At 35.5% G+C, this 144,179-nt stretch overlaps 7 protein-coding genes and 1 pseudogene across 8 annotated transcripts; 3 read left to right on the plus strand and 5 right to left on the minus strand.

The window, feature by feature from the left end:
• Positions 1-4,300: 4,300 nt before the first annotated feature.
• LOC121409685 (BEACH domain-containing protein lvsF-like) lies at positions 4,301-50,167 on the plus strand (the record flags this gene model as incomplete). Its single annotated transcript, XM_041601594.1, has 18 exons — positions 4,301-4,446; positions 8,419-8,526; positions 9,852-9,986; positions 11,165-11,258; positions 11,850-11,963; positions 13,021-13,206; positions 13,528-13,599; positions 14,146-14,251; positions 14,928-15,021; positions 16,097-16,259; positions 17,419-17,573; positions 19,540-19,715; positions 20,103-20,234; positions 46,334-46,376; positions 47,915-48,198; positions 48,588-48,699; positions 49,318-49,376; positions 50,103-50,167. Coding segments are annotated over exons 1-18 (2,136 nt in total), but the record flags the coding sequence as incomplete, so codon positions are not given.
• Positions 38,883-42,941, minus strand: LOC121407552 (UDP-glucuronosyltransferase 2C1-like). The gene is made up of 2 exons (XM_041598688.1): positions 42,644-42,941; positions 38,883-41,242 (listed from the first exon to the last, which is right to left on the minus strand). Exon 2 carries the CDS (start codon positions 40,686-40,688, stop codon positions 39,078-39,080), a length of 1,611 nt encoding a protein of 536 aa, XP_041454622.1. The 5' UTR covers positions 40,689-41,242; positions 42,644-42,941; the 3' UTR covers positions 38,883-39,077.
• Positions 50,132-56,592, plus strand: LOC121407554 (protein FAN-like). Its single transcript, XM_041598689.1, has 6 exons — positions 50,132-50,238; positions 50,934-51,144; positions 53,194-53,344; positions 54,174-54,276; positions 55,437-55,546; positions 56,473-56,592. Exons 1-6 carry the CDS (start codon positions 50,168-50,170, stop codon positions 56,562-56,564), a joined length of 738 nt encoding a protein of 245 aa, XP_041454623.1. The 5' UTR covers positions 50,132-50,167; the 3' UTR covers positions 56,565-56,592.
• A 6,577-nt stretch (positions 56,593-63,169) lies between these two features.
• Positions 63,170-68,233, minus strand: LOC121407555 (transcription and mRNA export factor ENY2-like). The gene is made up of 5 exons (XM_041598690.1): positions 68,128-68,233; positions 66,405-66,485; positions 65,265-65,335; positions 64,494-64,568; positions 63,170-63,856 (listed from the first exon to the last, which is right to left on the minus strand). The coding sequence occupies exons 1-5, from the start codon at positions 68,151-68,153 to the stop codon at positions 63,780-63,782; spliced, it is 330 nt and encodes a 109-aa protein (XP_041454624.1). The 5' UTR covers positions 68,154-68,233; the 3' UTR covers positions 63,170-63,779.
• Positions 68,234-73,166: 4,933 nt separating this feature from the next.
• On the plus strand, positions 73,167-83,202 carry LOC121409686 (annotated as a pseudogene).
• Positions 83,203-86,363: 3,161 nt separating this feature from the next.
• LOC121409405 (haloacid dehalogenase-like hydrolase domain-containing protein 2) lies at positions 86,364-98,039 on the minus strand. 2 transcript variants are annotated; one of them, XM_041601343.1, is made up of 7 exons: positions 97,970-98,039; positions 91,761-91,956; positions 90,885-91,093; positions 89,521-89,605; positions 88,882-89,098; positions 88,048-88,111; positions 86,364-87,415 (listed from the first exon to the last, which is right to left on the minus strand). In XM_041601343.1, exons 2-7 carry the CDS (start codon positions 91,859-91,861, stop codon positions 87,312-87,314), a joined length of 780 nt encoding a protein of 259 aa, XP_041457277.1. In that variant the 5' UTR covers positions 91,862-91,956; positions 97,970-98,039; the 3' UTR covers positions 86,364-87,311. The 2 variants fall into 2 exon arrangements, with proteins under 2 accessions (XP_041457277.1, XP_041457276.1); XM_041601342.1 differs by lacking the exon at positions 97,970-98,039 and adding an exon at positions 97,681-97,947.
• A 4,979-nt stretch (positions 98,040-103,018) lies between these two features.
• Positions 103,019-125,795, minus strand: LOC121407556. Its single transcript, XM_041598691.1, has 6 exons — positions 125,486-125,795; positions 114,217-114,252; positions 110,012-111,432; positions 105,705-105,971; positions 104,559-105,050; positions 103,019-103,832 (listed from the first exon to the last, which is right to left on the minus strand). Exons 1-6 carry the CDS (start codon positions 125,763-125,765, stop codon positions 103,545-103,547), a joined length of 2,784 nt encoding a protein of 927 aa, XP_041454625.1. The 5' UTR covers positions 125,766-125,795; the 3' UTR covers positions 103,019-103,544.
• Positions 125,796-128,299: 2,504 nt separating this feature from the next.
• On the minus strand, positions 128,300-140,451 carry LOC121407557. Its single transcript, XM_041598693.1, has 6 exons — positions 140,174-140,451; positions 138,836-138,871; positions 133,065-134,515; positions 130,461-130,727; positions 129,227-129,718; positions 128,300-128,971 (listed from the first exon to the last, which is right to left on the minus strand). The coding sequence occupies exons 1-6, from the start codon at positions 140,346-140,348 to the stop codon at positions 128,675-128,677; spliced, it is 2,718 nt and encodes a 905-aa protein (XP_041454627.1). The 5' UTR covers positions 140,349-140,451; the 3' UTR covers positions 128,300-128,674.
• Between the last annotated feature and the right edge of the window lie 3,728 nt (positions 140,452-144,179).

Here is a 144,179-nt window from a genome sequence, read left to right on the forward strand (position 1 = left end):
GTGGGACATTGTATTATTATTGCTTTGAATGTCGGCCCGACACTTGACCCAAATCCTGTGCTTATTTGCTAATTTCTCAGCAATTACGCAATTCCTTCCAGAAGCGTTTGGCACATATTTTATCTATACAAACAGACACTTTGGTGGTAATTTCATTGGATTCTGTGTGAGCTCATTTTGATATCGTTACCAAAACTGGCATAAATCTTTAAGGGATCAATTTCAAACCTTGTTCATGTACATCTTTGAGGGACAATCTTATGGGGCATTACAAGAAACTTGTCAATTTTAGGTCAAAAATTGATTGAAATCCGTGCATTTCATTGTAAATATGTGATTGATTGATGGCCTGCTTCTTGCATCAAGAAATTTAAATTGATTTGCTTTAGTTAGAATTGATCCATCACTCATAAATGTGCTTCTGAAATTTGCAATTGATGGCAAATATCTTCTTGCAACACCCCCTTAACGTATTTAGAGTTTGTGAGGTAAAACGTTTAAAGTCTTGAGGCCATTAGATGTACCTGAATATGTGTTGTTTCAACTTTCAAACTTTTTGAGGAATAGCACTTATCAATATTTCAGTATTAGCCAAATTATAATTTTGAAAAATATTGGATTATGGTTTTATTGACCACAAATACTGCTCTGCATTGTTTTCAACAAAATCAGTGAAAGCTGTTGACAATTTGTCTCTGAAATATTTGTCAAGCGAAAAAAAAAGGTCATCAGCCTGTATTCTTAAAATTTTCAAGGGTATTTTTTACCTGCGGATCTGTTTTTCTCCCATACTTATCTGCCTTTATTTTAGCTACAGGCTTGTAACCTTGTAACCCCACCTCAAAATGCACTCTTTCATGCTGACTCTTTGCTGAGAGTTGAATATAGACACTACAATGTTTAGTGAGCCCAGAGAAACAAACTTGATTGAATGAAACATTTTTTAACACCCGACTTCACAATTAAATTTTAAAACATAGCAGAACTGGAATACTATTAGTGTTTTAAATGTGCTTTTAGAAGCAGCAGAAATGGGAAATAAATACTATGTAAAAGTTCTGTAACCAATAGCATGCAACTGTATGTGTTTTGAATTTTGTTTGCAAATGTTAATGAAGTGCATCAAATCTGTGCAAAACATGTTAGAAGTTTGTTTTCTATGTTGATAGTTGTTTGACTTTTTAAAGTATTTTGAAGTCCAAAACTTGAAAGGGAATTTATAATATCATTTTTGAACACTTTATATAGAGGCCTCATCAGTTCTAAAAGATATACCGGATATCTTCATGTGTATGAACACGGTTTTGTAATAAAAATGTAAATTTACAATAAGACTAGAAGGAAAATTGTCAAAGCCCTAAAAGATATTTGGGTTGTTAGATTTGATCTTTATATGTTTACTTGAACTTTTTATAAGTCAGAATTTTCATTATATTAAGTTAACTTTTCAAGTTAAAGATTGAATTTTTTTGGGTTAAGGACGGAGAGGTGAGGTTATGTGATAATTCATGTCATTTAAAACATTTGATTTGGTTTAATAGGAGAGTGTTTCATCACCATTTGTCTACTGAAAATTTGTCAGATCTGACAACTTTACTCTGCTTTAATCGGCTGAGAAGCTCTGTTAATATTATGGTAACGGTCAGATAAGACAAGACTTGTAGGATGAATATCTGACAACTTTTCTGATGAAATGCTTTTCTGAAGAGTGGATGGTGAACACACATGAATCAGGCTTTACTTAAAGAAGGATACATAGGAAACAGAAAGAAAAATGAATGGTGTTTGTATACATGTACAGTAAACCAAAAAAGAGCTATTTGTTTTGTTGACATTTTTTTCACAGTCATGGGATGTGGTCATTCATCCATGAAATAAAACAAAATGCAATGTTATAAGTCAATTGTCAAAGTCTTTTCTTTTGATTACAGCATCAAAGCAGCTGTTCTTGGTGTTCACATGGATTTACTAAAAATATTGAAATATTTCTTCTGATTATCTGGGCCTTGTTGCATGAAAGTCACTAGGATAGTAAATTTGAATCTTTCATGGAATCCTTGATTTTGATTGGCTGTTGAGCAATGTTACCATGGCAGTTACCGTTGTATGGCAAAGAAACTATTAGTTGCTTTTATGTAATGAGGCCTAGAGATTCCTTGAGAGCGGAGGAACAGCTCTTTCTTCATTTTATTCCGAATTACGTAGTTTACAACTAAACACATTTACACATTAGTTGAAGAGAAAGAGTAAGAGAGAGTGGGAGGGGGTGCAAAAGCTATTTGAGGCTTGTTGATATTATCTCACTTCAGATTACATGATTTATCTACCTCCATGATTTATGCAATTCAAAAACACAGATGCGTTATGGGGATTCATTAAGATATATACGTATTGTGTTTTCACTGCAGCAAGTGGAGGGATGTTATACAGTTAAGGAGGATAGAACGCCAAAGTTCGGGTCAACAAAGTTATTGGGAGATTACCTTGGATTAGAGGAATATGTAGGTCTAATAGACAATTTTTTTTAAGTTTGGGAAAAGTGAATAAAAAAAACAGAGTAGAGAATACTGATGAAAGTTTAGAAAGAAAAACATATAGTACATTAATTATGCATTTTCAACTTTGAAAATAATGACAGTTTGCCCATTTTAGGAATGTGAGTAAATTAAAATGGAAGAGTAGTCCTTGCCTTGCCATTATGAAGTGTAAGGTGTTTACTTCGTATATTCTTGCCGAACACAATTACAAATGAACTATATGAAAGATGCCAACAAGAGAGTATTGAAGACATACCTATGAAATAGGACATGTATTAAGAAAGAAACGAATGACATTACAAGGACGGCACTGCAATGAACCCCAAAGGATGGAGAAAATGAGGTTGACCCAAGAACACCTGGCGACGGACCGTGGAGGACGAAATGTCTAAACTCCGACACACCTGGGGATCACTGCAGAGACTTGCCCAAGAAAGATGGGAGTGGAGAGCTTTTGTTGCTGCCCTACATGCCAGGAGGCATAATGGGGAGTAAGTAAGAACTTTGAAAGTAATGACAGTTTGCCCATTTTAGGAATGTGAGTAAATGGAAGAGTAGTCCTTGCCTTGCCAATATGAAGTGTCTGTGGATAGAGATTTCATAAAAAAACCCCACAAAATTCATAACTTTATTATTGTTTGATATTGTTAAAACTTTCACCTGTCTACTTTTCTGATTTATCTTTACTTTTTTTATTGTTGGGTTGAATTCCATTTGAAAGGCATTACTGGGTGTTCTAGGTAGCCCACAGATTTTGTAATGTTGAAAATAACTGTTTTCTGCTATATTAGTTTGGTTGTAGCTTCTCTGTTCCTCTTTCATATATATATATTTTTTCAGAAAAATCTATTTCAAAGTTTCAATTATTTTCAGGATTGTATGCGCAACGGGATGATATGCAAACAAGAGAGTCTACTATGTCAGTTTTACTATTTTTCAGAAATATTTCTTTGTATTTTTGTTTTTTTTTTTTGGGGGGGGGGGGGCATTCATTAGAAGCTTGACACCATGCTTCTAAATATGAAATCATCATATCAAGTATATTTTTTTTACATTTTCCCCACCAATAATAAGGGATAGCACAGATGCCCTTTTCTCCTAAGAATCTGGTAAATTTCAGTGAAACTCCTTTTTTTTAAACTAGCATACATCGTCCAGGCATCGGAAACCTCCCATTTTCCCATGCTGTTTTGTATGCAAACATGATGTCCACCTTTTAATGTAAGTAGCCCATGGGCTATCTCAGTAGTGTACCTAGGATTTTCCAGGGGGGGGGGCAAAAGTGTCTCCCACAAAAAATTTACAAGCAAAAAAAAAAAAAGAAGGTCTTTAACCACAAAGGATTTTGTACCCAAAAAAAATTGACAAGCAAGAAAAAAGGTCTTCAACTTCGTCAGGGATCAGTTGTGACTCGTCAGGGGGGTTACGTCCTTTTTATGGGCTGTGACTCGTCACTAGGCTGTGACCCCCCTCCCATAGGAGTGGGCTATCTTTTTATTTGTAAACTGATGTAAAATATTTCGATTTTAGCATATTTGATAAAAGAAGCTCTTGATAGATCTAGTTTACAATTATGGCAATTCCATATGTCACTGTAATAATGAACAATGAAATATCTTTTGTAACCTGTATTCTCATTCTTCCTAATCATACAAGTACACATTCTTGAGTCTCTTCCATATAGAAATATTTTATCCCCAAAACTTCTACTTCATTCTGTTTTTATTTCATTATCGAAGACACCATACGTCTTAGCCACCCCACCGCAGTGAGTGCCAGCGAAGTTGCTGATGTTTTGGTTTTGGTCTAACAAAAGCTGTGATATTGCTAAAGGAAATGATATGTATTAATGATTTTTAACTTATATAACCATGGCATTTGTTGATGAAGATCTGAGTATCAAAGAAAGGTAAATATTGCCCTTAATTATTCGAGAATTATTGGTACGAGTTCCGGCATGCGCTTTCGCACCATACGGTACTAACTTCATTGGCACAGCCCGCCAGCGCTGCCCGCCCCGCGGGCCGCCGCGCTCTCCATGTGAGAGGATTGTTGATCCTTGCCTCATCTCGTCGGGCGTTGCGAAAGTGCACTAGGAACAGAGGCCTGAAACCCAACCAATAAGGTTGGCAATGTTTTCTTATTTTCTCTTGTTCTTAGGGACAAATGCTTGATTTTGGGGCATTGTCAGTTTCCATTGTCATGATTGCATTATCAGATAACTTCAAAGTTCAAACTTGGCTCTTAATTATCAAGTAGCCTACTATCAGGGTGACCAGATTTCACAAAATTAAATAAGGGACAATTGACAAACAAAGATTAACAAAGAAGCTCACACAGTGTTAGACTTGTGAAAAATATAAAGAATTGGAAGGAGGGTGAACGAAAGAATGAAGGAGAGAAAGAAAAGAGATAATTGAGAAGGAAAGAAAATGAAGGAAAAGGGGAAAACAGAAAGTTAGAATAAAAGAAGGATGAAAGAAAGAGATTAAAAAAAGTTCCTATCATTCTTTGAAATGAATATAGAAAGAAAGGAAGGGAAGATGAATAAATGTGTGAAAGACGAAAAGAAAATTAAAGGGAAAAAAGTAAGAAAAAGCAGTAGGAAAGAAAGATTGAAGGAAAGAAATGTGATTCCTTCATTTTTTTGAAAGAAAGAAGAAAACAGGAAGGGGGAGGAAGGAAGGAAGGAAGAAAGGGAAAAGAATTAGAAGGAAAAAAATAAAATAAAGGAAGAAAGAGAGGGAGGGAATGATGAAGGCAGGAGAAAATGGAAAAAGAGGAAATAATGGAAGAAGAGAAAAAAGCGAAAAGAAACTGGAGAGGAAGAGAGAAGGAAGCCAAGGTAATTTTAAGGAAAGAATGAAGGAAATAGAAAAGGAAATTTGATAAAGAAGGAAAGTAAAGAAAGAAAAATGAACAGAGTGAGAGAGAAAAAAAATTGTTCAGGAAAGAATGATAGGAAATAAAGATAGATGGAACAAAATAGGGCAAGCAGGAAAGATAGGGTAGAAAAGAAAGAAAAAGGAAAATTCAAACTTCAAGCAAACAAAAAAATCCAATCATCTAATAAAAATAATGTTATTTGGTGTTTTAAATGTATTATAAAAATTTCAAAAAGTAAAATGTTTTAGAAATGAATAAAATTTCAAAGTGAAACATATTGTCAAACTTAAAAATTAGATGAAACATTGCGGCATCGTACAAACCAAGGCTCAAAATGAAAGCTGAAACAATTAGATCTATGAAAAGTTAATAACTTGTTCCTCTGGGGCCCGTTTCTCAACACCGTCATAAGTCTAACTTCTTGACTAAATCTGAGATAGTGAGCTACTTGTCCGCTAACCGTTTCACGAAGCCCTCTTTACCAAGATCGGGTACAACAACCTCACTAAATATTTATGACACCTCCGAACCTGTCACAACTTATTTCTTAATGACGTAGTGGCATCACGTGGGTAGACTATGACATGCAAAAGTGCCTAGAAATGTGAAAATTATAATCTTACATAATCAATCAAAGATGTTGAAATTACATCAAAAAAGAAGTTGGATAATGCATTCTATGATCATGGTAATACAAAGAATCTACAAAAACTGTTGGTAATACTCCACAAAACCATTCATTTTGAAATAGTAAAATAATTTATTTGATAAAGATTCTACCACGTCAGGCCATCCATAAATGGACTCGTATTTGTTGTTTTCAGACCCCTATTAACATTTTGATAAATTCTATCTCTAATTTATGCATAGAATTTGTCAAATAGTAAGTTTCAGTATCTAAGATTTAAAAGAAAATTGTTAAACTATATTTTGATGATGTTTGGAATCGTAAAATACCGTATAATTATCATCATTTTACAACGAAAACCGTTATGGTTTTACTTTCGTAAACTATTAAAATTGGATATCCCGGGGGTACCCATCTCAACGTCCACATGTGATTTTTTAGTCACGAGATCAATTATTCATAATTCCATTTTCTCAGCAATTGAATGCTCAAGTCTTCATGGTCTAAGTATTTATGGTGCATAATATACCTGTGCTATTATTCTTAAAAGATGAAATTCCCAATTCATCACAATATTTGCAATTTTGTTATAATTTTTCTTTTTGAAAATTATGCTATTTTGTGACTAAGGCTACGTCTCGTCTGCTCTTTTTACCGATAATATCGATATCAATGCATTTTAGTTAGGAAGCCTTTCGAGAAACGGGTTTAGTAAGATTGGAACTAACTCCGTGGTTTGTGGATAAAGATATGACTAACTTGTCCAGGTGTTGAGAAACGGGCCCCTGATTACTTCTGCAAATTATTAACCTGAGTGAGAATTCATAAGAATTTCCCGCCGATTTTGGGATTATTTTGGTGGAAAAACTGTTTATCATGTGAGATTGTTTGCACCATTGAGAGTTTGCTCCGATACATGCCTACATGTAGTAGCCTGCCACACACAGGCAGGAGGCCAGTTCGTTTGCAATGTATTGGGTTAGCAAGAAAATCACAGCAGAACTTGTAAAAGTTTACAGTTATCGATTTAATTGTTGTCTCTGTTTCGTCATCTGTTGGTTATTTAATGAAAATTCGTCACTTTTAAATGTATTATATTTTGTTCAATATTCTGAAATACTGGACAAATAGGCGTCCTGGGAAGGGTTTGTTGGGACGCCGGGACAAAGGAGCGAAATACGGGACAATCCCGGGAAATACAGGACGTCTGGTCACCATTGAAGTTTTTATTTATTTTTTTCAAAATGAAAAATATAGATTGTAAGATGACATTTTTCACAAATGAAAAATAAATTGCAACTGTATGGAAATTGGTATTTTCGGTTACAAAAGTGATATTTCAGTGAACTTTTTAAGTGTGTGCTGTGTACTGCATTTGGCATAGATCTACATTCCTCACAGGCAGGTTGGTTGTATATAATTGATTGAGTGCACAGAGCCAGGGATTGTGCCTATAAATTATAATGTTCGTAGAGGATGGGCAAAATTGAAACTTTCGCCCCCTTAGATTTCTGCTAACCCAGTAAAAGTTATAGCCCTAAAGCATGTAAATGGGCTAGAATTTAATTTCCAATATTTATAACATTATTGATTACATTTTAAAGATAATAGAAATTCAAGGCCATGTCCACCCCAGAAAAATGTTGATTTGAAACATTAGAGAAAATCAAACAAGCGTAACACTTCAAATTTCATGAAAATCGGTTGTAAAATAAAAAAAGTTCTGACAGTTTAAAGTTTCGCTTATTTTTTACAATATCCACGACTCAGTGATAGTCATATTGAGAGAGTCGATACCCACCACTCACTATTTTTGTTGTTTTTACTGTTTGAATTACCGTATACAATAATTCAATTTTTACATATTTGAAAATAATGATCAACATGACTAAACCACAAAATGTCTAAAACAATGGAAATTCCACAATCCACATAATGGGGAGGAATGAAACTTTGTTTCATGTGACAATTAGGAGAAAATTAAGATATTTCATTTAGTGAAATGTGAAAGAAATAGTGAGTGGATGACATGACATCATCGGCCCCCTCATTTACATACCGATCAGGATGTTCACATAACTGTTTTGTGAAAATGAGCGAAAATGTAAATGTTATAACTTATTTTACATCAAACTTTGTTGAAATTTTCAGTGTTATGCTTGTTGGATTTTTCTCCTTTTATTCAAAACAACTTTTTGTTGGAGTGGACTTGTCCTTCAAAAAAAAAGAAAAAAAATTATTATGACAAGATGGAATTTAACTTACCGATGTTTACATCGCCATTTTGCCCTCTTTGTTAGTAGCTAAGCTACATGTATGAGTCACATATAGAGGGCGACAAAATTGTCAATGCTATTTTTTTTTTAGGTTTTCTCTTTTGCTGCTTGACCCTGGTGAGATATACTTTGAAGACTTCAGTGTTTACTTTTACCCAACTGGTCTCAAGGCTGTATCAGAAGAGGAAGCAATAAGAAGGTAATAAGGCATAATAACTTATAGATTAAAGCCCTTATGTAGTAAGAGGAAGATAGATAAGACGGTGCTACACCATCCCGAGTTTGCACAATCTAGAGATTTTAGCCCGATCGGCCCTCTTCGCGATTAATCTCGAGATTCAAGAAACCCCGTCTCCACCATCGCAAGAAGAGCGATTCCTGCTTGAGCGAGGCATCGATGCATTATGGTCTGACGCCGTGAATAAATAATCCCGAGTGCATCTGCACTTACGAATTAGTGCGACAATTTTTGCAAATAATCCCAAATTGACGTGGGATTGCAATCTCAAGATGAATCCTACGAACTAGCGCGATAACTGCGTCTCCATTGCTAGTAATCTCGAGATTGTTCAGATCGGGATGATTTGCTGGATCATATGATGATAAGTGTAATAATATTGTTGATATGAGATATCAATTGATAAAACAAAAGCAAATTATAGAATTCTCTTACCCACTGTGCTGAGTACTCAAGGTGCTACTATCATTAGTACCCTGGCTGTAGCATGGCCACTATACTGGTGCTAAGGCGTTCTTGACCAAGCCATCTATTCTATCGTTTTCTCTTTTTTTTATCCACACCCTCTTTAGGTTCGGACCAAAATTCATATTTTTGGTTATACTTTTTCTATGACATACAGAATATCCATTTTTGATTAACAGAAGTTTGAAACAGAATTACAGGTTTTCAGAAATAGAAAAGACAATTTTTTACATTTGAAAATCTCTGTTCCTCTACTTTGGTTAAATTTATGTTGCTAATTTTGTTGGTTGATACTATTTTTTGCAGCAAATGACTTATAATAATCTTTATAGCTGTTATGATCATGATATGAATATGAACAGTTTTGATGACATAAATGATGAAGTTTGCCATTCGATTGTTTGCCAGGGTAAACAATCAAATATTTTGATCAATTAAGATTCCTGGTAATCATAAAAAAGTTGACCTACTTACATGACCTGACATGGTTACACATAATGAGCAAGCTAGGCTTCCCAGTAAAGTGCCTTTGAGATGCACATTAATACATCTGAATGATTTTTGGAATTCACCAAATTTTAACAAAAATTTCATTTGTTATCTTGAACTTTGTTATCAAATATCAAAGATTATAGCCATGTTCGTTTGATAATTGAATGTCTCAAATCAGTAAGCAACATTGAAGTGAACATTTGAATAGTAGGAAAAGTAGTATTCAGTTGCAATTGCAGATTGTTGGTAAATTGAACGAATGCATTGATACATGTAGTTTGAATTTTACTTCTTTTATTTACTTCGTTTTATTTCTGGTTTCACTACAGGCGATGTAGAGGAAGACTGAAGATCTGTTCAAAGTCCGTTGTATTCGATCCTCAAGATGTCTCCCAACCTATTATGAAGTTTCCTCTTAGGAGTTGTATCAAGATCGAGGAATGGAACCCGCCACTCTTATCCAAGTAGGAATTACATGTATAGTTTTAATAGTGATGTGTATAATGCTGCAGTCACGTTGTCGAACCGACTCTAGACAAAGAACAGTTATTATGTCCATTACAGGGCTCCACACTAACCTTTTTTTCTACTGGCCCGACCTGATCATGTCAGACCAGTACATACCCAGTTTTTCCATTTTTACTGGACCAAATCCTAAAATTTACTGGTCCTAAAAATAAAGAAAAATATAAAAAAGACTTGAGTTTATTTTGCTGTCTTTTATTGCCTATTGTTACCCCCCCCCAAAAAAAAAAAAAATAAAAATCCACACACAACATAATTCATGAGAGCCATTTTTTTTTAGATGCCAGTGCCATTTTTATGAGTGACAAAAGAGAAGAAAATATATTTTGTATCAGTTTTCTTACTGGTCATGTTGGACCAGTTGACTTTTTCTGAAAAGTAAGTGGTCCCATTGCAAGTTTTACCAATGACAAACCTTTGTTCGGTTTGGAGTCGGGTTTGTTGGTGTGACCATGGTATCCAGGTTTCAAAGTACTTTTCATCAAAGGTCAAACTGAATTTATTAAACGTAATGGCCCGTATTTTGAACTTGGGTTATATCAATTCTGGTTTAAAGTTGTGGTTTAACTATGGATAGCTGATTGTGGCATAACTTGTTATGAGTAGACGTTAATGTTATCATCTTATTTGACACTCAAATCATTCATAATTGTCTAGGAATGTTAACTGACATATTTTTTGTTTTTGTATATAATTCTTTCATCCTGGTTGTTTTCAAAGTCAGTACTGCGGCTGCATTGAATTGCATAATGCAGGCGAGATTACCAGAGGCATTCCACTTGTTATTAGAGTTTGTACGAACTTATTTTGAAATTGTTACAACAATTTGCACTTACATTTAAGTAAAACCCATGAGAGGATAGATATCAATGATGCTGCATTCTATCAACGACCCATTTAACAGGTTTTAGCATCAAGTTTATGTTTATTCCGTATTATTGTATATTGATTTTAAGAGGAGAGAAAACAAATGTGCTAAATCTTGGAGATAATGTTGATCGTGAAAAGTGAAAGTCTTATTCTTTTGATACTTGCTGTTGCCATAGAGGCTTTATGAATGATTTTTGATCAAGTTTTGAAATAAGAGTTTCTTTTCTTATGAACCCCTAACAAACAGGATTGGATCAAAGCGGGACACTCTTTACATCCAGACTTCCCAAACCATTCATATGAAATCTGACAATGAAATAGGACCTTACAACTTTAAGAAGGTACTGTATGTCTTGAAGTATTTTGATTGGTAGTTTCTACTTCTGTGTTCATTTTTTGTTGTGAATTTTACAGAAGACTCATTTTTGTTTTCTGATGTGCATAGTGATGATTATTATTATGTCATGATATCTAATGCATATGGTGTGTATCAATTCTTCAGTGATTTTGAATGAGAGAGAACTTGAATATTTTATCCAATTAGTCAATACCTATGTCCTAACGAGTGAATGCTTTGAATGTCGAACAATTTTTAGAAAGAAGTAAAAGATAAATAATGATCCAGAGATGTTGACATTTCTAAGAACATAAATGATTGTTTAATTTTCCGTAATGAAACAGTTTGTAAAAACTGCTGGAATTAAAGAATTAGGTAGTATGAAACCAAGAGATTGTTGGAAACCTCATGTAATTCAGCTTTATTGTACATCCTAGTTTTATCAAAAAAAATTATAAAAGAAAATAAAGTGAAAATATATATTGCTGTTTGAAAATAAGAAACTAAGTAAATAACCCTCATTCAAGCATTTACAGAATATGCTCGGAAAAGGTCATTAAAAAAAGAAAAACTTGTATATACTTATTTTTCCCAGGGTGATAGCCGGTACATTTTCACCTTGAACTTTGGGGCAGCTGAAGATGTGGTACATCCTGCTAATCAGCTGGCCAGAGCAGCCACTCTTCCAATGGCAGATCAAGATGCCATGGTAAGGAAACTGTTTGAGAATCATTGCGATGAATATGTGGCAGTGATGTATTTGTCGTCATCATTTTAAAGGGGGGGGGCTTCTTAAAAAAATATATGTTGAAGGGACAAGGGCTCTCTTGACATTAAGTTAGTATTATAGATAAGTAAATCTCTGTGAAACAGTATGTACACATTTGTATAGAGATTCATCTGATTGGTAGAACTCAAAACAAATTATCATCTTTTCCTAATCAATTTTGGTTTTTACCTTGTGAGCTTTTGCCTTCAGGCTTCTTCAGACTAGCGCTGACTCGCCGTAGATCGGTTAGTATCGGCAGCGCGGTTGTCCAAGAGAATAGGAACGTAGGGAAGAGATCATATTTATTGTCCAGCATCTCTGTTTATGGAATGGCCTCCCTATCTGCTGTCATACTGCCGATATCTACTGCGAGTCGGCGCAGTCTGAACAAGCCTGAAGAAACAAATAGGCAAAAGCTCACAAGGTAGAAACCAAGTAGATTGTGAAGAGATGAAAAGTTGTTTTATATTGGTATGTTCTCATTTCTCTGCCAGGGAAAATGTAATTGCTTTGTGAAAGTTTGAGAATTTCTGATGCCAGTACGAATGAATATTAAAGTGCAATGAATCAAGCTCACTCTAACAGCTTTGGGACTTATATTCTATTTACCCTGGATGTTATTTCATATGATGTTATTTTCTTCATTCTTTTTTACAAATATGATTACAAGTTTTGTGCCTCAGCTCTCTCAAAGTGGCTGCAAGATTATGATTGTATATATATATATATTTGCTATACTTTGATTCATTTGGATTTATTTGAATATGTGAATAAGTTTTGATTACCCAGTACTTGTCATTGTTACAAGAAAAAAAAAACTCGGCTCATTGTAAATATAGATAAAATTATTTCAGTTACACTGTGTTAGTGTCATCTTTTTGATATATTTTCTTTGGCAGTACAAAATCTTGCTATTACACAACTTCAGTTTGTACAAAATACTACCTACAACGATAACTTTTATTGCAACATCATTTCCATTGCATATTCCTCCAAGATTGCAACTATTGTGTACTCCAGGCAGAAGAGGGTGAAGTTTGACACAAGTCGTTTGGAGAGTCTGTATGAGACCATCGTCGTGGAGATGGTTGGGGAGCGCATCACACCGCTGGTAGTCAACCCTGGTCGCATCATGGTCACATCTACTATCCTGTACTTCCAGCCATTCAATAATGTAGAGCCAGTAAGTTGTGCTTTGAAAGTTATCTTGTATGTAGTCACTATGTAAGGAATACTGTCACCATGAATGTGTCATTTTGTAAATGTTGTGGTGCTGGTAATGAATTAATGCGTTTCCAGTTCAATAAAAAAATATATGTATATTTGAATTTTAGCAATTGTCGTTAATTGATATTTAAAGAAAGAAAAGCGTAAAAAATATGATAAGGGGAATTCTTATATTATGTTTTAAATTTTTTTTTTTACATGAATCACTGGGAATTGCTGTGCTAGTATTTGTTGAATAGCAATCCATTCATTTAATTTCTTCATTTGTTTTTCATAGGTGCCTGTCATGAAGATAAAGCTTTCTGATATCAAGAGGCTTGTAAAGAGGAGATTTTTGTTGAAGCATGTGGTGAGTAATTCATGTATATCATTACATATTATCTTCATAATATTTTTATTAACTTGTATTGCCAATGCAGACATACCAATTTTCTTTAAATTTAAGATCTGAATTCAGGCTTTGAATATTTGGTTTTGCTGTTTTGTGTAGTAATGACCGGTTCTAATCCTAGAAGCTTTTGTGTTTCTGTTATTCTTTGTACATAGTGTTTCGTTTTGAGTAAAACTTATTCCATGACTGTTTCTCAACTAATCATACAAATTTTATAGGTACCATTATAGTCAACATATTTTTTTGTATTAATACAACATTGAGTTAGAATATATATATTTTTTAATTCCTTCAGTCCCACTCAAATATGTTAATTTGATTTGGATCTAAGCTACATTTAAAGTTATTTAATATGATCCTATAGAATTCAACCAATCTATATAAAGTAATGTATATGGATACATTAGTGCCATTATACTGCATGAATTGTAATGTACATGCATATATACAGAGACAAGTTTCAGTCCTTTTTTATTTTTTTTTCTGTCTGGTAATTAATATCAGGGGATGGAGGTGTTTTGTGATGATTCAATCCGATCCAATTTATTCCTTGTGCTTTCTAAACCCGAAGAGAGAGATGAATTATACAGAAAGGTCATTGAACAACCAGGTAAGAAGAATTATTTTAACAATAGCAGGAATTGATCTGATCAAGCAAATTATGACACTTGGATTTCCATATAGTTTAAGATGATCAGATCAATCGTATTCGTACTCCAATCTCAGTACTTTGTAAGACGGGGTCCTGGTCATTTACAGTTTGGGTAGCATAAAGATGTTGCCTTGAAACCGATTAAATGAAAATGCTTTCACATTGCCTATGTTTCAGAAACTGTATAAACAGTAATATATATTTTTTGTGTAAACAATATACATGTATATGGTGTTTAATATAAATTTACTTTGAAGCTATTTAAAAGTATCTACAGTATTGAAGTATTTTGAATATAAGGAATATGCGTTTCCTTGTTATCAATCATTAATATTTTTATTCTGTATCAGATTTTTCAGCGACATTATTATAACAAATAGCTAATGTTTTTTTGTATGATTTGCAGTTTAGATGTAAGTATATGTATAAATTTAAAAACATGTACCCTGTTGTCACAACTTAGTATCAATAGATGCTCGGTAAAATGAAAATGAAAACTTTGCGGTTTGAGCTTTTTGTGACAAAGGATATACTACTTAAGAAAGTATGAGATGTTAAATATTCAAAGTTCATGAGCCCATTTTCATCTGTTAATGGTGCATTTATGTGTATGGTGTTTTATCTCTGCTAATAGGTGTCAGCTTACAAGAATCAGGACAAGAGAACATGATGCTACTATGGCAGAATAAAGTTATCTCAAACTTTGATTACCTTATGTACTTAAACAGGTATGAGGGAGGAGTATTTTTATCACTTAAACATAAATCCGGCTGTTATGACTGGGACTGGGTCACAACAGGTTTTTGTTTGACCGGTGCCCTCCATTGATTTTTCTGTGGAGACTGGTGAACTGGTGAAATAAGAAAATATGTAAAAAGAGAAATTAGTGTCACCAAAGACTACTAAAATTGAACAGTTTAAAAACTAAATTTCCTCATCTATCTCGTGCTTTTTAGAACCAAACCAACCTGAAATCACTGAAAAAAAACTATGGAACTAAGATTACTGAGCAGGTGGGTGTTTCAGAAAGCTGTTTGTAAGTTAAGAGCGACTGTAAGAATGACTGGTGAACCCTTCTTACGCTCTAAATAATCACCAATGAACATTTAATGGTCAATATCATTTAAACACAAGAAAGGATCACCAGTGTTCTGAAGGTTGCTCTTAACTTCCGATAGCTTTATGAAACAGCCTTCTGGATTTCTTAATTTTCTAGCTTGAATTTATGGGCTAGCAAAAAAAGAGAAGTCCTGCACAGTAATATTAATTCCATAGTTCCATTTGGTTAAATATGAAACTTTTATTAGAAAATTTGGATCTTAAACTGGTTAATTGCCAAAGGCTTTGATTCTGTGGATTTATTTGTGTCATCAGTCCACCGATCTGCAAGATCGGTCCCTTTGATGGTAGCATTGGTCAGACATCAGTGGACCAGTCGGTTCCACTTGGCCCTAGTTATAACAATCAGAAAATGAAGGCATTGCCCGAGTATTTGATGTATGAATACAAATATATGCCAAAGAATAATAGATTGCAGAATTGGTTAATTAGTAATATGGAGAATTTATAAGTCATTAGATTGTTCTTCACAATTCAACTATATAGTAATAATAATCAGCATGAACTCTTAATGAAGTGTAGCAGAATTTATGTAACTTTAAGTATTAAAGGAGCATTTTTCATGATTTTACCCTTACACAGGCTCAGTGATAAGTCAGAGTGTGGCATATAGATCCATGAGTTAATGTTAATGGCCCTGTCCATTTTTCAATTAATCATCCCACTTTTTTTTATTTCTTCCAGTCAAGCTGACCGTAGTATCAATGACATCACACAATACCCTGTCTTTCCGTGGATATTAGCAGACTACACAAGCCTTGAACTTGACCTCAGTGACCCTACGACCTTTCGTGACCTCAGCAAACCGATCGGTGCCATTAATCCCAAGCGTCTGGAGAGATTTAGGGTATGTGGTGTGTCCTCCATTTCATAGAGTGACTTTGCAATTATTTTTAGTGTTCTCGCTGAACTGACCCTTGTTACTGAAATCTGTACATCTTATTGGCTGAAAGAATTTGTACTTGAAAATCATCGATGGTATGCTTCTTGAAATATTTTTCAGAATCCTGCTTGTCTGTGTTTTGGTAGCTTTTAAGAAGTTATTTAAGTTGTCACATTCTGCATTCCTAATTCAGAAAATGCAATTATCATTTTTGATTTAGAACAGGTACAGCACGACACCAAATTTACCAGCCTCGCAATATTTTACGAACACACATGATTTGCGTAAAATAAACGAGTGAAGCCAAACGGTGCAAAATAAATTAAAACTGATTTCGAAGCAAAAATCTATCATTAAACTTATCATTGGTATTAAAACTAATGAATAAAGAAAGCAATACATTTTCCATACATTAGTCCAATTTTTTTAATAACAATAATAAAGTTTAGGGAGAATATTTAAGTCCAAAAAAAATTCTTAATTTTGTGATTGGGTTATGTCAAGAAAATATACTCAGCTGTCAATGTTGGAAATGATGGTAACATTTTGCTTCCTTTTGTGTATTTTTCTATTTACTTAGCCAAAATTAAATTGAATTGATATAGATCAGTGTGTAAACTGGGGTTGTTTCACAAAGATTTTTAAGTATGACTTGTGTCGCACTTAAATGCTAATGCGTACACGATATGCAACTCGCAATCTTATTGATCAATACGCAGTAGTGCGCATCCTCTTGTTATGATCTGACCAATGCTGTCATGCCTTTTATACCGCGTGCAACTAGACATTTAAGTGCAACTCTAATGGGGTGTTGCAAGAAACTGTTGCGATCAATTGAAAGTCTATTTTCGGTCCCTAAATCAATCATATGTCTTGCAGTTAAGTGCAAATTAGCGATTGATTGCTAATATGCCCCTTGAAGCAAGAAGTTTAATCTTATTTGCTACAACTAACGTTGATCTATGTATCAGTTGTAAAATTGCAACAGATTATTTGCATTTGATCGCAAATATTTTCTTGCAACACCCCCTTAGTCATACTTAAATCTTTGTGAAACACCCCCCAGGTTCATTAGGGTAGTAACATGTCCTTTTGAAGCATCCTCTTCATTTTGCTTTGACAGGAGAGGAGAAAAGATATGCCTGAGCCCAAGTTCCTCTACGGTTCTCATTACTCCACCCCTGGGTATGTCTTGTACTACTTGGTGAGGGTAGCTCCAGAGCAGGCTTTGTGCTTACAAAATGGCAGGTTTGACCAACCAGATAGACTCTTCAAAAGGTGAGGAAAAACGACCCCCCAACTCTCCGTTGTTGAATAAATCTGGCAAGGGTAGCTTCCATCTGACATTACGCTTACTGGTGAAAATATATATTTCTGTAAATTGTATTGATGTCTAATTTCAAGGATTATTGGATATTTGAGAATAAAACAATCTTTATGTTGCCTTGGACATGAAAGATAAGGTCTCTTCATGTTCCTTCTTTTTATCTCTAAAAAGTTCAGGCTCCTTCACTCTGTAGCAGTAGACATACAAATATGCATCTAATTTTATCTCTGTACTATATATACTATTCTAATCCTCATAAGAATGTTGGGCCAATTTTTTTTACCAACATGCTTATTAAAGGACAAGTCCACCCCAACAAAAACTTGAAGAGAAATGCCAGTAGTTGCAGTAAACACTGATTTCATGAGAAAGTCTGTAAAACCAGGCTTAATTGTCAGAATATTATTCAGTATCTAGATCTGGTACAGTTACATAAACTGAACTTTGTGAAATCTTGAAGTATACGTTGAAAAATGTTTTCACTGAAGATCACCAACACAGATAGGCACACGTGGGACAGTGTATTAATATTGCTGGAATAAAGACCCGACAGAAGTGACCGAATCTGAGCTTATTTTGCTTATTTCTCAACAATTACACAATTTTTTCCAGAATCTTTTGGCACATATTTTTTATTTATAAAAATAGACACTTGGGTGGTCATTATATTAGATTCTGTCAAATTTCATTTTGAGATCGTTACCAAAACCGGATTTATTTTAATTTGAATAAAAAGAGAAAAAATCAACAAGCATAACACTGAAAATTTCATCAAAATCGGATGTAAAATAAGAAAGTTATGGCATTTTAAAGTTTCGCTTCATTTCACAAAACAGTTATTTGCACATCTCGGTCGGTATGCAAATGAGGAACTGATGACATCACTCACTCACTATTTCTTTTGTATTTTATTATATGAAATATTTTTATTTTCTCGTCATTGTCATGTGAAATGAAGTTTCATTCCTCCCTGAACACGTGGAATTCCATTATTTTAACATTTTGTGCTTCAGGCAAGGAGGTCCTAATCGTCAAATCCGTAAAAATTGAAATATTGTATAATTCAAACAATAAAAAACAAAAGAAATAGTGAGTGAGTGACATCATCGACTCTCTCATTTGGATGTAACTGGCTCGTTCATATAACTATTTTGTTAAAAACAAGCGAAACTTTGAAATGTCATAACTTTCTTATTTTACATCCGATTTTGATAAAATTTTCAGCATTGTGCTTGTCTGATTTTTCTCTATTGATTCAAATCAACATTTTTCTGAGGTAGACTTGACCTTTAAGGTTTATCCTTCCTCACTGTCTTTCTTTCAATGAGTCTGTCTTATTCCCTCCCTTCCCCCCCCCCAATTCTTTCAACCTTTCCTCTCTCCTGCCCCCATCCTCTCTCCAGAAATGCCCATTCTCTTGGTTACCATTAAAAAACACACAGCCAGTTTAAAACTCTAAAACAAACAACCAGTTTAAAACTCTAAAATACACAACCAGTTTAAAGCTCTAAAACAGAACCAGTTTAAAACTCTAAAACACAAAACCAGTTTAAAACTCTAAAACACACAACCAGTTTAAAACTCTAAAACACACAACCAGCTTAAAACTCTAAAACACACAACCAGTTTAAAACTCTAAAACACACAACCAGTTTAAAACTCTAAAACACACAACTAGTTTAGAACTCTAAAACACACAACCAGTTTAAAACTCTAAAACACACAACCAGTTTAAAGCTCTAAAACACACAACCAGTTTAAAACTCTAAAACACACAACCAGTTTAAAACTCTAAAACACACAACCAGTTTAAAACTCTAAAACACAACCAGTTTAAAACTCTAAAACACACAACCAGTTTAAAACTCTAAAACACACAACCAGTTTAAAACTCTTGCATGGTGTTTATTCCTTTAGTGTGGCTGAAACCTGGAACAACGTCCTATCTCTCCCTTCCGATGTCAAAGAGTTGATCCCCGAGTTCTATCAGCCTGAGATGTCTGATTTCCTGATAAATCGGAAGGGACTCAAGCTGGGTACGTGCCAGGATGGTTCGACAGTCACCAATGTTGTGCTGCCACCTTGGGCTGATGGTAAGAAATGTTTCTTTGAACAAGACCCCAATATGAAAAATATTGATGGACACAAGATGCCAGATTTATTTTTTAATCAGCTAAAAATTTCTAAATTTTAATTCTAATGGCTGAAATAGCACCAGTGACCACCATACTTTTGTAATATTGGAATTTTATATGATACTTGAATATAATATTCTTATTCATATTACTGAACCTTTACCAAGGCTTGAAATGGGCTTTAAAGCATTGTAGTAACATAACTAAAATTATGTTTTATAAAACCAGATATTGCATAACATCAATCATTTCACACAAATGACATGTGTCAGTCTATTGTTGTGCTGTTTTATAGGATGAATTAGAAGAATAATCAACATTAAAATATTTTCCCCTATGTTTCAGATGAAGCAGACTTTTGTAGGAAGTGTCGTGAGGCATTAGAAAGTGAGTACGTCTCACATCATCTTCATCAATGGATTGATCTTATCTTTGGTTACAAGCAAAAAGGGCCTGAAGCAGAGCAAGCTGATAATGGTAAGTTTTTGTATTATGATATCTCTGTATTCACAAATTTACAAAAATAATGATAATATGCAACATTTATATCACACTAAGTGCAATACTAATAAGCCCTACATACTATTATCCCAGCTTTAGCATGGCTACTGTTATCAGGTCCTCAAGGATTCAAGTAATTTCTTCCTATTGGGTACCCATTTACTCCACCTGGGTCGAGAGTGGCAAATCCCAAAGGATGCTAGTGCTGGGTTGGGGTTCGAACCCCAGACTTTGTGGTTCAAAGTCTGGAGACATCCACTGAACCACAACACCTTATGGAGAGTATTAAAGGAGAATGTCACTTCAAGCATGTCCTTAACCTAACCGATGCTGCCACCCTTAATTTACACTTTGTGCAATAAGATGTTTCCATGGAAACAGCAATCAATCAGCACCCTTGTACAATGTAAACTACAGTGTGGAGGTTAAGAAAACGGTCTGTAGTGACAATTGTTGAGCACCACAGACTTTAGGTCTTTATCATCATTTGATCATCACTGCTCCATGCCTCACTGAGAGCAAGCATGATATTATAAATGATTTTCTGAGAGTTACGATCGATACAATCAATCGTAACTCTATGGAAATCCATCAGTGTCATAATTTTTTTCTACAAAAATTTGCAAAATATCCATTGTATGCAAAGAGAAGCAAAGTGAATTTTCAAGAAAACAATGAATGCATTAATGTACATCATAGCTAGAAAATACTTTGAACAAACATGCATAATAGATGTTGACGTTGCTGGCCGTCCATAGTTGCGATTGATCTGATCCATCGTATCTCTTGGTAAGACGGGGCCCTGATATGTTTTTATGCCTCCTACTGAAGATGGTTGCCTGGGGATTGTTTTTGAATTGACCATCTATACCACTTTTATTCTCCTGATACTTTCAAAGTATTGTAATAGACATTTTGAATTGAATTGAATTGAATTTATTTTCATACTTCACAAGATAACAAAATAATAACATAATACAATAAATACATTTGATTACATAGAAAATACAAAGATAATGGCAGTAAATAAAGTGAAATATGAAGGAACCTGCATGAAAAGCAGAGCTTGTAATGTCTGCAGGTTCCTTAAAGTTATGAAGTTCGTAAGGAGATCGGACACTAAAGAAAAATCAGACTACAAAGGAAAAGCCAAAGATTAGCGCAAAATCACAGGGTAAAGAATTAGAGGAAAAGTGGACAATGTGAAATACTATACCACAGTATACCTTTAAAAAGGTACAAATCAAATACATTATATATATTCAGCCAGTGCGTCTTAACAGTGTCCATAACTGGACAAAAGAAATGATTTCAGTTTACACTTAAACATACTTAGGGATAAACAGCTAGTTATTTCATTTGGAAGATTGGGTAGTAAAGTCAAAGATCAAGGGTCACAGGTCATGGTATTTCTGCAAATGTTTCATCTTTGCTAAAGAACAGTTTAAAAACATAAATTGTAATTCAGGGATAATGATCTGGGTAGCGTTACATGAAAGGGCTTGATCCAACAAGTCCTGTTTTATCCGACAGTTACCATACTAACAGTGCCTCTCAGCCAACCAGAATCAAGGAAAATTGTCAGATCTGACAAGTTGTTGGATGAAAGTATTGATGAAATGCTCCACTGGCGATAGCTGAATGTATATCTAAATTGAACTCGATCTGGCTTTTTAAGTTAGAAATGACTGTCTCAAGTATTTGTTAAAAAAAACTTTGGATCAAGAACTTTATTTGTGAAATTACATTGCTTTACTATTGGTTCGTACTGTCAGTTGTTGCGCAAATACATCTGATTTGTGATAATGTCTTGGGCAGTATATCATGGCACTTGCTAATATATTGTAGAAACTGTAATAAGTCTTATTATTCTGTATATGATACTTACATGTACATGAAAGCAAGAGTGAGAGGAGTTTGAGAAAGTTGAAGAGGAGGAAATCTGTGAGAAGGGCTCTAAGTCATTTTTATCTCTGTATTAAAGTGTGACCCTATCATTGTAGTTGTATGTTTTTCTTTATATATAGATTGATTATCCTGTGATACTTTTAGTTACACCCTGCTTGTTCACAAAATACAGGAAATATCCACATTGGCCTCATGGAATATGGAACCAGAACGTAGATATTTCCTGTACTTCGTAAGAACAAGCAGGGGAAAATGGGTTTTATCTCTGTAAGTGTATCCCTTACATTATTGCAGAATAGGATAAATCAATAAAATAAGAATTAAAAAAAAACTGCAAAAACCTGCATTTTGAGAGTGATTATTGAAAGGAAGTAATTTATGACATCACAATGATCACCGTGAAGAGAATGCGCATTTTCCAATAGAAACTGATGTGCAAATAATAGTGCGCAGCCAATGCTTCAATATGCATGTAATACGGTCTCAGATTACGTGGTTGAAATCAGCACTGGGCATGCGCATAACAATAAAAACATTAACACAACAACAGCTAAACACCAAACGGGTGATACGTGCTCATATTACCTGTTTGATCATTGTGACCAAGAATAATAGGTAAATACAGGTTTGTCTCACAAACAAATCGACCAATCAGATTATATAATTCATAAAAAAGGTCCATTAAGAGAAATGTAGATTTATTTGTACACTTCATCTTGATCTTTTTTGTCCCTTCCTTGAAATTTTTTCTATTTTCTTCGGGGGAGGGGACGAAAATTGGAAATATCATCTCACTTTGAAATTTCCATCCCTTGAAATAGTGACCTCCTTCTTGTGCAGCATAATGAGTTGTACTGGCGTATAAAACTTCTCTTCTGTGATAAATGATGGTACTAGCATGTAATTTTAATAACCAGGAAGTCTTGAAAAAATATCGCATGTTCCAAATTCCTATATGACAGTATGTATGTACTTTAGCCTGCCAATCATTGCTGCTGAATCATTTCACCAATGGTTTCTTGAAATATTCTAACATGTAGGAAAATGAAGTTCTCTTTTACTTGAAACTGAGATCAACCAGAGTTTAATGAAAACAATGATTTTAAACCTAGAAAACACTTAAAACTTGAATAAAATTAATCAGAGTGATAACTAAAAAAGGTTTCAGCAATTAAGGGTTTACCTGGATATCTAAAATGTGAATAAATTGGTGTCTAAATTGGGTTAGTGGCTATTACAGAATTTCTCGTATCTTTTTGCTTATTTGTTTCAGTTCATGATATGAAATATCAAGCATGTTTGATAATTTAGATGTTTATTCATGTATAATAAAATACTCAAGAAATGACAGGCTTTAATGAATACTTCACCTATTATCAACATGGTGGGACCTCAAATTGGGTCCCATACGACTAGCTGTAAAAGAATTAATGCATGTGTTTACTTGCTACCTTGCTAGCTCGTATGTGAACCAACCAAAATTCCTGACCTTGGTCAACCCTCTTCACAAATAATGTGCATGGCATGCCAGCATAATTTCCAAGGCACTGCAATGTAATGATAATACATGTAGGTACATTTATGTCGTACAGCTTTTATATGCATGTACTCTACTGCACCTAATACATGTAGTATCTTATTATTACCCTGGCTATAGCTAAGAATAGTCGCTAAAGCCTTAAAGGAATAAATCCTACCAGGTACCCATTCATCTCACCTACGTTGAGTACAACTCACATCCATGGGTAAACTTTTTGCTGAAGGAAATTGAAGCAAGTTGGCTCAGTCAGGAAAGCGTTTGCCTGTCAAACTAAAGGTTGCTTTGAGTCCACCTTGGGCAGATGACTGAAGCCTGCATTGTGTGTTAATGTGTATCTCCCCTGTTCCATAGATGCAGGCTATATTAAAGTGGATATACACTCCATCCCTTGGGTAGGATGTTTAATGGAGGCCCTGTGCGTGTAGTGATCTACCTGCAAGTGCTACCCCAATCAGTTATATCGGGAGGAGAGACATACGGGTCACACTGGTTTGGTTCGCTTTTCGCCTCCCAGGCACAGATGACACCAAACAAATAGTAACAATTAATAGTATAATACTATAGGATTTGAACCCTTGACCCTGTGATTGAAAGACAAGAGTCAGAAACACTACCACCCTTCCCCCTCCACATTAATCCTGTTTGAATTTTTTTCTCTCTCTCAAGTCTCGACCGCTGCGAACCTCTTTGTAAGGGGTAGTCCACTCTTATGTAAAATTGTTTTTCATGAAATAGAAATGAGAGAAACAATTTTAATGAAGGATTGGTGAAAAGCCATCATTGACTAACAGTAATATTTCTCCATTTTCAATGTCCGTTACACTGTAATGTGTAATATAAATTTTATAGATTTCCATTTTGAATGGTTCATGATTATCAATACTTTTGTATTTCACAAGATGTGATAAATCATGTGTCTCAATGCTTCATGAATTCACTGCTAGTGAATATCACTGTCTATTTTGTGAGGAAAATGACCTTAAATATATCACATGACATATGAGGGGATTGGCCACGTGTACATGTGATCTCATAAAATGAAGTGAATTAACAATCCATAAGTCTATTGTTCTTGGATGGACCCCCCCCCAAACACACACACACATCATCTACATACATTTGTGTCAAATTTCAGTCTCAATTGAAACCAATTGGTTTCAAGATGAAATCCTCCTTTAACTTAACTCTTCATCTCTCTAAATAATTGAATCTGTTTTTGCTTTGTGCCAGTTTATTTGCCTGTTGTTATTTTTAATGCTATCTCTGACAATGCTCTGAAGTCTGTTTTTTGTTGTTTTTTAGTTGTTCATCATGCATGTACAATAGACATATCTCATGAAAGCTGAATAATTAAATGAAAATCAGGGTTCCCAGCCCATCAGCGAAAATTATTTTACTTTTTTCCAGTCAGGGAAATATCTGGGAATTTGATTAAAAAATATCTCTAATCGGGGGAAAATGCCTCAAATGAAGGAAAAATCAGGGAATTTTGATCGGCCCAAAGTCGAAAGCATGGTAATCAGACTCTTGTCATATTTTGTTGCATATCAAAACATCCATGGGATGGCTGGTTATGGTGGTTTTTTGTGGCGGGGGGGGGGGGGGGGGGGGTTACACATAATTCACTGCAACAACTTAGAAAACATGTAAAACTGGGTTTAAATGATCATCAGGGAATTGTTAAACTTCATCAGAGAAAAATCAGGGAAATATGGAATTTGTTCTCTTGAAAAGCTGGGAACCCTGGGAAATAGTTTAGTGCATAATAATGGATAGAGTAGAAAGAAGGAAAGAGGAAAAGATTGAGGAGGAAGATGTGAAGAAGGAGAAGTAAAAAAAAAAATAAAGAGAGAGAAAGAAAGAGGGGTGAAACAGAAGAAAATGTACACACTTGGTCTCACAGTAGGGCATAGTTTACATTTAAAAATGGGGTATTTTAGATTGATTTAAGAATAAACAATATAGTAGTAAGCAGATATTTCTCACTGGAAAATTACAATTCATGTACAAGTATTATAATGATGAATAAAAAAATTAATTGATAATTTCAGCACTTAATTTTAAGGTATTGTTGTGTCTGTTAAAGATAGTTTAAAAAATTATATACTTCCTTTCAAAAGTGAAACTAACTTTGAATGCTTACGTACCCAACGGATTTTGCATGATCTTTTTCTGAGTATGGGGAATTGAGCAGTTCCTCCACATATTTTTGGTCATGCACGTACATCAATGCAAGATTTTCTTAATCCATTCAATAATATTTTCGTTTCATATTGGTGAATGCTATCCTTGTAATTAAGAGTGCTCGATGTCTGTGATGAGGCAGAGCATGAAATAAAATAAATAAAGTTACACAGATAACGTGTGATTCATCAGTACTTTATTGATTTGCTACTCAGAGTTTTACGCAGATCTATCTTCAGGCAACAATAAAGGCTAGCCTTTACAATAAAGACTAGCCTTTATTGTTGCCTGAAGATTGCATCTGCGTGAAACTCCGAGTAGCAAATCAATAAAGTACTGATGAACCACACGTTATCTGTGTAACTTTATTTATTTTATATATATATATATATATATATATATATATATACATGTACATGTATGTATATGCTATAAGATTTTGTCACAATGTAGCTTAAATGAAGAAAACAAACCTCTCATTCTGCAAGCTAGAATCACCATGTAATATGGTCTGAATATTTTCTTTTCCATTCAGTGTGATTGGAAAATCAATGAAACACATATTTTTTTAAGTGGCACAAAGGCTCAAAGGAACAACCATTAACCATCATGCAATTGCAATGTACTCATGATATTCTTATTTAATAGATCATAGTACAGTTACACCCCAGATATTGTTAATTACAAAGCTTCACCATAAAAACATTAACAAAAAGGTTAAATTATTTTGCCATCTCATTGGCCTTCATCATCATCAATACAATAGTTTAAATAGATATGATTATTGTACATAAACAGGAAGTACATGTATGAACCTCATAATGGGGTATTAAAAATTAACTATTGATATCCATAGAGCATGACTGACAGATTTTCACACATGGTCCAGCTTTTTGAAATGATCTCCCTTTGTCCTACATATAATTGCAATAGAGTTAATCAAACTCAAATTAGATTGATTTATATTTGCGTTGTTAAAATAGTGGAATTTTGAAATGATCGCAATATGAGTTTGATTTGAATTTATCGTAACAGCTTTCTTTCTGGAATGATCTCTACATAAAATTACATTAGATTTTAATCAAACTCAAATTGACATTGATCTAAATTTGTGTTAATTACAAGAGGGGAACTGTAGAATGATTGCAATTTAAGTTTGATTTGAATTTATCATTTAACTACTTTCTGGATCGCAATATGAGTTTGATTTGAAATTATCCTAACTGCTCTCTGAATGATCTGCCTCTTTTCCTATATAGAATTGCAATAGATTTTAATCACAAACCCAAATTGACATTGATCTAAATTTGTGTTAATTAAAAGAGGGGAATTTTGAAATTATCGCAATTTGAGTTTGATTTGAATTTATCATAACTGCTTTCTGGAACAATCTCCCTCTTGTCCTTTATAGAATTGGATCAGATTTGAATCAAACCCAAATTTTAAATTTGTGTAGTTAAATTTGCGTGAGATTTGAATCTGTTGTACCTCTTTGTTAGACAGTGCCCTGGCGGTTTAATGTTTCTTCCTGTCGTTGCAAAAAGAAACGAAGGATCCAAGCATTGAGCTTGGGAAAACTTGCTTATTCATGCAGCCATTATGTCATTCACCAAGTTATGATTTTGTACTTCTTAACTTCAAATAATAAACAGGAACCACTAATCAAGACTAGGAAGTAACCATAATGGAAGGTGTTAGCTTTTGTCTAGCACCTAAAATCATCCCTTTATGTATTTAGTTATAGTTTGAAGTCAATGTTCTACTTTTATGATTTTATCATACCTTGAAGCTTCTCTCGATTTGTATTAAAATGACAGATGAGAGCACACGTTGCGACTGGTCTACGATCCGATTTTGGAAAAAATTGCATTTTCCTTAATTCCTGAATATTTCTATTTGAGGTTCAAATTAACCATGCCAATACCAAAGTTTTTGATGATTGCAAGCCTTAATTTGATTTGGAGGAAAGGCAATATTTGATTCAGCCTATCGTGAGATTGCTGTGAGTGATGTCATGGCGATTAGATATTTGATTACACCTTATTTTATTCTCATAAAGCAGGGTACTGCTGTCACAGATTTTAATATAATTATGATCTTTTAGAACTTTGCAGTGTAAGGTCATCCATATCTAGAGATTTGGCACAAATTTTAAAATGTTTTATTCCAAATTTGGTCACAGACCAATCACAAGGTGTGCAGTGGCCGACTGGTGATGTAATATTGATAATTTGTTCATGTATTGGCTGCTCTATGTACTTAGTTCATCTGTTGCTTAGTTTTTTAAAATTCCTGCCAATATTTCAATCCACACCAATAGATACCTCTGGATATTGCTAAACTGAAGTTCCTGCTTGGTATTTTTTCTTTGGGATTATATGAAAAAGGAAAAAAGGCTATTTCTAAGTCTGTTTTTAATCATTTTTAAATTGGAAATTTTTAATGAACACTAAAGGTCATGACCACATTTTAATTTTAATTAAATGTAGTACTCAGAATGTACACACAGTGCAGTCTTTAAGAGAGAAACTAGATTCAATGAATCCATAGTGCATTCAAGTTGTAGATGTTTTCATTGCCCCCAAATAGTCACAATTGCATTTCATTAAAAATATATACAAATATCATTCACATTAAAGTAAAACAAGACATGTAAAGAAAAATAATTTAAGATTAATCCTTTATCAGCCGCAAATCAGAGTGATGAAATAACTGAATAGCAGATGCAATTATGAAATTCGAAGTGCCTCTGTATTTTTTGTACCCAGGCTTTTTATCAAGCATTTGGGATAATCTTCAGACCAGCTGAGGATTGATAAAAATGTCACTGTAATTTTTTTGGTCAATGAGGATGCACCTCTACTCACCACTTGTCACTGGGAATTACTGAACACTATTTTTGGATTGCCTAATTTCCAGGGCATTATGACAAAAATTTTATTGTAAAAAAAATGATAGAAAATATTATCCAAGGTTTGAGGAAAATTCATCGAAGAATTAAAAAGCTGTTAGAATTTGTATTATTTGATCTGTGACGTCATGTGCGAGGAGCAATCCTACAATATGGTGAAATATCAATAAAATGTCATTTTCTCTGAAAATTGAAAATGATTATTATTGTACCTTCAGTATATCAATAGACAAATTATTTCACACCCCTTCTAAAAATGGGGGAAAAAGTTCATCAGGACCATTACAAAATTGAAATTTATGGGCATCTGCTCATATATGTTGTAACCCGCAAGTGAAAACCCGAACCGTACCGTCCCGTATAATCCAATAATTTGAAAGCGGGACCCGCTGACCCGTCGGGTTTTAACCCGCAAGTCAATTTATCTTTGAAAAATGAAAAACATTATTTCTGCAATCCCCACACTATTACAGGCTCAAATCAGGAAAATATATGTCTACTACTACCTAGCCTAGAGTGAATTTACTTACAATTTGCAAATTCGCCTTTTATTCCGGAGAGAAAATGTTTTTTGGGTGACTTTGTACCACGAAATGGGTCCGCTCTGATCTCGAAATTGAAAGCATTACGCAATTAACGCCTCGGATCGGAGCTAGCGAGCCGCAGCGAGCTCAGCGCGCTAGCTAGCCCAGGCTGGCCAGGCCCAGCAAGGATCGGCAGACGGCAATGTTGTTTTTCAGTCCAGGTCGGTCGACAATGCAACTCACAACAATCATAATTACAATATTCAATTCCATGGGACCTCGTCTATAAAGTAATCAAAAATGCAATAAATACCTGGATAATGATACAGTCAATTTTTTCTTCTCGTTTATCTCTATATTATTTCCTTCTGTTTTTGTATTTCATTCGATAATATGGCCGCTAAAACTCGATGTTCAGTTTCCCGTCGCCCGCGTTATGAAATTTGGCCCGCGTTTGAAAATCAAATTCTGAAAATAAACTATTTGGATATCTAGATTCAAAACTGATTTAAAACATTAATATAAGCTTTTCAGTAAGACAATTACTTGTATATCTTGTAAATACCTGCAAATCTTTTCTTTCTTTTTTTGTGAATGGAATGTCGCTGCATGCTCAACCATACCTCGAGGTATGTTCGTGCAGGCTCCACTCGACAACCATAGAAGTGGTGGAGCCTGCACGAACATCGCTCGAGGTATGGTTGAGCTACCTCAATAAATCCCAAAGTCTAGTAAACTCGCGTTGGTGAGTTATCATACGGCCTAGTACTCATCCAAAATAACTTATCTTATTTGCTAATTATAACTTAAAAATCATTTGTTTTATTTTTCCAGGGGATGACTTAAATATCAGATAAAAAAATCATCAAAGCTCAATCTGTTACAAGGCCGACGGGAAACTCACCCACGTACGCATTGGCGCTTGTGCTAGCTAGTCTGAGCTCTGTCTCTCTGCCAGAGCTCTGGGGGACAATTCGCTCTGTAAAGGCCTCAATGATGGTGATTTTCTGCTTCAGACAGAGTTTATATTTCGGGTATATTTTTCAAAACTGCCAATGAAGTTTGATGATTTCTTCATTGTCATGTATATTTAAGTTATTAATGAGTTCATTCTCACCAAATTTAGACTCCCCCATAGAGAAATACAATTTTCGTGGAGATCTGCGTTTTCAAAGAACTTCAGGAAAAGTAAGGGTATGTGGGCCTTTATTACATGGCCAAGTACTGGAATTAGATGGAGTAAAATTTAGATATTAAATTCATTTATATCAAGTTCAACTCACAGTCTCACCCACACAAACACACCCACATCCAAGATTCTAGGCCTGAAAAAAAACTTTAAAAATCATACAATATTAAACAACAAGTAATAATTAATTTAATAAGTGAACAGGTATTCCTCAAAATACAAAAACGTAGCATTTGAAAAGAGCCCCTGAAATATTGCAAAAAAAATGAAAATGGAGCCCCCCCCAAAAAATGATTAATTTTTCCCTGGCTTCAAGTTCCACAGAATAAAGTGCGTTAAAAGGTTACAAAAGGTCAAACTTTCATCTTCTGAAAAATAATGAATAATGAAATCGGTTCCTCATTATGAGCTGGAAAAAATGGGACGGGAAACTCAACATCGAGTTTCATTGGCCCATGCGGTTGCTTTTGACTGCGCTGCATGCACGCACTGGCGCTGGCCTTTGAAAGAGAGCAACTCGATGTATTTATCATGTTGAACTGTCTCAGACTCAGTCCTGTTCACTATTCACAAGACAAAAATACGCCGGCATTTTTAAAAGGAAATATCTACGTCTCTAAAAGAATCTGCCACGTAAGAAGCACATGATCTTAACTCAATTTTCACTGTGAATGTTTTTAGTATGCGTCGTTTATTCTCCCTTTTTTTCGCATGACGGTCTGCGGGTTTGAGAATGAACTCGGCCCGGCCCGCAACCCGTGATCGGAGGCATACCGGCAGGTTAACCCGTACCGCAACGGGTGCGGGTTACAACTTTATCTGCTCATATATGACATCACAAATAAAAAAATTCAAATTCTGATAGCTCTCTTAATCTCTCCAAAAATGTCCATCCATGATGCTGTTTTTTTTTATAATTACTACAAAATCAAGAATTGAGAACTTGATCGAAACAGTCGAGAAACCTATTCATGTAACAAACATTTTAAGAAGAAATGATAAAATCATATTAATTTTCACCCTGTCCATATTTATGATCATGATTTATAACCTGAAATCAAGGAGTAACTCCTTTCTTAAATGGTATGAATGGTATGGAATCAAACCCCTAGTATTTCTCATGGGGGTTACTTTTTATGACAGCTATTTACAGTCATTCAAATTTTCAAAGATGTCTTCCTTGTTGCAAGGTGTCAATACACTGTAGGTGTTATTGTTTCTTGTAACAAGATATTCTGATCATTTATTTTGTTTGGGGATTTTTTTAAGTTTTGGCTTTTAAAGATTTGTTAACACTCACTGAAAACAAACACTCACAAAAAGTAAGTAGGGGAAGGCGGGGTAAGTTGAGCATAGGGGCAAGTTGAGCCACCACCCCCAGGCCAATAATGAATGAGTCAGACATTATGGTGGTCTCATTGTATTGATGACCCATAACCCCACCACATTGTTTTCAACTTTAAAACAAAAAGTACTTTTTTAGAGGGAAAAATACAAATTTCAGCCAAAAAAGTAAAAAAAGGGTGCGAAATAGATCATTGCTTTTTACACACACACACGTCTTTAAATATAATAAAGAAATAAGAACAATATTGTTGGTCCAGGTATAGATTCTCATTCTTGTCACGGTCTTTTACAAGATGGATGCATAAAAAATGTGAGGATGTGAAAATATTGCATGAAGTTCAGAATGGGGTAAGTTGAGCCAACCAACATGGGGCAAGTTGAGCCATGGTAGTTCTTATGGTAACATATAATAAAAAAAAACTTAAAAAGCCACTGATATGCAGGCAGAAATGAGCAAATTCACATGACAGTTCTTTTACTTATAGAGGATGTTAGTATTTACAGCGAATTAGCAAGTGAAAAGACTTTAAATTAAAAAAATTACATGCTGGTTCTTCCCGCATAGATTTTGTACATAGTTTTTGTGGCTCAACCCACCCCAGAGGGGGGCACAACTTACCCCATATATATATATGGGGCAAGTTGAGCCATTTGACATTGTTTTTTTCAAAGGTCACAATGACTTACATGTTGGGGTAGAGAGTTATATATAGGAGAACAAATATTTTCCAAGAATCAAATTTAAAGGCAAGGTACTTATTTCTACAATATTATTGGTCATATCAATTCTACTATGCAAAATGCAAAAAGTGTCACAACTTACCCCGCCTTCCCCTACATATTATTAAGTTTAGTTTGTTTATATTTGTTTCAGCTATTAAGGACTCAATAGACTTCAAAACAGCAGATTACAATTGTTTTGGTTTTAGTCCATCATATGGAACACGCCTTTATTTTCACTTGACATACAGCACACTGATTTTGACCATTAAATTTACTCTGTTTATAAACAAAAATCAGTAATTGTTAAAAGAACACATTTTATTACCTTAAAACCTTGCTATTATAAAACAAAAACGATGATGATGATAATGAATGATAATTTTCATGATTCAAAATTATAAGTATGATAATTATATTAATAGTAAATGATATTTAATAACAACAACAATAGTGATTATTTTGATGATGAGAATTTAAATAAGAACAATGACGACGATGATGATGACAATGACGATGATGATGATGATAATGATTATGATCATGATCATAACAACGGCGATGATAATGAAAATACCAATGACGATGGGGATAGAAATAAAAATGGATACATGTAGATGCCATATTTGTCCTGCTTATTATTCATACAATTACTTTGTTAGTCTCTTCACACACAACAAACTTTATAAAAAAAAAAGTTTGCAATCTTGTTTAAGTTCAGATTAGATTTGCATAGCAGTTGTACTTTATATTCTCATGAAAATTTCAAATCATTGAAATATACAATGCTATTCAATCTTTCCTAAATATATAAATACTTTCCAAGAGCTAAAAGTAAAATGTTTCATTGTAAGCTTGTTTTTAATATGATGAGATAAACGTATATATTTTAGTGGCATTTCTGTAAAAGTTTCAAGTCATAGGGAAATGGTATGATGAATGTATAAAAACAGAGCACCATTGATTTTACTCAAGACATGTACGGTGTAAACATTGAAACTGAATATATATAAGATTAAACTCGCATCTAATTGAACTTGCAAATCATTAAAACATCAATTGAATTGTTATTCCATCATGCAAGATTCAATCATTGCAAATATCTTTGAACACATTTTTAAGGTTAAGCTTCATAGCTATTATTTGCAGCAAGGTAATTTGAAATATAGCTTTCATTGAATATCTTTTGCACCACATACCAAACTACCCTAATATCTATATCTATATAAGGACTTAAGTCCCCAGTTTTCCTGATACAGATTAAGTAAAAATCTCATGAAATATAGGAAGAACACAGAATTCATGGAATTTTGCAGAAACACATTTCTTCTGAGCTAAATATTGTTATTATGAAAGATATAGTGAAAAGTGAATTCAAAAAGTAAACCTGTTGAAAATCTGTCAGCAGTTTTTGTTTTCCCCAAGCTTTATCATCATACTGCAGTGCTTCTATATAAGAACCCTAATTGAAACCTCTGTTTTTCTATGTTTTTCACTATTCATAATTGCTAATCATATGACACCAAAGTACACATAATTAGCATTTTATAGGAAATGGAAAACTTTGGACTTCAGGAGTGTAGACTCGTTTGAACGACATACTTTCATAGGGATATTATACCCCTTTCATAAACCCAATTAAAATGAATTAGGCGGCTAATAGCAGCATAATTTGGTCGTAAAATTGGAGGAGGACAAGAGTTATCCGCATTACTCTGATGCTGCTATTATCCGCATAATAGTGGCATCGGGATAAGATTTTGAGTTTATGAACGCATTTCCAAATAATGCGGATAATTGCCATGGTGCGGTCACAAGGTCACCCTTTTCCAACACAACCGCATCGGAGGGGGCGTGTCCAGTTGTCATGGCGATTATCCGCCTTTTTCAGGACGGGTGCTCGTAGAAATAATGCGGCTTATTTTCGGAGTTTATGAACGCAATTTTTATTGAATTATCCGCATTAATCTTAGGCGGCTAATTGGAGGATAGGTTTATGAAAAGGGTATAACACATGAGTAAGACAGGATGTATCCTATTTATAGCTATTGCAAAATTTTCTAAACCAGTCAATCAATACTAAATACCTCAATTTACAATCTGATCAGGTTAGGATGCATTTCTACTGTATGCAAAGGCGGAAGAGAATTCTGAAAGTCACATGGTAAGCATAAATAGCTCATAGCTACAGTGAAAGAACAAATATCCCTTATGGTGTCCTAAATAGTTGAATACTTATATTAGTAATTGCACCAACTGCCAATGTCCAATAACAGTGACCCAAACACATTCAACACTGTTAAGAATAATTTAGGCAATGCTGTTTACTATGTGAATCGCACAGTAGTTGCTTAGACAGTTTAAACAAGTGTTTAAAATCTTAACCATTCTTAAATTATTGGTAATTAAATATTTGAATTCAAACTTTGTTGTTTAAGATTTTACACACTTGTTTAAAATGTTTAAACAGCTACTGTGTGATTCACAGAGTAAACAGCATTGTTTAAATTATTTTTAACAGTGAATGATAAACATTTTTTTTTTCCAAAGTGGTATATCACCTCCACCATTATGTATTACCTGTTAATAGATTCCTGCGCACCCCACACATATCCACAACATAAATAATATCATACAAGGCAACAAAATTCAGCTTATTTTCAATTATTAAAAAAAATATAAGTATATTATTTGAAAACATACACATGATACAGTTCCCATTTAATGACAGTGGGTAACAAACTGTTTTTAACGGCATTTTAATTTTTGTCACCTTTAAAGGGGGAGCCAACTCGTGTGTCAAGTCACTTCTAAATCTGTGGTGAAAATCCACTAAAGAAAATGACTGAGTAATGATCTTTAATCTGTTCCATGAAATTTGCTCTGGCAACAATTGCTCCGCTCTGTATACCACACTAATCAAATGACTAACTTCAACCCTTGGTTTAATACTATACCCTACCCTAAAACTAACATAAAACTCCTATTATAACCCTAACCCTACATCTTAGATGAAATTGAGCCTGGAGCAATTGTAGCAGGAGCAAATGTTGTGTTTTAATTTTTTTTTGTGACATACAGCTGCGGTCCCGTATGTTGTGCTCTATGATTGCCATAAACTGACTTTATCAGAATTTGTAGATTTTATAGTTTAACCTGTGCATTTAATCAGACACACATGCAGGGGCGGATCCAGGATTTTGCAAAAGGGGGGGCAAATTTTTCGGAGGAAAAATTTGACAATGAAGAAAAAAGGTCTTCAATTTCGAAAGAAGTGGCACACCTCTGTTTTCATAGCATTTTTACATTACAAATTTTATATTTTGCTACTCAAAAATGGGGCACGTGCCCCTTGTGCCCCCACCCCCTGGATCCGTGCCTGCATACATGTATAATTTTAGATAAATTCTATGAAAAAAATCTATTAATTCATCATTAGTCATGAAAATTGCAATTTATGATATTGATAATACACAGCATATGGGGAGCATCTTCTAAGTGACCTCACAAAATTGTAGCTGAAACTTCTCAGCTCTTTTATCCAAATGTCGATAGATTTTTTTTCAAAATCAAGAATGACTTTTAAAATTGATATGATTCTCCAAGGATTTATCTTCTCACCCTTTAAGGTGAACTATTCCTGAAAATGATAATTGTTAATGTTACTTTGTCCATAATTGAATGTGCAACACATAGAAACTCGGGTTATCTACCCAAAATGGATACCCAAATGATTTATTCTGAATCTTTTGACCAAAACAAAATACAAAATGAATCAATTCCACATGATATGAAAAATTAATTGCAGCAAGAGCACACATTGATTGAAATATTGAGATTCTTTGAAAGAACAAGATGCATTGGAAATCTGGGCCCCGTCTTACAAAGAGTCACGATTGATTCAATCAATTATAACTCTATGGAAATCCATCATTGTCATAATTTTTTTCGAAGAAAAATTTGCACAGTGTCCTTTGTATGCAAAGAGAAGCACAGTGAATTTTCAAGAAAACAATGAATGCATGAATACACATCATAGCTAGAAAACATTTTGAACAAACATGCATAATAGATGTTGATGTTGCTGGCCGTCCATAGTTGTGATTGATCGGATCAGTCGTAACTCTTTACAAGATGGGGCCCTGCACATAAACATTGGAGCTGAGCATGTCATCATTAATAAACCATTTCCTGGAAAACGATATTCAGACTTGCCTCCGTACAGTATGTGACTCTAGATTTCAGTGCAGCTTAAGAAATGTCTGGTCACCCGCAATGACTCACAAGGAATACTTGTTTAACGGTACCTTTAACACTGTCAGGTTGCTGGTACATGAAATACCTTGAAACAGGAAGTCATACATGTATGTATTTGTACTAAGCGGTACAAACTAAATTGCAAACAAGAAGAATTGGGTTTTGTAGATCAAATATCATGGACTAATAAACGTCTTCAAGACAAAATGATATTAAACAAATTTGCTAGTTGTTTCTGTCTTTTTTCCGTTTACTTGATCCTTAATAAAAGTTCGGCACTCTTATATAAGTATTTGACATACACTGTACATATATATTTTAAGTTTTTCACTATCATAAAAAATGGTGATGCATGCATGCTTGGGTGTCAGCGCAGAGGATTTTCTTATGTCTTATTTTTTTTTGTCTCGTCTTGTCTATACTGCACCAACCACAGAAACTGGGCTATAGACATGCAGTTGCAATTAGATTTTGGCAGCTGATGTGCAGGGACATCTATTGTTGCGTCCCCACCCCCCCCCTCCAAATACAAACGATAATCCTCTGTGTTGACGCCGATGGATGCATGAATTTCAACTCAATGAAAAACTGCACATTGTCATGAAGTTATTTTTAAAAACACAATCATCGTAAATGTACATTGCACATAATATTCTTCAATCTGTCTTTAGGCAAATTTTAAATACCGGTAAAACGTTTCCTTAAATAACAAAATTATTGCATAGACATTTTCTTGATATATATTACAATTACATATAAGACAAATTTGTATCAAACTATCTGTTTTTGTCTGAAAGACTTCGATTTAAAAATGCTGTTCTTTCAATGAGAAAGGTGTATTTTTATCCTGTGAACAGTGTGTAATGACAGAAAAGATTATTAATTAGTTTGATTAATTTAATACATTTTGTTTGATAAAAAATGTTGCATTTTATGTACACTTATTAAGATAGAAATTGGTTAGCTAAAATGTTCTAAAATTATGACTGTGATGTATAATGCATACAATTTGCTGGTTTTATCATCATAAATTGCATTGCAGTGGTTGTACATGCATTTCACTTTATTATGCTCAGGGGAGCAGAAATTTTTTATTCTCCCTCTCTATTCATTTTGGATTGATCTTTGAGTGATTTTTGACATCACCGAAATGGTAGTTCTTCAGGTATGCTCTAAATATGAAACATGATAAATATTACTCATGTTTTCCCCCCAAGTGAGTTAGAACATCATTTTCTTGGAATAATTGCAGCTATTTATTTAGAAGCTCACTGATGAAATGAAGAGAGGTAGGTGAATGCCTGTAGTGTTATATTTCCCCCATCCTCACAATACATCAAAGTAAGATGTCAACCCAGAAATAAATAAATATGAATATCTATATTCAAACAACAATACTGCATCTTCATTACATTAGATACTCATATTGTATTGAAATAAATGGCATTAAAATTGAAGTAGAATTAAAGTAAAAAGAAAGAACAAATAAAGGTATTTCAGTGTCTGGTTCTGGTCCATGTATATACAAACGAAACAAGTAATTTGTTAATATCCCAGCTATACATCTCGCAATGGGACTCACAAGTCACATGTTTCCATGGCAACCAGAGACTCTGTCTTTCAAAAAAAAGTAGTTTCTGCATTTTGGGTCAAACAATATCTTTACTAATGATTAGCAGAGCCAGAATTCTTCAGGGGGGGGGGGGAGCAGAAGAATCAAATGAACCAATGGATGTGCAGGGGTGGGTGTGACTATAGTCATTTTCTTTCTTTGAGGTATGCTTGATGTATTCCTCAATCATTTCAGCAGGTAAATTATCCTAGAGTCTTGGCAACCAATCGATTTCATTTCCTTAAAGAAACCGCCTATAATTTGCACTGACAGCGTGTATTTGATATCAGGTCTCCCAGATCTGAATAAATCCCTTATCCAGACTGGTGCTGGTCCCTATGTGTCCGAATAAGAGAGGTCGGACTGTAATCACAGTAATAATACTATTTATGACTTTTTTGCAATGGTAAGCTATTATATTACCGGTACCTTAAAATACCATTTGCATAATTCCTTATTTCAGGACTTTTCACTTGAACCAGTTGACTGATACCTGATGGCTCGTACCTCGTACAGATTCTACAGAAGTAGTCATAACCATTCTTGAAAGATTGCATTTTCAATTCCATATATATATATATATGTAGGAAAATAATAGTAAATAATAGAGAAGATATATTTCAGGTCTTAACTATTTTTTAAATGTTTATGTGTTACACACCCATAGAGGAACCACAGCACCTTTGAGCTGCATTTGTAGGCTAGAACACACAGTACAAGAAACAATATGAACATGACCGTCAAGACATCCAGTAGGATATGCTGCATACGGCTCAGGTCATGAACAGAGGATTGAAGATACTCTCCTCCATGCTTGATCACATGGTCTATCCAGAATGCAGCTCGCTGTGCAGGTGGCATCGGCCGATCCCGGAAGATAGTTGAGAGCTTCTTAGCTTTATTGGCAAACTTGTTTGTGCTGGTGACTTGGTGAATGGCGTGTTGTAGACTATCTTCTGTCACCGTCAGCTTATCCACCACCACGCCAATCCCTGTTGAAGTCACACGAGCTGCAACATCAAACTGATCACCACGCAGAGGGATGACTACTGTGGGCACACCGTGGTAGATGGCTTCGTAGAATCCATTATTCCCTCCAGGAAACACAAATGCCTTGGTCTTTGGGTGGCCAAGCAGATCATTCTGTGGAAGCCAGGGTAGGACTTTGACATTGCCTGGCAATGGAAATGATGGCTCGTGACTCAACTGCATGATGACTTTTTGGGGTAGTCTTGCAAAAGCTGAGATGAAGACACTAAGCTTGCTGTTTGCTTCAAAGAGGTCGTGTGAGGACAGGAAGGATCCAAAGGTGCACACTATGACTCCATGATCTCCAGAACTCGACACGAAATTCTCCAAGGAAGGAGGCAGTTTCTGAGGAGGCTTGGATGTTAGCCCCCCAACAAGAACCACATTAGGTCCCAAGGCACAGGGGTAATCAGCTACAAAATCACTATTGGCAAGAAAGAGTTGTGTTTCACGAACAATGTCTAAAAGCTGAACAGAATCGTTGGAATAATGCTCATGTAACAGCTGATTGTACCAGACATATTTGTCTGTTGTCAGCCATGGTACAAATGCGTAAAGGAATGTGTTCACAAATCGCTGAACAAAAGTCATTTTGTTTGTAAATCCAATGCCAGTACAAGGTACGTAGGACGGATTGAAATTTGATCCTGCAATCTCTGTTTCCATACATGGGTTGGGAAATGAAATGATTCCTACAAGAGGAATATCAAGCATTTTAGAAATAATTGGTAAACAAGGCCATAACATATCATATATAATCAAAGAATAATTTGCTCGCCTAATTCTCTCCAGGAGGTCATGATTGTCGAGAACAGCTTGGCAGTCCTGATAGCGATGCCAGTGAGGTTTGCTTTCTACTTCAATATGTTGACTGTTCAGTGGAGAAAGGAAGGCCACTCTACTCATATTAGCATACAGCTGATAAATAACTTCAGGTGGTATCGCAGTGTCGTATACTTCATAGTTGAAGAGCTCTGAATTTTGCCTGCTTGATGCTTGCTTGTAGAAAGCATTACTAACAAGATGTGTCACGTTATGTCCCCGGTTGACAAGCTGTTCTCCGATGGCTTCAGTAATGTAATAATGGCTTCCTTTGCCTAATATTGCATTCATGAGTATATTCGCTGCATCACCAGATCTCCCAAGCAGGACAAGGCTGGTAAACCAAACAAGATAAATTTGTTTCGCAAAACATATAAAGAGTTCCATGATGGGCCGACACTATGTTGGTGTGTAAAGTCAGTCCACTCCAGTGTCTTGTGAATCTCCTCTGGTTAAATTGGACGGTCCTCTTGCAATATATGCAGGTACTCTTGTCTGCAGTGCAACACACTGCATATGTTCTTAAATTAACTGCCTGCAAAAAAAAGAGTGAACCTCCCCAAGCCGGTGTGAGTCACCAAGTGGTACTCTAGCGCCCCCTCTCACGTTTCCTACAAAAACCAAGGTGGTATTCATCGCAGCAGGACATTGGTCCAATCAGTGACGTCTGCAGCTTTCAAGTGACAAATCAACAAGCAATGCACTCGCAAACAGGCATTTAAACTCTTCTTCCTCTTTCGAAAGGGAGGCACATTTTGTGTGACAAATGGTAGACTCACTTTGCCACTTCCTTCTTTCGATTCAAGTCAATAGGGGGAAGTGCCATATTAGTCCTCAATATTCATGTTCCTTTTTGAAGCACTCTGCTTGTGAATACATGTAATATTCTTCATCAACTCAATATGGCATTAGGGAACATTCAGTCATTTCCTTTTTTAAGTCTGTAGAGGGAAAAAAAGTGAAAACAAACTTTGGTAAAGGGTCAGTAATGTGAACTATACTTATCATCAAACATATATAGGCCCGTATTCTGAACTCGGGTTTAAATTGAACCATGGTTTAAAGTTGTGGTTTAACTATGGAGAGCCGATTGGGGCACAAATCCCTAAATGTACACATCCATTTTCTTAACTCATTTGACTCTCAAATTGTTCATGATTGTCTGGGAATGATAACTGAAGCATTTTTATCCATTATGAAAGCAAAAGGAAACAAAATAGTAAACATAAGAAATATACAATATTAATAGAATTCTTGAACTTTTGGCTCCCCATAATTTTAGCGCAGAGTTAGACCGTGGTTTAAGTTAAACCCGACTTTGGAATACGGGCCATTTAGTTTAGTAGTCATTGAATGCATTGTGTACATATCAGAATTTGAATATGGCATATTTCTGGCAGTTACGATTTCAATTTGAATAGCGTGCCCACTCAGTAATGTTTATATTTTTGCTTTACATATTTAGTAATTTAATATTAGAAAGCTACTGACAAGCAAGACAAAAATACTTTATAGATATTAAAATTTCTATTTTGATTTGGCACCCGCATCAAATGAATAAAAAAAAATGGGGGGATGGTTCTTTGGGCCTGATGTTCCCATCATAAAATGATGAATAGTGGCCAATGACTGCCACGTAATAAACCATAACCTGTCCTTGTCCATTTTAATGACAAGTCGGTATCAAAATTTAGCCAATTAACATATTTTAGTCCTTGTTCTTCACACCACACTCGTTCGGGGCACATGCATTGATATAATCTAATAATGTAATGGAATAGCGATATGCACTTGGGCTTTACATTTGTGGTACATTTTTTTTTGGCTTAAAACCTATGTTAATGTTTAAATTGCCTTAATTCATATTAGGCAATGCTCCCCCTACAAAAAATACATGTATGTCAAGGAATGCAAGAATTAAAATAGAAATGAGTGAGTAAAATAAAGCAATAAATGCAAAATAATAAATACTAATGATCAAAAATAAGGTAACAATTAAAACTTCATTTATCTAAAAGAAAACAAATGTTTTGTTTTTCTTTCCATTAACAAAAAAATAAAATTTCAGAAAAAAAATGTTCTCATGAGAGTCACTGTTAATTGCATATAGGCTTTGGTGGAAGTAGTTGATTTTATTGACTTGATTTTTAATTATTTCAATTACATGAGAAGAATTTGTACAAGTCTTAGTGGATGATCATATGGAAGTTATTTAAATCAGTTGATTCACCTAAAAGAAAATCATGGTGATTGAAATCATGATTTGAATCAACTTGAGTTATATCAGACATTAGCTGTCTACTACGGGTCAAATGTCCTGCCAAACTGACTTGGTCTCTTACCAATTTTTAGCTCACTGGAACCACACCCTTTTCCATATTACAGTAGCCATGATTCTAGATATCCAACACTGAAGGCAATCTGTCCCTGTCCATACATGCAGCATAGTGAATACAAAAGATCAATGTATTATGTGTGATACGAATTTAGAAAATTATAATGCAGATCGAGAGAATGATTTGTTCCAGCTTATCGACGTCGGACATATGAATAGCCACATGGCTGATCTTATTTCATATATACTTCCTCAACCAGACTGCATTGAAATGGAGGGGGCGGCGGCTATCGGCTATTCCATTGGTCTGACGGCCTTCTATATAGAGAGCTGCAGAAAGCATTTCAATGAATAATTATCACAATAAGACCATTCATGTATGCAGACCCAGCCAGTCGGCCTTTTCTATTCGTCTTATCCTGTGAAGGACCAATTGGCATCACCCACTGTAGCAAAAGGTGTTATTCTCAAAGTGCTCTTCTCGATGATCGATGATTGGAAGCGCAGTGTTTGCTTCAGAGCATTCAAATAAGTGGTTCCGGGGCACGGAAGTGCATCCACTGCTATGGTTCAGGGGGCAAACTTGACGTTTCAAAAGATTTTTGCCTTTGAATGAAATGGTAATATAATCACCATTATTGCATGGGATGAAAATAACAGGATTAAGTGGCATTAGACCCTCATTTATTTCAACTTTTTTTTTATTCTAGTGATGGTTATATTCTCATAACCCCTACCCTTGATTTCAGAATGATTATCAAATTAAAATCTCCTAACTCCTACTCTTTCAGTCATTTTATATGAATTACACTTACTCTTTCAGTCATTTTATATGAATTACACTTACCCTTACTTTCAGTGGTACTTGATAATATTCCCATTGCCTTTGCCCTTTCAGGGTACCATTCATGTGATTCACACGACCCCTGTTCTTTAAGTATAATTTTATATTCTGATTACACTCACCCTTACCTCCAGTTTCATTTAAAAATGTTCACATTTCCCTTATCCTTACTTTAAATATTGAATAATATTCCTTTTTAATATGTATTCATCCTAATACTTCGGTCACATTTGCTTGACGGCGGCCATTATGGGGAGTCGAAAACAGCTGTTTTCTTCATTTTTATTCAAACCACCTATATTTAGCTGGTACAAAAAAATGTTAAAACGACTGTTTTCGACTTGCCGTACGGCCGCCGTAGAACAAATGTGACCAAGGTATTAGTTCACTATCATTATTTTAATTGAAATATAGGCCTTCTCATCACCTTTATCCTCACTTTCACAGTGTCAGTATCATTTTATAATGTTCCCATTACATTCACCCTTACTTTCACTAATGAAATAGTCTCATTACCCCTATCCTATACTTTCAGTATCATTGATATTTTATTGCTCTTGCCCTTACTTTAAGTTGATCATTTGATAGTATTTTCATTACCATTACACTAACTTTAGTATATTTTTGGTAAAGATGACATCTGTATTGAATGCCATAAGATGAAATGAGAATCCTTTTTATGTGTATAGGTTACAACATTTTAAGCATTTTAAACATTAAAATGAATTTTAAAACGAAACAGAAAAAAAAATAAAACTGGGTCTCGTCAGAAGCTGTATGTAGTCTATGTTTCACTTGAAAACTAAATGCTACATGTTAGAATATCACATAAATTACATTGTTTGTGATTCAGGAAAAGTTGCAGATTATTTGATGAAATGACATTTCTGTACTCTTTTTTTTTTCAAATGACATTTTAAGGTCTTTAATTCATGCTTCTCCTCATGCCCTTAAATTATTTTCATTGCGGACAATTTCTTGACTGAATTGTCAGGGTTTAAGCTGGATGGTTTAATGCAATTATTCCATGGTCAGGCAAAAACAACAACAACAATGCATTGTCTGTCATTGAGTTGAGATCAATGGGATTCAGTCATGAGAGAATAAACTCCCATATTCTTGAATCCCATTCAGTTTCACTTGAAGGTTTACTGAACCTGAGAGAGCATCTAGAAGGTAACCTACATTTATCCTTGCAACATGCACACAAGTTGTTTTCTGTTCGTGAAACGCTACAAAAACCTTTGAAGTTTGCAGAAGAAAAGGGGGATGAGCGAACACATTCCAGTGATCTAATAGTGCATAACCAACAGATTTGTATTACTCATACCGGCATGTAGTATGATAGCCAGTCCCATGAATCCATAGAAACCCGCTGAATGAAATCGATGGTCACTGAGCGATTAAAGGAATATAGAAAGTTTTCAAAGTCAGAATCCAAATGACTGCATGTAGAGACATTGTTCTGATGTGATGATCACTTATAAAACTAAATAGTCTGGGATTTCTGTCTTTGTATATTCTTGTGAGGAAATCTGGTCAAGTAAAAAAAAATATTAATGATATAGTGTAACAAGTTGCCCTGAAAATTGTACTTTAATGCATTGATCATCTTGAAGGGCAAGGTAAAAGTTCATCAAGATTTAGGTGAGACTAAAATTCAAGCTCAAGCCAGAAGTGCCAAATGCATATCCTGTTTAATGCATAAACCTTGTATGATTTCACGCTTAGTACTCTCTAAATTTCAAGGATTGAAAATAAATCCAGATCGGTTGTGAATAGTGACAAGCCAAACATAGGATTTATTTTAATCCTGGGGATTAATCCAATGTTTGGCTGGTTACTATTAAAAGCCGATTTGGATTTATTTCAGATCCTTGATATTTACATGTATAGTGGAGGTAACTTCCCAGCCCGAAGTATAATCTGACATAACGTTCTGATAGTGCGGTATCTACCATGCATCTTTGAATTAAGTACAATTTCGAGTCACCATTTACCCTTTGAGAAATACATGTAATCCAAGCATAATAGAACACCCCCCCACGCACACATGGATTCTCTATGTGTGTAAGCCATGTAATTTGCTTCCATGGTATTTCACTATAAGTATAAGCTTAAAATTTAGAAACTTTTTCAGGATCTTGCCTTTTCATTCACTTAATAGTGATATCTCAAGAAGTGATTTTTATTGGTTGGATATTAACAAATTTCTCTCTGAAATGATTAGCATATAGGTTAATAATATCCCAAGAAGGTTGTGGTCAAGGATCACATACTCAAAGTATTGAGCCTATCACACACAAAAAAATGACATGATGGTCGTATGAAAAAAATATGTATATAAGTCGAAAAATAGAAAATCTGGAAAATCTGGAAGTAAAGACAACAACAGATCAGAGGCCCATTTCATGAAGAGTTACAACTGTTGTAACAACTACCATGGTAACCTTGATTTTGATTGGCTGCTGAGCACTGTTACCATGGTACATGCAGTTGCCATAATGGCAAAGTTACAACAGTTGTTAAGTCCTTTGTGAAATGGGCCCCTAGACTAGATTTGTATTAATTTATATATGAAAAATGTCCATTGGAAGAAAATGTTTACTAGAATTGAATAACAATTTTAGACCCCATCTTCATTGCAATCAATCCCAACTACTTGTTTTGATTGGTATTGCCATCAATCTCAATATTTAATTTTGATCATAAGATTGGACCCCGATCTGGTTGAAGAATGAATTATATTTTTAATTGATTACATGTATTTGACATTTCAAATCTGCATGATTGCCCTAATACAATTATACTCTGAATTTTGATTTGTATTTTTTTTTCCTCTTTCAATTTCAGTTTTCTATTATCTCACATATGAAGGTGCTATAGACTTGGATAGGTGAGTCACTCATCACGTTGTATTTTTATTTGATAAACTTAGTATTATTTATCTCCTTTTTTCCGTGGCTTAATGTCTAAGAATAGGATAAATGACTTGAGAAATAATATGGCTAAACAATGAAGAGTTATCGATTCATTTGAAGATAGTAATCAGCATTGCGTGGTTCTTTGTGCCATGAAATAAGAAATAAAAAATGAGATAAATGAAGCAAAGTACTAAAAGACTACTGGTATTAAATATCTGTGGTTGTCTGTGGCCTGTAGAATGAGTTTATCATAGTGATTTTAATCACATTTGAAGTTAAAATTAAAGTATGACAGTCATTTTTAATGATATTAATATTTCTCAACTTCAGTTTAAGGGTATTTGCTTTTTTTGTAGCAGAAAGAAATTAGTATGAAACTGATGGAATGCTAAACATATAAAGCATGCTTTAGAATAGATACCATAATATCGGATTTCAAAGATTTTGAATTTCTCAATTGGATTTGGATTGTACATGTATGTCACTGAGGCTGTAGTCCAAGGTGAGACATAATCTTGAAAGAAATTCTTTATTTATGAATGCACATTTAATGGTGTATTCAGCAACAAAAAACATGCATTATATAGTTGTAAGATGGTCGACTTAAATGTGCTGGTGGGTTCTCAACGAATCGTTAAGATAGAAGCATGCATCTCCTTGGTAACATTATAAGTTGAGAATTTCTAAATCTGTGAATACCTAAGTTATGGTATATTCCACTCGAGATCCTGTACCATCTATGTTATATAATATTGACTTGCCTTACAGGAAATATACATTAATTTTCGATTGGTCATCTGATATTTCACAAATATTTACCAGTAACTGTTACTCATTGACCCGACCTCTGCCAAGCGATAAATGATACTTTTCATATTGTTTGTTCAGTAGTTACATGTACGCCCATGTCTTTTTAATTATTTTTTGTCTTTGTACATGTACAATATTTAGGATATACTTTTAGGGTATACATTTTGTGTCTACAAGTCTTAGAAGGCTAATGATTTATAGATGACAACATAGTACTCACAAAAATATGCATTCAAACTTGATTTACAACGTATCTGTAAGGATCACCTGCCAATGATATATTTTCTGTACCCAGTATGATTTCTGATTGAAGTACTGAAGAACACCTGTCCATTGATATGCAAAGCCTATTAAGATTACTTAGACTGTCTCTGTTGAATATCCTCATTTTCAAATTAACATTAGACTCTTGCTAAAAAGCATCCTTATAATCCCAGATTATGGAGTTTGGATAGATTCCAAAGCAGCTCTTTGCCAAGCCCTACCTTACGTGGTTATCTGCACCAATAGTGGCAGATATGGAATTGGCAGAGCTTGAACCCACACAGAGAAGCAACAGATCATTAGGTATGATAGACACTTCATCTGATCCTGAGTGAAATATTCTTGATTTTTTTTTATAACTCCTTACAAATGATATCTTCTACCCTTAGAGAAATCTAAAGTGAATCCAATCTCTTTATTCTCCCTTTCATTTCAGCATATCAGACCCAAATGAGAAGGCATCCATGCAATCCCAGATCATGGAGTTTGGACAGACTCCAAAGCAGCTGTTCACCAAGCCCCACCCTGCACGTTTCTCCACACCGGTGGCAGCGGTGGGATTGCCAGAGCAGGTAGCCACCCAAAGAAGCAAGCAGTCATCACCTCGCCCTGAGGACTGCTCATCCTCAGGAAGTCCACTGCAAGATGTGACTGAGGGTGTTCCCACTAGCTGGGTGAATCAAAGCAATGTCTTGGCATCACATGCCTCCCAAGATTCAAGTAGGTTGCGAAAATGTGAATGAACGAATATCTTATTAATAAGGGAATAAATCAAAGATTGTAATAATGAAAGAATGATGATCTATTTTGCTATATTTGAGGGATAGAATGGGGTTTATCTTAGTGATAAACAGTACAATGATTGTGCCCAACTTTTTGTGTTTTGTTTCGACAAGTCAAAGCATTTAAGAGTCACTGGTTTAAAGTTATACAAATGTTTTTATTAATAAACTTACATTTAGCTGATAAAAAAAGTGATTCAGTTTTTGTTTAAAGTATGTAATTTCCCTTGTTCTTTAGGTGAATTTAAAGCGAATATACTTTTTGTTAATTTTTTTTGTCAAAGATAATTTAAATCTGATATGATATTTTGTCATTCTTCTTTGAAGACTCACATCATACAGGTACTTCAGACCCTTCTCATGGTCAGCCATCTACCCGGTCACCTTGGGAAAGAATATCACAGCTGCAGCCAAGTTTCAGTTATAAATTACATAAAGAGTGAGTAATTCTCTTCTCCATTGTCAATAGGGGAGTTCCCAGTTGTGCTCTTAGTAAATTGGCCGTCAGCCGTGGATGATTTAGCCAGTGGCGTATGTTGTGCATTTGGCAAGCTCATTTATCATTTAATCCTACTTCCTAAATGTTTAGAATTCAATTTTTTATAACTGGAATTTTTATTTGTGAACAACACATAAGGGTCATAAATCAATCTTCCGTAAGTAAAATATTCACCCTTGCAACCTGCAAGTCAAACCAATATTTTAACAGATTGTACAAAACATGTGTTTTACTTCCTCTCTTAAGTCAAATTGCTGCACAGTCAAACAGATTTCTCTGGTCTCAAGAGATTTGACTAAGGTGAAGTTACCTGTAAAATGCTATACTCCGAAATTTAATTCCTGGCCAAGACACTTCCGCCCCCAAGCAAGGCTTTTCATCTACTGAAGAGCTAACATATATATATATAGTATAATAAATCAGATCTTTTCTGTGCTTTATGGTGGACACAAGGTATAAAGTCTTCAACTTAAATTACTTATTTACTTAAATGTCAGTAGACTGCATTATATATTATGTTAAACTAACAATAGGGTATTTGTCTTGTTTTCCACCCAGCTCTGTGTGCGATCTAAAGCTTTCAAGTAACAACAACACAGTTTTTTCAGTATCCAAAGGTAATTATGTGATAAAACAACAGTCGAATGGTGTCACATGTGATTTTCTTTTTTAATACTGTTATAAATCTGATAAATGGTATCAATGTCCAATCCAGATTGAACGACTAGAAGTTACATAGCTAGACCTTTTGCATTTGCATAGCACTACATATATAAATTTGTTTTGGTCATTTATTGTTACTATTATACAATCACTTGCCTAATTCTAAGTTTTCGTGAGGATTTATTCTTCCCAACCACTCTTTAATTCACTGCTCTGGCTTCCTTTGAAACAGAATAATGTTCATATTTACTTTGTTTGTTTATAAAACACTGGATAAAGAGACTCCAGAGTATTCAAGTAGCTGTTTGATTCTGTATGCGTGAACTACATGCAGAGCAATTGTGTCGGCCAGTGACCCTCTTCGTCTGACATATTCATTAAATCGTAACTTTGCCAGCAATAGCACTTTTACTGTGTCAGCTTCAAAGTACCAGTATGATTTTCCACTTGATATTTTCCATCAATTGCATTGTTCAAAATGGGTATAAAAATCCATCTCTTTCATAGTTTGTAGTTAAAAGATTATATAATTCCATTTATTGTTGCCAGTTTTGGCCTAATGGGGAAAGCACTGCATAAGCAATAATAATAATTCTGTATGAAAGGCACTTCCTAATGAATTTGTTGTGATTGAAACGATGTTAATATGTAAAATGGGAATATATTTTACTATGTCACAGATACACAACTGAAAATGTACTCCTTAGAAGACCAGCGTCAGCTACGGAGTGTCAGCCTCTCCAACATGGCTCTCTCCAGTGTGATCATCACCCCCGACGACAAACACGCACTCATTGCATCGTGGGATAACTCTATGTGATTCATTACAATACTTGTTTAAACACTACACTTAATAACATATAGTGTTCAAACAATTCTCTTTACAATATCTGACTTTCAACAAAAAAGAGCTTTCAAACTGTTTTGATGTCCATTAAATTGCATATGTAGGCTACACTTTAGCCTCCTTCACATGCACCCTATATGCCGTATGACATACTCAGCATTAGATTTAGCATTTCATGAGGGTGGGCTGTCAATGGATATGCCATGTATTTCTTCTCGTCAGAAAAGTGACCTCTTAGTGACCTCTCAAATGCATCAGCCACCCCTTCCCCCTCGGCTTGGGACTATGCAAAACACTCACACAGATATATGTTTCTCGTTAGGTGTGCAGGGAGGGGGGGGGAGCAAGGCACCAAAAATGGGCTTATAAACAAACAAATTGGGGAGGGGCAAAGCCTGGTCACCCCCTCCCCCATACATCATAATGGTGTAACCACTAACATATGAGCCTTCAAATTTTGCAGGAATTTAAAGGAGCAGTATTATAAAACAATATAACAGTCTTGAAAACGTGAAAATTCATCAGCTTTTCACGAAAATGCCAGCCAGATGGTGGTGACAGTGATATTTTTATGTTACTTATAAGGCCTTTATCAAATGGACCCCTGGATTAGGTAACTTGGGGCTTTGTTTCATCTTCCTCAATGCATTTGATCTCTTTACAGCTATGTATACTCTGTTGATTATGGGCGTGTCTTAGAGGTAATCCCCGCCCATGATGATGCAGTCTCCGCCCTCTGCTGGCAGCAGGGCTCTTCAATCTTTGTGTCCGCCTCTTGGGATTCGACCGTCAAACTATGGGCGTGTGAGGGCCTTAATGGAAGTTCTCAGAAGATTGTAGCTGATGTTCTTGCCGAGCTGGATCATGATTCAGGGGTTTGTATTTTTTTTCCAATTTCATTCATTTTTTTTGTAACTGATGGTAGCAAGTCATGAGACTAAATAAGTTATTGCTTTTGCAAAAGTGTTGACATGCTCTCCGATCTTGTGGATTGGTAAAGATGCGCATTTGTGTTATTTACTTTTTAGTTATTTTTTATGCTCGGCTATGACCTGGGGGGGTATTCTGAAAAGTCTCATAAGTTTCCACTTGAATTTCCTTTTAAGTTACCCATTTAATGGAGCGCTATAAATGTACATCCAAATTCGTATTCTGAAAACTCTATTAGCGCTCAATTAACCCCTACTGAGCCGAATTAGCCAATCAAATGCGCTCTTACAACGTAAAATTTTCTCCTAGCGTGCAATGTCTCTTCACTCTGTTGCCTTGCAGCGCAGCACCCGGCTGCTACAGGTGTACTGCACCACGATCTTGATACAAAGAATTTTTGCTGAAAAATAATGCTAAAAGCATTTGCATCGGAGATTAGAGGTTCGCTATGTTGTTAAAATTAACTGTTGTCTTTTCCCTTTCTCTCTCATTTATTGTACCTTTGTACTTTTCTCTTTTTTCGAACGTGTTCTGATTTCCACATCCCCCTATTTGAATCCATTTGTAGCTTTCTTTCTTTTTTCTTTTTTTTAAACAATATTTTATTTAACTCTGTCTCGAGGCCATGATATGGGTTCTTCTTAACTTAATTCCTACTATTTTAGAAACTACATACTTTTCATTTATTTGAGAAATCTTCTCTTACAAAAACCTGATTTGAATAAACATATTTTAAAAATCAAACAAGCAAAATTAAAACCCCCCGAAATTTTATTAAAATTTGATGTACAAACATGATGACATTCATAAGTTTTTATAGGTGGAGAAAAGATGGCATCACTCACTATTTTTTCTTTTGTATTTTATTCTATATTCGTTTGAATACTAAAGGGGTCTATGCTTACTTTTTCAATGTCAGAAACAAGGTTTAATTCACCCCTGCACATTGCTGCATCTACCATGATTTGACAATTTTATTATTGTCAAAATAATGTGCAAAAATAAAATAGTTTATGATGCTAATAATAAAAGAAAATATAGAAAAATAATAGTCATATTTTCCCTATAAGTACACAATTTCTGTCTCCTTTTCCCCCTTTTCTAATACCTTTATTACCAAATATAGTCGCTATTCCTTATTTTACTTGTTTTTATATACCACCTTTTCCCCCTTTATTCTATTCCCTTTTTATACCCCTCGCCTTTATTCTCTTCTTCCTCCTAAGTTTTGTAGCAGTATTAAACCGCTTTGATGATATTTATACGAAATGAAAGCCACATTTAGCAAGATATGATAAGACTTTAATTAATGGACCTCTTATCACCATTATCTTTCCCCACTGGAAAGTCCGCTAATTGAGCGCTATGAGACTTTTCTAATACCAAAAGTCTCGTAACTACTCAATTAAGTCTTCGCGCAGTCATAACGCGTACTATTGCAAGTGCGCACAACGCAACCCTGCCAAATATGGAAAGGGTCACTTAAGTGACTTTTCAGAATACTAAAATGCTAATTAAGCGCTAATTGACCGCTAATTGAGCTTTCAGAATACCGCCCCAGGGTGATTATATCCATATTGTGCATCGCATCATGACAAATGAGCATTATAAAATGGCCAATATTATTATTATTTTCTTTATTTTTTTCTCAAGAACAGTAGAGGAATCTTTTCATAGCGTATGCCATATTTGGGATGGATATCTTTGCAATATTGATTTGTTCACAGGGCAGTTTGCAAAGACAATTCATTTTCATGTAAAACTGACCATTGCAAGTTATAAGGACCGCCTTGGACAATGCTGTCAGAATTTTACAGAAATATTTCTCTTGGCATTCCTCACTGGGCCCTGCTCTGTACTGTTTCTTTGAAGCTTATTATTCTCTTTATGCATGTTTACATAACTCATTGTTGAAGTGTTAATCCTAATTTCTTAGTACATCGCTGATTGGACTTCATGAGTATTCATTCTAGTAATTTTCGATTCATTTACAGGTGACATGCACAGATCTGAGCCATGATGGCAGTCTACTCCTGACGGGAACGAAAGACGGCGATGTCAACCTGTGGAACGTTGAACACCAGGTGGCGCTACGTCACATACAGAGCCACCATGGACCCGTCAATGCCGTGATATTCAGTCCAGGTGGGTTTGTACCTCTATTTACCTTGAATGGATCATTGAATGATAATCCTTGTGCATAATAGATGACAACGCCTACTTAGCTTGTTGTACGCGAGCAAATGGGAGACTAAATGTCAAACATTCATACCATTGTACATGACATAACATCCAAAATGTACCATTGCACTACTTTAGGAGGTGACATCACAATGCGATTCAATTCATTGTGCTCAGTAAAAAATGAAGGTGAAATACGCGTATAGCCTGCTGGCTACATGCGCAATTCTGCCCGAGATCATGTGCGCTTGTGGGATTTTGTTTTCGCTTTCAATATTTTTGCTCCCTTTTCATAGATTACTGCGGGGAAAACTTTTTTTCTTCATATTTTTGATAAACTCTGAGGCATTGTACAACACAATAGCGAATATTCTTATTCGTGCAATGGTGCGAGATTTCGTATTTGGTGAAAGAAAGAGACTTTCTATTCAACTCGGCATCAGTTGAAATCTCACACTATAGCACTCATGCCTATTCACTATTTGTATACTGTCCTTGCCCAAATGCAGTTCATCCCTTAAATCAAATTACAGGGGTTGGGGTGGGGGGGGGGGTAATTTGAACTGTGTACCATCTTTATACTTATGTTCTGTCTACCATTGTCATACTGAATCATGGGAGCATGTTATTGTGACTCCATGGATGTGCCCATATTAACTACTACTCTGCCACCTCTTTATGGTTGTCAAAAAATCAGAGGTTGCCCCCCTCATCCCCACCCCCTCATCACTGCCCCCACAATTGAAGAGGGAATTCAATTTTTTATGAGAAATCATCTTTTTGTTGCTTGTAGATTGTCAACAGATGGCTTCTGCAGGTCAGGATAGCTACATCAGAGTGATTGATGTAAACACAGGGACTGAGGTGTTTGCTAAAGATGGTGAACATGAAATAAGGTAAGATACTGTTTGTTTGTTTATACCTTGGTCACATTTGTTCTACGGCGAGTCGAAACCAGCCTTTTTAACATTTTTTTGTACCAGCTACATGTCGGTGGTTATAATAAAAATGAATAAAACGACTGTTTCCGACTCGCCGTACGGCCGCCGTAGAGCAAATGTGACCATGGTATTAAGCCAAAGCAAAGATAATACAAGGGGAAGATCGGACACTTCCGTGATTTTTTTAAACGCTCGATAAATGCTCATGGGGAAGGATGCCCACTCGTGTTGAGTAAGTAAACCTTCGCTTATCAGCATGCAGCTGTGTATAAAACATATGGAGAAAATGAGAGAAGGGATTGGGGGGAGGGCGCAAGGGCGGCGTATAGGAATAATTCTACCTTTTATTACCCAGAAAACTCTGAAATATTTTTAAGAAAAAAGTATTTGAAGAAAAAAAAATCTTGAAATGTAAAAATTGTCTATTCCTTCACCCCTTCACCATTTCTGTCATATGTTTTGTACACAACCAGATGGCGATAAGAAAAGGTAAAAAAGGGTTGTTACTTACTCAACGCTGTAGTGCGCTCTTCCCCAGCATTTCATTGTGCGCTCTATGTACTGTCTGATATTCCCCTTGTATTTGACCAAAGCCATTGCATAATTGCCAGTGGATACCAGTGTCCATTCAACATTAATTTTTTTTTATCATGTCAAAATATTTACTTACATCTTCAGAGGTGGTGTACATGGGAACCATGAGTGAATATGAAATTATAAAAAAAAAATCACAACACATTTTTCTGTCCTTGTAAGACATTGAATAATGTCAAATTGGCAGATTAAAAGCTGTGTATACAGTACTTTAAAAAAAGGTTTTATGCAGTACGAAAGAAGTGCGTTTCTTAGGGTAGAGTAAATCAGAATTTGAAACCATTATCATTTTCCGTAAAGGAAATAATCTGTTGCCTCACGATGTGGCAGACTGAAATTGCGACGTTTCGACTGCACCTGCTAGTCTTCGTCAGGAAATGGAGTAGACAATTGCTGCATGCGCCTTTTTTTTTCAATTTGCTACATCGGGAGTCAACAGATTATTTCCTTTACCGATGCTATACTATCACGATGATCTTCCGTACCATTATCATTTTGTTGTTTTAATCTTTGTCCTAAAGGTGTTTATGTTGGCGAGATCATATTCTTCTAGCTGGTGATGGAGGAGGTAACCTCATGATATGGGATATGGCCAAGGCTCACTTAGTAGCATCATTCCATCAACATATAGGTAAATATGGAAACCTTAGGTTAAAAAAATAGAAATACTTCTCTTTTGTTGCAGCACTTGCCAATAGTCAGTTGGTTTCTTTGACCGAATGACTATGATATAGATATGTATACACCAACGATTGAAATATCATTTGTATTATGTGAACATTGATTCTGGTCACACTTTGTCGTTTCATGTGTCATTTCTTGACAGAACCAGATGACAGTGTTAGGTACTTTTTAAAAGAAAATTAACCACAAAAAAAGAGATTTTCATAGTTTACTGTATCTGCTTTGCCCTTGAAGGGAGACGCTGGAGGCTTTATACTTTTTGAGTTTTCCATAGGTGCAATCAACCTGTTTAGTTCTAGCATTAGCTTATAAATCATCATTTGGATCAAATCCAACCTTGCTTGCATATTGGAGAGACGAAGAAGAGTAAGTAAAGTAAACGTGGTCTCCGTCTTACAAAGAGTTTTGATTGATCCGATCAACCACAACTTTGGGAAGCCAGGGGCCTGTTGCAGAAAGAGTTGCGTTTAAACGCAAGTAAAAAAATCAATCGCAAGTCCTAAATGCGCTCTGTTGATTGGTTGAAAATCAAGTTGCGCATGATTTTTAGAGTTGTGATTGATTGCAACTCTTTCTGCAACAGGCCCCTGTCTGCAACAGATATGCCAACGTCTGAAATACCTGTTTATTCAAAATTTTTCTAGATATGATGTATTCTCATCCATTCATTGTATGTTGTACACTTCGATGTACTCCTCTTTGTTTATAAAGGACATTATGCAAATTTCCTACAGGAAAAAAATATGACAGTGTTGGATTGCCATGTATTTGAGGTTGATTGGATCAATCACAGCTCTTTATATGATGGGTCCCTGAAGTCAGTGTGAGTTGGTAATTTCTAACAAATTGCTTCTCTCTCTCTCCATTTTTTAGGAGCAATTAATTGTATCCAGGTATCATCTGATGCTTCCACGGTGCTCACGGGCGGTCAGGATTCGAAGGTCATAGTTTGGAAGAACTCATGAGGATGCGCCAACATTGAGCTTAACCTGCACCAACATTGAGCTTAACCTGCACCAAAGTTCCAACGGCACAAAAAGCTACATTTACACCCGTTTATTCACTTCAAGCATGCTGAATCACTATGGGTACACAGGGCATGACATACTGATAGTAAAGCAGAAGTAAAGCATACCCACAGTTCGGCTGAGTGTTAAATAGCATTTGGGTTTCTGCAGAAGAGTGCAATTGGATGTGTAAAAAATATATACCTTAGGGTTTTCTTGCCATATCTTCGGAATGGAACAGGTGTCCCTTACACTCCATGTTTCTTGTGTTCTACTATTTTTTTAATTTTCTGTGATATATTTGCACAACTCATTTTCAACTCACCTATCATCTGTTTGACTACATCTTTATATGATATATATTTTTTGTAATAACCAATACATGGATCTGCATGTAGTTAATCATTTCCCAACAATGTACAGAAAGCCCACATAAATGATAATTTTTTTGTTGAATTGAACAACATTTTTTCATTTACACTTTTTATTTTAATGACATGTGGCATGTAATACATCATTGCTACTCCCATACTAGGGAATATGCACTTAAATCTGGATGAAATTGAAAATGAATCCTAGTCGTATATGTAAAATATATATATATTGACATTAACTCTAAAATGCATTAATGTGGTTTATTCAAACATACATGTACACTATGTACTTATTTATTTAAAAAACAATCTGTTATTTCAGTTTAGTCTGAATGAATAGGTTCTGACTACTTGTATTCTGTTTATGGCATTTTCTGCATTTATTCAAATGAACTGGTAGCATTGTTCATGGGAAAGAAATTTATCTGAAGCATGTTGACCCTGTTTTGTGGTATGTTCCAAGTTTTTATCTGTTGTATACTTATACTGAAAATATCCTGACTCAGGCTAAGAAAGATACCAAAGTCAAATTATAGTCTGTAATTTAGGTCACAATAAAGAATTTTCTAGCTGCGTAATATATATTTTGTACTAATGTTATATTTATTGCTAAATTGACTTTAATTCAATGAAAGAATTCTGTATTTGGGCAGAGTATCGGAATTCAATTCCAAAATGTTTTATATGTGAACATTCCATACCTATTATCTGTTGCATTTGCATTTAATGATTTATTTTTTAAGATTGTAATTTTTTCTTTTGAAAGCTTATTTAGTTTTTTTTTAAATAATTTTCTGCCATATGTCATTTGTTATCACGTAATTGTTTATAGTTGTTTCATTTTACAATATATAATGGTGGAGGTTAAGAAAACACAATTGGGTAATTATATAATTAACCGGTTTGTTGATGCAGGTCCCATTTTTCTCCACTTGACTGCTCAAGAAACGTATAAAGGATTTAAGAGCGTCGCAACTTTTTATATGAATTAAAAAACAGAGACAATTTATTTCAGTAAGGTCGCCCAATGTAGGGGTTGGATGTACATACATAATGGAATTGCCCTATTTTGTGATTCCAAACATTATTGGAAACTGTATTTCACTTCAATGATTCATAGATCCATCTATGAGAGATTTTGATTTCCCAAATCTGTAAAGTGATGTTGATATGTATTTTATGATGATGGCTCTTTTGTAGCTCTATGGAGCAGGTCCAAGCTATTATTTCTTTGCTGATAGTTCAGAGTTCAGAGAATTATCTAGTGTTTCATTATCAGTGTTTCATTATCATTTCAATACTTGTCATGACCCTTTGTAGAATGAAATTTACAAATTGCTAAAGGATTTTTTGTTTGAAATCTTGTGCAACTACTGATACCATATTTGCCATGCCCAGATATGCAGGTCCGAATTTTTTTTGTGTACAGATCCAACGCAAGTTCTCTTTCTTGCCGAAATTCATAGAAATATCATTATTTTTACTTCTATTCACTTAAATCAATTTTTATTTTTTGTGTAAACTGCCTTAATTAGATTCTAGAGTCACAAGGTCAAGGGTTAAAGGTCACAGACATCATGATTCCTTAGTATGAAATTGTAGATCTGGCACTAGCAGAGGCATACATTTTGACTATGTGCAGTCAAGAATTCATCTGTTTATTTCAAATTTGTACCCTTCATGTGAGGTCTTTTAAAAAAAAAAACTCCTGCAGTATAGTGTTCAAACAGTGCTCTAATCAGATCATTTCATATTAATGAAAATTGTTTGACAGTAGCAGATAATTTCTGGGAAGTATTACACAAATGGTTATATTAAAAGTCTTGCCCAAGTGTATCATGCACTAAAAATGCACACATGATAATTTTCAGTCACATTGATTAACAAGCAGTAGAGTATGTCGTCTGACTAATGAGTCGTTGCAAGAAACTTGCGATTGATCGCAAGTTTATTTTTCGGTCAATAAATCAGTCAAATTTCATGCAATTGTAACTTTGTGACTGATCGCTAATCTGCTCCTCGAAACAGGGAGTGTAATCTGTTTTGATACAGCTAAAATGGATCTTTTGATGTTGAAATTGCAATAACAAATTTGCGATTGATTGCAAATATTTTCTTACAACACCCCCTAATCCAACCAATTTTTATTCACCCCTTAAATTTTTGTGAAATACCTCTTTACTTTGTCTCTTATGACACATTATGTCAGGTAGCTTGGACCTGCCTATCATGCTTTGTGTTCATGATTTTATTTTTCTTTCTTGAAAAAAAATGTAAGACCGACAGTCGATAAGGTTCAGTTAACCCTTATTTAGCATTTTTCACCTCGCCATTGACTTTTTTCCATAGGATGAGTGATATAGGCCTATGTACATTGAAAATGTCAACACATACTGATGGGATGCTTCTCTTAGTTCTGGACAGTAAAAAAAAGACATAAATGAAATGATTTTACTTTCTCTATTGACTACTACACTCATTTCCTCCGGTTTTGATATATACACATGTGTCTAGAGTTCTTCTGATATCAATCACAAAAAAACTTTTCTGACCTATACAAGGTCCACTTGTCTTATCTTGCACGCTAAAAATATATAATGTAGGCGTCAAACGTTCGATAAATAAACCCTTTGTTTTTTTTATAACACCAATTGAATATTTGTAGTTTTTCTTCCATTTACAAAGTTTTGTTGTTGCCCTCTAATATGTCAATCTTCAATTGCTGTAATAATCAACGCCTTTGATTGTGGGTATTAAGGGAAAGACTAGACTACACAGATATAGCGAAACAGTTCAAGATCCGCATGACGCCTCGCAAGACCCATAGATCTAAACTTCCATCAAAGCTCAAACTTACATGTTTTGAAGGCTTCTGATTTGCTAATCCTCCCCCTACTTCCATATTCTTCACCTTTTTTCCTCTTTATTTTTCTTCACCTTTTTTTCCTCTTTTTATTTTTCTTCACCTTTTTTTCCTCTTATTTTTTATCCCTTTCAACTTTTTCATCACCTCCTTCCATTTTTCCTCTTCTCTTTCCTTTTCTCTCTTTTACTTCTCTACCACTAGGAAGCAGGGGCCATTCGACCCTCGACTCCTTCCTTAATTTTGTTTTGTTCCCCACCCCCCTTTTCATGGGGAGTGGGTAAGGGGGGACAAGGCCCCACACCCCATTGTTCCTCGCCTGTCAAAGTAAAGGTCCTTTTGCAGTTGGAATTCCCTTTTTTTTCTTCTCATATTTATCTTCCATTCCTTTGTGCAAGAAAATATGATAAAAGTAATTTTCAACAAGTTTGAAAAAAGAACCCTGCACTAATCTACCTATGCTCAATAGTAGAAGCTCGCCTTTACATCCCTCCACCACCCACCCCCCCCCTTCCATTTCTTTTCTTCCCTACTGCATTTCCCTCCTTTTACTTATCAGTGTTTCTCTCCCATTTCCAGCAATTATTTTTTCCTCCTCCCATTTCATTCCTTTGCTTCTCTTTTGCTTCATTTTCATTTCCATTTGTCTCCATTTCCCCTTCCATTTCAGTACCCTCTCATTTGCCTTCATTTCTATCTACTTTTCTCTTTCCCATTCTTTCACCCACCCTTCTTTTCCTTCTCCATCTCTCTCCTTTCTTTTCACCCTCCCTCTCCCTTCTTTGCCTCCTCTCTCTTTACCCCTTCTCTTCCTATTTTTCCCCCTTTTCTTTTTCACTTTCTTCTTTTCTCTCTCCTTTTCCCTATTCCCTGGCAAAAATTGGCAGCTCTGAGTCAGTACTACAATGTTGTGCACCATCATTTTCTAGTTAGATTTCTCCACTCAAAAGAAACAGCACACTGAATTTATCATTGAACAGAGATTACAGATTTATTACACAAATTGCAAAAAAATACATATATACATTTTTACAAAGGCAACAGAAATACAAGATCTATCTCAGATAATGCAAAATAAACAACTGGATCTCTTAGATGACAAGTTATCTATTTATGTAGCAGCAGACTAAAGTTTCTGATTGCTCTTTTTAAAAACAAAGAATTTTGTGTGACTTTTGGCACATGACAAACCAGATTTCCAAAGTTAAATGCAATTAATATTTTGTACTGAACCAACACAACGGTTTTTTTTCTTTACTCCTGTATTTTTCTTATATAAAGAAAAGGGAGTCTAAATTATATAAGTCAATTCTGAATACTTATAGAATTCACACACAAGGCATTTGTAGTATATCTGGCTGCCTTCATAAAATTGGGACACACCTACAATATACACCAAATACATGTATCTCATGATATAATGCCCCTGCAAGAATGTTCACTGTATACAATTTACTTGTTGCATGACTGTATTAATTTCATGCTCAAATGAAATTTGTTTCTTCCCAGTCATAATGTAATAAATCTATGGGGTGCTATTGACCGATAACACTGTCCCATCAGAGCAAATGGGTTGTAGAAAAGGTGGCCAGGACCAGCATCGGTCTAATATACTAGTATCAGAATAACCTGAATGGTACGTCACAACATTCCATGAATGAAATTTTTTAAGAACTGTACATGGCTGTTTCATACAAATTAGAAAAAAAATACTAATGGGTTTATCTATTCTGGTCCAATATTGGAAAAGAAATGCCACCATTAACAAACTGAGTTCAAAGAGAAGCCCACGCATATTTTGGTTTAAATAAAAGTACCAAGTTCCATGAATTTCAGATATATTTTTTTTAAATTTAGGGGGCTTTTAGGGGCTCTATTTTTTGTTTTTATTTATTATTATTACTTTTTTCTTTTCGGGGGGGGGGGGGGGCATTTTGATTCAATATACTGTTTTGGACTGACCATCTATCGCATTTCACAGAACTTTTTTGGAATGTCTATGTAGACCTACATAAAGAAAACTTGAAAATTTAAATGAATTAATAATAATTTAGGTCTCAAAATGTGCACAGATTCAGACAGGAAAAATAAGCATGAAATTTACAACATTTATGAATGCTCGCTTTAAAAATGTAGTATTCAAAATTAATTCTACTTCAGGAAATTTCAAGACATACCATATGTATAAAAAATAAAACATATTCAGAAGTACACGTATAGATTAAACCCAAGGATCTCGCCAATGTGTAATTTATCCATAGGTCATCTCGGCAAAAAGTTGACTGAATAAGAATTTTTTTAAATCAAACGAGCATAATTGTGGAAAGTCTGTCAAAATTAGATGTGAAATAAGAAAGATACAACATTTTCAAGTTTTGTTTATTTGTACAAAACTATAGGTATAATGAATATGATACGCAAATGAGTGTGTTGATGACTTCATACACTCACCATTTCCTTGTATTGTATCATATCAATGATAGAATATTTCAATTTTTGCAATTCGGACAAAGAAGCTCTTTATTGAATGACGTAGTTTGCAACAATGGCAATGGCTCTTATCCACGGAGCAATAATATTTTTTCACATCAATTATGTTTAGGAAAAATTGCAAGATTCCATATTTCTTATTTAATGAAAATAAAATTGTGGATGACATTAGTTGTCTCATTTCCATCCTCACTAGTGTATGCATATTTTGGGAAATTCAGCGATACTTTAAAATATTGTAACTTTCCTTTCTTACAACATACAATTTGATGAAAATTTTACTAACATGCTTGTTGATTTTCAATTTTTATTAAAAAAAACAACTTTTTGCAGGGATAGTGACCTTTAATCTTGAACACACACCAATGTCAATTAAATTTGCAGTTAATTAAATATCTTTACAACATTTATATCACATGCATTACTGATGTAATGTTTCTTGAATTTTCACTTTCATTATATTCTAAATTCTGTAGGATGCTGAGCAAATTTAATCAAAGAAACTATGAATAATGAAATGTGCTTTATATTACACACACATAAAACAAAACAAATCAAAGTTCATGAGATCTTTCATATAAAACGTCTCAAAGCATATACTTTAGTGAGTTTTTTTTTAGACATTATGTTGCCCCAAAGAGAGTTGAAGTATCTTCAGTTTCTATATCATTTTGTTACCAGCCTGGAGAAATACCAGTACCATTCAGAATTTCTCATTCTAATCTCAACTTTCACAGCATATGAAGAGGGTCCAGATAAAAAAGCCATAGAAAAATGATTGCTTCTCAGCATCATTAAGTGTGTTTTGTTTCCCCTCACTCATTTTTTTAACTAGAAATGGATGAAAGTTTTCGGGAATTCCTTTAAAAAATACTTAGAACTGCAAAAGACTAGACTTCTTTGAATGATACATCAGTCAGCGATATTCAGGTTTAGAAACTAGAGCACAAGCAATCTGATTAGAAATGTGTCAGAATCATTCAAACAAAGGGCAATTCATCTACTGTTTACCTTTTTCATTTTTCTGTGAATTTTGCTCTAGTCAGTTCGAACAGAAATACACATACTTGATGAAACTCAACTAATAAAAGGTTTGAAATGGAAAAACAACTATTAGGAAAAATTGACTTTAAATGTACTGTTTGAAAGTAAATTATTCAACTGAAACAACTTTGAATAAGTAGAGCTGACAGTATAATGATTTACCCTTTGATGGACAAAAAATGTACTTAGATGCGCCCTACACATTCTAGTAGAGGTGATAACTTGAGAATTCACTGATGAGAAATCAAGGTGGAATTGGACACACATCACATGATGATGCAGTCTTTGACACACTTATCAGGAGAGTTGCCAGAAATATAACTTGTGATGATCAATTCAGTCTTTGGCATAAAAATCAATAGATTTGCTAGACACGCATCACAGACCTCGCTCACAGAAGTATCAGATGTTTGATTGCTGGGCCAGAAAGGCTCGAATCCGATGAAGCAACTCTCGCTTCACCTCATCGGGTACAAGTTCTATGGATGATAAAATTTACTGACTCAAATTACTGACTCAGGTTCATATGAAATTATACTATTCTTCAGTTTTCTACTGATTTATGAAGTGAAACTTGTTTTCACAAAAAAGGGAGACATTTCAGCTAAATGATCAACCAAAACAGGGGTCAACATTTCAGCTTGATTCCATTTTGGAATTCAAGAAATTTTCCTAAAGGTATGCATAAAGTTTTCATGAAGAATCAATAATGTGAATAATACTCCAGTATCATCTAACATTCTAATCTTACAGTCACTTGCTTTATAGTGTATATTATGTCATTACTCTAAATCACCAAATGAAGCTTCTCATGGGTTTATTCTGAGTAGAGACATATGTTTTCTTGCATTCTCAACAATGAATTTGAAAACAAAACTTGCAGTATAGAAATTTGTTTCTTATGTATTCTATAAGTATTTCTGTGATTTCACTTATAGTGTTTCTTCTTCTATTTACATCATATTACAAAGAAAAATAACTTTAAAAAAAATATTCTGTGACATACTTAATAACAGACCAACAAATAGAATTACATAATAACGGCTAAGGATTAACTGGCCTAGGGCCCAAAATATTCTGAAAAATATATACTCTCTTTAAATACAAAATACATACCTCTTCCTTTGGGTGTTATTTCAGCTACTAAATCATCTACAGTCACATGCTCAAGTCCTTTTCTCCTCACAACCTCTGGAATACATAAATCAAATATGTGTGATTACATATGCTGCATTACACTAGATTGCTTCTGATAAATTAAGTGTAAAGGACTATATAAACAAGTATTATTATTATCAGGCCTAATTAGTATCATCATCATCAATATCATTATAGTGATTTTTAAAGTATTGATCGTTCTTTTTATTGCTTATATGTTGTATGTATTATACCATTTTCATGGATGTGAATAAAGTGAATTTGAATCATATGAAAAAGGTTCAATTCAGTAAATGATGGAACATCAAAAAACCTTATGCAGTTTCTACAACAGCCCTTCATATTTTTCTTCTTTTCACTGCTCATATACAATTTTATCTAAATCATGGATTAACTTATATCAGATCATAGTCCACTAGTATATATCCATTTTCCAGGAACTCAATCTATTAATGCCTTAAATTTTCAATACTCCAGCCACACATTTTGTGTACCCTTTTATCCCCTGATATTTGAATTAGTATGGATTAATTGTTACAGGGGAAGTTCACCCTGATAAAAAGTTTGCTGTAAAAATACCAGACAGAAAAAAAGATATTGGTAAAGGCTTGAGGAAAACCTTTCTCCTATTATTACAATGAAACTTTTGTCAAGGTAAACTTCCCATTAAAAATTGAATGTCAAAAGGTAAATCTACTGTACTCTATAGATTTTTCTGCCATTTCTAACCTTTGCAGTGAGCTTTTAGTTCATCCCTCCAGCCAGACTCTATCAGCTTATTCCTCAGGAGCTCCTTCAGTCTAAACAATGAGAAATGTGAAAGTTAGGTCGATAGAAAAGGGAAGGTTTGCAACATTTTAAAGCAAATGGGAACAAGCATCCTTGTATAGCACCAGCTCAATTCCTCAACTACTCAAATCTGGCCAGGTTTTGAACCCATAATGCATCATTATGAGGAGTGTAGTCTTGTAATATAGGCCCAATTGAATGATAACACTGAGTCAGTACTCAATGCATTTGTACTGCAATACTTATGTTACTGAGCAGCAAAATATGTAATTTTCCTCTCAGCATAAATAAAAGTATAGAAAATATATTATCTGTGTTATAAGTAATTATCTCAAATGATATTTAGGTATATCAAAAACTTTTTTATAATGCAGAGTCAATAAAATTCTGTACAAACAGTGCTTATTTGTCAGTTCAAAAAATGAATTGATTTTAAAAATGAATGAATTTTAAATCACATCCATTTAATAGACATCATTTTATTGACCCAAGTACAAGTCACAAACAGGTGAAAGAAATTAATTGATCGATTGACATTTCTTGGATTAAAGATCCTAGAATCAAAGATTATAAATAATGATATCAAACATCTTAGTCTAATTTTCAAAATCTTGGTTTTTGACAAAATCTATGCTCAAGAAACTTAATCCTATAATACTTAATGCAAATTGTGTATGTAAAAAATTCACAAATGTGTCATTACTTTTACTTTTCCTGATTTTGATTATTGAACTAGTATCATAGACAAATATCATTGAAAAGAACAATAAAAAAACATTGAAAACAAAGAAATACCTAAGAAATTGAAAAAAAAATACATCAACAATTTTTTATACTGCCATTTTTCCCAATAAATCTTATAAAGACTGTCTAGACTAGGAATCTAGACAGCAGTTTTGGAGCTTTATTTAAATACACCCAATTTCTGATTTAATGCAAAAAATGAATCAACAATTAATAAAGCAATTAAAAATAGATGTGAATCATTTAATGCAATAATAATTTCAAAATTGGACATTACAACAAGGGTGATCGGTGATATTAATGCTAATTTCATGTTTTGTAATATAAATCATTTACCTCTCCTTCTCTCCTGTCTCTACCAGTTTCTGATTAATACTTGCTCTCATCTGTGCATCTTTGATCTTCCTATCTCCATAGCTATAAAACATGAGATAAATGACGGAAGGGGTCAGGTGATGTCAATGTTGGAAAGGAAATGTTCGCCTTTTTTTTTGAAGGCCTGTGTAATGTTAATGCAGAAAAAACACTAGGTGTAAAGGAGTGTTAAATTCAGTTGAATAGAAAAAAAAAACATAATCTTTTTTAATTTCATATTGTGATTCAATAACTTTTAATGTGATATAAAACTAAAATCCCAAATTTTGATTCCAAATAGCCGGTGTTTAGGTTCATTGACCATTCGCTGTTAATATTGCTATCGCAGCTTCAGTAGAATCGGAAATGAGCACCATGGCGCTATCGCAGATATGAACAAAATTTGTGAGCGTTGGTTGGCTAACTTGTCAATCAGTAGATGCGCTGGTCCAAAAATTGGGATTGTCCCATAAAAACAAGGATATCCTCATAAACCAAGACAAATCATGTCTTGATAAATTGAAATTGTCCTTGTTAATTGGGACAGTTTTTTTTTCACTTACCCCTGCGGGACATAGACGGCAATTACAGGAATTGAGAGTGCTAAAAATAGATTAAGTGAATTTCCCCCAGTTCACCGTCAATTTTCACAATCGAGGCTTGCCGTCTTCAAATAATCTTATTATGAAACCTGATCAGTTTACATTGACTAGCGCACTTGAATGGTGTCGGCACTTGACAGAAGAATGAATTTTCTGAGATTTCTTGTGTGGAGAAATCTTTGAAAACTGAGACAGTCCCTGTAAACTTGGACAATCCCAATTTCCTGACCAGTGCCTCTACTATGCCTGCCATTCCTGCTGATATCACTACAATGATCGCATCATGAAATATGATAGGAAGAATCCTCTTTCCCCCTCTGTGATTGTGGAGTGTATCCTGACTGATATGGTTTTACACTTCAGTCTAGCATTAGGACTTAGGTCAGCCCCCCCCCCCCTCCTTGAAAAAAAATGAAAAAATGTGAAAAGAAATGCCATTGGGTGATTTCAAGTCCGGTGTTGGCCTTGGTATTGAAATTTGGATATTGCTCCAAAATTTATTCATAGTTTGCAAAACTGATCCAGATAACATCATTAACACCTCAACAAGTAGCGAGTTTCTTTTCATGATCATCTTCATTTTATGTTTGGCATTATAATTATGTAAAAATTGACCCAACACCAGGCAAAAAGCCAAAAGGTCAACACCGTACTTGTTGAAATCACCCAATCATGTGAATGTCAAATCACATCAATCTCAACTAAAATTCAGAATTGACCCATCCCCATTTCAATTGCTAGCATGGTTTGAAATATTAAACTTAAAGCTAAACGAATTTGATTTTGAATTAAGCAGGCACTCAAATTTGCCGGTCGCGATCGCCCTGAGCCGGGAGCTGGACAACTGCATCCAGTGTGCGGTACAGTCTCGCCGCACCAGTCCCGCCTGAACTTCGGGCAAGCTGCGCTTGCACTGCGTAACACGAGACTTTTGGCTTAGCTGTCTACAGGCCGTCTGCAATAACACATAGCACAATATTCGGGGTTCACATCCAAACAGTCTTACTGTAAATTACTTTAGAAAATCCTTCATAAACAGGGAAATTAATTCATTCCGAGGAAAACACCTAAAATGGACAAGGAATGAACTTGATGAAACTTACTCTGCCATGATTGATGTTGGTTGCATTCCTGAAATGCTGAACTAAGCGACCAATGTATCAATTTTCGGCAAAACCTCAGCAGAATGCAGAATATCAGCGGTAAATGGCCGTAATAATGTCAAGCAACTAGTAAAATCAAACGCTTACTTCAGTCCCGAATGCAACGATTTTTAGTCTTATTCAAGTCACCTTCCCTCGTCTAAAATGATCTCACATTTGAAAGCTAATTAAGTTGACGTCCTGGTTTCACCGATCACTCCCTTGATTTTTCAATAAGGAAAAGGGGAAAAATGGGGGAGGGGGGGAGAAAGGAGAGAGAGAGCAGGCGCGGACTCATAGCCGTCATCCCCCCCCCCCGAAAAAGGGAGAAGGGCCCGGGAGAAGGGAAAGAAAATGCCGGGAGAAAATGAAGGAGGAATTGATAGGAAAAGAAAGAGAAAGAAGAGTAGGGATTGAGAGAGGAGACAAAATTAAAGGGGAGAGGGAAAGAGATAAAGAGGGAATGGAGAGGAAAAATAAAAGAAAGAAGGAATTCGGGGAAAATAAATTAAGAGAAGGAAAGAAGTGATCGAGTGGGGAAACAAAGGTGAGGCAAGAGAACATTATGAAAAATACGAGACATTTGGCTTCCTCCTGCTCGTACGCACGGGCGTCCGTCGATATAACACATATTTTTATGAAAATATGCACCCTTTTTCTTAAAAGTTGATGGAGAGGGGGGAAAATTAATCGTATCAAGTCGGGGTATTCAGTAATGAGTACAGGAGAAACTATATTTCACTGATTTTCATGATTCATTCCATTTGATTAACTCATCTATTCGTGTTTTGGGGCTAATCTTTCCCTTACGCATTGCTTTTTGGCAGAAGTTCTATGGAAAATGCACCTTTTTTCACACAAACTTTGAGACACTCTGTATTCATTCCCCCATTGCTCGAGAATGAATGGGCAGTTAACAACGGGGTTAAAGATTTATTGAGGAACGGAATGTATATTTCATGAAAATGAAAGCCATTTTCCCATTGGATATCTTCAATACGTGTTTTTTACTAGATGAAGTTAGTTGTCGAATAGGCTGTCCTGGCATTTGAGGTCTCTATCGGTGACGTCACTCAGGATCGTCATGCCTGAACCATCGGCCGGCCGGGCAGGGGTCGCAATGGTAGTATGATTTATGGATAATGCACTCGATATATACAATAATCTTGTCCTCCCGTTCAAATGAATGTGAAACTCATATAATTTTCATCAGAGCATTCAACAGGAGTACTGTAGTACACATTTCTTTGTTATAAGTGAATTAAAGTCCCTCCAGTGAGTTTGATCACACCTATTGCGAAAATGTATCACCCCTACGTTGTAACACAGTCAGCTGTTTGCACTCAGGGTCACTCCGTGACCTGTGTGTGCGTTCAAGAGTTGTACACGATTTTCTGTCTCATTTAGGCAGAAATCTTTCATAATGAAAAGAAGGGAGGGAGAACGAGAGAGAAAAGGGAAAGAAGTGAAGGAAAGGAGTGGAGAGGGGGGAAACAAAAGGAGAGGGAAGAAAGAGAAGAAAAAAGGGAATAAAGAAAACGAAGGGGAAATAGAAAGAGAAGGATAAGAAGGAAAAGGAAGTTAAAATGAATGGGAAAGGGAGGGAAAATGTGTCATGATCTCGATTGGGCCTTACTTACCCATTTCTTTTAAAGTTTATTTGGTGGGGTGTCTCATTTTCAAAAAGAAAATCATGTCCCAAATATTTCATATGCTCTTCAATATAATCCCTCAAAGGAAATGGCTAAGAAATAACAAACTACTGATTCTTTGAAACTATCTTGCATTTCCATAAACTCATTATTAATGATTAAAAAATGAGTTTTCACTGGCTGCCTATCACCACTTCATGCTTTGCTCATCACCAGCAAAATAGAGTGCTAAGACCAAGTCCAATAGCTAGCGGCCGGGGCCAGCGGCAGCCTGTGAAAACATCTTTAGTCAACAAAGTTTTGGAAATTCAAGCACTTCTTATTCGTTATTTCTTACTATAATTTCTTTGAATTGAGGCATCATACAAAAGCAGATAATCTTTTTTTTCTTTAATTCTGACCGTCTTTTTGAATTGGTTGTCCTAGCTTTAAACTCACCGATGGATGGATAAGGTCTATGCATAATGCAGGGCACAAAAGAGACCTACACATATTGAACAAGTGGAATGCCTCTGGCCGTCTCACCTGCATCACGCAGTTCAATATAGCAGCAGTGCTGACTTTGAAAACTACTCTAACTCGCACAAGATGTTTAGTGATACATGGTTACTCTTATGTCCACTTTTTATGAACTAGACCAATAAACTTACAGAGATATGATGGTTATTCAACAAAAAAACCCAACATGGCCAAAGTTCATTGACCTTACATGACCTTTGACCTTGATCATGTGACCTGAAACTCGCACAGGATGTTCAGTGATACTTGATTACTCTTATGTACAAGTTTCATGAATCAGATCCATAAACTTTCAAAGTTATGATGGTAGTTCAACAGATAACCCAATTCGGCCAAAGTTCATTGACCTTTGACCTTGGTCATGTGACCTGAAACGCGCACAGGATGTTCAGTGATACTTGATTACTTTAATGTCCAAGTGTAATGAACTAGATCAATAAACTTTCAAAGTTATGATGGTAATTCAACAGATACCCCCGATTCGGCCAAAGTTCATTGACCCTAAATGACCTTTGACCTTAATCATGAGACCTGAAACTTGCACAAAATGTTCAGTGATGCTTGGTTACTATTATGTCCAAGTTTCATAAATCAGATCCATAAACTTTCAAAGTTATGATGGGAATTCAACAGATATCCCCAATTCGGCCAAAGTTCATTGACCCTAAATGACCTTTGACCTTGGTCATGTGACGTGAAACTCATGCAGGATGTTTAGTAATACTTGATTAACCTTATGTCCAAGTTTCATGAACTAGGTCTATATATTTTTTAAGTTATGATGACATTTCAAAAACTTAACCTCAGGTTAAGATTTCGATGTTGATTCCTCCAACATGGTCTAAGTTCATTGACCCTAAATGACCTTTGACCTTGGTCATGTGACATGAAACTCTAAAAGGATGTTCAGTAATACTTGATTAACCTTATGGCCAAGTTTCATGAACTAGGTCCATATACTTTCTAAGTTATGATGTCATTTCAAAAACTTAACCTCAGGTTAAGATTTGATGTTTACGCCGCCGCCGCCGCCGGAAAAGCGGCGCCTATAGTCTCACTCTGCTATGCAGGTGAGACAAAAATGAAAGCAAAAAGTCTTCACTTTCAAAGGGGGGGGGGCACACTTCGTTTTAACAGCATTTTTACATTACAGATTTTAATTGTGCCTCTGAAAAGGGAAGGGGATGGGCATGAGCCGGCTGGGCCCCCCCCCCCCCCTGGATCCATCAGTGATTTGTAGGCTTACAGTACAATTTCTTTGTTCTCATTTAATTTCTGCTCTTTGATAGTTCCTCTCCATCAGTCCTTCCTTCTACCCCCCCCCCCCCGACACCGGCACATTCTCATGCTCACTCTGCTCCCCCTCTATATTCCTTCTTTCTTTCTCCCCCTCTTTTTCTCCCAAGTTACATGTTCATGCCTCTCAATCTCTCTCCCTCTCTTACCGTCCCTCCCTCTTGCCCCATTCCCCCTATGATCCATTCTCTTAACTCATCACATGCAATAAATGGTAAGATCAGAGATTTTAAGTGAGTCTATATCCAGCAAAAATATTTATTGTTATACACCTAAAAATAACGAATGATTCATATGATTTTTTCCTAATGAATGAAAATAGCATGGCTGACAAAGAAAAGGAAATGAAAAAATAGCAAAAGAAAATAAAGAGGAAAAGAAAGAATATACATATATAAAATGTGTGGAAAACTCACAGGTTATTTGTTAACAAAATTTATTCTATTTCATAGAATTATCAAGTGAAATGCATCACAAAATGAGAATATTTCAATTAGACAATGTATATCTATCTACATGAACTAATCACCATTATAAGATGCTGACATGTTTGCTCATTACCAAGAAGAGAAGAAAACAAAAGCTACCTTGGATACTACATTCATTAATTTTGTGGATCTACACACTTTATTCTGGCAGTGAAATAAAAATGAAGTATCCAAGATTAAAATAATAATAATGCTTCAGTTTTCATTATGGTAAGAATCACGAGCATGAAAAATGATTAAAAACAGACTCATATGACCAGTGGGCTGTTAAAACTCACCTGTCTGAAACTGTGTACATTTAGCAGAGATCAAAAAATCCTAATTAGGCAACCCACTCTTGCCTACAAAGGGTTCTCTGCAGGAATTATAAAACATTTTTTCAGACAATATGAGGTTGCCATAATTCTAAAATACAGCATTTTATGAGTTATCTTCAAAATTTGTAACTTTTGAAAAATGAGATTTAACAGTCCAAGTGATATTTAAACTATTGACATTGTACGTGTGCTAATGATCTGGAAAACACATCATGAATACATATATACATGTATATGAATACTATCATTCACAAAGAAGTCAATTTTGATGAAAGTAAGTTTGTTTGTCAGGAAAAACTCATCATCTTTAAAGAAAATTTGCATATATATCAATTATTATTCAGAACATTAACACCCTAGATAATTTTCTAATGATACTGTCTGAATCTGGTGAACACATGTTTATTTTCTTTGACAGAAAAGCAAATGTCACTAATCAGGATTTAAAGGCAGAAAGTGCCATTTTTGGTAGTGTTCAAAAGTCTTAGAACATAAGTATCTTAAAACTCAGAATAGTTCAAATGCTTTGGTAAAGTTTAATAATGTTAATTATATAGGAGTATTACCTAACATACAAAAGTAAACATTTCATATTTGAGGACAAACATAAGTTAGAGTGTCTTATTCTTTTATTTTTCTTTTTTAAAAGCCCTCTGAACACTTTTCTCACAAATTTATTAGCTGTTTTTTGCAATTCCTTCCTTTAATAATTTGTTTTTCACAAAAAAGAGAACAAAATATATGTAAGGGATTCTCATACAAATAATGAAGTGTCTTGAAAAAAAAAATGCATGAATTGGAAAACAGGTTGTAATATGGAGGATGATCCTAGCATTGACTCTGGCTATGTCCGTTCCAATGTGGAGTCTTTTTGTGGAAAACAGGGGGGGGGGGCTAAATTTACTAGACTAGTTTCTTAAAAATTCTTTGGAACATATTTGAGTTTATGGCCTTTTACTCTGCTTGTTTGGCTTTAAAAAAAAAACTAAATCAAGCAAGAATCATCCTACTGGATTGGGGATGCAAGCTATGCTAATCACAATGACCACCTGTATCTAAAACCCCCTTTGGGTTGGGTTTTCCAAGAAGACTTTCACAAGTTCTCTAACATTGAAATGCAGTACTTTTACATGTATGGTTACGAAAAGTATAGACTTTTCCAGAAGGATCAATAGAATATTTTGTAATAGGCAACATTCTCACCCCCACCCCCCACCCCCTCCCTCTCCCCCTCTACATTATCCTTGGATGTGTTTATGTTTAGCTCTAACAGGTTTATGGGCAGGGTGGTGACCGAGGCCAGCAGGCGGTCGCTGTACAGTGTTTCATTTGGGTCAACATAGTTTGTAGTGGAATAGAATAAGCCATGGTCAGAAAATCTATGGACTGTCAGTGTAAGACAGTGTAGAACTCTTCAGACTGAGATATTTTGTTGTGTATAGTTTATTAACTTGGTCTTGTATGGCAGTAGAATTTGGGGAAACACTAAATGGTCAGTATATCATAGTACAAAAAGAGAACACAGCTTATGACGTGGCATGGAGAGCTGCCACATGTATGGAACAGTGGAGAGACTTTTGCAATTGAAAAGGATTGGGCAGAGTTGGATTGGCTGTGAAGAGGAATAGGACACTGATGGTATTTGTGGAATATTTCATTTTGTGATTAACCATTTATTGAGCATTTTTTGAGCAATTTATTTACCTCGGAAGTACGCATAAAGTTATATGCATCCAAATGTTGGTATTAGAGTCAAAACACCTTGATAAATGCTATCCAGATTTGAGCATTTTTTCAAAGCCAATTATTGGAATCAAAACACCTCCTAAGAAGCTATCCTGATTAATATTCTTCGATTTTGAACATTCGTTTTGGTCAACACTTGATAATAGACGCTATCCGGAGTATCTTCCTTAAATTTGGATCCCTTGAGATGTTATCCTGGTCAATTATTGAGATATTTACTTAGGTCCCGTTATCGTTATCTCTATATCAAACAAATAGACACAACCTGCTTCTTTTTATTTTGTTTGATTTTCACTGTGGATACTGACTGATCAATTTTTATATAATATATTGAGTTTGTTTACCTGATCCTGTCCAAGTCATATTAGATTTTTTTAGAGTGTTCCTTTATAGCCTTGGATATATCCCAAGTTATTCTGAAAAACCTGTTTGACTTTTTTTTACTCCTTGATTACAGAAAAGTATGTTAGTTTGAACCTTGCATAATTTGGTGTCAGAAGTGGGATTTTAGTCAAGGAATATAATATTTTAGGCTACTCAGCACGGTGTTTTCATTGTTATTCTTGATTTACAACTTTATTACCTAACAATTAATCATCTCCTCCTCCATTCCGTAAACAATTTCTAGACGGTAGGATGGCCACTGAAGGTAATAACGGGGGTGTCCCCATCTCATCCTCCAGCCAAGTCAAAGCTCCAATAGTGCGGCTCCCTTACTTTCCCTTACATTCTACAATACCAACTGTCAGTGGGACAACCTTGAAGCCACTCAGGGAATATAGGGGTGGATTGCAAGAGTGGAGGCAGCCTATAAAGCGTGAAATACCCTGAGGATCAGAAATCGCATGTCATCGTCCATCACCTCGCAGGAGAGGCCCGCAGGGAAGTGATGGTTTTAGATGGTGCGTCACGGACAGACCCTTCTAAGATATTTGAAGCTCTTCGAGATATCTACGGAAAGAAGGAGACATTGGCATCCTTACTCAATAAACTCCATGGACGACATCAAAGGCCCGGGAGACAACTAGACAGTTTGCCTTGGCTCTCCAAGAACTCACAGGAAAGACTGAAAGTAAATACAAAATATCTGACGTGGATGAGGTGTTGTGTGGATGCTTCCTTGAAGGGATGCGCTAGGGTCCCAGGAAAATTTCTGTGAGCTGTTATGCTCATCAGAAGGGGGCTACCTCTTTTAGGATGCTGAAGGAGGTGGCAAGAAGGACAGAAACAGAGGAGGAAATGGTGGGTCGCGGTGAGTTTGGTCAGGCTGAGGCATCCGTGTTCAAGACAGACAGGGTAGGCGGCTTGGCAGAAAATGGTGCTACATTCACCCTTTCCCAATTGGCTGATGAGCTGAAGGCCCTTCGGGTTACTATTACTGAGATGAGTCAGTAGGTGGCCAAGTGAGGCAGAGGATCTGGAAATCAGCAGGGAGGAAAGACCAGGAACCCAAGCTGGGAAGACCAAGGCCGCCCAAGGTGTTTCAGCTGCAATGAATGGGAACACATGGCCCGAAACTTATGCACAAGGATGTCTACTACGTAGCAAGAAAAAGCTAAATGGATCCAAGAGCAACAAGAATAGCATGATCAGGGAACATCTGTCTTTGAAGAGGTCTAAACTTCTTCAAGCGGTAAAGAGAGATGACAACACTGATAAGTCTGGACAGTTGATGGAAAGATCCATTGTACTCAGTCAGACAACCCAAGGATGCATAAAATGTATGCATACATTTGTTTCTGAAAATTTTGTATGTAGACTGCATTGCCGGGGAGGGGGGGGATCACTTTTATCACAGCATGGCATTACCATATACACAGTGCAAAACATTCGCTCTAGTAGCAGTTCTTCAATGGCCAAATCAGTCCTAGCGTTTGAAACGACCACCAAATAATGGCCCACCTCATCCAACCACACATGCATGCTCTCTCGTCACTTCAAGGAACTATTCTGAACCATATGCTAACTGCTAGACCACAGCCAGTACCAACATCTCAGAGCGACCAGAGAGCTACAAGTGAAAACAGTCATTGAAGCCATGATATGCCACTTGAATGTACTCCTTGTAAGAAGGCTTTTGAGGAGTATGTAGAGCTATCAGACTCTCAAGCCATCAATCTTGCTGAAAAAAACAGTCGATCAGATATCAGCATTATGGACATCTCAGCGGAAACTGCACATAGCCAGTAGTGCTAATGCAACTGGATCCAGCTTTCAGGGGAATGCTGCGACAGCCCATGGACAGCAACATGAACACATAGCAAGGGAACAGTTCAAGAAGGAGACAGGCAGCCACATATTTAAAGACCATATTCGAACTGGGAACTAAAATATATATGTTGTATACCAAACTGAAGCTTATGATATAGAGAATTGACAAATTAAAATTATTTTCCTGGAAAATGCAATACGGATGAGAAATGGAATTTGAAATATGAAATTCAAGAGCTTCAAAACCCGGAAGAAATATCGCACCGAAGAGACAGTGAGATGATGACGTCATGCTATGAAGGAAAGTGAGCTAGATATCCAGGTGGGTGTTTCATAAAGCTGTTCGTAAGTTAAGAGCGACTTTAAGAACGACTGGTGATGCTTTCTTGTGGTAAATCACATACAACCAAAATGTTCATTGGCAATGGTTTATTACGCGTAAGGATCACCAGTCGTTCTTAAAGTCGCTCTTAACTTAAGAACAGCTTTATGAAACACCCACCAGGGATGCTGCTGCTAGCTAGTATTCCACACGTGATGTCAACACGACTTAGTCGGTGAGTGATTATCGACGCTACATTTTTGTGTCTTATTTTCGACTTTCATTCTGTCGTTTTTTAATCGAAGCTGATGACATATGGAACTTTATTAAATAATTATGAATATGATTGGGGAAAAATCTTATTTCATTGAATTTCTTCGCTGTTTTAACCGATCAACCAACTGGAGTTCAATTAAACCACGTTTGTGACAAATGACATCGTGTGTCAATTCCCTACCGTAATTTTTGTTTGCGTTTGATTGAGTTTGATTATACTAGATCTAACGTAATCCTCCAGATACTGAAACGCCTCAATCAACATTTGAAGTTATCCTCATGCTATATTCAAACCGAATCCTCTCATCCTTTGTGAAAAAATTGTTTAAAGAATCTTCGAATTACCCTTTTATGGATGCTGCGACGTTTATCAATCATGTTGTTTATGCTGCATTGATCGCATCAATCAAGCGCGCGCTGCCCGGCCGGCCCGCAGGCCCGAGCTGCCGCACTGCCCTTGGCTTGGGTGCCGATGGGAAGGCTCGGGCAGGGGCTGGGCCAGGGGAGACGAGCATTAGCAAGCTAAAAAAAAAGGAAGAATATTTGACAGGTGATTTGAGAATTATGTTCAGACATTACAAATGTCTGAATTTGGGTAACTTATATATAGTCTGATTAAGTTTTTACCTTGATTTACCTTGTCGGGCGTATTTGCCCCGTCTAGTATAGTCTACTACCGTATGTCACTCGTACTCATCAGAGAGCAAAAAATTTCGCCCTTTTCACCGCATTCACACAGCCAAAAATGGTCATGGTTTTGAGGGAAAAAATCAAAGTTCAGCACATTTCTGACATATTATGATCAAGTTTATTTAATGATTTTGGTATCAAATTAACCCTAGGCTAAATCTCCTGACCTGAGGTATTTTGATTCTTGTCATGGGGGGGGCATAATGGCCCCCTTTAGATCTCAGATTGTGATCACAACGAAAGTTTGCATGATGGTAGAGAATGATCTACCATCTACAAATCTACAGTTGCATTGGTAAATTTCACTGAATTCATATATTTTTTTTATATGAATTGTGATAATTTATTCATGAAATCATACTTTTTGCTCTGATGCAAAGCTCCTAGAATGCTATTTTTTTGTGAAAACATTCTTTATAGCATTCCTAACAATTGTGAATGAAAAAAATTCTGGTACCAAGTCCATGACCGATTTCTTATGTATTTATCGTTTTTAAAATTTCTTATGTATTTTTGTTTTTAACTTTTTTCATTGTTTTTTCGATGGAAATCATTCCAGACTTAATCCTGATCATAAAAAAGGCAAAATTAATTAAGTTTAGTCAGTAAGAGTAGAAATGATGATACATTTTTTAATTTTGGCTAAATACACAATTTGCATCTTTTTGGATTTGTACAGGAAATCACATTTATGAACAATTTTGGGTCTGACATTCACATGTTGCATAATGTCGTAACCATGAACATGTACCCGGGCATCACAAATTTGGTATCAAAATTTGCGCGAGACTTTACAGTAAAAAGTCAGAGAGTGGCGAGGTCAAAAAATTTTGCGCAGCAGATACATGTACATCGCGAAAATTTATGGCCCCCCCCTGGGAGAATTAGGGTTAAAGAGAATAAAATGCTCCAAATAGCCCACTTAGTTTACATTTGGTTACTACCATAATTTTGATGTGGCATTGAAAAAAAGGAAGTTCAAAGTATAGTAGGCCTATCTTGTGAGTAAAAGTACCATATTTATATGTAAACTAGTGGGATTTTGTATTATTGATAATTACTAGGCTGTCCATGGTTATCCTCGACTGTTCAGAATTTCAATGCCCTAATCAAATATTAGCTGAAAAAAAGGATTCCATTTTCATCTCATCTGTGTTGAGTGTTCAAAACTTTAACTACATGTAGGCCTGAACCTTTTTTTTATTATGAAATTGGAATATGCACATGGTGCTAACATTAGATTGTGATAAGAGGGTCTACGTATGTTAAAATCTAACAATAGTAACATCTAGATTGAACCTAACGTTATGTAATTGTCTAGATCTACATGAATAATACTTTGATGAAAAAATGTTGCATTACTACTGATGAAAAAAAAACAATTCATGCAACTATCGAGGCTAGTGAAAGATTTTTTTTTTATAATCATGATCAAGGTCATGAATCTACAGTAGAACTTTGTATGATATTAATGCACTCTTTGGTCTCAAATTAAATCTTCGATCCTTTCCAGAGATCTGAGTAATGTGACAGAAACATGTACTTGTAGATTACTTTTTAATCTCATTCTTAGATGTCGAGATGTCTAGAAGTGCTGGTGATGCAATGGACGATTCAGGAGGAGCTGTACCAAAGGCCAAGCCTGAAGGAGGATGTAGGTGTGTGGTAGGAGGTTGTAGCAACACCAACTACGACGGCTTCAGTATCCATGAGTTACCAAAACAAAAAGGCTCTGTGAGAAATGACTGGATAAATGTCATCAAACTGAAGCGTGCTAGGTTCAATGCAAATGAGCGGGTTCGCGTGCATGTTTGCAGCGGCCATTTTGATCGCACACAATATGATGAAACGCAGGTGATGTATCAGATGAATATTCAGAAACTACCACCACGATTGAAGCCGACAGCAATTCCCCACATCCACAAAGCTATCCAGCCATTCCCACCAGATTTCTTTGTACAAGAAAGTGCCACCACAACAACAACATCTACAACTGTTGTCACAACTACAGCAACAACTACTGCCACAACTTTGTCAATCACTACCATGTCTAATATGCCTTCTTCAGCAAGCTGCAGTTATAGCACACTTGATCCAGTGCCAACGGCAACTATAAGTAAACTTGCAAGACCTGTACTGTCTATATCCGGGACCAAGGAAAATACTTCTGCAGATGCAAGTACTTCAACTACGTTGACAGACGCAAGTAACAGGCCAGGCAAGAACCCTTTGAAACGTCGATTGTCAGTATACTGCCGCAAAAAGGTAAGAGATAGTTTTTATTTGTATACTTGTTATGAAAGCTTATCAATTTTTTCTATGTAGGCATGTAATAAAACTTTCAACTTCCCAAGGTAATGCAAAAAAATGTTTATTGAAATGAAATCAAAATTTCTGATTTAAAGTACGCAATAATTTTATGTCCCTGAAGAAGACATGAAAATTTTGATTTCATTTGAATATTCTTTGTTGGAGCAAAGTAGCTTACCTTCTCAAGAAATACTTTCCATCTCCTGTATCCATTACAGTTGAACACACAGAATATCTCAATCATCAGGTGTCAATTTGTTATATAACTCCCTCCTATCTCCAATTTTCATTCAAAATCCCCATTTGGGATCTTAATGAACTGTGTTGAATGCTGAAATAATATTTTAATTTAAAAGATGAATTGTGACTAGGCATGTATTTCTAATTTATTTTCACAATACAGGATGTGCAAAGAATTACAGAGGAGTATGAGCAGAAGCAAATAGAAGAAGAGTCTCAAGAACGATTGAGGAAAGAGAAAGAAAACACAAAAGCCACTCAATTCTCTCCACAAGTAAGTATTCAGTTAACTTCATAATTATACTAATATTAATAGTAATTAGCAAGCCTTGAATAAGGGTCCTAATTTCATATGTCTACCTTTTTGATGATTTACATGTAACTGCTGTTATAACAAACTGGTAGCCTCTGACATATCTCATTTGTTTCCTCCATTTTTCAGATGATCAACGAAATGTCTCAGAAACGGACAAGAACCAAGACATGTGGAATTTCAGTCAAGCCTCTTGGAAAAGCGAAAAGTAAGTTCATCTGTTGTAATAAAATAAGTATTACTTCTCCCATTTTAAATTAGTGAGGGGGGGGGGGTGATGAAATTAGTATCAACGATCACTTTTATGCCCCTACAGACAAAGCCTAGAGGGGATATGAAGTGTTGCCCCTGTCCATCTGTCCCCCCCCCAACTTGGTTTCCATGCAAGGCTAGAAAAATATTGAAGGGATTTTTATATTTTTTGTGTGTTGGTAGCTGACACCAAAATACAGGCTAAGTTCATATTCGTAGTCTGCAGGTCAAAGGTCACACCTCATTAATCATGCGAGTTGGTTTCTGCATAAATCATGAAATATTCAACAGATTTTCAAAAAATTTGGTGTATTGGTAGATGACCAGGGCTCGATTTCACTAACATTGCCGAACGATTAATCGCCCAACCCATCGCTCCCACGCAACTCATCGCGGCTGCGATTAGTTGGTTCATAGGATTTCACAAAACCCATCGCAACCACGATGCGTATTTAAGGAAAAAAAATTCTTGAATGAGGATGGGGTCAAAACGCATCGCAAGCAGCGCGCGTATATTTACCCGCAGGTTTTTTCTTGCAATTTATTATACCAAGATTCTAACGTCAATTAATTCTAAAAAAGATTGTAGTTATGAATGGACAAACTCCTACCAAGGATACGACTGAGGTAAATAAGTTTGGTTAATTTATAAAAAGATTGCTCACTACCAAATTGACGGAATTTTTCTATTCTTTGTAACAATTTCAGAGGTGTAATTAACAAAGAAGAACAACTGCTATAGACGTGTGTAAAGCTGTAGAGGCTACATCTGTCCAAATGAAAGCTCTGAGTCAAAAGAATGAAGACATACATAAGGTTGGACAGAAACATTTCCCTAAGTCTGGAAGAAAAGAGAATAGCATGCAGAAACCAAAGGGGAAAGATCTACAGAAAGGTAAATCAGAGGTTAAGAAGTGCAAGCTCTGTAAAAGGGTTCATGAGATGAAAAAAGAGTCCTGTCAAGCATGGGGACAAAAGTGCAAAGCTTGCAGTAAGCCTAATCACTTCAAGGGATCTTCAGTGTGCAAGACCAGGAATGATGATGACTACTCATCCTCAGCTGAAAGCATTAGTTTGGTGCAAATTAATGCAGTGAATATGGACAAAGAGCCAATTATCTGTAACATACTTATCAACAATCAGAGGGTACCATTCCAGCTGGAATCGGGTGCAATAGTTAATCTTCTACCACAAAAGTATCTAAAAGACAATCTAAAAAAAAGAAAATAAATAATTACATTCTGCATTGTTGTGTAGCCTACCAATACAGTTGCTATTAGCTACCATAAAATTATTGTGCCTCTTTGATTGTTTTTAAAGGAAGTTGTAACTTAGTGTCTGAATGAAAGAAAAGATGCAAATACATGATTCGTGTCCAACTTCTGCTCTACTCAACACAAAAGAGAAAAGCCCTGGGAGCCTCACAAGGTGCAGGCACTGTGTTCATTTGTCAAAATGAATGCCTCAACTCTTTTTGGAACTGATGGTAGGGGGAGCATGGGAGTTGAGAGACAGAAAGTTGAATTATGGAACAAGTGCCGATTGGCCATTATTTCTGCAGGAGGAAGGAGTGATCGATCGTCAGAAAAAATGGCAAGATCTTTCTTCAAAGGCAAAGAAGTACAACGTACAAAGAAGAAAGGAAGTGCATGGAACAGGTAAATATATCATCTTTGATCTTTGCTTGGCCCGAATAGACTTTGTTTTGTTTTCAAATATGTGCAACCTAAAAGTATTTGAAATTCTTACTAGCAAATTCTACTTGGCGAATGCAAGTAATCTTTCTTCGATAGAACATATTTTAATAAGCCTTAAAAATCAAATAATTATGAAATCACATACGCATTTAATACTCCATTGCATTACTTTAAGAAAGGGATAATGATAACAAGAAGAAACAATACAAAGGAGGGGGAAGTTGAAGAGAATGAGAGCGAAATGATTGACAAATATTTCAGTTCACTGTAAAATAAAAAACAAATTAACAAACGTGCCCATATTCATTTTTAAGTGCAAGCCTTGATGGACGAATTGATGAGGACACCATTCTCGAGATCAAGTGTCCAACACCACAGAAGATGTCTAAGCACAAGTCTCTAGCTGAACAGTAGAACATATGACGTGAGGACAAATGACAAAGGGGAGCACCGTATTTCTTCTGCCAAACAGCTGCAGCCAATGGATACTCCATGCAGGTGCAGGTGGCGCTGTACCTTGCGAAGGCATCTAAATGCAAACTCATGATTTGGACAGCATCAGTAACAATCACTGTTGAGGTCCCATTTGAACCACAGTGGTTCAGAGAGCAGTTGAAAAGACTCAAGGAATTTTCTTTTGCAAGCCTCCTCCCACTCTCACAGATGCCATAAACTCGCATACTCTGGGTGTTGTAAAACTGGCGTAAAAAAACAATCATGGTTTCATACGTGTATTAGCCATTATGATGCTAATTGCTTACTAGGATAATTTGGTTTATGCCCAGTCCCAGCAACAACTTGAGGCATTCTCACTGCATTATGATATTGTACTTCATTATTATTTTTACAATTATTTTGTTTGCATTTCTTTACTTATTGACATGCACAACTTATCGTTGTGATCATCTCAACTTCTCGTTTTATGAAGAATGAGTATGCATTTTATGTAACTCTGATAGCCTGATAGCATCTATAAGTTCTATTGCTTTACAATTCGTTCTGGTGTTATACACCGACCTTAGATCAGTCCTCAAATTAGATCATGAACACATTTTCAAACTTAAACAGCAATACAAATACATGTATAAAGCTTAATACAAATACATGTATAAAGCTTAATTTATGTAAATAAATATCATGTGTGAATCAATGTGTGTGCTGCCCAATAGCCAGTTTTGCAAACCAAATTTAAACACCTGTGACCTTGCTATAGCTTGTTGTACTTGATTATTTTTTATCCTCCTTTAGTCCCGGGTTTATTCCATAGCAATCCAAAATGACTAATCCATTTGATATTTTTTAATTTGTATTCTTACTTTTTTTTAATATTTGTATGTCAGTGTATCATATCAATGCATTATTTATTTATGTGTATGTGCATATGGAATGTATCTTTAATAATTTCATTTTGTGATGCCACTCATTCTCATAGGGCTTTTATATAAAGGTGTCCCTCTACAGACAGGTACCTGTAATAAAGAGATTAATTTAAACTACATGAACATGTATTTTTTCATACATCAGATACAAATACATGTATAAAGCTTAATCAGGAAATTCCTTTATTTTTTACTTTTTTTCTACCAAAACTTTAGAGGAAATATATTTATAATTGTTTTATAACAACTTGTTTCAGCTCCCAATAGATAAAGTCATGAAAAAAGCTGATTCAAAAGGGAGGTTGCAAGAGTTATCTAATAGGCAAATAAAGTAATGTACACTGCATAAGTAACAATTAAGAATAATACGAGCTGTGAAGTTCAAAGTGTGGACAAATTTTAAAATTTGCCTGTAATAAAAAAAAAATCTCGAGTATGAATACATTCATGAAAATTGTTCTTTTATTTCTCGTAGATGTTATAAATAAGTTGCTTGGCAGGTGATTGATTAGTGTGGTCAACTTAAAATTCTGATGAATACATTATGCCTTTATTAATGACTGTCAATGTATTTAATGAATTCAAGTAACATTGAAATTATTGTAATGGTATAATGATGGTGTGGACTGTGTGGTTGACGACAATAACCGGGCGAGTATCCAGGATTTTGCACCCAGGGGCTCGACCTGATTTTGGTGCCCCTGTGTACTTTTCGAGAAATGCCCCCCCCGCCAGGCAAACATAGTCTATGTGCCTTGAATGCATGATGAATGATCTTATTTTATATTCAAATGAAACAAAGGCAATTGAAGAATGCTTTTTTGTGTAAATGAAAAAAAAATCCATTAATATGATGTATACTAGGGCCTACCCTTTTTAAAAAGATTAAATTTATCAAATGCGAGTGCAAAACACAAGCTGAAAAAAATTAATCTAATGATCTGAAAAGAAGGGGAATTTCAAGCTTCATTTCAATTCATGAACAGAATATCATTGAACCAATAATGTGAGCTCGAAGTTCAAGCTGAAAAAGTTGATCTACTGAACTTAAAATGGAAAATTTCAAACATTATTTGAATTTAGGAAATCTACATGAAGATATCACGTCTGACAAACGTGACAAGATCTTTCAGGCAAAACGAATAGGGGAAGGATCAAGCATGCTCAATGATCTTGGATGCGAATAGGCAAATGATCCTGAGAAAAGATGAACTTATTAATGCTTCAGCATGTGGATGATTCAGTGGATAATCCAGCTTAAAGAAATTCTTCTGTCATCGTTGATGTACATATCATACCGCCCAAGAAGGATGGATCAACAAGACGGAGAAAGAACTGGAAACATGACATAGGTGACACATAGCACACATCTGTAAAAGGAAACAAGCTGCTTTGTGTAGAACTATCTCTTGTAGTCAGAATACATGTAGATTTATTTATATGGCTTTTTATTTTATATGATGGATTTTCATTTCTATTGTTTTCCTTATTATCTTTATCTAATGTTATTTTATTTCAGTCTATGTTGTAAGCTCTGCCCATAATTTTGCCAACATATAACACTACAGTACTCTCGTTTTGATTGACATTTTACTTTTCTGCAATTGTAAATTAATGTTCTGATATGTATACATGTATATTTTAATTTTTTGTTCCGATCAATTTGTATGTTTTTATATGAGTTTGATAGACATTGTGTTGTATATTAGTGTTAGATGTATTTTTCCTTTTTGATGTTGAATAGATTGTGTTAGTTTTGTACTGACTTCTCTTAAGAATGGATGAATAAAATAGGGTTGTTGTTTAGACTGAATGATAACATTGTATTGTTTGAAGAAAGCATATTTGCCAGATACTTGTATACCATTTTCAAAAGCTTGTTATTGTTTCAGGTATGATTGATACACTGCTATAGTGTTATGGATGTTGATGATCAACAGGTAATGTATGTTCATTTCTACAGATAATTTTACTGTAGTGTGCAAGCCACCCCTATCAAGAAAGAGCTTTCAAACTTCAATAAACAATTAAAACAAGACCCAGCATGCCCAGCACTTTTCATTATGGATCTTCAGAAAAAGGCCATGTTGAATCAAATCTTCAGGAATAATCAGCAACAAGGAGCAATAATTACAAGTTCAAATTTCTTCATACATTAATCCAATCTACTTACTATTTTTTGTATTATTTTTATTCACACGATTCATTTGATGGCATTCTTTTTTGGGGGGTTGTATTTCACCATTTCCATTGTCCACATGTAATCAAATTTTAACTGTCATGGCAGAGACAATCTTTCGAAAGCATTTAATATTTGGAGCTTTGAGGTAACAACATTGTAGGTGAGTGTAAAGCAGTCTTACTCAGGCCATTCATTCAAATACTCCTGTTGAAATATCTGTTCGGTGCTGTTTCTACTGGGTTGTATTAAAACAAGAAAAATTCAATTCTTTGATGCTACACAATTTCTTTAATGTTTATATTACACCTCCGCCATGAGGTATAAGAGGTCTAAAACTTGGGGGTTTTGATGACTGCTGTGATTATCTGAAGTCATCATTTTTTTTTTGATAGCTTTGGTGACATCCATTTTTCCCCCATAATTTTGAATCAATCAAATTTCAATTAACAAGACAAAGACAACTATTCCGATGCTTTACCGGAAGTTGTGAAATTGTGGAATTATGTTCGTTATTGAACACATACCTCTGAGAACAGCTGTAGTATGTAACCTTTTTTTATGTACATTCTCGTTATTCGAGCTTACATGCTCATTCTTGGTTCTGCAGTCAGAGCTCTTGGATCATGATCATACAGCAAGAACGTCCATCTCTTGCCACACCCAATGTTATATGAAAGACATCCCCGCTGCCTCAGATGAGGAAATTCTCTCAGAAAAACACGCATTGCAGCGCGGGGTTGACACACAAACATTTCAGCAACCTTATCCATCCCAATATTCAAGAAGGAAGAGAAAAAGAAGCAATTTGAATACTCAAAAAAGGTAAACGTTGATGGAGATGGGCATCACCCTAAACGAGCAGGGGGATTTCGACACAACATCCCTTTCCCTGCAGGAAGCACTCTAGGAACTCAAGAACAGACAAAAGCGTGAGATTGAATCTTTATAATCATATTTAACTGTCACTGTTTCACTAATATACTCAGGGTTACAGAGAAAGTGTTGAAGTTTACGCTATTGAGTTGCTAAATAAAATATACACTTGTGAAACCATAGCATGGGTCTTGTTTTTCATTGACAAGCCTTGCGAATAACAACAGTTAGATATAGAGAATGAAACTCCTCTGCATAAAGACTTACAAAAGGCAGCCACAATAACAATCCAGGGACCTACTTGCATTCTTTAGCACCAGATTGCACAATAATAATTTTTAGTGATTATGATGAAAACGTAGATATTTCACAAGGTATCGTGTCATAAGTAATCTCTCAGCAGGAGTTCAACAGCAGCAGGAAAGTCCTGACATATCGCCGTCGGAGGTTGAGCTATCTTCTCTTCATCACCTTCTCTGTATTTACCTGCATTAAATGAAAGAGAACAAAAAATACTGGTGCTTATTACCCGAATCAGACATCTGAGCTAGTCATTTACAAAGCTGTATTGCCCCGGTCTTCATGAATATCGGTAAAGAGTGGGTATATTAATTGTATTCTGCTTGGTCTATCTGCACATACTGACTATGTATGCACAGATGATAAAAAGTGAACCTTTGCATTCTCCACAGTCTCACACCCAGGCATCTGATGAAGCGTAGAACAAGATATGCATCATATTGATCCGCGCAGCAACAATGTAGTCAAAATGCTGGTCAAGATAAGACAATGCTGGATGTGTGTCGCTAGGGACGCAACCTTATGACAATGGAATAGCTAAAAGGTCCTGATGTAAACATGACACAGTAGATTCCTTTTCTTAAAGTTGAATATATCTCCATTATAATAATTTTGCTCTACTTGAATGAAACTGCAAACTTCCTAAAAATGCAATGACTTTAGCCTAATAAACTACCAATTCTCAACATGCAATACATCGTATACTTATTAGACACAAATTAATTTGTTGATTACACTGACACAGATGAGTTGGAGCATGCCTTCTTTTTAGTACCCCACCTGTCTATGGAATGCCAAACATCAAATATGGATCTTACCTGTTTTCACAAGGATGCCTTTCATGCCTATGCGCTGTGCTCCTTCTACATCACCTTCTACATCCTAATAAAAAAACAGGAAGCAGGGATTCAACTTTCATGCAGATCTATATTGCTAACACATCATAATCTCTTTACTTTATTCAAGGTGGTCAATCGTTGATACACTTTTTTTCTTTCATAAGCCTCAATCACATAGAGTAGCAAATGCACTTTTTATTCTGCATACTCATGTGCAATTTTAGAATTCATTTAGAAATATACATACATCATGAAAACACAATCGTTTTGGGATTTTTATTATTAAACAAAAAAAATCTTTATTTTGTTATACTAAAGAATTGCAAGAAGGAAAACACAAGGAGTAAGGGGATCTGATGGCAACAAGAATAACTCGTTGGTTTTAATATATCTTAAAATAGGCTTGTTTGAAAAAAAAGAAATGAAAGTCTATAACATATTATGTGGTGATAAGTAATAAGCTTGGAGGCAAGCTAGACCTAAAAACCTGGCTATGGATCTCTGCATTTGTCAAGTACATCAGGTAATATGATATGATGATTGAATTTTTATTATCAGAAACAAGTAATTTGACTCAAGCCCGATGTAAATCTCCTGGAGGTGTTTCACAAAGAGTTAAAGTGTGTCTTAGTGCCATGCTTCAGTATCAACGTGCACACTACCTTATTGATAAATATGCAGTTGCACGTGACTTCTTAGCATGAGCCATGATTTGACCTATCATACTGCTCGCAACTTGAAAATTAAGTGTGACTCTAAGTCACACTTAAATCTTTGTGAAACACCATCCCCCCCAACTCTCTTGATACTCACATCTCCTATCATCACAGCCTCTTCAGGAACACAAGACATCGTTTTCAGAGCCTCCTCATAGAACGCCCTCTCTGGTTTGCCCACCACCGTAGCTGTGATACCTGTTGCGTACTCTAGCCCTTCAACAAATGCTCCTGGTCCGAGGGCTAACCCATCATGCCTCTTGAAATACTTGGCCTTGTGAATCGCAATGAGGGGATGACCATCAAGAATCAATCTATAGAACATGAAGTGAAAAAAAAATGATGTAAGTGTAGAGGTAGTCATGTTGTAGCAGGTGCAGAGTGTAGTTGGCAAGTAATATTTGCTGATTTGTCCTTTTACGTCGTCTTATGCCACATACACAGTGATAAGATCAACAGCACAAATAATTTTAACTCTCCATTGACTGCCATATACTCAATATTAATAATGAGATCAATCATATCTTTTACGGAAGGCATGATCATTACATTCAAACAATATAAGATGGATATATTTTTACTTAAACTTTAAATTGGAATTGCATTGCCACTCCTCTTTTCTGATCTCAGTGAGCCGAAGATCATATAATTATGAGATTTAACAATTTTTCCATATTGCAACAAATATTGTAATAATAAATTAGTAATAATTATATTAGAGAACCCTGACACTCACCTGAATGCTTGATTTAATGTGTTGTAGTTGAAACTGTCAGGAGATAGGCCTACCACAATGCAGTTTGGATCATCTGTACAAATATCTAATCAGATACAGAAAGGAATGGTACACCTTGAATACATTCATTCAAGTTGTGACCAGTAACATTCAAAATTATTTTATTTAAACAAAAACAAAATATAATTGTACTTACAAGAACAAGATAATTCAATGTATAAATTGATTTCTGTGATCTTTCCCTCTGAAATTTATACAAACAATTGTTATCCCAATGTGCATTCTTTGACGAGGTTTTAAGTTGATCTTTAACCTGTTCTTCAGCTACGATAAGAACAAGATAATCCTTTAATTTAATATATATAATGAGCTCTGTCAGCCTTTGAACTTGAACCCCCCCAAATGTGAGAACAGTCAAATCATCATAGCTCCTACATGTACGTGAACCAAGTTTGACATGGACTCCTCAGGGCCCCATCTTACAAGGAGTTATATTGGTCCGATCAACCACAACTATGGAAAGCCATCTGAGAGATCTAAAGGCCATCGCACACCTGACAACCCGACCGGTCGGCGACTGAGTGAGGAGAGATGAATCGCAAGGCAGTCATAAGCCTCGACACCGCACACCTTGCGATTCGATCTGCGACTCACGCAGGCATAGCATCTAAGAAATTGCGCTTACTACTGCATATGCGCGTTGTTTATCATAATACGCGTTATGCAATTCTGCTGTCTGATTGGCTGGAGGTTGGACTGAGATTGCGATCCAGTCATAAGGATTCAACATGTCAAATCCTTCCGATTTTCCTTGCGAATCTGACTGGTCTGCGACGCTCAAGCTGACAAGAGTTGTGACGTCACATCTCTCCTCACCCAGTCGCAAGCCAGTCGGCGACTGGTCGGGTCGTAAAGTGTGCGGTGGCCTTAAATGCACGTTTGTTCAATATATTTTCTAGATGTGATGCATAATCAGACATTCATTACTTTCTTCAAAATTCAGTGTGCTTCTCTTTCTTTACAAAAGACTTCATGCAAATTTCCTGGAGAAAAAAAAATCATGACATTGCTGGATTTCCATATACTTTAAGATGATCAGATCAATCGTAACTCTTTGTAAGACAGGGCCCTGATGATTCTTTAGTTATCACAAGGGAAAAGAGGTGACAAACGGACAGATAGAGCACAAAAAAACACAGTCAATATCTAGACAATGAGGTAAGCTTGACCATTTCATATCCAAGTTCTCTATTTGCATACCTAAAATGGGTAAAATTAAAAAGATCAAGGCCATGTGTTTCACTCTCCTGCACATTCACCTTTTTCTGACACAGATTTTTAAAGATATGATCAATCCTACCAACCTATGAAATCTTCCTTTGCACTATCTTGAAGTAGTAACATTGGTCTAGAGCCCATTTCTTTGATCTTATTTCTTGCAGCAGTAAGGGAAGAGAAAATCTCATTCTGTTTGATATCGAAGCCAATCCTTGTGAGACGGCTGTGAAGCATCGCCATGCTCTCCTTGGTAGTATTGGTTACAAACTTGATGTTTGTAGTTTTCTCTCGCAGACTGGAATTTAAGTAATAAAATATTGATTACAAATGTCAATTTTAGTCTCAAGGCCAAAGTCCATTGAACTTGCAACTAACAAGTGATATACATGTAAAACATGATCTAAGAAAATTATTTGACTTACAGAAGAGTTATTTCAAGGTGGACCCTACACCTAACAGACCAGGGGACCATCTAATAAAGCTGTTCATAAAGTAAACAAGACTAAAAAACTTTACGAATGACAGGTCTTTTGCATGCTAAATGATATTCCCCTATTTTTTATGGTGTTGAGTCTTGTCAGGTCGATCATAACTTATGAAGAGTTTTATGAAACACACACCAGTTTCTGAAATATTCAAATAGCCTGGGTTATGTTTGAGTGGGTTGCCACTTGGAGAATGAGAAATTTTTATGTGGTGCTTCTAGACCAGTTTGTTTATGCTGAATAAAGATAAATGAGGTAAACATGCTGTATCTTGAACCTTGGCCTACATGTAGGAGGGCAGTTTTTTGAAATGGCATTTAAATTTCGGCAGCCATTTTGAAAAAGTGCCCTCAGACATTAAGATTAAGGTTCATGACCTTAGCAAAAACATTGGCAAGCGAGATATAAAGTTGATTCCTCAAATAGTTCTCTAGTTGTCGTGAGAATGGGACATTTGTAAAGGAAACAAATATTTACCACTTCAGGGCTGCTACAGCTCCTGGTATGGCAGCATCCTCTATGTGAATAGTCCCACTAAGGTCTATCAGTACGGCTCTCAGTCTGGACATTCTTGCCATATCGTATTCTCACATCTGGAAGGGGTAGCATCCAAGATTGAACCTCAAGGTCTCTGTATGCTGCTCACCGGGTAGATATGAAGTACATGCAGGTCCTGCAGATTCAATTTTAGAGTGAAGAATATGGAATGTAATTTGCTAGACCAAACAGATTGGTAAATGTTGATACAAATATTCAAAGAATAGTCTTGTCAACCTAAAAGCTTGTTAGAGAGTACAGACTTATCAAACATACATGTAACAACAGAGTATATATTAAGCAAACTTAACTGCAAGTATTGCATTTTATTTTTTATCAACAGGTTATAGGACTACCTCATTATCAATATGGGAGTCAAACTAAATGGAAATTAACCAATTTCCAAGTGCACAGATAGAAAGAGAGTACCATCACATTTCATTAACTTGGCTCATACCAATTGATTCTCTTGTACTGTGCACATTGCACAATAACATGCAATTTTCCAAAACCTATTTATCACTGTGCCCAATAGAACTTGTTCTCAAGACCCAGTATTTTACACCTTTCATTTCTTCAGACCACTTGCAATCTCATCTGCAACCACATTCTCGGTCTTGAGTCTGCAACATGTCATACAACACACATTCCAAAAATGCCTTGAAGAACAAAAATCATTGTAACAACACAGGTCAATTTAAATACATTCACTTATTATTAGAGGCTCATTGCCAATATTGGAGACTCTTTCCCATTCATTTAAATATCTCTAGTACCGGTATCAGAGTTTTTGTAGACAATATTGGTTTCCAATTTCGGACAGTCTCCATTTTGGGAGGACCTTTTTTTCCTTTGAATTTGCATCTGAGGGATTACCTTGGTGGTAAACAAAATGTGTAAAGCAATTCCCCACGAAAATTTTCTCCTCTTTACCTTCTACTTAAAAAAAATCAAACTAGTTTTGTTCTCATAATATCTTTTGTCATCCAAACTCGAAAAAATGGGCTTTTGACCTTGTCAGCAAGATTCTTATCAATATACCGGTATGTACATGTAGGCTATAAAAAATGTGTATAGGTTGCAGAAGTATATATTTTTCTACAGTGTAGGTATTCATTTTTTACATGTAGAACACTCCAATCTGCTCCAATTTGCTCATGGTCAAGTCATTTAAGACATCAGGTTTGAACTACACACTAGTGTTCTATTAGTATAGGTTTGATAGTTGAAACCCACCTTTGATGGCGAGTATTCTAATTATTTTTTCATAGTAAAATTGATAAAACAGAGTTTATCACATACTGTATGTAGCCTACATTCAAATCAGACCTGACATAGCAAGATAAAAACAAGAAAATTTACTAAATATTCACTTACTCTGGTGAATTCATTACTAAACCTAATAGCTGGGCATAATTATTTTACATATTTGGCCAAAAACTTTTGGTAGAGAATAACTGCCTTGTTAATTATGTTTTTATTTTATCCTTTTGCACAACAAATCTCAAATATATCTATCATAGATTGTCTTGTATTAGAGGGTCTTCAATATCAGCCGTGTGCTTCAATTGCTGTATGATCTGTCATTCATAATATAATCCTGATGATTAATATTATTTACTCTGTAATTCATCAGAGCTCTCAAAACTAATTTTGAAATATTCTTTATTGTGAGGACCTCATTTGGTGGAAAGTCATGAGGCCCACTAACTTTTTTATATTACTAAAAAAATCAATCAATTATTCAGTCTCGGACAATCATGTGCCAAATAAGGCCAAGGACCAAGGCAAGGGAAGGCCAAGTATGTAATTAAGAATTATGACGGGTGTGTGGAAAAAAAAATGTAACACTATACAGTAACACTAAAAGTTAAACCCCCCAAAAATATGATTATAGTCGACATCTAAAACCCATCCATCAAGAACTTACAGTATCTAGAATAGAATAACTTTGTTATCAAAGGGCAAGTCCATCCCAATAAAAAGATGATTCGAATAAAAGGAAAAAATCCAACAAGCATAAAACTGAAAATTTCATCAAAATCGGATGTTTTCTAAAATAAGAAAGTTAGATACAATGTATTTTAAAGTTTTGCTTAATTTCGCAAAACAGTTATATGGACATCCTGGCCGGTATGCAAATGAGCAGTCTGATGACGTCACCCACTCACTATTTCTTTGTACTTTATCATATGAAAAATCTCATTTTCTCCTCATTGTCATGTGAAACAAATCTTATTCCTCCCTGAACATGTAGAATGTGCATCATTTTATGATTAAATCAAGTTGGTGACTCCTTGTCAAATATGTAAGAATTGAGATATTGTATAATTCAAGCAATAATGAACAAAAGAAATAGTGAGGGACATCATTGACTCTCTCATTTGCATATCACTGAGTTGTGCATAGATCTATAGACTGTTTTGTGAAAAATAAGCGAAAGTGAGCATGATCGGTTAAGGGTTCGCATTGAGGTGAAAATTTTTTTTAAGGTACTTTTATCAAATTTGCTTTTAAAATAATCTTTGATATCTCAGGTTTCAAAAAACTAAGTTTCATGAAGATTGATGATTCCGAAAGTACCGGAATAGTCCATTTTATTCATGGGGGTGCTGCTACCTCTCATCACGGACGGACATTTCTACTCAAATTAAATTCACTCTAGTTTTATTGTTTTTAAAGTTACTCTAATTTGGTTTGGATGTTCTTGCACTCTGAACATTTCTCTATTATCAGACATAATATAGTAGAAAAAAAATATTGGGAAGTAATTATTTTTGGTAGGTGTTAACATTTCCATTTTGAAATTTCCGTCCGTGATGGAAAAAAAGATGAAAAGTTTTTTTATTCTTTATCAGAGTAGAAATAAAAAATAAAAAGGTTTAGAGGTATCTCTCTAAACACTGTACATCATTTTATTTGAACATGGCTAAAATCCATACATTTTATCCATATCATAAACTCAGTCAAAAATGATCACGGACGGACATTAATTTGATCACGGACGGACAAAGTTAATTCACTCAAATTCATTTCACTCTAGTTTTATTGTTTTCAAAGTTACTCCAATTTTTTTTAATGGTCTTGCACTCTGAACATTAATCTATCATCAAACATAAATTAGTAGGAAAAAATATGGGAAGTAAACTTTCCTTGTAGATGTTAACATTTCCGTCCGTCCGTGATGAAATTAATGTCCGTCCGTGATCATTTTTATTAGGATAATGTCTATGGATTCAGCTTTTTATTCTTTATCAGAATAGAAACAGAAATAAAAGTGTGTAGAAGTATTTCACTGGACACTGTTCATCATTTTATTTGAACATAGCTAAAATCCATACATTTTATGCATATAATAAATCAATGAAAAATGATCATGGACGGACATTAATTTCATCATGGACGGACGAGTGAAATACTTGTGGAAAGATTCATATATGCAAATGAGAAACTTTGCTGAGCAGATTATGAGTTTAATTTTAGCTTCTAATTGCAGTGAAAAATGGCTCTGAGAATTATTCAGAATTCAAATGGAATAAGACTACAACTCTTAACAATTTTTTGTGATATCTTTGTTTGGCTGTTATTGGGGCTATATTGTTGTCAGGAAAATTGTTAAACATTATTGGAATGCAGATAGAGTTGAAAAGCTACATGTACATGTATATGCCAAAAAAGCGGGAAACAAAGTATGGCAAGAACAAGTCCAAAGCTGTAGATTTCATCAATTCAAGCTTGCAGAAAGTGATGGAGAAGAAGTAGAATGCAATGCATAATCTGATAAGCAGAAAAATCAATTTTTCCATGTACAAACTTATGGATTCACAATGCTTCTAACAGAACATAGGTTTGTGAAAATTACATGAATACCTTTTTTTCGAAGTCCATTTTGGAGCTAATTTTAAGCAAATCACTTAATATCTGGTAAACTGTGAAAATGCATAAAGCTTGCACTGCAGTGTTTAGAAGTTAAGCTTTGAATTGGAATATGATTGGAATATCAATTTCAATTTTGGATTCGGTCAGGGCCTAAATACATGAGGGCTGTTGATGTTATGGGGTGTCTCCACTTTGATATATGCAAAAGATGGATTTAAAGAGAGCCCCTGACAAGTGTTGATCCAACAAACAAGCATAAGGATCAGCGACCTGTTAATCTTTTAGATTTAGTTTTTGGACCTTAAAAAAACATCTTTGCTCTTGGAAAATTAATGCCTAAAATCATCATGATCATAAAAATACTTGTATCAACATGATCAATAATCAACTAGCTGTTGATTTTGAACCTACTTGTATTCTACACTTTAAAAAGACAATAGGGCGAGGCGGGGTAAGTTGTGACACTTTTTGCATTTTGCACGTTAGAATTGATATGACTAGTAATATTGTAGAAATAAGTACCTTACCTTTAAATTTGATTCTTGGGAAATATTTTTCACCTATATATAACTTTCTACCCCCATGCTGAATGTCATTGTGACCTTTGAAAAAAAGGATGTCAAATTGCTCAACTTGCCCCATCTGTGGGGTAAGTTGTGCCATCGTCTGGGGTAAGTTGAGCCACAAAAACTATGTAAAAAATGTATGCGGGAAGAACCAGGATGTCAATTTTTCATTTAAAGTCTTTTCACTTGCTAATTCTCTATGAATACTAACATCTTCTGAAAGTAAAAGGACTGTCATGTGAATTTGCTCCTTTCTGCCTGCATATCAATGGCTTTTTACATTTTTTTTTTTTTATTATACATCACCTATTCTTTACATTCGATTTTGACAAGAAATGTGTTAAGAGCAATCGTATGTCTAGATTATACTGTGTGTCTAGCATAGAAATCAAGTTGCTACATCTTAAATCAAGTTGCAGCAACTTGATTGAAGATGTAGCAACTTGATTGTGCAACTAATACTGTTTAATATTATTAAAATATGTACAAATCATCAAAACAATTGCATTTGTTTACCAAAAAAAGTACTAAGAACTTTTTACAGAGTACTTCCATTGTATTTTAATTGTGTCCGTCCGTGATGTCCGTCCGAGATGTCCGTCCGTGATGGAAAATATTTGCAATTCTCTCAGAAGTTTGATATTGGTTAAGAATTCAATATGCTGAACATAGAAGCTAACATACCCGAGTGTTAGGTGCATTAACAATAATTGGTCCATGTAAAGCTGTTTAGATAGAAACAATAAAAATGTAAAAAATTCTAAAAACCACATTTCTATCTTGTCCGTCCGTGATATGGCACATTTAGTGGATACCTGTGTTTGTAGGTAACCATGGCAACAAACTTTTTAATCATTCAGCATACTATGTCCTACCCTTCACTATAAAACACGGAACAAGGAACCTTGTTCATCTTATTCCTAATTTGTTACAAGCCTTCAAAACTTTCAAAATCTATCAAATGTCCGTCCGTGATGAACCGATCATGCTCAACTTAAAAATGTCATAACTTTCTTATTTTTACTGTATACCCAGTTGTTCTGGACGATCAATTTTAGAAAGTCATTTGGAAACATTTGTAAGCGAAGTTCCATCAATTTTTAGCACAAAATGTTAGGAAATATTATAGAGAACAAAATAGAAGATGATTACAACCACTCATTCAATGAACAAGGTTAAGATATAACTATTGAATTCATATTTTTAGTGTAATCCAAAGACAAATAAGAAGGCTTCAAAAATATAGAGTGTCCGGACACCCGACCCCCCATCCTACATCCGATTCTGAAGAAATTTTCAGCATTATGCTTGTCTGATTTATCATTTCAATTTCAAATCAACATTTTTCTGAGGTGGATTTGACCTTTAAGTTTAATAACTAATTAAAGTGTTCATGAATATAATAAAATACATACGGTACGACTGAGAAGCTGCAGCCTGCAGGGGCAGATGCACTATGTCTATGCAGCGATGCAGCAACAGTGCAAGTTTAAGTCAATAAGTGCATAGCATAAGTGAACGTGCAACTGATATACGACCAGCGTCCTGAACTACTCTCCCGGGGAAGTCTTGGCGCCTGCTCCCCTTCGGTTCCGCGTCAATTGATCCTTGGCTGACCTGGTTTGGTAGCAGATAGATAGATCGAAAGCTCGCTGGTAGGTACGAAGTTTCCTTGTCATTTCTCAATTTAGAGCTCTTTCTTACCTTCCTATGCCTCTGACTGATCAGGCGGCCAGATTAGAGCCAAGAAGCTTAGGAAGATACTGAAAATTCCGTAGAAAAATTTCACTTTTGAACTTGAACTTGAACTTTTTTTCTACATGGTATGGAACGCCGAAGGGGGACAGTATACCGAAAAGTCAGAAACATATCGCCATGACGGAAATTATTCTTTGATAATATGCTGAATTGCGTTTGTCTAGGATTCAGGTATTTTGTAAACATTCTATTATTGTATTTGTAAACTAATTCTTAGTTTCAATTAATTATTTTTATTTATTTTTTTTGGGGGGGAGGTATTTTCGCCTCTGTAAAGTTAAGTCTATCCCGACAATTGAAAAAGTTTAGGAGATGAAAATCAAACGAGCATATATAATGCTGAAAATGTCAACAAATCGGATGTAAGTAGAAAGTTATTACATTTCAAAGTTAATGCTTATAATCACGAAAATATCATCAATGGGGATCGGCCTCAGTGACAATTTTGTTGGACTCAAAATCTAAATGCATTCTCACTGAGCGCATTGATTTTTTTTTTTTATAAAGGCGAGTTTCAAAGTCTATATGCCCATGAACAAATGTGTTTTTCACGACTGTTTCAAAAACTTGATTTGAATTCTTTTTTTTTTTGGTCGCATCATTGGCACTGACGAAGAGTGACTTTACCCCCTTTTTACCTTTCATTTTTGAGAGCTACGTACGCTCCTTTTAAAATCTGCGATTTTATTTCTACGGCATTTTACTAAACCAATAAGCGGCCGAAGCCGAAGCAGACTTTGGGGGCATGGATCATAAATGGAAAAAATACTAAATAAGAAGTCATTCTGAACAAAAATGATCTACTACCAAATGATTTTGACATTTACAGTTTGCAGAAGAAGGACTGTTATTACCAGCAAATTGTTTGAAAAAATGTCAACCCCGGAATTAAACTCATCAAATTAATGCATTTAAAAAGCAGAATGTTTGTTCATAATTATAATGATGAAGATGATAAAAATGAGAATGATAGTGATGAAAGCCATGAAGATGATGATGGTGGTGGTCATGGGAGAGTATTTGTTTATGATTAAATCAAAGAAAGAGTGATTTAATGATTATCTGAGATACTGACAGAGAATTAAAACTTACTTCAAATATTCTGAAATAGATGAGCATAGTACTCTGGTAAAGAATTTCATAAATCGGGACCGTGGTGTCTAATGGATCTCAGCATGTGCAATAAGCAATTTAGGGTTGATTAAAGAGTTACGTGTATACAGTATATGGTATGAATGAGTCCGGGAATGAGTAGATGTGTTCATTGTATAAAAAATTGTGGAATGAAGGTGGAAGTATTTTATATACGAACTTGAACATCACAGTACAAGCTTTGAAATGAACTTATGTCAAATACTGTTATGGTCTTTAGTTTATGGAATAATAGTGTGTGATAATTAATATTGCAAATCAGCACAAATTCGAATGTTTTATTTTCTGTAATAAGTATTAATGTGTGTTTTATTTTTTTGCACAGGTTGCCCAAACTATATACATATATTGCAGTACGATAAATAGGGTAATATTAATGAATTGTATAGTGTGATAAGGGTAGTATGTGGAGGATAGTTTTCCAATTTGTAAAGTAAACCAACATTTTTCGAAATAATATTTTGGCCCATCGGATATGTTTAGTTCATAGGCATTCAGTCAGAAAAAGAGGGAAATTGGTAAAGTTTACAACAGTTCTGGCACAATAATACCATACACATGCAATTAAACTAAGCTAAAATTAATACACATTACTGAGTAGGTACAATACTCGCCTATCTAAAGTGGCAATGCTACTTTCAAAATTTTGCTGGGTTCGTGTTCCTCCTATAGCCATGTGCTCTGGGCAGGGCTGTCGCTAAAGGGGGTGGGGTGGAAGGTGCGACACCCTCCTACTCTGGATATTGTCGGTATCTGCGCTGCCGTCGGGAAAATGAAGAAAATGGGCGATTAAAAAAAGAAGAGAGAAAGAGGAAAGAAAAAAGGGAAAGAAGAGAATGAGAAAAAGAAAAAAAGGAAAGACATGACAAAAAAAATAAAATGAAAACAAAAGGAGGAAAACCAGAGAGAGGTGATTGGGTAGACATGGTAGATGAAGTTTTGAATAGGTTACCTGGTGTATCGGTGTAACTAAAGATGAGGATTTTTAGATGTTGGAAAAATTAAATATAATTTCATAACATTTTTTAAAATCATGTGTTTTCTTGGTTTCTGTTAAGCTCCATGGTTGAACTGACGCATGTCAGAAAAATTACAAAATGTCGGGTCACACAGCGTTGTTCCAATTGCTCATGTACCTAATCGTTCTTGTTCATTAACTTTGTCGATAAATGTCAAATTTCATTATCGTTAAATTGTGATTTTTCGATATACGAAGGTGGGGAGCTCTCTGTACCAACAGTAATTAGAATGTCCAGATAAAATTCTCTGTTTCAAAAATTTTCCATCTCGCGCACGCATTATATTTATTGAGATACACAACTTGTCCAATAACAGATGCGGAACACGGTTTGTTCTTTAAAAAAAAAGGGCAGATGTTAAGTTTTTTAAGTGAAATTTTCAAAAGTCTTCAGCTCGCGCTTCTCTACCGACTGTGAAAAGTATACCCGGTTTTCTATAAAAAATAATAATAATCAGCTTGCGCTTCGCGCTTATATCATATATTTAATGAGATCCCTATCCTCTAGAAAAAAATCCTTCATGTTGCACAATGCTTCAGTAGTTCCCTTTCGGGTTAGTATTTATTAAAAAAAAATAATAAAATCTTTAGAATGCCCAATTTTCAGATTTTCTTCTATAAAAACTTTGCGATTCAAATTATTGTAAATGATTTTAAGAATGACATAGATAACTAAGGTTCATAATTTATGTTCTGTAAGTTGTATTTATTGTTCAAATAGAATAAACGGAACGTTGCATTTAACATGGTATTTTCAAAATACATGTACAAAACCTGGTCATTTGACAAATACTGACAATTGGATTAGCATAAAATTTAAAAGTGTAAAATGATTTGATATTACTTATATTTTCGGAACATCAACTGTCAATTTTATTAAGAAGGTAAACTTAAGGTTGTTACTCCATGCAATATCAGAGTATTATTTTGGGGATACTATATTCTGATAGATATTAAGTATAAATATTTATTTATTGTCCATAATTGAAAATTCTTGTCGTAAACATGCCGTGCAAAATGATAGACATTAAATTATATAAATTTAACATGAAAAATTTGAAATGTACATTTGGAACATGATATTAAACGTGATATATCTTACATAATAATTCATAACAGAGTATTTAAATAACATAAAAGGCATTATGAGTTACTGTGATATAATAATGATAATTAAAGGACAAGTCCATTCCAACAAAAATTGATTTGAATAATTTGAATCAAACAAAGATATTCAAGTCTGATTTTCTTTTTTTATAATCGAATGCAAAATAAGAAACTTATAGTTTGAAATTCACCAAGTCATTATTTTGTAAATATCTTATATTAATTAACATACAATATTTCAATTTGCGCACTCTCAAAAAAGTTGGGCAAAATGGTCAAATTTTTAACCATCACTTTGCAACATACTATCCACACAAATATTTGTTAAAATCTGTCAAAATTGGGTAATAAAACTAATAATTGCCCAATAATATGTATATATTACCAACGTACATTACCCAATACAGCGGACAGTAGTGTAGATTTCGTACAAGGAAAATTTTAGTTGAAAAGTTTACTTTTCTACATCTTCAGGCCGAGAGGTATCAAACAGTCTCACATTATAGTGACGAAAATAAGAATGCTTTCTATGTTATAAATATTTTTTTTAAATACGAGTAGTGATTTCATCCGTTCCCTTATTAGCATACCAACCAAGATGGATACATCTTGGTTAAACATTTTAAGCTAAAGCTAAAAATGTTTCTTATTTTAGATACGATTTTTATGAATGTTCAGTCTAATGTATGTTTGATCTTTCTCTGTTTTTATTTGAACCAAAATTAATTTCATTGGTTGGACTTCCCTTTTGATATTTTGGTATCGGATAACCATCATGACAAGTAATTTTGGGTAATCACAATATCGGTCAATTATTATCGCACACGTGACCCAACAAATTTTACCAAACTCTACAATTACACATTTGGTTACACTTTAGTTGGGCAACTACTCGTACACCGACTAATTTATTCAAATTGGATATTGCCTAGCTTTCAATTTCGTACAACTTTAACTGAGGTGACAATCTTGAAAGAGTTGGAAAAGGCCACTACCCATATACGCTGTTTAATTTTTACTTGATTTTTTTTTACATAATTTTAGAACAATGCTGTTTACTATATTCACTTTACAGTGGATGTTTAGAGTTTAAACAATAGTTTAACAATTGAATGATTTTGAACATACTAAAGAACAGAGTTATATATTTGATATTCAATAAAATATGGATAGTTGTTTACACTATTGTAAACAACTGTTGTAAATTTCATCATGATTAACGGCGTTGTATAAACTTGTGTATATCGTGTTTAATGTGTATAGCCATTTGAGTCTGGTTTTTGTTTTTACAGAGGTGCTGCTGAAATGCACGTTACAATTATTTAATAGGACCAACCATTAACGTCACAATCTGGAAGACGTGAATTAGCAATGTAGATAAAATGCCCTGCTCATGGTCATACTGGTGCCATGGTCGGTCCCGGGGGTCGGATGTCGAATCTAGGAATTTCTAGGCGGCTTGTAGACCACTCAGCCACCCCACCTCTTGTATAATTGTCATTGGCGGCGGAAGCCAAAAGAATTAGGGGGACTACCTGAAATTCTGTGTTGGACACATGTAAAAAAAATTGACAAGCAAGCAAAAAAGGAGACATTTTAAGGGGGGTCCACCAGAATTTAGGGGGGGACGCAGGAAATAAAATTGACAAGCAAAAAAAAAAAATGTTATCAACTAAAAATTTAGGGGGGGGGGAGACTATCCCCCACCTCAATTTTTTTGGGGGGACCTATCCCCCCCCCCCACTTCCGCCGCCTATGATAATTATCACCATTCTGTGACTCAATACCTTATTAAAGAAATTTTACATTACAAATCCATTTCGTCCATTCATCAAAACACATGGATCATTCTATTTATCTTTTAAACTTAGTGAAGGCAATGTTGCCATTTTGTGATAGTAAATCGGGCCACCATGACACTCATGCCGCATGAAGAGGCATGCGAAAGTTTGCCGAATCCGGTGAATATTGGTACTGTGTACAAATTAAAGTTTCGTTAACCCCAAGTGCTAACCCCGGGCTTGACATATTTTGGAACAACCATTTCAACTGTCAGAAAATATCAGACAAACTTTATGCAACATATATCAAGTACTGCTAATAACTAATGAGTTAAATTAATTACGTCATATTCTATGACTACGTGACTAAGACCCCAAACTAAAGCATTTCATCCATCAGGCGTAGGCTAAATAGTCGCCCAATAATATTTACAAGTTCATGAAAAAGAATAGAGCTGAATTCCTATGCACGGGTAGTCGAACACGAAGAAGTAGTTTTTATATTACTCTTTGTCTTTGATCCCACACTTGTAGAAGATGTTAATGCCAGGGTTGAAGTTCTTGTTTGTGCTGCCGATCCGCAAACCTTTTTTCGCCAGAGATCCCTTACTCGTTGATTAGCGCCGAAGAAGATGAAAACGAATACCCCTTGAAGAGAGCTGGTCAGGATGAAGATGGTCCAAACAGAAGCAGAATTGGTAAATGAAGCGATGAAACCAAAGGACCATCCAAAACCAAGCAGACAGGATATCTAAAAGAAAGAGATTTTTAAATTCAGAAAAAATTATAAATAAGAGAGGATGCAATTATTGTTTTATAATGTATTTTATAAAGAGCATTCTCATAATTGTTTATGTTTATGTGATTCACATTATTAGAGCATAAATAAATATATGAACAAATAAATAAATAAAATCTCAGACCACCAGGTAGGCCCATTTACGCCTACCTATTATGTCTGCGTCTTCTATTTCTTTTTCTCTTCACATGCGCGTACGCAGAAATAAGTGGGTCATTGTATTTCATTATTATGTTTAAAATTATGGTAGCATATCTAATGTGATTGCCTAAGAAATAAATGTTATTGTTACATTATTTTGATGAAAGGTGTGTTTAAAGCTTAATGATAAACGTACAGTGTGCATTGCAAAAAATGGTCAAAGATCTAGTATAGGCGAATTGAAAAAATAATATGACCAAGTCAGTAACTACAATATTCACAACCCATTCATACACTTAAAAAACGTGCACACCTATTTACCAATAATGCGTCAAGCATTTCCATTTATTTGAATGCAGGATAAAGAGCATACAGGTCCCGATACAGGTGCCGTGGCCGGGAATCGAACCCCGGACTTTCCACGTATAGCCAGGCGCCTTATAGACCACTCGGCCACGGCACAACCCTCCCAACACGCACACCCCAAGCCTGCACAAAATACAAAAGTATTGTGCGTAAATTTCACATCATACAAACCTTAAAGTGGACCGCCAATTCGGTGAACATTTCCTTATGTCGCTTTCCCGTTCCTTCATGAAGGACGCTAGAATCACGTTTGCTCTTGTGAACACCCCATGCCGTTAACACGAAGAAAACAAGATTGATAAGAAAACTGACAGCAACAGGCACCAAGAAGGCCAAGACAATGTCTTTCGCTTGGTAGATCCAGCAACCTGATCCGATCTTGCCATAGCGAAAGAGTGATGGGTTCTGACTTTGGACGATGAGACAGGGAACGATGATGATGAGAGGAAGACACCAACCAATGGTATGGTAGACGATCAGTCGTCTTGTCTCCTTATGTCTCTTTGGTACAAAGGATGAAGATGCAAAGTGACGAACAAGATCCCATGCCAAGACATTTGTCCAGGTGAAGACGGCAAGCAGAAAGTAATGTGTTATAGCAGCTGCTATCGTACAAGCGGTTGGAATTGAACTCACGGAGGAAGACACAAATTGGAGCATCACCTGTAGACAAAAAGGGAATATTTCATAGTCATTGTTCGTATAAAATTTGATCTCGTATAAGTAAAAGGCATAATCATTTTGCGAGGGTCCATGTTAAATTACACGTATCTCTAAGTGTACACAAATATTATTTTCCGGCAACAGAGTAACAGTTGGACCCGGATGGACGTGTATCACAAAGTGACACAGGTCTTGAGTAATTTTACAGCCATTTATCGCAGTGAACTGAATTTCATACAAAAATAAAAAGTCAAGGACATTTTTTGACGAATGGTAGACGTATATATCACAATAGTTTTTTTTTAAGGATTGGGATTATATCGAAGCAAACTATCGTTGGGTCTGTTGCTCGTGTGTTTTATACACCATAATATTTTTTTAAGTACTAAATATCGGCCTTGAATGATTAAATACTAAATTGGAACTCATTTGATTTGCGGATTTACAGACTTGTATCCATAAATATTATGGGAATAAAAGACATTGTTCAAAGTCATGGCGTAAGAGACGTGACTGGATTTTAACCCCTTATTTTAACATAGGTCTTTCATGTCTGTAGTTTGTGTTCTTAGACCTTTCTTCTTCGGGACGTCCTAATTGTTCGGTAAAGGAATTAATGATGGGAAATTTAGAATAGACTTTGTACTTATATACCTGCGCTACGAAAAGAGCAAAAACAAAGTTCATTGTAGATATGCCTTGAAGATTCCTCAGAGGCTTGAAGACGCAGTATGTGATCAACGTAGCGAAGAGACACGTCATGGAAAGAGTAAAAAGGATGGCGTTCAGGATATACTGTCCTCTGGAATAACTGAACAAGCTGACGGGTTCTGGAGGATCGGACAAAGTCCAGCAGAGACGGACAGATCCATTCTTGAAACGGGTGTACTTATCCGGAGGGAATGAAATGCTTTGGTATATCTACATGTATAATCCAGAGAATATTGTACACGTGGAGTTAAACGTATCGTATCTATTTCAGGCCTAAAATTTAGCGGTTAACTCTCTGTCATAATCATAGTTATGATTATATATGTAGTCCAAATGAAACGCGACGTATATGATGATCTTATAAAAAAACATTTTAATGAAAAAAAAATTCACAACGAAAATTCATTATCTGATAATATTGTTTGGAAAGAGACCACCGCCCTCACCCCCTTTCACTTAGACAATGACGCAGACTTCAGGGCCTTGTTTTCCAGATGTGAGTCCGAAAAAAATATACCTAAAATCACCAATTCAATGGAAAAAACACGTCACGAAAAAGAATGTCCTAAAAAGATATTCTCTCATAAACAGTTTGATACTACTTTTAAGTTATTTACGCTTAGATAATCGGGATTTATTCCGACTAGTGTCAAAGTAAGGCATGACTGCAATGGACATTTTGAGAATGGGCAATTCCATGGAAAATGTTCACTTTAGAGAAAAAATAAAGTTTCCGATTTCACTTAAGCAGTCAAATTTTCTTAAAAAGTAATCTATAAAGTACCAATTTCTAATAGAATAATCGCAATATTGATAAGATTTTATAGTTTTTTCCATCATCAAAAAAATAGAATAGTAAATTGCAAAATGAAAAAAAGGTGGCTATTTTTAAACAATTCATCTTTCCTGTCTCTATTAAAAGCAAACAAGGTCCCAGAGGTCTCTTTTAACTTTTGAATAGTTGATAAAAGTTTAAATCAACAGAAAATCATCGTTAAATTTTATGCCATTCATCAATTTTAGAGAAATCTGTCTTAAGATTTGTGTGATTTCTTTACCATTATCAGTGTCATGTCCGTTACGTTTTTCACTTAAAGTTTTCATAGCTTACAGGAAATCTGTCTAAAGGTACTGCAGATTCAGATTCTATGTTAGAATTAAACCCCCTACCATGTGTAGCAATAATTTTCCCTTACCATTTCTCATTTTCATAAAAATGGCGTAACGGACATGACAATTTGCGTAACGGACATGACACCTTATATATGACAAAAGGCAGCATTCACAAAAACAAAATATTAGGCTTAGTGTCACAGACTGAGGTCAGTCTCAATTGCTTGAGGATAGCTGGATGTAATATCTCCTAGAATCTGCATGTCATTCAAGCAATTTTTAGAAGTTAGTGAATGATGAAAGTTCAGCTCTTGTTCTGGTATATTTTTCTGAGAATTAATGGTATGCCACATAATATTAGGAAAGATGCAGCTTGATCTGGCAACATACTTAGATCACAATCTGCATCATTTGTGTTTGAACAATACAATTGATTATCTTAGGTGTTTGCACTGACAGTTTGGAGCATGATAAAACTTCAACTTGTGAATTCATGAGATCATTGATGATGATCATTGATGATACATGTACGGTATTGCTTCAAACTATCTGACTTTCACCAACCTCTACTTCTTCAGTGATGGCACGGGGTCACATTAAAAAAAATAAGTTTGTATTCAGAATCAGATATCTGTGTTACATGGTGTAGCTCTATGAATCCATGAACCTACAGTGACACTTCTTTGCAATATCACAAAGCAAAGGGGCTGTGGAAGGAATGTGGCGCGATCAATAAATTATGCCATCATAGTATTTTGGTCAGCCATAATCACGATTTGAATGATGTATCTTCATTTGTACACAAGCAGTGCGGACAATGCAAAAAAATTAGATACAGCCACATTTGTCAGCTAGTAAGATCGTAAGATTTAGAACATCCAAGATTTGATGAAAGGATGATTATACTCAGGATGATATTTAATTTGAATGAAAAATAATTTTAGAAGCAATTTACAAACATTCCAATTGCCTTTCAAGTCATACATACATGTAATCGATGATGAAAAATTGGTTCCCAGGTACTGCTATTAAATTTTAAAATACTTTTTAATGTCATTTTTTTAATCTTAAAACTGACATTAATACTACTACATATTCTTTATCATAAAATACATTTCATAATATGTTCATCTTGGATTTATGCAGGTCTAGACTAGTACATTTGTTTTCTTCTCACAAAAAATGAGATTTGGTCTTCTCAGTGTGCCGTAGTGGTACGATAAACATTGTATTCTATATAAAACTATCATGTAGGCTATAGCTATGAAATTAATGATACCTGCCAATAATATCTACATATTTTTCTTAAGAATGTTAGTAAAGGTACTTTGCTGTTACATAATTTCATTCATTATTCATATTTCTTTCACTTTGAAATTAAGAAGTGCTAATGAAGTTCACTTCGTAAGGGTGTCATGTCCGTTACGCTAGTGTATATTATCAAATAGTAAGCCATGAATAAAAGATAATCTTTACTATCACCTTCTTCTCTTTTAATTAGGTGTAGAGGATGGTAGTAAATGGAAAATACTCTCTATCTGTTGTTAAATTGTGTAAAAGAGATTTTTCTAAATATTTTTTTGTTTTATAAATATTGTATGAAAAGCCCCCCTCTTAAATTGCAAAATAATGGGAGATATTACAGATTACCAGTTATGATGAGTGTCTCTAACCTCTAGCCTTAACATGTAAACAATTAGACTTGTACCATATCTTGTAATAAAATAATTATATTCGCTTACAAAAAGTGGACGAAACTGTCATGTCCATTACGCTTTGTGTGTCATGTCCGTTACGCTATATTTTGAGCTATGAATACAGAATGCACTGCAAAACTGTTGTTAAACACCATTTTATGGATAGAGCATGATCTTAAGGTTAAACTAACACCAATGTCAGGTGCATGCAATCTAAGAATTCACAGGAATTTTGATAAGCAATTGGAGGTAAAAATGCTTTGTCCATTTCGTGTCATGTCCGTTACGCTCACAAAGAGTGCAATATCTCAACAACTTTTCAATGAAACAATTTGAAATTTCATGTGTATGTAACTGATACTTAAATGTGTCTGATAAGCTCAGTAACAATTATCAAAAGACTGCTAATTCTACTGTATAAACTTTTGAATTACAAAAATTTGTCTGAACGTCATGTCCGTTACGCTGGAATTGACCAAATGCATCCAGGAGCTTCATTTCATAAAACTTGTTATGATAAAGAATTTTGCATTAACAGTTAAAAGCTACTGAAACCGGTCAATTTGATTGGCTAAATCGTGCATTTATTGTTATAACAAAAGGGACCCTAATGGCCATGGCGTCACAATCTTACGTGACTTACGTGAACTTCAATAATATTGAAATCGAATTAACATGACATTGCTACTAAAAAAGTATTTATAAAACATTTCCCCTGCTAATTTAATTGAAAATGTATTTTGTAATGAATTTTGTGTTGGTTGTCTGCCTTCATTGATATCAGATATGACAACTTTGTGGATTATGATTGGCTAATAAGCACAGTTCCTATGGTAACTACCGGATAAAACAGGATATGACAGATAAAACGCCCGACAGGTCCTTTCACGAAACGCTCCCATGGATTCATTCATTGCCGCGGCAGCCATGCCTTGCTTTAACATATTTATATCAAATTTTACATCACAACAAAAACATCTCCTAATGATTAAAATATAAACAAACCATACGAAAATGACTACATATTGTTTGGGAGAAGATCTCTTTCAGAGAATATATAAAGGTATTGTGTGCACTGTTCATGGCGTATTTTATCATTGAAATGGCGATTTCTTTTTAATTAAGTTTTCTTCTGACTCGGTAAAGGTCTGCTTGTTTTACAATCATTGCGAAAACTTGAAGTTAACTCTGATGCTTGGAGAGAACTTTATTGTCATTAGGAGATGAAGTGAAATTTCTATTGAAAATAAAAGATGTTACTAATGCTCTTCTTGTATTGAAGAGGAAATTATTTGCATTGCGTTTATATCTCTGATGTTAAAAATAGATGTATGCAGTAGGCCTACACACAATACACAGAACTTGTGGACTATCGTTTGAACAGCATTGTTTCGATCTGACCTGTTCCAATTAAAATCGATAATATATTAAAATACTTACAAAAATGGTCACATTTCCCCTTGTGTCTTCGGTAATGAGAGAAGCTCCAACAATGATTGACGGGCACGTTTGTAAGTCTACGACATGTCCGTAAAGGGAAAAGGATAGTTCTTTGGTAAAATTCCATTCATCTGAGAAACGTGTGAGGTAGGTGTCATTTTCCCACAAAACTGGTGCTATGAAAGTAGTGTTATCATACGCGATATAGACAGTCCCATTGTATTCTATAGGTTCAAATAACTGGGGTTTATCCTGAACATGAAATAAAGAAGTAGACCTACTAAGACCAAAGTCAAGATTGCATCTTTCTCGGATGATAACTTTTTTATCAGGGCAACTCTTTTCCCGTAATTCCTCTAGGCTTTCCTCAACATCGCTTTTGAATTGTCTTAATGTTGTGGGTAAGGAGTCTGCAGGGATTTCTAAGAAGGTGGTGAAATTTAATTCATCGATGTCAAAATTGAAATCATAGTCGGAGACAACAGGAGTTTCTAGTGTTGGTAAAGACTTTATAACTTCCAAACCATAAAAACCATCGTAACACTGCCAAGAACCTTTGGCTACAACAGCAAAAATGATGGTTCTGTTATCGCATTCTGGCCATGAAATCCCTTCTGGAACACATTCTGTTCCAGTTGGTATCATGCCTTCAGGACATGTCAATATAGGATAATAGTAACCCGCGTTAAAAGCGTTAACAGGTTTTACAATAGGGACACTATCAATACATTTAAATGTGTCGTTAGGTAGTTGCACCCCATTGCACTTCGCGCAATCTTCGTTTCGGTAAATACTTCCATTAATAAAGACCCTCCGCTCCTCTTCGTTTGAACAAAGTGACTGTGAGCTTTGGTTGTTTATTTGTGAGTCACATTGTGAAATGATGGAAGATTCATCGAAACATGACCGAGGTCGAGGAGCGAAAATCCCGTCGATTTCATACGGTTCCTGTCCACAAAATGTATCCTCAGTTGGAAGGTTGTCCAGGCATGGTACAAAAATGAAGTAAGGGGTGAGTTCGGAGGAGTTGACGCCGTGACAAAGAGCGCAATACCTGTTACGGTAGAAGACTCTCCTTGGGTCAAAGAAGACAGTATCATTGGCGATAGGGTTTTCACATCTATGTGCCAACTCATTGTCAGTTTCAGATACTGGCGGACATCGACTAACTACAAAGTGGTTGTAAATGCAAGATGAGTTGTGTGCGACGCCAATGGAAAATGCGGTGCAACTCCAATATTGCTTATCAAGATCCATCGTTTCAGGCTCCTGCGCTGTACTATTTGTCACTTTGTATCCATAGCAACAGTCGTCGAAAAATTCGCAGTCGTAATCACAGGTGCAGTACGCAGATTCAATTATCGTTGAATTCATTTCACATTCATGTATGAATGCAGAGAAGTTCACACACTTGTCTGAATCTGTATATTAGATCAAGAAACAATGCATGTATGAAATTATAGCCATTGTACAACCATTCAGTAAATTTGCGAATGATCATTGAATAAACTGGAATTTTGTTGCCTTTACAAGCTGTTGTTGCATACAGCTTTTTAGGCTACTAATGTTTGTTACAATTTTTGTGATAAATAAGATTACCCTAGATTTACTTGGTGTTTAAATGAAGTTTGACTGTTATTCCTTTAACCCTAAAAGGATTGGGGGCCCATGATGCCCCCAACGCTTCGCGCGATATTTATGAAACGAAAAAAAAAAATTAGGCCGCAATATTTTATGACTTATTTCTTTTAAATCTCGCGCAATTACTGAGATGGCATGAGATGACATCTAGAAAAAAGATGAAAATTGGAAGTGAAATTTAGTGTTAATTATGCAAATTGTGTTTTTCACTAATAAATTTGCATATTTTATTAAAAAAACAAAAAAATAATTTATCTTAATACTGGCTTATAATTTATCATGACTTTGTGTAGTAATCATTGTGCTTGCCAAATTTCGGCGCAAACGGCGTCCGAGATCAGGGGTCAAGGGGTCTTCATGCCCCCCCCCCCCGTCCTCAATAGGCTTACATATCAAATAGCCCAGTCCTTTTAGGGTTTACTCTAAATAGAGACTGTAAAGTCATGCTACTGTTTGACAAATAATCAAATGAGCATTGAATTCCATGTAAATATGTTATCTAGAATTGTAATTTGTAAAGTTCATGTCTCCCGTACCTGTACTCCAGTCGCTTATCATGTGATTTTTTAGGACCACTTATCATCAATTAGCCACTGTGTGTGAGTATTTTATAAACCCATGACTGGTAAATTAATATTATAAAAGGTGAACAGATTTTGTTTTTAAAAAATATGACACGATGTGATATGACACGTTGCATTAAAAACATTTCATTGTATTTATTCAGGTACGTCAGATCTGTCAAGGATACAGAAAAGGGTCTGATAAAGCCATTATATACAAGTTTGTATCCCGATATTAACCCTAATTCTCCCGGGGGGACCATAATGCCCCCCCCCCCTCATCAATTTTCGCGATATACTAGTATCTGCTGCGCGAAATTTTTTCACCTCGCAGCTCACTGACTTTTTACATTCAAGTCTCGCGCAAATTTTGAGACCAAATTTGTGACGCCCGGGTACGCGGTTACGACATTACGCAACATTATGCAAGTGCATGTCAGACCCAAAATTGCTCATAAACGTGATTTCATGTACAAATCCAATGCAAATTGCGTATTTAGCCAAAATTCATAAATGTATCATTATTTCTACTTTTACTGATTAAACTTAATTAATTTTGCCTTGTTTATGATCAGAATTATGTCTGGAACAATTTCCATTGAAAAAACAATAAAAAAACAAAAAGTAAAAAAACAAAGAAATACATAAGAAATTCATAAAACAATAAAATACATAAGAAATTTATTTCCAAACCAAAGTGTTTTTGAATTACGATTGTTAAGAATGCTACAAAGAAAATTTTTACCAAAAATTAGCATTCTAGGAGCTTTATTTAGTGAATTAGAGCAAAAAGTATGATTTATGCATAAATTAGCATAATTAATTCATATAAAATAAAATCTCATTATTTTGGAAAATTTTACCATACAGCCTTGTAGATTACATCGCACACTACCAGCGTGCAAATTTTTGCGTCGCTCGCGCGATCGGCGGCCGAGATCTTAAGGGGGGGGGGCCATAATGGCCCCCCGGGAATGACAAGAATCAAAATACCCCGGGAGATTTAGGGTTAAAGGATATCTTGGGGACGATAGTATCAAGATTTCAAGACGTTTGCAATATTTCAAGACCTTGAATTAAGATTTAAAGCAATGCAAATTAAAAACTGAACAAACATTGATACATTCCCCAAAATTAAGAATAATCTTATACAAAATCTTGTTCTGTTATATCAGAAATAAGTCAATATATGATATACTAAGCCCCTCAAAAAAAGTTTTGCAACTCAGTTTTGGGGGATGATGTATTTTTGGTTAATGAAGTATAAAAGATGAAACTGGTATCATTGGAAAGCTGAATTATTCTTCTTTACAATGACATGCCATTTGCTGTGATTATGTAATTATGGAATATGCAATCACCCTGAACATCGAGAAAAGTCAGAAGTGAAAGGTTGCAAAATGCATTGATTTCTAACAAGAGTCTCCATTTCTATAGAATTTCTACCATGCAGGCGACAGTGAATGCACTCGGTCCATCCTCGAAACAATTGGAAATTCGCTATTGCAAACAACGCATTTTGCAACATTTCATGTCTAACATTGCTGCGTATTATCATGTCTGTGTATTTCATGATAACACTAGCATTACAAATGACACATGATTGTAAAGAAGAATAATCATGCTTTCTAAAGATATCACTTTTACACATGATGATGGCACATTAAGAAATTTATTAGCACTCAAACTTGCAGTTTGAGTTGCAGAACTCAAACATGACATGGCAACGAATTTTGCAACATTTCATTTTTTACATTGCTGCATATTTATCATGTCTGTGTATTTCATGATAACACTAGCATTACAAATGGCACATGATCGTAAAGAGGAATAATCATACTTTCCAATGATACCACTTTCACATATGATGATGGCACACTAAGAAGTTTATTAGCACTCAAACTTGAGTTGCAGAACTTATTTTGAGGGGTTTATATTGATAGTATAATAGTGCTGACCCTATATGATATGAAATTGTATAATGTATAGTTGTATACTTACCGGTAGGACACATCCAAGTTGTATAGGAGATTGGAACTGCAAATAATCGAAATCGGATAGAATTAAGACGGAGGAAAAGGGGAGGGAAATGTGAGAAAAGGTGTAAAATGGTAGGGGTGAATGAAAAAATGTGGAAACTGCTTTTTTAAAAGAATGGGTTCCTTAAAAAAATCCAAGATAAATTAACAATAAGGCCTATCTAAAACAAGTTCCTCCCATTGTGTATGTCACGAACCAATACATTTAGATTGGTATACAAGTGTCTACACCGAAAAAAGGCCGCTTATTCCTTTTTTATACCATGATATTTATTTTCTGAACTTTACAATAAGTTTTAAACAAATGTTTAAAATATTAGACAACAAAGTTTATTTCTTATAAATATGATTCTCAATAAATTAATCATGGCTTTTTAAACTGTTAAACAGCTACTGTAAGGGTCTATGAAACAGCGATGTATACAATTTTTAAACTGCGTTTTCTAATCTTATCAACTCAATAGGCCGGTGCTATTGCAAGACCAAGTTTTTTTTCCTTGTTCACTGTCCTCATTCATTTACAGAAGGATTAGGGTTTCACAGGCCTAATTACAACTAGCAGGCAAAAGATATTCATTCATTCGAGCTAACCCATTCTCAATTTTTAAATTTGATATTGCTGATTGACAAAAATGAATAAATATGACTGACAATCTAACACTGATTCTAGGAGGGTACCTACTGATCTTCCTTTTTTTCTAAAATGGAAAGAGATATCACCACTTTGGAACTATTTTTTTACTGGCGGAAGAATTAGGGTCATCTTACTCCCTCAAGTGATAAATTTGTTGTTGTTGTTGTTGTTCGCTTGGGTTTTAAGGCGCGTGTCATTCAGATATGAATATTTACGCCTATATCAATTTGTCGTTTTTGTGGTTATAAAATTTTGACGCATAATGGATTAGCGCTGCTTTCAGTAAATTTGAATGAGATCGTGAAAGGCGGCTCATCACAAATCCTTGATTGTTTGAATAGTATTTTCTGGCCAACCCGGATCAGTAATTTGAACGGGCTTCTCAGCATGCGCGTGGTTGCTATTAAAAACAAGCACTGCCTAGGCCCCCCCAATACCCAATCAAGACAGTGTGATGCCTGTCAACAGACCTCTCCTTCCGAAGTTTGAAAAGAGAACAATAAAAGTGTGTAATATAAAATACATGATGTATATGGTATACCATAACCAATATAAGGACACAATTAATTAATGCAGACATTCTGGGCTTGTGCTCGGTGCAATTAATGTCATGTGTTATTAATAAGTGTTACATGTTTAACATGTTATCCGGAATATTCTATCGATTCATAGATGGGTGACACCCGTGTACATAGACTCAAGAGGAACTTCAAAATGCAGTAGCCAAATACAAGTAAATTTATAGAGAGGAAAAGAAAATAACAAAACAAAATAAAACATATTACATACATATGTACACATTATATACATTTATTTACAGGCGCTTTATCTTATAATATGTTATGCAGACAAAGAACTTAAAAATAAGAGAGTCTATGTGTCCTTCTTACGAAAGACACAAGTGCTCTCTGGTGTGAAGCTTCTGATGAAGATAATGATCCCTCGAGATCTGCTGCCTCTTGGGAGTCTGTATCCACTAACAGCATTGTTCTTTCTATGATATATTTTGCGCATTCAGTTAGAAAATGTCTTGTTGTTTCGGGCACTCCACAAACATCGCATAATCCAGTTAGGTGTGTTTTGAAAAGAAATAGGTTTTGGTTTAATCCTATATTATCCATTCTTAGACAGTGCAAAATGGATTCACTATTCTTGTGGTTCAAGGAACATTTAAAAGTTCCTGCTACGTTTTTTTGGATTCTTTTTAAGGGGGATACAGTTTCTTCCCATCTATTTTGCCATTTTTGCATATAATAAAATTTGATCAAACTATTTGATTCTCTTTTATTTAGTTTATTATGGATGTCAATTGTGGGATGTGTTAACGCACCTTTGGCGGCCTTATCAACCACTTCATTACCAGTGATATTACAATGCCCAGGTATCCACTCATAACAAATATGTATTCCTTTTTGATGAAGTTGTGTCTGGAGCATCAACAACTCATAAATAAACTGTTCTTCATTGTTGTTTTTCAAAGCTTCTAGTGCTCCAAGAGAGTCGCAGAAAATAACCGCTCCTGTGAGTAATCCCGGTACCTGTATTTGGTTTAACCAGTATAATGACAGCATAATGGCAGCTAATTCTGCTCTGTAAGAGGATGTATTGTTGTGTAGTCTTTTGGACTCTACATAATTAAAGCGTGGTATAAAAAAAGCAGCAGCTGCCCTGCCCGTCTCTGGAGACTTTGAGCCATCCGTAAATATATGTACGTGGTTTGGCCACTTCTGATTAATAAGTTCTATACTTCTCTGTTTTTGGAGCAAGGGGTTGTCTGCCTTGGAAATAAGGTCACTGAGTTCATTTGATACTGATGTGGTCTCATAATGCCACTTTGGAATTGGTGTTGTTATAAACATGTCCTCAATCTTGTATGATAAAATCGGAGGTAATACTAACACTCTTTGACCAAAGGGTTCCCGAGTATTTTGATTCACTTGTATATTAAATTGCCAATAGTCTTTCAAGTCCTCCGTCAAAGGGTGGTTTGGGATACTTTCAATACGTTTTTTCAATTTGACACTTAGCATTTCCCGACGTATGTCTAAAGGCATCTCCCCAAGCTCTACCTGTAATGTTCTAAGAGAAGTTCCTTTTCTTGCTCCAGCACAGATTAGCAGTGACTGATATTGGATCGAGTTCAAAATATTTTTTACATTGGTTGTTGCAGAATTGTATGCTTCGCATGCGTAATCCATCAGTGACCGTATGATGGCTTTATATACCTGGAGGGTTTCCTGAGCGCTGTTACAAAAAGGGCTGTAAGCAATGCATTTAAGTACATTTATTTTTTGTTTACATCTATGAACAATGCTATCAATATGTGGCTTCCATGTCAATCTCTTATCAAATAATACTCCTAAATATCTGTGCTCCTTTTGTGGAATTAGAATACATTCATTCAAAGTGATCCTGAAATGTTCTTCTCTATTTGAACGTGAGAATAGCATTGGACGAGTTTTGTCATGAGATATATTCAATCCCCATGATGAAAACCAGTTGTTCAATTCATTTAGATATTCTTGAATATATTCGCTAGATTCTTTCAAGTCACTTCCGTGTCTCCAGATAACGCAATCATCTGCATATAACAGATTGTACACGTTAGGTGAAATAGGAATGTCGTGTAGCATTATATTGAACAACTCTGGGCTGAGTGTACTCCCTTGGGGGAGACCATTATTAATTTCCATACATGGAGAAAGTTGCTTTCCTATTCGGACCTGGAAAGTACGACGCGATAGAAGATTATAGATGTAGAGAAGTATGTTGCCTTTCAGTCCAATTTTACCTAATTTGACTAAAAGTCCTTTGGTCCACAATGAATCGAACGCTTTCTCTAGGTCTACAAATACAGCTATCGTCTTCGTACCGACTTCCAGATTCTTTTGTATGCTATTTTCAAGATGTATAATGTTATCTAAGGTACAACGCCCCCTTCTAAATCCATTCTGGATTGGGGATAGTATATTATGTTTTTCCAAATAAAACTGGAGTCTCTTTTTTACCAAACTTTCCATTATTTTCATAAGGCAAGAAGTTAAGGAAATGGGGCGGTATGAATTTGTTAATGTGGGGTCTTTATTTGGTTTCAAAATTGGAATCATTATGGAATGCTTACACGAGGGTGGAATTTCACCGGATTCCCATATTTTGTTGATTAACATAAGCATGGCTTCTTTTGCGTTCGTTGGAAGATTCTTATATACCTGATATCCAATGTTATCTTCCCCTGGCGTTGATTCTTTTTTCGTTTTCAGGATATAATTTAGTTCTGTCATGTCAAAAGGTTCATTAATGGCAAGTTTACCGTCCATTTCCTTAAATGGGAGATCATTAAATTCTTTATTAATCTCCTCTTCTTCTTTGTTATGGGGTTTGTTTTTTCCCGCAGATATGAAACTTTGTGCGAATGCGCTTGCCTTTTCTTCGTCTGCGGTAATTATCTTACCGTCTGCGTGAATAACTGGCATTTTATTGGTTGGTTTAGTTTGTGAACCATTTAGTCTCTTTACAGAGCGCCATATCATCGTTAGGGGCGTAAACCGGTTAAATTTAGAGCACAGTTCCCGCCAATATTGCCGTTTTGCTTGTCTAACGAGTCTTTGCGCTTCTGCTTTCTTTTTTCTATAGTGTTCCAAATTTGGTTGGGATGGATTTTTCCTCAGTTTGTTTTTTGCTTTATTTCGTTCCCTTATTTTGGTGGTGCAATCTTTTGTCCACCAGGGAGTTGGGTTTTGTTTGTGTTTTTTATAAGATGGGGCAGTTTCCTCCAGAACGCTTGTGATTAGTTTTATGAAAAGGTCATAGGTTTCTGAAGCGTTCAATGCACTCGTATCAGGGTATGTGTTTTTAAAGTGTTCCTCGCATTTCTTTCGAAAATTTGACCAGTTCATATGTTTAAAAGACCATTTTTTGGTTGGATAGTGATCTGGATCATTCATGGTTGGGGCTTTCTTAAGATGCAAATCAATTCTGACGGGAAAGTGATCGCTGCCACATTTGTCAGATAGGACCTGCCATTCACAATTAATAGCTAAAGAGGGTGAGGTGATGGATAAATCAAGGCAAGATATTTTTCCTGTATGTGGATCTAATCGAGTCCCAGAACCATTATTAAGTATGACGAGGTTATTTTGATTAATAAAGTTTTCAATTAAATGACCGTTGCTATCAGTTTTCTCACTCCCCCATAGAGTGTTATGGGAGTTAAAATCTCCTACTATCAATAATTTAGAGGTGTCCTTGACATTTTGAATGAGTAAATTTAAGTCGTCTTCTTCTAGTTTTTCACATGGATTATAGTAATTAATAATTGTAATAAAGGACTTGCCCATGTGTATATTAATTGATTGCATTTCGCAATCTACATTTAGAGATATGTATTCGTAATCCAATGAGTTATGGATATAGAATGCACATCCCCCTCCTCTTCGGGAATTTCTGCTTTTAGAAAAACAAGTATAATTAGGAATATGTATTGATTGAGAACCTTGATACCATGTTTCTTGTAAACATATTAAATGGATAATTTCATCTCTTTTACAATGTATATATTTAACAAGTTCATCACCGTGCCCTTGCATTCCCTGCGCGTTCCATTGTAAAATGACGAGCGCGGGCATAATAACACTTATTAGCTTGCTTGTGCTGGAAATTGTTCCGCGGCTGTTCTGATAAAAGAGATAATTTCCGCCTCTGATTGGTCTTTTGCAAAGTTCATGAGTAATTTGGCAAAGAAAGTAACAAGTTGTTCATTGCTAGCTGCTGTTAGAAAATTTTCTTCTTTTGGTGTTGGGCGTGGGGTCTTGAACTTCCTAACATTAGAGAACGACTGTGTGGGGATCTGATTATGTGTGGGTGTTGGTATTTGTGGTAGCTTAAGGTGATTGGGTTCAACGGGATCGGGATTCCTGTGTATTTGTGCCTGGACAGTAATTGGTTTGTTATTGTTTACTTTGATTTTATTGAATTGCACCGAAGTCGGTATTGTTGGGATCTGAGCCTCCGTTTGTTGAATTTCTGAGAAAGCTTTGGTTGCCTGTGCATAGGACATTTTGTTCACAACCTTTATTTTCTGGATTTCATTCGCTATTTTGGCTTTTGCGCAACCTTTATACGCCGCCGAATGTTGACCACCGCAATTGATACAATTGTTTAGTTCTTTTTTTGTACAGTCATCAAAATTATGTGCTTCCCCACATCTTACACATCTTTGTTTCTCACGGCATGTATTTGCCGTATGTCCAAATTTTTGGCAGTTGAAGCATCTACTGACAGGGGGGATAAACATCCTCACCTCCATTCTTTGAAAACACATTGTTATTTCTTTTGGGAGAGACTGTGTGTCAAAGAATAAAATAACACTACGTGTCGGGGAAGTAGTAGGTCCACCTTGTGTTTCCATATCAACCTCTTGCTTTCTGGGGTTTTTTCTCAATATTCTTTTGGCGTTTACAACTCTTTGACTTTTTAATTCTGCTATTATTTCTTGGACTGTCATTTCGGTTGGTACTCCTGAAATTACTCCCTTTTGCAGGTTTGGACGATTGTTTATTTTTACTGGAATATTTCCAATAGACTGAATTTCCTGGATTCGTCTGTACTGTTTGATATTTTGGCATTTCACGAAAATTCCATTTCTAGTAGACTTTATGTATTCGGGAGAAAGGCTTGAGCAATTTTCGATAGCTCTAATGACAACTGATAGGCTAACATTTTTTAATGATTTATCACGATCTATTGGTACTATGAAAACTTTCAGGTTTTGGTTTCTTGTTTCTGCAGATGGGGTGCGGAATTGGAACTCATTGTCAGATTCACCCGACGAGCCACTCCTTATAGATACGTTTTCTACACTAACACTTCCTTCTCTAGTTTTACGTTTTTTCTTTCGTCTAGACGTTTCTACTGTTTGAAATTCCCCTTCAGGATCTGTGTAGGGGGTACCCGATTCAGATTCTCCCCGAAATAGAGGATGTGGATACTTTGCCGCCATTATTGGCATGTGCCAATTTGGCGGGAAATTTGAAAATCAAACAAGTGCTGTATTAGTCGTGTGTAAAAGAAAGCCCAAAATGTTTGCTTACCAGTTTCGTGTCCGAGGTATAGCAAATATAGCTAGAATGGTCCCTATTCCAGATAATATAAATCCATTATAGGCAAAAATCCAAAGATAGGCAAAATTCCAAAGATAAAGTAAAATATCGAGCGAGCGAGAAATTCGCAACACGTCCGGACGCAACCACGTCTCAGGCCTTCCTCATGGAGGTTGGTTTGATCCTGTCCGGTGTAGTCTTCATAAATGCCGATTTATTTTTAAAATGAGCCGGTCGAGGTACCCTTTTCTGGTCAGATATGGAATGTCAGACATATATCCTATCCACTGGTAATAAACATTCAACCCTCGAATGTCCTTATTTTTTATGACTATTCTTAAAGTGCCACTTTAACACACGAGTCTATATGGGAATTTTTTAGGCCTGTGATACCCTAGGGGATCAAACAGACGAGGTAAAGCATTAGACAAAACTTATAATGAATACATTTCATGCAAAATATAGTTATGCTATCTCTCAAAACAATTCATATTCACTCACTCCTTCGCACATTGATTGCGTATACCATTATAATGGATACATCATATAGGATAAGGAATCCCAATATGTAGACTTGTTTACGCCAAATGGCTATATATACACTACCAGTAAAATTGTTGATCTATTTTTCTTAATGGTATTATTATCTTGCATACTTTATTGCTCACTCGTTAGCTCTTTCTTGCATCTTCCAAATTACGCAAAAATTCGTGATGGTAGCTTGCATTTTATTAATTTTCCACAAACCATAGATTAAGAAATATACATCGCGTGCCTGTATGCTATTTCTTGATTCTTTCAATCCCTGGGGCAATCGTATTTTACTGTCACTTCATGCTACGGAGAAAATGGAGGGAAAATCTATGGAAAACATTAAGGTGGATTACATAAACTATTTCCCAAACAAGTGGAGCGCCTCATTTACCCTTTTTACACAGGATTTTCTTAACCCCGGACTATCGCTAACCCCGTACTATCCTCAAACCCCGTACTATTTTTTTTTCCTTTTCACACATGCCAAATTGTTATTGCTAACTCCGGATAAGGAATGCTTGCTTTTTACACACGAAACTCGCTAACCCCGGACTAGTGGTTTTTGTCGATCATTCGTAGTACAAGTACTTCACTCGTACACTTTTTACACACGCTAAAATTTCCTTAACCCCGTACTATAGATGGGGCCCAGCTATAGTACGGGGTTAAGCTTAGCCCACTTTCGTTTTACACTAGCGATCTTAACCCCGTACTATCGCTCTTAGCACCGCAATTGCTGGGATAACCCTGCTTTTTTGCAGGGCCAAATAATCCCGTACTATAGGTGGGGTTAGCCCACTTTGCAAAAATGCTGTGTAAAAAGAAAGTGGGCTAAGCTTAACCCCGTACTATAGGTGGGGCTAAATGGCAATTTAGCCCCCCCCCCCTGTAGTACGGGGTTAAGGAAATTTTAGCCTGTATAAAAAGGGTATGACAGTCTCGCCTGCATTACGCGATTCAATATAGCAGCAGTGCTGACCTTAAAGACAACTTTAAAATATTTAAATTCACAAAAAACACCATTCATATAAGTATATAATACTACTTCACTAACCCTAAATGGCATTTGACCTTGATCATATGACCTAAGACTTCTGCAAGATGATCAGTGATACTTGATAAGCCTTACAGTATGTCCACATTTCATGAACTATATCATAAACTTTCACAGTTATGGAAATTCAACAATTATCCCAACATGGCCAAAGTTCATTTGCCTTAAATGACCTTTGACCTTGGTCTCATGTGACCTGACACTCAAGTAGAATGTTCAGTGATACTTGAATACTCTTATGTCCACATTTTATGAACTAGATCAATAAACTATCAAAGTTACGGTGGTAATTTACAAAAATCCCCCCAACACAGCCAAAGTTCATTGACCCTAAATGACCTTGGTCATGTGACCTGAAGCTCACGTAGAATGTTTAATAATACTTCATTACCCTTATGTCCAAGTTTCATTAACTAGGTCTATATACTTTTTAAGTTATGATGGCATTTAAAAAAACTTAACCTTAGGAGGTCATGGCCCTGAGAAGCAAACAAAAATGACATTTCGACATTTTGTAATGAAACTTTTAGTTGGGCCTTTCAAATTTATCGGAACCAATTTGACCTCCATTTTGTTATGACCCCCCCCCCTTTTTTTTTTTGGGGGGGGGCTTTCAAATTTACGTCAGCAATAAAAAAATAGTTCGTAGGACCTGCCTTAGATTAAGATATAAAGATTTCGATGTTGACTCCCCGAAAATGATCTAAGATTACTGACCCTAAATGACCTATGACAGGGGTCATCTGACATGAAACTGAGACAGGAAGTTCAGCAATAGTTGATTACTCTTATGTCACTAAGTTTCATGAACTAGGTCCGTATATTTTCCAAGTTATGATGTCATTTGAAAAACTTGACCTTATGTTAAGATTTTGACGCCCCCTCCGTCAGAAATTAAAGTGACTTATTTGATTGAAAGTCTACAACATTGTCAAGATTTATGTGCCTGGGTAAGGGTGTCTATGTGTGTGTATGTTTGCAGATGAAGTTTGTCTTTATTTCGAATGTTTCATCTTAATATTTCTGTTGCTAATTTTGTTATTTTGTCTTGTCGTCCATTCCCTATAAGCAATTTTTTTTTCTATGGTCCAAGCCATATTTTGTATTTTATTTTATGCATGTATGTACACCCTGATTTTATATTTATATTTCATTATAATTGAATTGAAATTGTCAGTTAATTTGTCAGTAATGCTTAAGGACAAGTCCACCCCGACATTACATTTATTTGAATAAACATAGGAAACCCAACAAGCATAGTGCTGAAAATAGTGCATCAAAATCGAATGTAAAATGATAAAGCCATGACATATATAAGTTTCGCTTAATTTCACCAAACAAAGATTATATATGCACATCCTGGTCGGTATGCAAATGAAGGGATTGACGACGTAACCCGCTCACTATTATTTCTATTGTATTTTATTATGTGAAACATAAACTATTCTAATTTTCTCCTCATTGGCCTGAGACAAAAAGATTTATTCACCCCTGAATATGTGAAATTCTTATAAATTGAACCTTTTATGATTCAGTCAAGTTGGTCAAATCTGCAAAAGTTTAAATATTGTATAATTCAAACAATTAAAACAGAAAAGAAATAGGGAGTGAGGCTGTGACGGACATCATCGACTCCCTCATTTTCATTTCACTGAGTTGTGCATATAAATGATTGTGAAAATTTTAAAATTTCACAATTTTCTTATTTTACATCCGATTTTGATGATTTTTTTATGGATATTCTTGTTTTATTTTTCTATATTGATTCAAATCAACATGTTTCTGGGGTGGACTTGACCTTAAATATCATCAAACAAAATAAAGCATTTTCAAAGATGCACCGCTTCGAAGAAGAAAAACCTTCAAAATATGAGTAGATTGCTGCCAAAAGCCGTTGTGGGTGTGTGTGTATGTATGCGAGGGTGTGTGTGTATTTCATTGTAACCATGGACCTGTAGTAAGTCCATGTTGTAACCAACTTCATGTATTTTTCTGCTCAAAGCGCTCAATATATGATTCGGATCATATTTTGATCCATGATTATATCTAAAACAAGTTCCAAGTGTTGTACGAGAACTTATAGGCTCGGATCCACGGATGACGTATGTACCTCTTTTTCAAAGGACAAGTCCACCCCAACAAAAACTTGATTTCAATAAAAAGAGAAAAATTCAACAAGTATAACACAATGAAAATTTCATCAAAATCAGATTTAAAATAAGAAAGTTATGACATTTCAAAATTTCGCTTATTTTTTAACAAAACAGTTATATGAACGAGCCAGTTACATCAAAATGAGAGAGTCGATGATGTCACTCACTATTTCTTTTGTTTTTTTATCGTTTGATGTATGAAATATTTTGATTTTCTCGTCATTGTCATGTGAAATTAAGTTTTATTCCTCCCTGAACACGTGGAATTCCATTATTTTAACATTTTGTGCTTCAGGCAAGGAGGTCCTAATCATCAAATTCGTAAAAATTGAAATATTGTATAATTCAAACAATAAAAAACAAAAGAAATAGTGAGTTAGTGACATCATCGACTCTCATTTGGATGTAACTGGCTCGTTCATATAACTATTTTGTTGAAAATAAGCGAAACTTTGAAATGTCATAACTTTCTTATTTTACATCCGATTTTGATGAAATCTTCAGCATTGTGCTTGTCTGATTTTTCTCTATTGATTCAAATCAACTTTTTCTGAGGTGGACTTGACCTTTAAGGTTTTTTTTATTGTTTCTTTTATTCGTGAATAAAATTATCTGGACATGCTCCCTTTAATGTTTGTAACACCATTTTTTGGGCTGGACAATGTCTCTTTTAGAAAGCACCTCCAAACTCCGATCTGGTATTTTCTAGATCCGCCCCTAAGTGCATACAGACAAGAAATGTGTTTTCTAAGCGTTACCTTCGCTTGATGAGTAGGGTGAAGAATAGTCACTCCAATCGATATCGGGAGACCCGAGAAATGAAAGCTGAGAATCCGCCTCAGAACTGGACTGCAGAGTATCTCGTTCATTTCTTTCAGAAGTTATATCCGCTGTAACATTACCTCTTCGGGCTCCAGTCAAACCCGGTGTAGATTGATATCCGCCATCAGGACCAGAATCATGCTCCGCATTGGAACAGTCACGAAATGAGGAAAATATCAGGAGAAACAATAGGACAAACCCGCCTTTCAGTGTCATTCTGTCTTCACTTTGTTTTCAAATCGAAGACTGTTTATGGTTATACCTAAACACAACTTGATATAGTCTTTACTGCTAACGTTATCTAAGAGATTCTAGGTATTGAATTTTATTGCTTTGGGGTTTTTATTGATGTTAATCATTGGCGACGGGGTTAGGGTTCTTGCTTCCCCTGCCCTCATTTTTTTTACGACAGTGCACTCTAAAAAAGGAAAGTTAATTCAGCTCTCATCATACTTATGGAGCGTGTATAGTAACTGCACTTTGGAGTGCTGATTTGTCTAGTCTAGTTCAAATTTGAACGAGAAAAGTCAGTACTCACTCCGAAGCGCAGTTACTCTACACGCTCCTTAAGAGCTAAATAGGCTCTTCCTTTTTTAGAGTGTGTTCATGTTACGGTAAAAAATTATACTGCATTTTGATACCACAATTTCCAACAGATTTACTTTGATATCTTTTAATTGTGTATATTTTTTGCACGCAAAATATTCATTCACTTGATTTTAAACAGTGTTTTAGTAAGGTTATCTTTGGCGACCAAAATAGCCGAACTGCATAATCCTCGACATTGAAATAAACTCCATATAGATAGTAAGAAAGAGAAAGTGTATGTGGGTGTGTGTGTAGAAATCTAAAAGTTAAATTGTTTTCTATACCAGTAAGTCGAAAAACTATTTTCCCAGGTGGCCCATATAATTTAATTTCACTGTCTAACACTTATCTATTCTAAGTTCCTCTCGAGGTCATTTGGGAGACTTACTATCCGAACATTTCCCCGGGAAACAATGTTTTGTTGGTGGTGGCTGTTCTGTTGGAAATGGATGTTAACCTCTTTGACTCACAGCAAAGTTCACAATGAAGTTGATCATTGGAAGATGAGTTTTTAAAGACTTCAAAGTCATGTTTGTTGGCCTAACCCTACTAGAAGAACACAGTGTCCTACAATATACGCCACGGTGTGTTCACAGACAAGAGCACTGTGTAATTACCTTCACACTATTAAATTTGAGCATTTCAACAGTGTGAATTACATATCCACATGGTTTACTCTGCCAAGACACTGTGAATATATCCATACCATAGAGGTAGCCACAGTGTGAAATTCCTTTTATACTGATAAATTAGAGCATTTGAACAGTGTGAATAATATTTTCACACAGCCCAATTTCGTGGATACACTGTAATCCTACTGTATGACACTGTGTTATTTCCACCGGGGAAACAACGCTTCTTTGTTTACGATAATGATGTACATATCAACAGCGATTATTTTATTCATGATAAAAATAATTACGATGACAATTGTGAAGACCTTGATGATATTGCTAATATTGGTAATTATGATCATACCAATTACAACAATGATGATGATAATCATATAGCAACAGTGATAATAATGATATTAATCATAATATTTGAACTAACAATTATAAAATCAATAATAATGGGAATAGTACTAAATGTAAATTTGGTTATAGAACTACGAACAATTGAAACAATACTGATAGCAGTAAGTGTAATGACAATGTTTATATTCCTCCATATATAATAACATTGATGATAAAATTAAAGCTACATTAATTAAGAAATACTGGTAATACTTATAGTTTTAATGGTATTAACGATACTATAACGATAATCAGTCTTCAAAATTACTGGAAAAAAATTGACACAATGAAAAATAAATTAAGTCACAAACTTTGTTTCTATAATCGTTCTCTCTCTCTCTCTCTTCCCCTCTATTATGGAGCTCGTACAGCATTAAAGACATATCGCATTGACAAAAATATAATGTATATCATTACCTAATGGTTCGTACTAAACGAAATATCCCGACACACTAACAAAATACTTAGTTCAATCATATTTCTCGAAGAAATTTTTAAACTCTGTTGAATGGTTATGGGGATCGAATAACTATCCAGTGTAAAAGTTCTCTATTGACTACCGCAATTTTTTTGTTCAAATAATATTATTCATGGTAGTAAAAATTATGCATTCTTTAATTATCATTCATTTTTAACGATAAAAATCTACAAACAGTACAATAAATGGGTCAACCTGCGAACAGTTTATTGAAGTACAAAACTAAAAATACGGTTTGAAAGCATAATAATGAACAATACATAAGTATTCGAACTACAGGATAAGAATCGAATTACAATGAAAAAAAAAATGAAACAATGATTACGAGATTTATACTTCATGAAATTGAGAGTATAGAAGTAAAACAAAAGAAATGGAGGAGAGGATGGACAGGTGGGAATACAATGAAAAAACTGTGTGAGAGAACAGATGAAAAGGATAATGGGAGCAGAAAGGGATCGGAAGCACAGAATAGTATGCAGCGCTTAGAAGTATTGTATCAAGCGATATATAAATTTTGCATATTACTAACGAACTGCAAAATATCTTAAGAGGTATCTACAAATAAACAAATATGAATATTCTCTTTCTACGTTAAGATAAAGAGAATTTTGATTTCCATGAGACAGCAGTTGTGATCGTTTCGAGGACAAAAAGATATTTTTGCAATCACAACGCAGACGCTTTCTGCAACGCACCAATTTCTTTGAAAATGCAAGTCAAATCACGTAATGGACAGCCGGGAGATTTTTGTAAAAAGCCTTGGTGGACCGGGACAGCACATCGTCCGAAGATTCGGACCAGACGAAAATTGCAAATATGTCGTTCGTTTGTCCATAGTCCAGAGCGAGTCTGATCGCCACCGCTGTTTTGATTCACTGAAATTTGGCAAAGACCGTTTCGTCATTGAAGAGCTGTTGGTAAAACATTATTTTCCTGCGTCACAGAAAGCGTCTGTGTTGTGATTGCAAAAATGCCTTATGCCTCCAGCAACTATGGAGCGGGGTCATTCAAAATATCGTAGCTGACATGCCGAAGAAGTCTTACACACCCGTAGTCGAACAGGAGGTCGTAGTTTCTGTATTACTCCCATTACTCTTTGTCTTTGATCCCACACTTGTAGAAGATGTTAATGCCATAGTTGAAGTTCCTGTTTGTGCTGCCGATCCGCAAACCTTGTTTCGCCAGAGATCCCTTACTCGTTGATTAGCGCCGAAGAAGATGAAAACAAATATCCCTTGGAGAGAGCTAGTCAGGATGAAGATGGTCCAAACAGTAGCAGAATTGGTGAATGAAGCGATGAAACCAAAGGACCATCCAAAGCCAAGCAGACAAGATATCTACAGGTTTTAGTGGGGGAGAAATTATTGAGAATATAAAGGGGGTTTTCAACTCCTTTACTTTGCATATGTCAGTATATTTACGTTAACAAATCAAAAATATAAATCACGTTAAAAATATTTCGGTTGACAATTATCTTGAAATTCCAAATGACCATTCTATATTTTCAAGCCTTTATAACAAAAGGTGAAATAGTTGTTGATGACAAGTCTTTGTATTACGCGGTTCCCCCAAAGTAGAATTTTCATACAAACCTTGAAGTGAACCAGGAGTTCTTGAAAGAGTTCCTTTCGTCGTTCCTTTGCACCTTCACGGAGAATTCTAGAATCACGTTTGCTCTTGTGAACACCGTAGGTAGTCAACAAGAAGAGAACAATATTGACGAGGAAGCTGATAGCAATAGGTACCAGGAATGTCACAACGATACCCATTGCCTGGTAGATCCAGCAAGATGATCCGATCTTGCCATATCGATGTAGTGATGGGTTCTGACTTTGGACGATGAGACAGGGAACGATGATAATGAGAGGAACACACCAACCAATGGTATGGTAGACGATCAGTCGTCTTGTCTCACTATGTCTCTTTGGTAAAAAGGACGAAGATGCAAAGTGACGGACAAGATCCCATGCCAAGATGTTTGTCCAAGTGAAGGCGGCAAGGAGGGAATAATGAGTGACAACTGCAGCAATCGTACACAGGATCGGGAATGATGTCATGTTTGGAGCAATATATTGGAGCATTACCTTGAAAGAGGAGGAAGAAATGCATGTTTCTTACGTTTTTTTTTCAATCAACTTGTTATTTCGCACGACCAGAGATCAAATTGATTTGGGAAAAAAAGAGTTAGATTTCGTGTTATATGAGTGATGTATTTTCTAAATAAAATAAAATTAATTCTCTTTACTTTACTTTGTATTAATGATGATGCTGCTGATGACAATGATAACATTTATAATATGCAAGATAAAGAGTTCTATACAGAATGTTTCTAAGTTCTTTAATATTACGAAGGTTTAGCATTGCTTCCAAATAATGCGGTTCAACATTTTAATAAAATATTTTCCTGTCGGGTAACGATTAAGCTGACCAGTGTCGGATGTGACAAATTATATCAAAACCTGCCGAAGGACGTTAAGTGCCGAGGAGGGAATCGAACACCAAACCTTGTAATCTATAGTATGGAGACATATCAACTAGACCACGATTTGCGGTTTTCATTTGTGGTGAAATAAACTTATTTCTCGTTTTCAAGATAATTCTTATAATTTCGCCTTCTTAACATACGGTTGTGTATATACTCCGTACGGAAGGTAGCAACTAAGTTTGTGTTAACCAAGTGTTGCCTCGTTCATAATTTCGTTTATTTGTATCCAACTTTAGTTTTTTTTTGGCAAACCAAAAATATACATATGAATATTTTCTTTCCATCCTATCAATTTCATCATTGTTCTCAGTAAAGTTTCTATGTTTGAACCTGACACTGACCTGTGCAATAAAGAGAGCAGTGATGAAGTTCATAGTAGATATGCCTTGAAGGTTCCGAAGAGGCTTGAAGATACAGTATGTGATCAAAGCCACCAAGAGACAGATGGTGGACACTACAAGGAGGATGACGTTCAGAAGATACTGTCCTCTGGAGAAATTGAACATGCTGACAGGTTCTGGAGGATCGGAACTGGTCCAGCAGAGACGGACAGATCCATTCTTGTAACGGGTGTACTTATCCGGATAAAACTCGATGCCTTGGTATATCTGCATTTTGGGGAGAAAGCCACAAATTCAAGTAATTGAAAACCAATCAATGGAACTAAAGCAAGATAATACGAAATTGATTTGTCATCAGTGTTTGAGGGTTCAAAAATACCAAAATTGTCGCCAATATTAGTTATCCAATAATGTTACACCTTAAACAGGAGGTATTATTAACTTTTGTTAAATTGGAAGAAACGTCCATTCTCATTTAATTGAACTGATTAACAGAAAAGTTACTGGATGGCGCTCTACAGTGCGTCCCAAAAAAAACTATACACTTTTGAAATGGCTGCCAAATAAAAAATGTAGCACTTTGGGGGAAAAGACTTATAGATATGGAAAGCCAATAAAGTCAACTTTCAAATGACACCAAAAAGTTGGAAAATTATTCATGCTTGAGCGAGCACTGCCCACTGAAACAGAGGGTATGCAAATTAGGGTGGGCTGGAATTAGCCTTCCAATTTCTTTCAGATTTTTTGTTTGGTACTTGCAAAGTTGAAGGTTATTTGGTGAGTTAAAGATCAGATGTGATCAGTTTGTTGTTTGTGAAAATTTCATACGTTATTAAATTGAAATTTAATGCATGAGTGATCATGAATTGCAATTTTTAGTGCAGCTTTATCATGTGGATCATGTGGATCTCAACAATGTGTTCATGACAGTCAGGAGAAGAGGGGGTAATATGACTTAGGTAGGTGAAGTAAGTTGATGGGCTTAAGGTCAACAGAACATTTAGCAACCCCTCCCTCCATCTCTACCCCCTCCCCCCACTTCTCTCCTCCTGAGAGACTAAGCTTGGCTAGGCTGGGCAGGAATTAGCCATACAGTTTTTTGAGAGGTTAGTCCTTTGGAACTTACAAAGCTAAGGGTGTTCTGCTATTCATGAGTGAGATAAGTTTTGGTTTTAATAGGCAAATTTCATGAATTACTAAATTGAAATGTACTGCATGAGTGAACAGGAATTGTAATTTTAGTGTAGCATATTCATCTTGTGGACATCAGAAGTGTGTTCATGAGAGTCAGAGTGATGTGATGGTACATCTACCTGTTACAAGCAAGAGGGCGAGGTATGCTAAGACTTGGTTAAAAGGGCATTCCTCTTCTTTTTGTCCTTTTTACAAATTAAAAGTCATAGGTACCCTCCCCTCTTCACCTCCATTTTCAAGCCCCCCCCCTCTCTCTCTCTCTCTCTCTCTGTCTCATCTCCTGAATTGTAGCCTTTTCAAAACTTAACTGCCAAGTGACCGGTGGCTGATGGTCAGTTTGAATGATTACCCCAAAAAATTAATGATTATGATGATTAATGAAATAATTTATTGGAAAAAAAATGAATGTTTTATTGATTACATTGCACATTGAATGAGTTGATTTACTGATAAATTGTTGATTGAATGATTGATAGGAAAAAGTTGATGCCCTAATTCAGAATTAATCATTAAACCAACATTCTGCTCTGGACTTCACGCGTACATAAGAATAGCCATCAGTCTCTCAACAGGAGGGGAGGGTGGGAAAGAGGGGGGGGGCAGGGGCTGAATGTTCTGTTGACCCTTATTTCATCAACCTACTTCTCCCACTTAAGCCCTATCTCACGATTCTCACCCCCTATTCTCCCGACTGGCCGACTCCCATGAACACATTGCTGAGATCCCCATGATAAAGTTGAAATGCTGCCCCAAAAGAGATCCAAATGATAAAGTTGAAATGCTGCTCCAAAAGTGTAATTTGTGTTCACTCATGCATAAAAGTTCAATTTAATAACTTAAAAAATTTGCTTAAGCTATCAAAACTGATCAAGGTTGATCATTAATTTATCACAACGCCCTTAACTTTGCAAGTTCGAAATAATTTGCCTCTCAACAACTAAAATAAATTGGAAGGCTAATTCCAGCCCACCCTAATTTTCATACCCTTTGTTTCAGTGGGCAGTGCTCGCTCAAGCATTAATAGTTTTCCAACTTTTTGGTGTCATTTGAAAGTTGACTTCATTGGCTTTCCATATATGTGAGTCTTTTTCCCCAAAGTGCTAGATTTTTTATTTGGCGGCCATTTCAAAAGTGTATAGTTTTTTTTGGGACGCGCTGTATTTGAAAAAAAATACTTTCGCAGCTTTGTTACAATGGCATCGATGACCAAGACACTAATTCAAGTTCCTTGGCGATATGACTTAAATGTGTCCGAAGTGTTGTACTTTGCTGGGAGGTACCTTCATTATCAATATCAAAATCAATCTGAGTTGATGGTAGTTGAGAACAACCTAAGGTACATATGCTATCAATTGCAACTCTTCCGAAAAAAAATGTTGAATGTCGTGTAAACAGTGTAAAACTACTTACCAACACAGTAACATTGTCTATTTTATTTTCGGTGATAAAAGAATCTCCGACAACGATAGACGCACAAGTTTGTACGTCAACGAAATGTCCATACAGCGAGAATGAAAGCTGTCTGGTGAAATTCCACTCATCTGAGAAACGTGTAAAATAAGTGTAATTTTCCCACAAAACCGGTCGAATGAAAGTAGTCTCATCATACACGATGTAAAGTGTGCCGTTGATTTCCACTGGTTCAAAAAGTCGCGGGTCGTCTGTGATGTCTGATAGATTTCCAATAAAATCCACCCATTGCCCAGAGACAATGTTGCATCTTTCCCGGATGATGATCGTGTTATCGGGACAACTCGTATCATGTACTTGCTCAAAGCTATTTCCAACCAATTCCTTAATTTTGCTTTGGTGTGGTAGGAAATCAGCTGGAAACTCTAAGAATGTGGTGAACGACATCGCACCATTGAGGTCGTACACGAAATCATAGTTCGATATTTCGGGTTCGTCCAAACTCCAATCATTGCTCATTTCTTTGAAACCGTCGAAGCCTTTGTAGCACTGCGAAGACCCATTAGAGACAACCGCAAAGATGAAGTTGCTGGTCTCACAGTCTGGCCAAGAGCTTACTTCCGGGACGCATTCTGTTCCTGATAACTGGAGGCCATTGCTACATTGCAGCTCCGGATAATAGTAGGAAATTTTATAAAGTTTATCTACGGTTTTGTGCGTGTCGCATGATTTAGTTTTATTGATGACCTTTTCCCCATCTAACCCATTGCACATTGCACAGTAAACGTTCCTATAAATATTACCGTCGGAAAAGTTGATTCCATCGACCTTAGCGACCCACACTCTTCGTTCGCTTTCGCTCAAACAAAGTGAATGTAAGCTTTGGTTTCCTATTTTTGAATCGCATTGTGATATGATGTCTGAATCCTCAATACACAGACGCGGCCTCCGCCACTCCATCACTCCGTCGAGCTTATAGGGGATCTGTCCACAAAACGTGTCCTCATTTGGTAGATTGTCCTGACACGGATAGAATATTATATAAGGGGTAAGTTCGGACGAGTTGACGCCATGGCAGAGAGCGCAATACCTGTTGCGATAGAAGATAGTCTGCGAATCAACAAAGACTGTATCATTTGCTCTGGGGTTCTCACATCTTTGTTTCAACTGGGGGTCAGTCGCATCTGAGTTTGGACATCTATTCACAACAAAGTAAGTGTAGTTACAAGAAGTGTTATGTGCCAGACCAATTGCAAATCGGGTACAACTCCAATACTGGCGCTCAATAATCACGGCGTAAGGCTCTCTGGTGTTGTTTGGGTATCCATGACAACAGTCGTCGAAGAAAATACAGCTTGCAGAACAGGTACACATCGAAGTGGGTCCGAACATTACTTGATTTATATCACATTCCTCTATGTAATAAGTGAAAATAACGCACTTGTCAGAATCTGGAAAGAAAAAAAAGGTCCAAAATAGATGGAAAAGTTAATCATCTCGTTATTGAGTCATACATATCCATAAAATATATTGGTTCAAATATGAAATCAAATACATTGCGATAGTGATATCTTTCCCCAATTCTTACCTATTGTTGATGCCCTCTACTATTTTTTTATTAGATGTAATGTACCTTTATATACATTGGCTAACAATGCTGGCAATTGGACACGAAATAATTGCCCAATGATAAAAAGGAATCGTCCCCAAGATCTCACTATTTCGGAACACCTCTCAAATTAAAATTTCATTTCTTCTGAGATAGAATGTGATCAAGGAATAACCATTTAATTTCAAAGATAAGATTGTAAGTTTAAAGAATAAAGAGGACCTCAAGATTACACATCATCTTTTTATCCACCTGTCGCTACATGTTTACTTTACATGCATCGCAACTCTTCTTTCTCGAGTGGTAAGTCGGGAAGGACAGACTACCTGATAAATAGAAGTAAAATCGAAATCAGGTACTAGTACTTTTACCGCTTGACCTCGTCTGTTGGCGGTGCGACCCTTTTTCAGATTTTCCTCTTTTGGAACCGGAGATAATTGTCATCTTGCAGTAATAACAATGGCGAATGTTACGTCTTTTGCAGTGTGCTAAGCAAATGACACGTAATGAATAGCATATGCGTGTATACATTCTATGAATTGAAATATAATTATACCTGATAAAAACACACACACATATATATGTGTGTGGGTGTGTGTGTGTGTGTGTGTGTGTGTGTGTGTGTGAAATACATGTACAACATCCAGTGGCGTAACTACGGGGGGGCATGGGGGGGACGTGTCCCCCCCCCCCCCATCGGCTCGCAAAAAAAAAACGGGGAAAAGGAGAAAAAGAGGGAAAAAGGAAGAGAAACGTAGTGGGGGAAAGAAGAAATTGTTGTTTATCATAGTGTTATATTATATTTTGTTATATAACATAAGCATTTTTTCACAACTTTATGAAACATTATTTGCTTAATTGTGTCTTCATTGTTCCTGGTGCTCGCATAGAATTTTTAACGAGATATAACCTGCTGTACTAAAGCCTCCCGTTTTCAAATCAATATACAACAGAATAATATATTTCCTCGCAATTAGAATTATTATTGTTTTAAGTAGTGATATATTCTTCTTTTTCATGACTACTGAAAGTTATTGCCCTATTTTAGGGTCTTAATATAAAACATTTCCTGTCCGTGCTAACGTTCGCATTAGTGGATTGGTGAGATTTCTGCTCTTCATGAACTCCTAAAATCAGTCCTTAAAATGTCAATTTTTCTGATCTGAATATCAAAAAAAATTTAGCTCGCGCTTCGCGCTCGCATCATTTGGTTAGTGAAATACGTGGGGTCTTAGTGAATTCCTACAAACAAGCCTTGGAATGCCCCTCTTCATGTCTGAATTTCTTAGATTTTCAGCTCGCGCTTCGCGCTCGCAGTATTTCATTAGTGAGATGCGTATAATAATCATGATTGCAATGACTTCAAAAAGTGCTCCATGTGTTTAGATGTAATTCTAACAAAATCAGCAAGCGCTTGGCACTCGCATTAGATGACTATAGTGAGATATGTATACTCTGACTTAATGGATTCGTAAATATAGTCCTTAAAATATCCATGTTTGTGGTCAATATATACAAAAATTTCAGCTCGCGCTTCGCGCTCGCATCATTTGGTTAGTCAAATACGTAGGGTCTTAGAGAATTCCTACAAACAACCCTTAGAATGCCCCTCTTCAGGTCTATATTTCCTAAATTTTCAGCTCGCGCTTTTGCGCTTGCAGTATTTGATTAGTAAGATGCGTATGATAATCATGATTACATGACTACAAAGGTGCTTCATGACTGTGTTTAGATGTAATTCTAACAAAATCAGCAAAGGATGGCAATAGCATTAGATGACTATGGTGACATATTATTCTAAAATATAATCCTTGAAATTTCCTTGTTTAGGGTCAGTATATACAAAAAATGTTAGCTCGCGCTTCGCGCTCGCATTGTTTGTTTAGCGAGACAGTTAAGTATCATGATTACAAAACAATTCGCTTATAATGTCATTTTTTAGCCCTCAATATCAAAAATTTTCAGCTCGCGCTTCGCGCTCGCATTATTTAAACAGTGAGATACATATCCGTTTGATGGCACTGCATGTCCTTAAAATATCTCTATTAGGTCAGTATACCTGACAACTGAGCGCGCTTCGCGCGCTCCCTAAGTGACCCGAAATTTTTGCTGGTGCCCCCCCCCCCCAATGCCGTGACCCACGGTACGCCACTGACAACATCGTTGAAATGGATGAAGAGAACAATGGAAGATGTAGCTTCAGTCAAGGTTCCCCAGAGCTATCTGCCCTTTGGAAAATTGATGATGCCGATAAAATGTCTCTGCCGGGATTCGAACCCGAGCTTCCAGCTTTGAACGCCGGTGCCTTAACCACTAGACCACATAGACGGGCTAGTGGCTAGGGCGACTCAGATCCGATTGACCATCAGATAGATAGATTTTCGACACTACAAATTATTATTTCCTTTGTCGGTTGTCGATGAGTATTGAACAATGACAAGCCGCCATGCCTACTAGGGCCTACACGTAAGGGAGCCCAGTGGCTTACCGTGTAGTGGCCATAGACACTGGACTAGGGTAATAAATATTTATCAAACTGAATTGTGAAAACAGAAATTGTGCACTTATCACGATTATATGGATGAAGGTCTAACGTGTGGCAGTGTCCTGACATCGAGGCACAGACTGGAACCTCAAAAAAAAAACAAAAAAAAACGAGAAGTTCCGTCTCTTTCTACCAGTCTCAATCGGCCATTTTATTATGAATTTTGAAAGAATTAGGAGAGGTATCGCGACAGAACTTTTTGGGGTTTTTTAAGTACCAGTCTGTGCCTCGATGCCAGAATACTGCCACATGTTAGACCTCCATCCGTAATAATCGTGGTAAGTGCATAATTTCTGTTTTCACAATTCAGTTTGATAAGTAGTTTTACCATAAATTACCCTAGTCCCGTGTCTATGGCCATATACACGGTAAGCTCCTGGGCTCCCGGGGTTAGGAGAAAGTATGCAATACATGTACAACCGCTTTGGTAACTCTTCTATCTAAATATTTTGTGAAAGAAATGGATGAAGACAACAATGGTAATTGGGATGGTGTCAAAAATCTGTCTAGTATAGGCACCGGCGCGGCGTTCATAGCAGCTAGGGTCCCGGGTTAGATTCCCGGCAGAGACATTTTTTCGGCATCACAATTTTTTCCAAAGGGCAGATAGCTCTGGGGAACCCTTGAATGAATCTACGCCTACCATTGTTCTCTTCATCCTTCATCACTTAAAAAAACTTGACAAAAACATGTCATATTTGTGCTTGTTACCTCTTAATACAAACATTTCAGATTACACCTTTTCTGTTCAGTGGTGACATATATCATGATAGAAAATGTACTATTAATTATAGATTTGACATTAAATTCTATGAAACGATGTTTGAAATTTGGCCTCAATTGTATATAATTAGTGGGGTCAAAATATGTTTATCTGACGGTCAATCGGATAATACTCGCCTTTTACACAAACCTGTCCAAACACCTGTGGTGAAATATTATGCAAAATATCGAATTCGGTACTTTAATATCATCTTGCATATAGATACAGGTAGCCAGGTGTTCCCAATATCTGATGTTAGTTCTTTCAATATTACTTAATCTCAAATCATGAAATGTTCAGGCCAAAGATTTAAAGATATCAACATTCTCTCTTGCCAGAATCTCCGCCTTTATGATTTTTTAGACGTCCAAAGTATTATGTAAACATCTTTTTTTAATCCAATAATCGTGGTCACCAATAAAATGAAGTCGGGCATTTTTTTCTTCTCAAATATGATTTTTTGTTTGTACCGGAAAGATGATATTGACACCTTTTACACTCGAATTTCTCCATTAATTTTTTTTTAGTCAGAGTCAAAAGTCCCCTTCTTTCTCTTTTTTCCTTTTTCTTTTTGATTAAATCACGATCAATATTGCTCTCTTTTACATTGGTTCTATGATAGGATTTTTCAAAGTTTAGATGGATTTCAATAGTTGTTCATTGTTTCAAATTATTGTTATTGATCTCAATAAATATATAGTTCCCAACACATAGTTTGAATTATCCAGTGCGCCTTATTTATCAGTCTTGTTGATTGATATTTGCACAGAGGCTGTTAGTATGAACAGCATAAATAAGAATTATGATAGATACAGATGCTATATAGATACAAGAGGAACAAAATAGACACTTACCAACAGGACAAATGACGGATGTGATTTCATTTGAACCTATTCATTAAGGGCAAAGAAAGGAAAAACTTGATGTAAAGTTTTTTTTTCAACAAGATGATTTAATTCAGTTTCAATATATAAATTGTTATTTTCATAATAAAAAAACACATAACTACATAATATATAAAGCAGATAAACGATACTTCAGTTACAAATTATATGATAGGAAAGTGATCGATAAAATTAATAAGTCGTATAGTAGTTTCAATACACATTTCGATAATTAGATAATTACAGGTGTTCATTTACATATGAAAATGAAAAATAAGGGACTTATCAAAAAGCAGAGCTTGTATTGGTAAGACCCTTTGGAAATAAATTGTGATCTTAATCATATATGTAGGTAATCAAAAATAGGGTATTAGGGTAAATACGACCATAATTATATAGCGAAGAGAAAATAGTGTTTGCAAACAGAGCGGGGGGGGGGGGGGCAAAACAAAAACTGTAACATCACAAATAAAAAAGAAAGGAAGAAAGTGATAAAATAAAGGAAATCCAGTATCGTGTCCATCATGAATTTCGAATGCGAATAAGAAATAGGATGGAGAGTCAAAGTATCGTGAAAAAAATAGAGAATTTTCATGTTTTATGAAAGGCATTTATGAAGGTTAAAGGTGTGTTTGGGGATCACATGACAATTGCTCCAGCTTAAGGAAGATTCAAGTGGTGGGAGTCATTGACATACCTTGACATAACTGCTTAGGTGTAGTGGAATAGAAAGAAAAAAAAAGGAGACAATCAATGTAGTACTAGATTAGGCCTTGCTTTATTTTGCACCACAACTCTCCATATACATGATGCAGGTATGTATTTCTCTAAGAGTGACTGGAAATTGATGAAAAGAATGAATTCTCGATTATTATAGATTGCATTTCTTTTTTCAGGGGGGGGGACCACCAACATTTTTTGACAAGCAAAAAAAATTGAGGGATGGACACAGGCCAAAAAAAATGACAAGCAAAAAAAAAAAGGTCATCAGCTTAAAATTTAGGGGGGAACGTCCCCACCCCCCCCCCCCGCTTCCGCCGCCTATGTTCAGAATACATCTGAAGTGATAGATATATTGTTAACCACAAATCAAACGAGATTAAAAATAAAGACCTACTCTGCTTTTTTGATATATCTACCTTTACACATAGGATCATATAAAAAAAATCAATAATCATGTAGTCTATTATTATAAGGTCATGAGTAAGTTTTTAAATGGCTTTAGAAGTACCTACATAATCTGTATTCAACTAACGTATATGCGGAAATTGCAAATAAATGGAACAAAAAGGAATTTGATGTACTTACCGTAAGAAACCGACCAGGAGCTTGAAGAATATTCATTCTCTGGAAAATTATCAAGGGAGTTAGAAACTGATGTTGACGAATTCCTTCCATTATCAGGTCGCTCTGAATCAGAACAATCACAAGATGATAAAGACTCCATCAACAACAAAACGAAAATGCATCTCATTAATGCCATTGTATATCATTCACTCTCGTTTTAATGACGATTGTTTTTAGTTGCGGCTGAGATTTATACGCAACAGATGAACAAGTTGATCAACCATTATATACCTACCTTCATCGATACTCCAGTGACACTCTCAACAATACTGAACATGTTCAGATTTCCAAGTGGCCACAGGTGTGCGTTAGAACTTTATACCATGTATGAAATAATAATCTGTGGCTGAGTAAGTCGGTTGGTAGGCCAAAATTATAAAGTTATATTATTGGCTGTTATATGTAATCGAATACGGCTTTTGTTACGCAAATATGAGCAAAGAAGTCTTGTGCACAATTAGAAGTAAACCGCCAGTAAAAATGATATAAAAAATCCACAAATATCTTCTATAGCGCTATACAGATAAACGAAGTGTGGGTACTCCAAATGATAGTAATTTAATGATCAGTTTTTTGTGTCTGATTTTACATATTGGAAAATCTGCAATTATTCCGTGGCTCACCCTCCATCAATGTGATAGCGGTATCATTCAAAGGAGGTGATGTCTGCTCAACTGAAATCGAACTTAATATTAAACATTTTTATTTAATTCCAGCAAATCTCTATTAACATTGTCTTTTACATCCTTAAGAGTAATTGTGCCCAATTTATCATATATCTTACTATTAAGTGACAAACCTAATGCAAACAATGAAGATTTATTAATTAGAAACAAGTTTAAGGAAAAGTTTGACACCACATCTGAGGAGAAGATGTTACATGAGAGAAGCGGTACTTTCACTGCCACACCTCTACATTCGAGTCCATCCTTTTTGTTCTGTGAGTCCAAGGAGTTACTCCTTGGTGAGTCGTATTCGCACAGCGTGGCGTCGCTATTGTTCAAACCACTAGCAATTGCTTTCTGAACGCAAGTAAAGGGTTTAAGAACAATTAAGCAATGTGCTGGTAACTCCTTGGTTATACCGGGTGCGTTATATAAGGAGTTAAGCCAGGCTGACACTTGCACGACTTTTGGCCACGATTTTGTCGTGGCAAGTCGTGCCATTTTGGGGCACGAACTGGGAGGCTCCCGCACTGTTTTACGACTTGTTCACGCATAGTTCACGACAAGTTCACGACGAGTTCACGAATAGTTCACGAATGCGTGCCCGTCAGTGTCCAACTGGCACGACGAGTTCACGCATAGTTTGCGCATAGTTTACGCACTTCCCGCATTGGCACGACGAGTTTGCGCAATTCGGACGGTGTCGTGCTGAACTATTCGTGAACACGACGTGAGCTGTTCGTGAACCATTCGTGACAGTCGTGGCATGGCGCGCACTGCCACGCACTGGCACGCATCCTCCCGCATCGTCCCGACGAGTTCACGAACAGTTTGCGCATAGTTCACGACCCGGTGGCTAAATTTTGTCGTGACCAAAATTTTGAACATTTCAAAATTCTCGTCCCGACATGGCACGCAGTCACGACATGTCACGACGTGTTTACGCACACTTCACGCCAGTTCACGACTAGTTTGCGCACTGGCACGACTTGAGTCGTGCCAATGCGTGACACAAAATCGTGCAAGTGTCAGGCTGGCATTACTCTTTGGTTATATATGCATACGAAATAAAGTAATTTCAAAGGCATGATCTTTTGAATGGCTAGCAATTGCTAGAATCTAACCCATTTTCGTACCATTTTCATACGGATATTTGTATGCATGACTGACTACGAGACAATCTCCAGACATGCCAGAAGGAGGTAAAATCTCAGTTGCGCCAAGTTTCTCGGTGGAGAATGAAACAAAGTGTGAAAAGTAACTGTGTGCACGCAGAGAAGCACACATTCGTTATTCCACACACACGCGCACACAGCACATCTCCCACACTCACCCACAGACTTGAGAATAATTCAAATTTAGTAACTGCTTCCTATTATGTAGGTATAACAATAGAACAGCTGATCATTGTTTATCCAAAAAAAATAACCAATGAGATAATGGGTAATTGGGCAAATGTAAACACTGGTTTGTGAAGTGTTTACGAAGTGTGTGTGTGGGGTGTATGGGCGTATGTGTGTGCGAGAGAGGTGGTTTGTTATGTGTGAGGGAGTTTGTGTTGTGTGGGTGTGGAGACGTGTATGTGTCTGTATGTGAATGGTGGAAATGTGTCTTTCTGCGTACACACAAGTACCTTTTCACTCTTTATTTCATTCTTCTCCCATATGGCGCAACTCAAGAAAGTCTCGCAGTCAGTCATGCATGCAAAGATCAACATGAAATTTGTACCGAAGTACGCTAGAAGAACAGCTCTATATAACGACATATTGAGAAATCAATGCTTAAATGTTCATACGTAAGACAAGATAACTTAAAATTGATGGGACATTTATTTTTGGACTCTGTATACTAGTAGTTGTTTGAGGCGCAATTACCCCCAGCCTTAAGGTGCAGTCACATTTTCCCTACGGCGAGTCGAAAACAATCGTTTCAACATTTGTTTGTACCAGCTACTTGAAGGTGGTTAATAAATAATGCATAAAAAGGCTGTTTTACACTCGCCGTAGGGGAAATGTGACTGCAGCATTAATTACATCAGCTTTATACCTCAGTCACATTTGCTCTACGGCGCGGCGGCCGTACGGTGTGTCGAAATCAGCCGTTTTTATCAATTTTTATTCAAACCCCCTATGTTGCTATTACAAAAAAAAGTTAAAACGGCTGTCTTGGTTTCACGGGCATATTAACATTCGGAAAGCGAGAGATATTAATTCGAGCCAACCCTTTGCTATTTTGTTTATTTTGATATGGCTGATTGACAAAGTGTATGCATATGATTGTCCATCTCACACTGATTCTGTTTTTGGTAATTACTGAACTTCCTTTTCCCAAATTGGGAAGAAATATCACCAATTTTGGACTATATTTTGACTGGCGGATGGTTTAGAGCTATTTTGCTGTGTGAGGTGATGAATCTGCTCCCCCGACGATGTCTTCAAACACGCCAATTTATTTTTAAAATGAGCCGGTCGAGGGACGCTTTTCTGATCAGATATGGATTGCCAGATATATATCCTATCCTAGGATATATCCTTTATATCCTAGTCTTTAGTTTATGGAATAATGGATTTGTGTGTGATAAATATTGCGAATTAGTACAAAGTCCAATTGCTTTTTTCTGTAATAAGTATATTGTATTAATTTTAGTTTTTGCACACGTTGCCCAAACTATATTGCAGTACGATATATACGGCAATATTAATGAATTGTATAGTAAAACGAGTGTAGTATGAGGAATTATGTTTTTCATTTTGTAAAGTACACCTACGTTTCTGGAGATGTTAGAAGTTATACAACGTATATGTTCATTCCAATTTAAATTTTCATCTATTGTGACACCTAAAAACTTTGTTTCTTTTTTCCTTTTGAGTGGAATATTATCTATGCTTATGTCGTATGGAAACTCAGTAATATGTGAACTTGTATGCGTAAAATACATAAAGTTTGTTTTGTCTATATTAAGTGAGAGCCTATTACATTTAAACCATAAAGATAGTTTAGGTAATTCACGATTAAATGTATCTACTAAAGTTTCTAAGCTAGTGTTTGAACAAAAAATGTTTGTGTCATCGGCAAATAATACAAATGATAATAAAGGCGTTACAGTAGTCAAATCATTAATATATATAAGGAAAAGTAAGGGGCCAAGGATCGATCCTTGTGGAACTCCGCATTTTATTGACTGAAAGTTAGAAGAAATATTATTGTGAGTGACATATTGTTTTCTATCAGACAAATAACTCTCAAACCATGATAGTGTGATTCCCCGAATTCCATAATTTTCAATTTTTTAAAGTAAAATC

Source organism: Lytechinus variegatus, chromosome 2, assembly GCF_018143015.1.
Source record: "Lytechinus variegatus isolate NC3 chromosome 2, Lvar_3.0, whole genome shotgun sequence".
In the NCBI taxonomy this organism is placed as follows: domain Eukaryota; kingdom Metazoa; phylum Echinodermata; class Echinoidea; order Temnopleuroida; family Toxopneustidae; genus Lytechinus; species Lytechinus variegatus.

What these genes read in the sequence shown, in the direction of transcription:
- LOC121407552 (XM_041598688.1), bottom strand. Translation starts at nt 40,688, where the DNA reads ATGGAACTCTTTATATGTTTTGCGAAACAAATTTATCTTGTTTGGTTT.
- LOC121407554 (XM_041598689.1), top strand. Translation starts at nt 50,168, where the DNA reads ATGGCTCTCTCCAGTGTGATCATCACCCCCGACGACAAACACGCACTC. An exon ending in TGCCGTGATATTCAGTCCAG is followed by an intron (nt 53,345 to 54,173) that starts GTGGGTTTGTAC and finishes TGTTGCTTGTAG; the next exon opens with ATTGTCAACAGATGGCTTCT. An exon ending in ATCATTCCATCAACATATAG is followed by an intron (nt 55,547 to 56,472) that starts GTAAATATGGAA and finishes TCCATTTTTTAG; the next exon opens with GAGCAATTAATTGTATCCAG.
- LOC121407555 (XM_041598690.1), bottom strand. Translation starts at nt 68,153, where the DNA reads ATGCAACCAACATCAATCATGGCAGA. An exon ending in CCAACATCAATCATGGCAGA is followed by an intron (nt 66,486 to 68,127) that starts GTAAGTTTCATC and finishes CATGTTTTATAG; the next exon opens with CTATGGAGATAGGAAGATCA. An exon ending in AATAACACCCAAAGGAAGAG is followed by an intron (nt 63,857 to 64,493) that starts GTATGTATTTTG and finishes TATCATCCATAG; the next exon opens with AACTTGTACCCGATGAGGTG.
- LOC121409405 (XM_041601343.1), bottom strand. Translation starts at nt 91,861, where the DNA reads ATGGCAAGAATGTCCAGACTGAGAGCCGTACTGATAGACCTTAGTGGG. An exon ending in GCTGTAGCAGCCCTGAAGTG is followed by an intron (nt 91,094 to 91,760) that starts GTAAATATTTGT and finishes CTTAAATTCCAG; the next exon opens with TCTGCGAGAGAAAACTACAA. An exon ending in AGGCTGTGATGATAGGAGAT is followed by an intron (nt 88,112 to 88,881) that starts GTGAGTATCAAG and finishes TTTTTTTATTAG; the next exon opens with GATGTAGAAGGTGATGTAGA.
- LOC121407556 (XM_041598691.1), bottom strand. Translation starts at nt 125,765, where the DNA reads ATGACACTGAAAGGCGGGTTTGTCCTATTGTTTCTCCTGATATTTTCC. An exon ending in ACCCTACTCATCAAGCGAAG is followed by an intron (nt 114,253 to 125,485) that starts GTAACGCTTAGA and finishes GATTATTTGCAG; the next exon opens with TTCCAATCTCCTATACAACT. An exon ending in AATTGGCGGTCCACTTTAAG is followed by an intron (nt 103,833 to 104,558) that starts GTTTGTATGATG and finishes TCTTTCTTTTAG; the next exon opens with ATATCCTGTCTGCTTGGTTT.
- LOC121407557 (XM_041598693.1), bottom strand. Translation starts at nt 140,348, where the DNA reads ATGGCATTAATGAGATGCATTTTCGTTTTGTTGTTGATGGAGTCTTTA. An exon ending in CTCCTGGTCGGTTTCTTACG is followed by an intron (nt 138,872 to 140,173) that starts GTAAGTACATCA and finishes CTTAATGAATAG; the next exon opens with GTTCAAATGAAATCACATCC. An exon ending in TAGACAATGTTACTGTGTTG is followed by an intron (nt 130,728 to 133,064) that starts GTAAGTAGTTTT and finishes CCCAAAATGCAG; the next exon opens with ATATACCAAGGCATCGAGTT.